The sequence below is a fragment of the Nematostella vectensis genome, chromosome 5 (genome assembly GCF_932526225.1).
Source record: "Nematostella vectensis chromosome 5, jaNemVect1.1, whole genome shotgun sequence".
Lineage (NCBI taxonomy): Eukaryota > Metazoa > Cnidaria > Anthozoa > Actiniaria > Edwardsiidae > Nematostella > Nematostella vectensis.
This window is the reverse complement of record NC_064038.1, coordinates 8,344,216-8,478,056: the sequence shown is the minus strand read 5'-3', so window position 1 is coordinate 8,478,056 and position 133,841 is coordinate 8,344,216. Positions and strand designations below refer to the sequence as shown.

Below are 133,841 nucleotides of genomic sequence, written 5' to 3'. Positions count from 1 at the left end.
GGCCTCTTCTGGCCTAGGACAGGGGTCATTTTGGTACTCTCTTTGTTGGCCTCTTCTGGCCTAGGACAGGGGTCATTTTGGTACTCTCTTTGTTGGCCTCTTCTGGCCTAGGACATGGGTCATTTTGGTACTCTCTTTGTTGGCCTCTTCTGGTCTAGGACAGGGGTCATTTTGGTACTCTCTTTGTTGGCCTCTTCTGGCCTAGGACAGGGGTCATTTTGGTACTCTCTTTGTTGGCCTCTTCTGGTCTAGGACAGGGGTCATTTTGGTACTCTCTTTGTTGGCCTCTTCTGGCCTAGGACAGGGGTCATTTTGGTACTCTCTTTGTTGGCCTCTTCTGGCCTAGGACAGAGGTCATTTTGGTACTCTCTTTGTTGGCCTCTTCTGGCCTAGGACAGGGGTCATTTTGGTACTCTCTTTGTTGGCCTCTTCTGGTCTAGGACAGGGGTCATTTTGGTACTCTCTTTGTTGGCCTCTTCTGGCCTAGGACAGGGGTCATTTTGTTACTCTCTTTGTTGGCCTCTTCTGGCCTAGGACAGGGGTCATTTTGGTACTCTCTTTGTTGGCCTCTTCTGGCCTAGGACAGGTGTCATTTTGGTACTCTCTTTGTTGGCCTCTTCTGGCCTAGGACAGGGGTCATTTTGTTACTCTCTTTGTTGGCCTCTTCTGGCCTAGGACAGGGGTCATTTTGGTACTCTCTTTGTTGGCCTCTTCTGGCCTAGGACAGGGGTCATTTTGGTACTCTCTTTGTTGGCCTCTTCTGGCCTAGGACAGGGGTCATTTTGGTACTCTCTTTGTTGGCCTCTTCTGGCCTAGGACAGGGGTCATTTTGGTACTCTCTTTGTTGGTCTCTTCTGGTCTAGGACAGGGGTCATTTTGGTACTCTCTTTGTTGGCCTCTTCTGGCCTAGGACAGGGGTCATTTTGGTACTCTCTTTGTTGGCCTCTTCTGGTCTAGGACAGGGGTCATTTTGGTACTCTCTTTGTTGGCCTCTTCTGGTCTAGGACAGGGGTCATTTTGGTACTCTCTTTGTTGGCCTCTTCTGGCCTAGGACAGGGGTCATTTTGTTACTCTCTTTGTTGGCCTCTTCTGGCCTAGGACAGGGGTCATTTTGTTACTCTCTTTGTTGGCCTCTTCTGGCCTAGGAAAGGGGTCATTTTGGTACTCTCTTTGTTGGCCTCTTCTGGGCTAGGACAGGGGTCATTTTGTTACTCTCTTTGTTGGCCTCTTCTGGCCTAGGACAGGGGTCATTTTGGTACTCTCTTTGTTGGCCTCTTCTGGTCTAGGACAGGGGTCATTTTGGTACTCTCTTTGTTGGCCTCTTCTGGCCTAGGACAGAGGTCATTTTGGTACTCTCTTTGTTGGCCTCTTCTGGCCTAGGACAGGGGTCATTTTGGTACTCTCTTTGTTGGCCTCTTCTGGTCTAGGACAGGGGTCATTTTGGTACTCTCTTTGTTGGCCTCTTCTGGCCTAGGACAGGGGTCATTTTGGTACTCTCTTTGTTGGCCTCTTCTGGCCTAGGACAGGGGTCATTTTGGTACTCTCTTTGTTGGCCTCTTCTGGCCTAGGACAGGGGTCATTTTGGTACTCTCTTTGTTGGTCTCTTCTGGCCTAGGACAGGGGTCATTTTGGTACTCTCTTTGTTGGCCTCTTCTGGTCTAGGACAGGGGTCATTTTGGTTCTCTCTTTGTTGGCCTCTTCTGGCCTAGGACAGGGGTCATTTTGGTACTCTCTTTGTTGGCCTCTTCTGGCCTAGGACAGGGGTCATTTTGGTACTCTCTTTGTTGGCCTCTTCTGGCCTAGGACAGGGGTCATTTTGGTTCTCTCTTTGTTGGCCTCTTCTGGCCTAGGACAGGGGTCATTTTGGTACTCTCTTTGTTGGCCTCTTCTGGCCTAGGACAGGGGGTATTCCGGTCGTCCGATGGATCCATTAGTTGACCTTACAAAACCTAACTCTCAAAACAACGATGCTGATTGTGCTGTGCTCTGGAACGAGATGTCAAACCTTAAAGGCCCTGGATATAAAATCAATGACATTAACAGATGAACACTGGGTATTCTACATCCAGAAATTACTTAAAGCCCCAAAACTTGGTAAAACATTTTGGCCAGCCCCACTTGGATGTATTTGGAGAGAAGACGTTATGTGTGGTCTATTGTATCAAAGAATTCCTTAAGCGTAATCAGTCAAACTTACAGACAATGAGCACCATGCAAAGAATCGTCACGCCCTATTTTAGAATCAATTATGACATCACAATGACGTCATTAATACGATGTCTAGCTATTCTTCAAATATTACCTAAATTATCAGATATCGGGCTGAAATCATTTTGCATCATTCAGATATGTCAAAATCAACCTTTTAACGGCTTTACAATGCAAAAAGGCCATAATAACGTTTATAATCAATTTTTGTTGTAAGGATTTCCGCCATGGGCCCGCCATCTTGGATTCTTGTGCTTTTTTGTAAAAGAAAAAAAGAAAAAATATGGAATTATTACAGAAAAAATAGGGTTAAACTTCGATAAAACCAGTGAATAGACGTCAATTCACTAATAAATTCAATGAAGTCATCGTTCATATATGGGGGTTTAGGGTACAGCCATTTAGAGGCTCTTTCGGCAGTGCAGCTCGGAAAGAAACATACTCAAATCTGCGCCACGTTAATTGACTAGAAAAAACAGTTCTGACCCTAACATGAATTAATGCAGCATCCTTCACCAGTTTTCTTGCAACCGCCCAAGGCTGTGTTGGATTTTTGGTCTTGGTCCTGCATTTGCAACGCAGTGTTAAGCAACCAGTGCTACACTTACAGGATAGCATCTCCATGCACACCCTTTGTTACAGGGTCTAGCGACATCAAGACTGGGACAAGCTGGTCGTATACAACTTTGCATCCTGTGCCTTCCGCTTAAAATAGGCTTCGCAACGCTTGCTTGGCGCCATATCATCGTCTGGTACTGTGACTGCATTGCATGAAATCTAAAGGCATCACTAGTTGGTGGAAGTCTCTCTTGGAGACTATCCTTCACAAACAACTGGACACGAGCCCTGTCTAGGGTGTTCTCCGAGGTTCCATAAACGTGACAGACAAACGCCTCCCCAGAAGTGATGCTTTGCTCCTCAAGTTATCCGTTTCCTAAAGACATCAGAAGGTCAAAATGGCGCTGCAAGGCTTCCCATGTACTCTTCTTGGAGTGACTTGCGATGAATGATGTACAGTCGTATCCTGTTATAGCGTAAGATCCTAATAGTCATAATTTTTTAGCTAGTAATGTGTTCAATTGAGGTTAGGTATCAGGTTGGGAAATTACATTTAAAGACCTAGTACTAACACACACCTCTTGGTAACTTTACTAACTTTATTGGTAAAAGCGTCAAGTCGATTTGTCAACATTAGCATGCATTAGCATTAGCATGTGTGCTGTGAAGCGCAATTGTTGCGGTGCGCATGCGCAGGAGATAGCATTTCGCTATTCAAGTCGAATTATCAACACAAAAAGAACGTGATTTTTTACAAGAAAAACTAGTTCTTTATGGACGATTTTAAGCACAAGAATAAAGAACGAGCCACACTACTAGATACCGTTCAAATAAGATCAGTATCGCCTTTAGTTTTTCAGATGATTTTCGTGGATCACATGCTAATGTTGACAAATCGACTTGACGCTTTTACCAATAGGTGTGTATTAGTACTAGGTCTTTAAATGTAATTTCCCAACCTGATACCTAACCTCAATTGAACACATTACTAGCTAAAAAATTATGACTTTTAGGATCTTAATTCAATATTAATATTATAACTGGGCAGTTAAAAGATAATAGGTGACCAGTGACGGCCTGTTAAGAGCATGAAGATCTGTGAACAGGACGGTACATAACACATAAATACATGTGCATACATACATACATAGAATCGTGTCCAAAAGTGCCTTAGTACTCTTTTCTGGTGATCTTAATATTATCACCTTCTTGTAACCCCGGGAGGCCAGAGGTGTTTGTCCCGCACTACACACTTTTCACAATTCATGGAACCCGTGTTCCTTTTTGTTCTTTCTTTGTTTGTTTTTAGTTATTTTACAGAACAAGAGTAATAGAAAATTTTTAGTTATAAGGAATCAACACATATAACAAACAAAGTTTTCTATTGCGGAAAAGGCTCAAGAGAAACCACGGGACTACGGCTTATACTTAACAGGAAAGGTTATAATCTATACACACGGCCTAACCTCGGGGTTTCCACCGAAAGTGTAGCCCTCTGTTTAACTCTAACTCCCCTTGGCTACGTTTTCAGGTCATTCATCAGGGGTGGATCTAGCTTTTCTCTAAAGGGGGAGTTTGGCTCAGTGATAAAGGGGGGAGGGGGGTAATTTTTTTGTTACATATGGCTTTCTGGCAGCCCAAAGGGGGGGGGGAGGGGTTAGACCCCAAAAACCCTCCCCCTAGATCCGCTACTGTTCATTGTAGAGCCCCTGCAGCTTTAAGTAGGTTTGTGTAGTTTCTAACTCAATGAAGCGGAGAAAAGTTCGCATGGTGCTATACTAAAGACTAGATTTACTTTGCAAAGAAAAGTACATAGTGTTACCCGATTTCGTCTTGAGGCGCGTGTACAAGCACCTTAGGTTTCAAGCTCTATGCATCTCCACTAACTATATAAGTGAAAATAGGCTGTTCAACCAACACACACACATATATTTAATTTTTATATCATTATATATAATGTCTCTTTCTCGAGTCGGGACCATGTGATGATTGCTAAAATTTGTCGGAAAGGTGTCGTGCAGCGATAGAAGAGTTCCTTATTCAGCATCTAGATGTGTAATCTGTAAGGATAGTAAGTTTCTAAAAATGGGTAACACCTTTACTGGTCATACTATGGGAAAGACATGCGTTAGTACCAACCATGACCTGCACTGAAACAGTGATATAAATGTTGTTTGTCTGCTCTCTGTAAGGAGTGTGCGATTTCCTATATGTAGGCTCTGCTAAAACCAAGTTTCAGATACGCTTTGATAACCATAAAAGTAAAATAGTTAACCAAAAGAAAAAATCAGTGGCTGAGAGTCAGGCCTATAACTTGATGTACAGGCACTTCAACTCGGATGGACATACGGGACTAGCGGACTTGAAACACTCCCTGTATACGCGCCAGATAGACCAATCTACTTTTGTCCCGACGGTGGCAACTTTATAGTAAAAATAGTTTTGTTGCGGCTTTTAGAATGTATCCTTGCTAGGAGCTCAAAAATCGTAGAAAAAATGTCGGGAAAGATCCTTCCTTCAGATGAATGTATTTATTGTGTACTGAGGCGTTGAATTAATTGCGCCTTATATGTTTTTGGGTGGGTAGTCTGAGAATAATGTTTTGACCAAAATCGTAGCCGCCAGGCACTCTTCTCTGCTATGTTCAGATAAAAATCATGGAGAATTATTTTCTTAAATCTAATGGAAAACTATGAACGGATTGCCGAAAGATCTTTATTTAAACTTTTAATAGCCTACATGCTTTAATTAGATCGGAAGAAAGCATTATTTTCGCACTAGCTACAACCTATGACATGATCGACCTCTCCTGCTTTAGCAAATGCAACGTTATTTGACTTTTCAGTTAAATTATATTTAACTGATTATATTATATCATTGCAGCTTGCAGTGATCAAGAATGTCTGTTTTTTTTTTTTTTTTTGCGGGTTTGTATTGGTTTGTAACCAATAATCATTCATCAAATGTTTATCCTTGGTCTAAACTCTTGTGGTCAGCCTATAAATGCGTATTTTATCGATTTCTGATTTCAGGAAGATTTAGTATCGTTACCACATGAAGGTCTCACTACTTTCTTCTCCAAAAATCAAGTCGAATTATCAACAATTCAGTTATCAACAGTCGAAGTCGAATTATCAACTGTCGAAGTCGAATTATCAACTGTCGAAGTCGAATTATCAACGGTCAAGTCGAATTATCGACAGTTAAGTCGAATTATCAACAAGTCGATTTATCAACAAGTCGATTTATCATCATCATCATCATCATTATTATTATTATTTATTATTATTTATTAATTGAATAGTGAACTACTACTTTGGAACCAGCCCTGCGCTTATCTCTGGACTTTTGTAATGGCAGAGTTTTCGTGTAACTCGATACTGTGGGAGCGTGAAAAATGACGGTTGACTGGCCTCTTTGATGTCCAAGGCTACAGGCTACAGTTTGATCGAGCAACGCTACGCTAGTCAATGTTGGCGCTGCTGTTTGCACCGGGAACTTCTCTCCGATCCTCTTGAAAACAAGTTGCATACAACATAGTTGCATACAACATAGTTGCATACAACATAGTTGCATACAACATAGTTGCAGATAACATAGATAATATAAATTGTCTCTGATGACAGCCTTAAACATGCCGCATCAGATGACCAAAAAACAGCTGTCTCAAATCAATTTTTTTTACACTTTTTCTCAAACAAATCTTAATAATGATTAGTAACAATACGTGTTGTTACACTTATACCAAAAGCGATAGTGGTCCATATTATCGCTGTTCCTGCGTGCTTACGTACTTCTGGTCAGTGGTATGGTCGTAGATATTATTATAAAAATTCACAAGAAGAAAAAAAGGAAATAAGATTTTGGTAGAATTTACACAACATTCTTTTCTTATTGGCTGCCCTAAATCTGTCTTTTTTTTAGTAAACAGCAACTCAGAAATTGTAGCTTGTCATTTTTCCCTTGCTCTTTCTTGTCTGTTTTTCTCTCCATCTGGTAAAGAGGTATGTGGTGCTAATCATCGAAAAAAAACACTAAAAAATATAATATATATATATATATATATATATATATATATATATATATATATATATATATATATATTTGAAAAAACAAATGGCAGAGCTTGGGCAGCCTGTGCTTCTTGTTTATCATTTATATCAGTACGCTGAATATTAAGAAAATGCCTGAAGGGGGGAACGGTTGTGGGTAGCAATAAATAGTGAGAGCGCATAAATAACAATAAAAGTTTGCAGCAGTTCATCATTTATTCGGTGTTTTATTCGGTATCTTCATGTTCTAGTGTTGCCACTGATTATCGAATGATCATTGTTGATTTCCCCGCTCCAATCGAGTCCATGGTCCATTCCTGATTTGGTGTTCATTTTTTGGTCATTGCCACTGTAACAAACAATCAATTTAGTTAATACATTTTATGCACAGGGTTTTGAAGACATATACACCTATTTCTAAAAAGGTTGCAGTCTAGAATCCATGTGTGAATTAAATAATTTATAAAATATAATAAATAATTTATATAATATATAAATATTATAAAATAATGTATAAAATATGTAAATAAATTATTCTAAATAATTAAATAAATATTTAAAAACCGACCGATAAAAAAAATAGTCATTGTGAAGTCACAAGTCTTATTTAAGACGAAATTTTGGCAGAGTCGAATTTCAGTTTTTGGTGTATATATTGATTATTTTATTACTCTATCAATAGAGTGATATAAAAAGGATTTTGCCAATTTTAGATGTCAGTAAAAAAAACAGCGATTTGTAACTAATTATGTGACATCAGCATCCGCTATCTTGGATTTAATGAAAGCTATTTATTTTTATGAATAAAAACTGGGTAGCAAAATCTAAAGCTTTTTGACAATATTTAATCTTCGTTTCAAGTTCTGTATTAATGATTTAAGGTGGATATGAATGTTTTTTTTTTGTTATTTACAAGCACTATTTCGAGAAGGTTAAATTGACTAACTAGGTATAAAACATTTATATGACTTTGATTTACGTTGAGCACGTCTTATCAACGTTGATGTTGACGACTTATAGCGTTTTGCCTAATTTTCAATAAACTTGGTTGCTATGGTTACCAGGGCACACACATCAAAATTTGGTTTACAACAAACAGATACCTACTAAAAGACGTCAAATTTCAAGTTCTAGTCCTTCTAGTTATGGCAGCTCAAAGTTGCTTGGGGTCTTAAGCCCCCCCCCCCCCCTCCCCCCGCTCTCTGAATAGGGTTAAAGGGGGATTTACACAAACCGATTTGGGCTGATTACTGGTCAGAGCATTTGCATGAGTGCTACGATTTGTCAGAGCGGTCAGAGCATTTGCATGCTACGATTTGTCAGAGCGGTCAGAGCATTTGCATGCTACGATTTGTCAGAGCGGTCAGAGCATTTGCATGCTACGATTTGTCAGAGCGGTCAGAGCATTTGCATGCTACGATTTGTCAGAGCGGTCAGAGCATTTGCATGCTACGATTTGTCAGAGCGGTCAGAGCATTTGCATGCTACGATTTGTCAGAGCGGTCAGAGCATTTGCATGCTACGATTTGTCAGAGCGGTCAGAGCATTTGCATGCTACGATTTGTCAGAGCGGTCAGAGCATTTGCATGCTACGATTTGGCGGGCCATTTCGGTTTGCTTCGGTTTGTGAAACAGATTCGGTCCCGAATCGAAAATCGTTCTTTAGGGCTGTCATCGTCCTTTCAAATCTGTGCGTTTAGACCGGGCTACCTGGAGCGCCGTGGTATTCTCAGTTTCAGGCTTTGCTCACCTATCCAACACGTTGCTATTTTGCAGGCCTGAGTCTGTGAGCTATCCCCTACGCATGCGCTTCCACCGTTCTTTGGAGCAGGGTCATCGCACACCCTCGTTCTAGTTTGAGTTCCATCTCCACATGTTTTACTGCAGGCGCTCCACGCTGTCCAGCGGCCCCAGTGACCATCGACAGGCGCTAGAGGGAAAGGATAGAGTTAATGATGAAGGCTCGCCTACAAGGCCTTAAAGTATAAACTAAAAAAAAAGAAAAAAAGAAAATGCATTAAAACAAAAAAATAATAACAGCTTTAGACAGCCACATCTTTGTCGTCGATTTAATTCATTCTTGAAAGAAATATTATGTGATACAAATCTCGAAAACACAAGTTGTACACTCCATTACCAAATTAAATTTATAAAATAAACTTCTCAATAATTAATATAATATCTTCCCCAAATCAAACAAAAGAAATGGATGCTTTCTCACACTTGGTATTTTAACAAAAACGGCCGACAGAGTCTCTTTAAAAAGGCATTATACCACTCCTACCATTGCATTCGTCAACGGTACAGGAAATCCATTTTTTCTCTACACCCGATGGATAGTTGCTGTCGCACGCTGCGGGGTCGGAGTTGATGCAGAATCGCAATCGGTACTTTTTGCAAGTAGCGTCACATGGGCTGTATAAGGTAAACTCGCTCCAGCCAAGACCCGGAACTAGAAGACAGTAAGTGAAACAGTAGACAATCTTATTTAGTTATCCCGGTATTCGGAAAAGAGAGAATCCCTTGATTCTAAACCAACAGACAGGAATCTTTCGTACTCATTATCTTTGTTGTTTGGGACATGGAAATAACACAAAGACGTTAGCATACTCATGGTTATATGGTTAGGGGATAAAAAAAAAACGTAAAGAGAACAGATTCCAGTAATTTGCAGCCTCCAACAATTGTCACCATGGGCTGATATTTCTAGGGCACGAGAGGTATTCCAGGCCCGTACCCAGGATTTTTCTTGGAGGGGGGGGGGGGGGGGGGGCGAAATCAGCTAATATTTTCTCATTTTTGCATTTGCTTATAAGGATAACCTCAAGATCTACTACCCCGTGATGGTCTTCTGTGCAGACCCGCCTCTAAAAGAGATAGATCGATAAGTGAAGAAAAAGGATTTTGGAACCCGTAGATGTCCCTACCGACCGGGTGTACTTCCTAGTGGTTGTTCAGAGGGCTAATAGGAAGATTCGCCTCTGTATAGATCCATTGCATCACTCCTTATAGTCCAACTCCACTCAACGTAGCATTATCCCCACAATTACCTTCCCCCCTCACCCCTGCCACCAATCTCTACCTGCATCACAACCAGTATTCCCCTTTTATGTCCCCCTTCTCACCAGGTGCCATGGTACGAATACCCGCTTTTAACAAAAAAAGGCTCCTATACCAGAGAACGATACATACCTATGGAAGGTGGTGGATTGTTGCCTGTGAGAATCATAATTCATTGTCATCATCATCATCTTCATAACAATTATCATTATTGTTGTTATCATAATCTAAAATTATTATCAAAATTTAAAATCATCATCATCGTAATCATAGTCGATCTAATCATTATCATCCCAACTTTTCTCTATTACAGTATCATCAAAATTACCATTATCAACAGCAGCAACAACAACAGCAACTATACACACAAAACATTGTTGTCGCAATCAAGACATAACTATTACAAAACCCGTTCCCAAGAAAATGTTTATTACATACCAGAGATTATGTTCTCCCACATGATCTCCACGTCCTGTCGCTCGTGCCAGGACCCCATTGTTTGCTTTATCTCACGCATTACTACAACATTATTATTGTTAACCTGATAACAGCTTTGCAATTGAAATATCAAATATGATTGTAGAATGTGATTAAAGATTTTAAAATCAAAGCAAATTTTCAGCATAAAAAAACACGATCAATACTTTGGGTTCGCCCAATATACTATTTTAAACGTATGTAACGCAACGCTGTCACGCCATGGCACGTGAGTGATGAGAGCACGCTTGTGAGAAGAGGTTGTGTATACACAGTGATTCAGCTGTTTGTTCTACGTGCATTGTATTTATTGTATTAAAGTTCTTATACCTAAATACAGGGTTTCCTATACCCATGGAACGATACATACTTTTGAAAGCTGTTGTCTGATTGCCTGTGAGAAAAAGGTGTTACCACCGTTATCATCATAATTTATTGTCATCATCATAATCATCATCACAATCATCATTGTTATTATCATAATTCATAACCATGATCATATCATCTAATTATCATAATTAATAATCATCATTGTTATTATCATAATTCATAATCATAATCATCAACTCATTATCATAATTTGTCACCATCATAATTATTGTCGATTTAAGCATTATCATCGCAACTTTTCTCTATAACGTAATCACCAAAATTGAAATCATCAATAGCAGTAATAACAACAGCAACCATACACAAAAAATTGAAGACGGGGATTAGATCCTTGGTGTTAAAATGAAGACATAACCATTATCAAACTCGTCACCAAACAAAATTGCATTACATACCAGACTTGATCTCCCGCTTGTTCTCCACCACTTCCCAGAAGCCCAACACAGCATTTCGTTTTTCTTCTGAGGCATTTATTTTTTGAACATTTCCTTTCCTTAGGTCTTCAACATCTGTTGAAGATGCAATCGATTTAAGATTAACTACTTATTAACCGAGTGCGAGGGCTGTACGGAGAAATATCAAACCGAGGTCTTGAATGTACGGCCCAAGGCCGTACATCGATAATTGGAGATATAATAATTGTTCAATGTGCTTTAAAATTCTTGAAACCTGAAGACCCGTCTGGGAACAGAGGCACGCACAATTTTTAGTAGGTTCATTCAACAAGCATTCAAAAGGGAATCGAACCCGTTTCAGAAAAGATAGGAGAACCCGTACGCCGACGCGATAACAAACTGGGCCACCTATGATTATTCTTAAAGGATTGACTTTTTTGATAATTTTCGGGAAATTTACCTGGAGGAACAGAGACTTTTCTCAGCCGGGGGACTGCGCAGAAAGCCGGGCTGACGACCAGCAACAGCAAGCCCGCGATTCTCATTGCGCTATACTATCTTGTTACAAAGCTGTGTATCTAGCTGTGTATCTGCTGTGTATCTAGCTGTGTTATACTTGCCTCCCATAAATAATTTTCCATTAGTACTGGATAAATTTTGTTAGTTGTCAAAGGGTGGGAAAAATGAAGTCGGTCAGGAAGTGTGTGAGCCATCAACAGTCAATTTTTTTTTTTAATGATGAAGACTCAATAAGTGATTGCACCAACAAGGCAGGACAGAAAAAAACTGATTTTATTCTTAAAAACAAGATTAAGATGATATTGGCTATCATATATAACACTACAGTTTGAAGCTGAGACCGGGTTATGTTTGGTGTTCAAGGCGACTTTCGCTAAGAGATCACTTGACTTTTTGGGCGAAAAATCCACGCGCGCTCAGGCTTTTGGCGGCGAAATAACAACAACAAAAGACAACTTATTCAACGCTTACGAATCAGACAGAAATTCTCTTATTTAAAAAAAAATTCTTTGAAAGATTTTACTTGATCGCCACTCTTTGCTTTGACGGACGCAAGCATTACTGTGTTTATTTCCGGTGTGCTTGCTATTCAAAAACCCACGTAATTTCTTAAGCCCCGTGCAAACTGCGCCAGCACCTGCCAGCATTGGTGGCGAATTTTTGCTTGACTGACTACGGGACAAAGGAAATGTCTAAATGGGAAATGGACTTTCTGACATTTCCTTTGTCCTGTCGAGCAAGAATTCGCCAGCAATGCTAAATGGTGCTGGTGCAGTTTGAACAGGGCTTAAGGTAAGCCCCCTTACTGTAAGCCCCCAATATTTCACATCTTTTCAATTTCAACTCTTTCTTCACCCCATTTCATTATGGTTTCTCAAACTTTGAAATATATTTTTTACGGCGATCTTATTTCAACATCCAAAGTTATACCCTAAAATTATTTTAAAGCACGGATAAATCATCTTCTTAAAGCTCTAATAAATGCTTTGTGTGCGAAAGGCAACTCGAGAACGTCTATGGGCAAAAGACAGTGAACGCGTGTAAGGATAGATCAATGTTTCTTTTAAGCTTTTGAAGCTCGTCCTATCATAGCAAACTCCCTCCTTACCCTATACTAGACTGGAAAAGGAATTAAGTATTATATTGATGACATTTTTTTTTTATTAACGTATGTATTGTTATGAAAATATGGAACCTTCAGTCAAACACTAAATTAACTCTATCACATCATCAATTGTAATCATTAATCTTTCAGAGAAGAATAAACATGTCGAAGCCAGGGTAGTTGTGCCTCAGTGCAATCTGACAAAGGGATGGCCCTTTTTAATTGCGACAACATTTATCAGTCGCTTTAATCGGCGAAGGAGAGTCGACAATCGACAAAGAACAGTATCACAGAATTTCAAATGACATCGGAAATTTCTCGTTCAGTGTTTGATACCTTACCAATCAAACCTTGTAATCAATTTATCGAGGGCCCTGTGAATGTTGTAAAGGATAACAGAAATCGGTTAGATTTAGTAGAGAAAAAATGTTTTGGTGTCATTTGACGAGAATTCATCACAAAAAAAACATAAATTAGGCGCGCCCTTATCCGCGTAATTCGTGTTATCTATTAACTGTTTCTTTTCAAACTTTTACTATATAGGATGTTGTTCAGGCCACATTTGTAATAACCTGCCACATTTGTTATAACGATGCTTCTTTCATGAGATATCAGATAGTTTATTACAAATGTGACCTACCTTGTTACAAATGTGGCCGTTATAACAAATGTGGCAGGTTATTACATATGTGGGCCTCAACAGATGTCATTAAAGTAAATTTTCTAGAAAGTCGTATTAATTCTTTAACAATTTAATGAAAAATATGTTGTATTTTTTCAAAATATCAACATTCCCTCGGTAGTTTTTTTCCCACAAAATCATCATTAGATTGTTAAAGTCCATATAACCTTTCATAGTTGACAGACTTTGTCAATTCTTTATATTTTTATCTTCCAAATTGTATGTGGTTCGTATGGACCGGCCTATAAAACACGCGTTCGCGCGAATAACTCAAAACTGTAATATTGAGGTATTTTGGTCAACCTTCGGAAAAAAGGCCGTTAACTGAAAGGCCCGGGTCCAGTCATTTGTGACGTAGATCAAGATGTCAACCAAATTACATGAGAAAACATATGCGCGCGCTAAACCGGTTCCCGTCTTTATGTCTTCTTAGTTATTGTTGAAAAACGTTGTGTGGTTACAACTTTTACCGTCATCTTTATATCTCAACTTGGTAGTCAAATGATTCTTTAACTTCAGGGAACAAATCTGCAAAATTTAGCAGATATTATTTAGTCTTTTGAATTGTTTTTGCATTGTGCGCGCGCGCTGCATTCGTAATCAAGAATGGCGACATTAACACGAGCGCGCGCTGTTTTGAAACCTACAACAAAACGATATTTTCTTTTTTCGCATACAACTCTCGACTTTAAATTATTCTTCGCTTTATTGTGGGTAGCATTGCAATAGAAAACAATTCGCCAATATTTTGTGGTATTTCCGTCTCTGAATTTAAACGGATTTAAGGAAAATACGTTGTTTCAGATTTTCCCGCCAAAACTTGGAATTATTCACTCGATTCAATCTCCTTTCGCGCGGCCCGGAAAATTTTCAAAGATTTGTAGAAAATTCAAATTTCAATCAAATTCAATTCCCTTTTCAGAATTTGAAAATTCATGTATGCTTTGATTTGGCTAGATTGATATAAGTGAAAGGTTTTAAGAACTTTAAAGATTATTGTTAAATCCCAAGAGACCATGATGTCTCTTGTAAATCCTTAAGAACAAAGCTTAACTTAAAGTACGTTAAGTGTCGACTTAAAGTTGAACATTGGAAAATCCTAAATCTTATAACTTGTGTATTGACAAACTTGGCTTCAGGATTCGTGAACTTCAATGCAAGTGTATTGATAATATTTATGGCTGTACGTTATTCCTGTCTCTTGACTTCATTCCTGTCTATTTTGCTCCAACAAAGGGCTAACGCTCAAAAGTCAGGCTAACTACTGTGTTTCACAAAGGCGTTTAACATACTTTTACAACCTTGATTTTATTTATAGCTTGTATACACCACGTCTACGCAGACCATCTATTTTTTTTTTCTACAGCTTGTCTGTAGTTTTTCTAGTCATACCATCATTTTTCATTGAGCGATCCACATTACAACTAACCTTTTTCCGTATTATTTCAAATACATCGTTTCTATAATGTACATGGACAACAGAAAACATTCAATACCGACAGCAAAGCCCAATTCTTATTGTCTCGCCCTACTCAACAGCTCAACAAATATAGAATAGTTTGTACTCACTAGTTCGACAATTTACTGGGTTATTTGAATAAATTGAAAACTGTCTGTGTTTAGTCCATTCAGGACCTTCCCGACTATCGGGCATATTGCCACTGCGAAACAATAAAGGCGCGTCTACCAAATATTTTCTTTAATTTGGGTAGATTGGGGTGGATATTCTTGGAAAAAAATCAAAGCGATAGATGTTGCGCGAAAGTAATAAATATTCAAGAGCAATTAAGATCAAAGGAAAAACAGTGAGGACAAAAATATTCTTTGCAAACACTTGTGAAAATCTGTACAGCCAAAACTATGCATAGGTTTTTTCAGAAAATATGTCTGTAATTATTGAGAGAGAATCTTAAGAAGGGTGAAGTTTGCAGCGGCGTAGCCAGGATTTTTAAAAGGAAGGGGTCCAAAAGGCATTTTCTCCTGTATTTTAGATAATGTCTCGTACATTTAATGTATTTTTGGCTGCTAGAAGGGGGGCCCCACCTCTTGGCCACCTCCCTAGCCACGCCCTTGGTTTGCGTGATTACTTTATTATCTTTGAAAATGCTCTTTCCCTTGCAAAACTTTCTTTGTTTGATAACATATCAAGAAAATTGAGCCAAAACTTGTCATTTTTGCCAAACGCGGTCACTTCCATATAAGTAAACTAATATATTCCTTATTTGAAAAATCTGCATGATTCTTGTAATTTTTAAGGTGAGCGTACCCCAGGGGCTTCGTAAACTTTATGACTTGTAACCAGAAGAGAAAAACAGTTACTGTGACCATCTTTAGTTAGTTGAGAAGGTCCCTGAAAAGAAACTAAGTTTCCTCGGTACCAGACCCCCAAAACGACAACGTTTTCTTCATATGCAAGTCACGAAACCAACAAAAAGAAAGGTAGTTTCAAAATCTGTTTTCTTACTGAACTTCTTTATTAAAACTCAAGCACTCTTTGAAACGGTCCTCCTGCCGAGCAAAAAAATAAAAAAAATAAAATAAAATAAAGGAAATGAAAAAAAATATAAACTACCCGAGCAGTTGTGATCTCGGACGAGTAATGAACGTCTGAACGTGAAACACCAAACAGTGCTGTTCGATTCCAATTTTTGTCTTTATTAAGACATCCAGTTAAAGTGTCCCGAAGAAGCCTAAATAAAGATATAGAAGACAGTACAAATGTATGTAACAAATTTAATGTTAAACATATCCTCCAAAAGTAGTCAGCATTTAATGACATCTTCCGATTAATCATCAAGTATATTGGAGTCTAAAATCTCTGGATTTTTTCCGTGGATATTACCGGTTCTCATAAATATCACAGAGGTAGACATTTGGTATTGGTCCTGGTACAACTTCTCGCCAATATCATGATCGCATGGCGCTCTTGTCAGGGAAGATGACGCATGTACGATTAATCGGTTTCACTGATTATAATTGATCACTTCTTGAATCAATAGTTACCCTTCGTCACCTGCACACAACCAAGCTTGTATGGTAATGGGTAGATGCCTGTTTTCTTGGACACTAACATATTAATATCCTATAACAATCCTTGGTCATCTTCCCTGACAAGTGCGCCATGCGATCATGATATTGGCGAGCAGTTGTACCAGGACCAATAACAAATGTCTACCTATTTATGGTCTCCGCGGTCCCTGACTTGTTACTGTTTCCACAAGAGCGAGTCTACTTCAGTAAAAATAGGAAACGCAATCCGCGAACACGTTACTTTTCACACGAGTCAAGAAAAAAAAACGGTTCATCTTATACCAAATTCAGCATAATTTTGAGTGTGCACACCCGGTGCTTTTGTCAGTTTTTTTTTTTTGTAATAAAAAGGAGGTTGTTTCAAATAAAGAAAAATTGATACAAGAAACTATGTCGTTTGTCGTCTCCGATTGTTGCAAGGGAAGAACGCGGGCGCTTGCCATTTAGAAAACAGTAAAATCAAGGTTGGCGGTTATGGGACTTTCCATCTATAAAAAGATCCCTGCAGAAAGCAGAAAATTCTCTGGTTTGTCCCAATTATCACTATCCACATTCAGGGCATGTTTTATCTTTAATTATTTTGATTTCCTATAGTGCAACAATTTTGAAACCAGAAGAAACGCAAATAACTTTTTTATTTGCTTTTTATAACCTTGGTGCCTGACTTAAACTTTCCAACAATTGAAATACGATTACCATTAGTTTACGTAGCTACTCAAACTGGCATGAAACCTTCTCCCATACCATTCAAGCAAAGAACAGAGAGCTAGGTGCCTCTGCAAATATTCAAGAAAGTGAGTTTGCCAAGCTGCTATATATTCTAAATTTGTTGGGAAACAGGTGCCCCTCCGCCCTGGCGGCCAAAAAGTGGGTCATTTCTTATTAAGGAATATTCAAATACTAAGTTTTTTCCATATGATACCTATGACTCCGCACCCCCCCCCCCCCCCCCCCACATCAGCCAATCCTGGGTACGCGCCTGAGAAAGGCAATAAATTGAGCTTACATCGACGTACATAGACGAAAAAGAACATTAAATACCGAAAACAAAGCTCAATTCAGAATCGCTTGATCTTTCTTATTTTAATCTTACTAGGTCGACAATTTACTGGGTTATTTGAGTAAACTAAAAACTGTCGGGCATTTAGTCCATTGAGGACCTTTTCAGACTGTCGGGCATAAAGCCACTGCGTTAAAAAAATATCGAACTGAGCGAAACAGTGATTTAAAATTGCCAATGCAAACAATGCTTTATCTATCTAACGAATGGGTATTGTTATTTGTTCGTTTTTACCCAATACCCGTAAGTTTATGTCTTTTGCAAAATCATCAATTGACTTTCATATTCTCTCGTATTAATGAATAATTGAGTCTGTTTTAGGTAATAACTGCGTGAGTTTCCATCGGGGTAACATTATTCGCTATTGTCTTGTAGGGCCAGCACCTACGACAGCACCATCAGGTAAGAGTCACATGACACAGCGACAACCGCATCATCATCATCATCATCATCATCATCATCATCATCATCATCATCATCATCGACGTCGTCGTCGTCGTCATCATCATCATTATCATCGTCATCGTCATAGTCATCGTCATCATCATCATCTTCGTCGTCATCATCATTGTCATCATCATCTTAATCATCATCATCATCATCATCATCATCATCATCATCATCATCATCATCATTGTCGTCATCTTCATACGTCATCGTCATCATCATCTAAATCAATATCCCCGTACATCAATATCATCATCATTAATATAATCATTTTCATCATTACCTTTGAATTTCTCCATTGCTGCAATCAAATCTCCATCATCAACTTCATCTTTCTCGTTTTCCTCAAATATCACACTGTCAACTTCGTATCTCATTATAACTTTTAATATTTAAAACCATTTACCCCTTGTCCCGTTCATTTGCTGCTCTAACATAGTTTAAATGGTCATGTCAAGCATTCAATTGCTCGTTCGACGAGGACATGTACGGCTTCGTGCAGGCCACCGATGACGACATCGACTGGGGAAGATATACGGTATACACGTGGTCCGAGGAGACTGGGCCCGAGCACGATCATACTACTGGGAAAGGTGACGCCTTCATTTAATTTCTCTTTTCAGCTTGCAGTTTCAGATGAAAATTTATATTATTTTCATAGTGACTTCAAAGCTATGTAAACATGTAAACTTCGTTATTATCCTATCTCCCTTGACATCTTTGCCATGTTTTGTATGATACTACATGTAAACTATGTTATTATCCTATCGCTCGTGATATCTCTGCCATGTTTCGTATGATACTACATGTAAACTATGTTATTAGAGACATTTAGCATCGCGTTTTCAGAATCAACCGCAAACGAAAAACTGCGGTTAGCCGTTACCGGTTTGCGGTTTGACGTACTGGCGAAAATGTAGTTTAGCAAATTGGGGTGGGGGGGAAACATGTGCTCGACTTCAACCGAGCCAAAAGTATTAGTAATTGTGCAAATTGTAAATGAAAATATATTATTTCAAGAGTCAAATGATTAAGAACACTAATTCATGGTCTCAAACGTGAGCTCATAGAAAATTTGAGGGGAAAACTGCTGAGGTAAATGTCGCTATTATCTCCCTTGACATCTCTGCCATCTTTTGTATGACACTACGTGTCATACAATATCTCTGCCAACTATGACACTACATGTAAACTATTTGATTATCCTATCGCTTCTGCCATGTTTTGTATGAAACTACATGTAAACTAAGTTATTATCCTATCGCCCTTGATATCTCTGCCATGTTCTGTATGATACTACATGTAAACTATGTTTTTATCCTATTTCCCTTGACATCTCTGCCATCTTTTGTATGACACTTCGTGTAAACTATGTTTTTATCCTATCGCTCTTGATTTCTGCCATGTTTTGTATGATACTACATGTAAACTATGTTATTATCCTATCGCTCGTGATATCTCCGACATCTTCCGTATGATACTTCATGTAAACTATGCTATTATCCTATCGCTCTTGATATCTCCCCCATGTTTTGCAGAATACTTCATGTAAACTATGTTTGGCAGGATACTTCATGTAAACTATGTTTTGCAGGATACTTCATGTAAACTATGTTTTGCAGGATACTATATGTACACAGAAAGCTCCCCCCTTCCAGCAGGCACGGTCGCCAAGATCCAAAAAAAGATTTCCCTGACCGGCTCGTCTTGCCTGTCGTTCTACTATCACATGTATGGCGAGAAAATGGGTACCCTGAAGGTCCTTGTCGCAGGTAATGAGATGTTCCAGAGGACTGGGGAGCAGGGATCCGACTGAATCCGGACCGAAGTGAAGCTGCCGGGGACTGGGGAAACTCAGGTATGGCGTATTTATGATTTACTGTTAGTGTAAGAATGCTTGAGTCCCCTTTCGTAGCTTTTTTCCGACTAACACAACCTAACCCACCCCTTTGTTAAGCTTTTCCTTGACTTTAAACCCCCTCCCCTCTACTGCATGTGTTTGACTAGGCCCTTCACCTTAGACGTATGTTTCACTAAGCCCCCCCCCCTCCTACAGCTAATGTTTGACCATCCCCCATAAACTTATGTTTGACTTAGCCCCCCCCCCATAAACTTGTGTTTGACTTAGCCCTCCCCCATAAACTTATGTTTGACTTAGCCTTCCCCCATAAACTTGTGTTTGACTTAGCCCTCCCCCATAAACTTGTGTTTGACTTAGCCTTTCCCCATATAAACATAGGTTTGACTTGGCCCCCCCATAGACATGTGTTTGACTTAGCCCTCCCACATAAACGTGTGTTTGACTTAGCTTTTCCCCATATAAACATAGGTTTGACTAAGCCCTCCTCTATACAGCTTATCTTTACTTAGCTATATTTGACTAAGCCCTGTGTTTTACTAAGCCCTCCCACTAAAAGGGCCCCCGAATGGTCCCCCGAAATTTCGATGTGCTCGCATGTCGCGCAATTTTTTCCGCCGTGCTCGCGTGCTCGCGCAATTTTTTACGCCTAAGAATGCTCGGTCTCGCATAAAAAACGGGGTGCTCGGCGCTCGCAAGTGCTGGCCAAAACCATTTGGGGGCCTACTAAATGATGTTTTTTGACTGGCAGGTGGAGTTCCGCGGGGTGTTGACTGGTCACTACACTTCAGACATGGCTATTGATGACGTTGAACTCAAAGACTGTCAATAACTTTTGAAGAATGCGTTAATAAAACGGAAGATACCCTAACATGTGTAATTGTTTTTGTTTTGTTTTTATTATTATATTCATGGGCCGAAGGGGCTATTAGCCATAACGGGAACATTCATTTTCAACTGCGCGCAGTTAAAATGGAATAGATAAACAAATAAAAGCTCAATAATGCCATATCTTAGGGCCCTTGCACACAGCGCCAATGTTAGAAATGAAGACAAGAACAAATATTGGCAAACTGCTTCGAAGTACTTGGCCCAATACTTGCACTATCTGCAGTGGACTAAAATAGAAACTTTCTATAAAAAATGATTTTAAGCCCCGTAAAACACTGCATATATTATATCCTTAGAAATTGAAAAACTGACAATTTTAACTGCTTTGCTCCCCTACTAGTATTGTAGAAATTCAGAATTCAAAACAGAAAATCATAGATGTTTTAACAGCTAATAAAAAACTTGTTATATAAATATATATAGGATCATGATCCCTAAGTCCACATTCGTCCAACGTCCCACCTCTAAAAAAAAAAGACGAGTTCGACTATCTTGGCATGGTTGCTCACGGCCGCCTGTTCACAAATGCTATCCCACTAGTGTCGAACGCGTATCCACCCTCAGGGCACTATATTGACGCCCGACTTAGCCCGGACACTCGGTCGACATAGCACGACCGCCATCAGGAAAGGTTATTCTGTGTATTTGCTTCATAACGTTAAAAGAAAAAGCATTTTTCTCTGTAGACTTAAAGACGAAAAATATCTATTTTAGCTGGAGGGGTTATATACTCAATGGTTTTTTTTTTATACTCAGCATGACGCTGTTGTGTTATAAATTGCAACTTTTGACCCACTAATGCAACCCTGACAAACGTACTATCATACCGTTCAACGATTCTTTTTTTAACTTACACCTCTTTCAAAGCCCTCGAAAAAGTACCCATTAGACCATCCCCAGTCTATGATTTGAGAGCCTTTAGAAGATCAAAAGCGCTTCATTTCACTTCAAAACAACCTTCCACTTATATCAATCTAGCCAAAAGAAAGCATAGATACACTTTCAAATTCTGAAAAGGAAATTGAATTTGATTGAGATTTAATTTTCTACAGATCTTTGATAATTTTCCTGGCCGCGCGAAAGGAGATTGAATCGAGTGAATAATTCCAAGTTTTGGCGAGAAATCTGAAACAAGGTATTTTTCTTAAATCCGTTAAAATTCAGAGACGGCAATACCACAAAATAGTGGCGAATTGTAATGCAACCCACGATGAAGCGAAGAATGATTTAAAGTCGAAAATTGTATGCGAAAAAAGAAAATATACTTTTGTAGTAGGTTTCAAAAACAGCGCGCGCTCGTGAGAATGTTGCCATCCTTGATTGCGAATGCAGCGCGCGCGCACAATGCAAAAAAACAATTCAAAGACTAAAAAATATCTGCTATATTTTGCAGATTTGTTTCCTTTTGTTAAATAATCATTTGAATACCAGGTTGAGATATAAAGATTACGTTAAAAGTTGTAACCACACAATGTTCTTCAGCAATAACTAAGAAGACATGAAGACGGGAACCGGTTTAGCGCGCGCATATGTTTTCTCATGTAATTTGGTTGACATCTCGATCTACGTCACAAATGACTGGACCCGGGCCTTTTTCCGAAGGTTGACCAAGATACCTCAATATTACAGATTTGAGTTATTCGCGCGGACGCGTGTTTTATAGGGTACATACGAACCACATACCATTTGGAAGATGAAAATATAAAGAATTGACAAAGTCTATCAACTCTGAAAGGTTATATGGACTTTAATAGCTTCGCAGTCTATGATTTGAGAGCCTTTAGAAGATCAAAATCGCTTCATTTCACTGCAAAACAATTTCCATATATATACACCTATTTCACAAAATGGCGAATGGTTAATAGCTTATGAGTACTAATTATTCGCAAAATTAAAGGTGTCAAATAGTCCAGCAATGTCAAAGCAAAGCATTGGTAACCTTTAATAGATAATTGTTTTGATTTATCCATATTCTTCGAGACGCGAGGTTACTTTTGGACGTAGAATTGCCATTTGCCAATCGCCATTTGACATTTGCACTGACAACCTTTATTGAAATAGGTGTATATATCAATTTCCATATATAAGGGGTACTGCTTTCTCCCTTACGGATTGCATAAGTGGCACCCCATTATCAGTGTCATGGGCGGCAGACCTTGCCTACGGGGTGCTTTCTAGGAGCATGTGCTTGGAAAAACCCTAAAAGACAGACTTTTGAGGCCAAAGAATTTTTGTGTTTAGGGGGTTTCCGGGAAGCATGCCCTTCCATCAATTTTTTTCACATTTTAGAACTTCTAAAGCGCTTAACGGTCTAATTACGCTATTTGCTCCTTTTCCCCCTTTATCTGCCGCCTAAGAGTGTATCAAACACTTCCTGCTGGGTATCTTGTTCATCATGATTGACCTGGTGGTGCCGACTTTCCACAACACAAATACCCGTCTTGTGTTCCGTTGCACGCTTTGTCTTTTTATCAAATTGATTTACTCAGCCGCGCCCGACACAATTCGATGGGTGTATACCGTCGGCACTTTGGTTTTGCCTTGTTAGCCCAGGTTTAGGTCATGATAGATCTGGTTTCACGGTTGCATCGGGTTTATAAGGAGTCCTCATTTCCTTGCCAATCTTAAACCTTTTTAAAAATGTGGAAGGTTGTTATTTTTACCGCTTTTCTGGCGCTAGCGGTAACTGGATCTCCTGAAGGTATGAGTGAACATTGTGTGATCATTGTTTTGGTTTTATTTAAAATATTAAAATATCATTAATTAAAAATTATCTTCTTCGACTTTCTTATGCTTCAGCGCAAGAATAGAGCGGTTTTTTAAATAATTGATTGAATTTCACAGTGGTTCAAGTAGATTTTTTAGCTCTCTACTAAAATGTACAACGCACAAATCATTGCGTCATTTTTTGTGGTATTATTCAACTTGAAGTTATCAAGAAAACATTTCACATATATCTCATATATTTTGTATATATTTGAATATATTGTTTTGGGACTTTTTTTCGATCAATTGACAATATGTATAATTCCTTTTAATCTTATTTCTTTTGATACCAGAAGATATCGGTACCACGACCCGATTACTTTAATTCCCTGTTAAGCTCATTTCCTTACTAATATTGACAACAGAAAATATCTGTACCACGACTCGATTACTTGGCACTGTAAGCTCATTTCCTTACTAATATTGACTTCAGAGAATATCGGTACCACGACCCGATTACTTAGCAAAATGTTGAATTCCCTGTAAGCTCATTTCCTTACTAATATTAACATCAGAGAATATCGGTATCAATGACCCTGATACCGTAGAGGGGGACATCCTGCTGACGTCAGAGGAGAAGGCGGCGTACTTCGGGGGACGGGCCGCACTCAGGCGGAACCTGTGGCCCAACGCAGTGGTTCCCTATGAAATCCACGAGACACTCGGTGGGTGTGGGTGGGAGGGGGGGAGGGGGTGTTATGGGCTAGGCGTGTGGGGGGAGGGCAGCGGCGTAGCCAGGATTTTTAACAGAAGGGGGCTTAAAAGGGACTTTCAAGGCATTTTCTTTTGTATTTTAGATAATGTCTCATACATTTAATGTATTTTTGGCTGCTAAATGGGGGGGGGGGAGGCTTTGGCCACACCCCTGGCTACGCCCCTGGAGGGGATGTGATATGAAATGGACCTCTCTAAGGCGAATCAAGCACCGTGGCACCTTTTTGGTTCGTCATTGAATTTATTTTATTTCTTTACACTTTTCTTATAGTCTTTTAAAGTATTTTGGGACAGAACTCGGTTAGTAATAAAAGAAATAATTGATCATGAATCCTTGGTTACTTGATAATAACTTTAAGGTTAAAATTCTTCAAATTTATATTTTCATAGCCAAACCTCACATAATAAGTGAGATCGAAGCTGCAATGGGAATTTGGCAATCTTTGACATGTATTCGGTTCGTGAAACGCACTACAGAATCTGCCTACCTCGAGATCTTCAAGGGCAATGGGTACGTCAACTCTCTCACTTGATTATAGGGTTGGTAGGAACGTCTAATTGTCATTTTTCATGTCAGGCGCAATGTTGGTATGTTATGTATGGTATGCTGAATCATGTAAAGCTCATCGTGCCCACCCGTAGCTAGAATTCTGTTGTCTATTACATTCCCAAAGTTTGTTGTCTTTGCGAACTCTGTCTTAGAAGTGCGCAATAATTTTTAATGTTGATCGAGGAAAGCGTTTAATCATATCTTTATGGTCACCGTAGCTGCAGCTCTTTCGTGGGGACGATTCACAGCAAGCAAAGGCTGAATCTCGGGGCCGGATGCCTGACACCCAGAGTTATTCTACACGAACTCGGTGAGAGACTACATATCACATTGTCAATTGTCTGTACGGTGGATCTTGGTATAGGGGTAATGGGTCAATATTAATTTTCGTTTACATAAGAAATGTTTTCTATTCTTTACCTTTTTGATTATGAATACTGTTCCATATAAAAGGAGTTGACTCGCAGCTTTGACTTCGCCCTTTCTAAATGTTTTGATAAGGAAGTAATAGTTGTCCTATTATAATTTTAATAATAGATAAAAATGTTTCTCACCTGAGTATTCCAATCACTCTTTGCAACAGAGGTTTTTCAACGGATTCTATATCAGAGACGACCCCTCTTAAGCCTGCTAAAAGTCCTTTATCACAAGAGAATAGCCAACCTCGTCCTCAAGGTCTACTGGGTAATTTCCAAGATGGCGTCTAGCTAGAAAGACGCCATAATGAAAATTACCCAGTAGTCCCTGGGGACGAGGTTGGGGAATGGCTCATTTTATTTTACAAAGATCTTGTAAATCCCCTTATGTAAGTACATATACAGTACTCGTTTGGTTTGCTAGTAATTTAGCGTAAATACCATTACGTCAGCACTTGATAAAAAGTATTTGGAGTTTGTTTATTGAGACATCTGTCTTAGCTGATCAAGTAGTTATGCAATCTTCAGTAAAATATTTCAAATTATTTCAAGGCTTCACGAATGTCATCTTGTTTTAAGTAACATATTATGTCCGTTGTATCCCATCAGGCCATGCGTTAGGTTTCCACCACGAGCACAATCGGCCTGACAGAGATGATTACGTCACGATTATGTGGGAAAACATCACACCGAGTAAGACCAAATATTTCACTTATTAGCATAAGCTTGCCTAGCGTTTGTACTCATTTAGAGTAGAACTCGTACGAAATGGACATGACGGAAAAATCTGGAAAACGCGCAATTCCAGATAGAGAGGGAAGATTACTTACAATAATTACCTACAATGGCTATAGGTCCCTTGTTCTTCGGACTGATTTTCAAAACACAAAAAAACGTGAGGCCGAAGTGCACATAACCAGATTTTGCCTTTTTAAAATAATGTTTCCTTGATCATCATTGCCCTGTGCATCAGTTCAGGGACGAAAAGCTCAAATTTCAATGACACTTTACAAAAAGTCGCATCGATTTAAAAAAAAGTCGCCCTTAATATTTGGTTTGCTATAAGTTACTAAGTACTCAGAGAAATTCTCCGCCTTATTCGATGTGAAATGGGCTTATTTGAAGCATCACGTCATGTTTTTCCGTCATGTCTACGAAATGTCGTTTCCAGAACGTAAGTGGTTTCTTGAAACAAGTATAGACCACCTTTAAACTATGTCCGAAGCGATAACTTTTGTTTGCTAAAACTTTAAGTCTAAAGGTTAAGTAGTAAGCTTGGATATTTTTTTTATTATTATTATCATTATCATTGTCATTGCCATTGTCATTGTCATTGTCATTGTCATTGTCATTGTCATTGTCATTGTCATTGTCATTGCCATTGTCATTGTCATTGTCATTGTCATTGTCATTGTCATTGTCATTGTCATTGTCATTGTCATTGTCATTGTCATTGTCATTGTCATTGTCATTGTCATTGCCATTGTCATTGTCATTGTCATTGTCATTGTCATTGTTATTGTTATTGTTATTGTTATTGTCATTGTCATTGTTATTGTCATTGTCATTGTCATTGTCATTGTCATTGTCATTGTCATTGTCATTGTCATTGTCATTGTCATTGTCATTGTCATTGTCATTGTCATTGTCATTGTCATTGTCATTGTCATTGTCATTGTCATTGTCATTGTCATTGTCATTGTCATTGTCATTGTCATTGTCATTGTCATTGTCATTGTCATTGTCATTGTCATTGTCATTGTCATTGTCATTGTCATTGTCATTGTCATTGTCATTGTCATTGTTATTGTCATTGTCATTGTCATTGTCATTGTCATTGTTATTGTTATTGTTATTGTTATTGTTATTGTTATTGTTATTGTTATTGTTATTGTTATTGTTATTGTTATTGTTATTGTTATTGTTATTGTTATTGTTATTGTTATTGTTATTGTTATTGTTATTGTTATTGTTATTGTTATTGTTATTGTTATTGTTATTGTTATTGTTATTGTTATTGTTATTGTTATTGTTATTGTTATTGTTATTACTATTATTATTATTATTATTATTATTATTATTATTATTATTGTTATTGTTATTATTGTTATTATTGTTATTATTATTGTTATTGTTGTTGTTGTTATTATTGTTATTGCTGTTGCTGTTGGGGCCTGTGGTGACGTCACAGCATTAGTGCAGCGTAATTAATTTTCATAGATACTAATTGGAGTATAGTGTATTGAGATTGCATAAATATAATAGATTACAGGTTCGCTTTTAACAAGAAAAGTCCATACGAAGTGACAGACCTTGGGACGCCATACGACTACAATAGCATCATGCACTATCACCGATATGCCTTCAGCATGTCCGGGAACCCGACCATCATCGTCAAGCAGTCGGTAAGTCGTAAACGAATTCGTCAAGCAGTCGGTAAGTCGGAAACGAATTCGTAAAGTAATCGGTGAGTCAAAACGCATTCATCGAATAACCGTAAGAATTCTTAGAGTATGTGTAAGACCAAAACGCATTTGTCAAGTATACGGTGAAGGAAACGAGCCTCGTCAAGCATTGTGGTCCGTGAATTCGCTCTTGACTATCAAGAGAACTCTCTTGTGACTATACAATATTTTTAAGATTGTTACAGACTAGAGAAGTCCACTTCACCCTTTTCTTGGATTAAGGTTTCTTTAGAACGCGTTCATTGCGAATCAACTTATCAATTCGAATCAATTTATAATACCGAATTTAGGATTCTCTTTTTTTGCAGGCGCTCATTGGCTCGAACAAACTAAGTGAAATAGATATTTACCAAATGAACAGACTGTACAAGTGCCCCGGAGGTAAGAAGATCCGTTCTGTATAATTGCCCGGAAGATAAGGAGACAGATACGGACCATACAATTGCCCTGGGGATAAGGAGATAGATATGGACTGTAAATTGCCCTGGAGATAAGGAGATAGATGCGCACTGTACAATTGGCCGGGAGATAAGGAAATATATACGGACTGTACAATCGCCCGGGAGGTAAGGAGACAGATAGGGACTGTACAATTGCCCGGGAGATAAGGAGATAGATACGTACTGTACAATTGCCCGGGAGATAAGAAAATACGGACCGTACAAATGGTCTTGTTTTTCAGTGACAGAATGGCCTTTTCCCTCTATCGTCTTGTTTTTCAGTGACCGAATGGCCTTTTACCACTATCCTCTTGTTTTTCAGTGACCGAATGGCCTTTTTCCACTATCGTCTTGTTTTTCAGTGACCGAATCAGTAGCGGATCTAGGGGGAGGGTTTAGGGGGTTTAAACCCCCCTTTAGGGCTGCCTGAAAGCCATATGTTATCGAAAAAAAATATCCCTTTCCCCGTCACTGAGCCAGCCCACCCCCCCCCCCCCCTTTAGCGAAAAGCTAGATTTGCCCCTGCCTTTTACCACTATGGTCTTGTTTTTCAGTGACCGAATGGCCTTTTACCACTATCCTCTTGTTTTTCAGTGACCGAATGGCCTTTTACCACTATCCTCTTGTTTTTCAGTGACCGAATGACCTTTTACCACTATCGTCTTGTTTTTCAGTGATCGAATGACCTTTTACCACTATCGTCTTGTTTTTCAGTGACCGAATGGCCTTTTACAACTATGCCTCCACCCTCCTCTGGTAAGTGAATATTAAACCTGAAATTGTATTCCTGCTTTCGATTTTCAGATTTGGCTTAAATAGGAGGGAAAAGGTGAGAGGGAGGGGGAGAACTGGATGCGGAGGTGAGAGATGGTAAGAGGACCCATGCGACAATCACCACTGGGTCTCGGGCTTGATACCGGTTTAGACGTGATTTAATATGTTAAGTATTTCTCGCCTGCGCTACGAGTTTATTTCCGGGTTTTCTGACACTCCCTGTGTAAGTATACAACAACAAATTTAAATTTAGATGTATTTTTTTATCGGACATCGTAAATGTCGCTCATCTGCATGAGTAGATCTCACGTTTAATAAGCTGCTCTTTTGTTCGCAGAGTTCTCGTGTAATTTCGATAGTGGCAGCTGCGGATTTATCCAAGTTCCCAATGACGAGGATAACCTCGATTGGATAAGCCTTAACAAGGCCACGCCCTCAGGTGACACTGGGCCCAATGCTGACCACACGACTGGGGCAGGTTAGTGACTGGGTGAGAGAATAAAGCCTAGCCCCTAAGTGACACGGGTTTTGATGTCGACCACACGACTGGGGCAGGTTAGTGACTGGGTGAGAGAACAAAGCCTAGCCCCTAAGTGACACGGGTTTTGATGTCGACCACACGACTGGGGAAGGTTAGTGACTGGGTGAGAGAACAAAGCCTAGCCCCTAAGTGACACGGGTTTTGATGTCGACCACACGACTGGGGAAGGTTAGTGACTGGGTGAGAGAACAAAGCCTAGCCCCTAAGTGACACGGGTTTTGATGTCGACCACACGACTGGGGCAGGTTAGTGACTGGGTGAGAGAACAAAGCCTAGCCCCTAAGTGACACGGGTTTTGATGTCGACCACACGACTGGGGCAGGTTAGTGACTGGGTGAGAGAACAAAGCCTAGCCCCTAAGTGACACGGGTTTTGATGTCGACCACACGACAGAGGCAGGTTAGTGACTGTGGCAAAGTCTGAACAAAGCCACGCCCTCTTTTGGCACGGGTATAGAAAACGACCTCACGATAGAGACAGGCTAGTGACTGGGAAAGTCTGGACAAAGCCACGCCCTTGCTTGACACGGGTCTTAATGTCGACCACACGACAAAGAGAGGTTAATGAGAGGGAAAGTGGACAAAGCCACGCCCTCATCTTGTGACACGTTTCTTAATGTTAACCACACGACAAAGACAGGTTAGTAGTGACTGGCTAATATAACTTTGAAAGCCTCGCCATTAAGTGACACGTGTTTTAATCCCGACCACACAACAGGGGCAGGGGTTAGTAAAAGTGATAGTCTGGATAAAGCCACGCCCTCCTGCAACACGGGTCTTAATGCCGATCACACGACAGCGACTCAGTCAGCTTACATATTTTCGTCCTAACAAATTACTTTGTTTACGAAATTTAGTCAATCTTTGCCGTGCTGCTACGCACTAAGTTTTAGCTTTTCGGAAACTATAAAACTCGCGCTGAAACTAGACAATCAGCAATTTGCATCGCTGCAAAATTGCTTACTTTGATAAACAATAGCGCACGCCACGTTCAAGAAGCGACTGCCAAATCAGTCGATAAGAAGCTCATAAAAAGCCATGTAATCTTCAACTGAAGGCTATTGTTAATGTACTTACTTTGCTTCCCCTCCGATTGTAGGGAACTATATGTACTTATTTTGTTATATCTTCAATTGTAGGGAACTATATGTACTTACTTTGTTACATCTCCAATTGTAGGGAACTATATGTTTGTAGAGGCCTCAGGTGGAAGAAAAGGATCTTTCGCCACCATGAAAAAGACCGTGATCCTTAGCGGTAGATCCTGCCTTACATTCTTTTATCACATGTACGGCCATCACATGGGAACCCTGCAGGTCTTTGTCCGCGGTAATAAGGTGTTTGAGAAGACTGGGGACCAAGGGAAGGTTTGGCACAAAGCGGAGCTGAAACTCCAGGGAACTGGGATGAGTGAGGTTGGTAAGACATTGACGCGCACTGTTATTTTGGCAAATTTGCGCGTTTTTATTTACACTATTACACTATGGTAACGACGAGATATGTTCAGAGTAGTAGTATTTCAAATACCTTTTGTTGTTGTAGGTCTTGAATATGTGAAAAATAAATATGATTTAAAATAATTGCAGAATCTTTTATTATTTCTTGCACTTAGTAAAAATATCGCAACATCTATGGTTTTTTTCGATTGTACAACTGTCATTTGACCATTATGGCTTTTTCCATTGGCATTGACAACGTTTTTAGAAATAGATTACCTTAACTTCTTATGAAATCCTTCAATATTTCTCAAGCGTTGTGATTGTACAACTGCTATTTGACAATCATGGCTTTTCCCATTTGCATGTACCGATGCTCAAATTTGAAAGTCGCATGATAGCGCGCTAGAGGCGCAGCTTTTTTAAAGACATTGCGTATCGAGTCGCCACTACTCATATTTTAACCACGTCTTTCAGCTTGAATTCCGCGGCATCGTCAGCGGTCATTTCCAGTCGGACATGGCAATCGATGACGTCAGTATGAGTAATTGTGGCCCTACGATCGCGCCAATGACACCCCCTACGACCTCGGCACCCGAAACGACCTCTGCACCACCAACAACTTTAGCTACAACCGCAGTACCTTCACCCCCTCCAGGTTAGGAACTTTTTTTTTAAACAGCTGGCGTTTGATGTGGTCTCTTTCAAAATCAGAGTGCAACTCTAGCGACTTGAAATAGTTACGATAGAGAATCTTCATAAAACAGCCTACGGTGTCTTTGAATTACGGGTGGGACAGTGTGTTAGCGCGTCAGCATAAAGGGCCTCTCACCTCTGCTGACACGGGTTCGATTCCCGGTCTACACATGGACAGTATCTTTCTGTTTCTCGGCCCTGAATTAGAATAGTTGAACGGATGTGAGCCTACTAGAAGCTTGTGTTCCTCCGTTCCAAGATGAGACATTCTTGAAGCACTTAAAACCTTATAAGCGCTACAAAATGCTATTTTTTTTTGCCTCATAACTGTCAATCAAGATAACACGCTTTTGCATCCTTATAAATTTCAATTGGTTTAATACTTCAGAGAATTCGAGTTGGTTGTGTTGCATTGTCACCCCTTAAAGTACCAATGTATATGTATCATGGCTTTTTTTTAGCGACGATCGTATATTCTAGTAATGTTTACTTGATATTTCAGAGAAAGGTTTTAGCTGTAACTTTGAGTCTGATTTGTGCGGATTTACGCAAGAGACGAGTGATGACTATAACTGGACGCGATCTAATAAGAAAACACCGACCTGGGACTCCGGACCGGACACGGACCACACGTCCGGGACAGGTAACAAGCCTAGAGCATCGCGAGATGTTTTTTGTGAAAGAAACTCGAATGGCCATGAAATATGAAAGCATTAGAGCATTAGCATTAGTACCTGACATATGAATGGAAACAAAGACAGATGCAGAAAATACTTACATCGATCCCGAACCTTTCGGTAGAAAATTTTAAAATCTTTACAACTGTCGTTTTTCAAGCTCGCTCAGTCAATTCCTAATCAGAACGTAGCATAGCATATTTTAGAGTTCACTCAATCATTTTTGTCGTTGTTTTTTTTTTCGCCTAGTCGAAAATTTTCACGTAAACTGTTTTCCCGCCGCCACCTTGCAAAATAGACTCAGGATCCAAACGTTTTTTGGGACATTGAGAAACTCATTACTCACTAGCTGCCTTTGAAAAGGAAAGCTTTTGTATTCGTCTCTTCGTAAAGGCTCCTCTAAAAAGGTTATGAAACTGAAATTTTTATTTCTTTAACACTTTCTCCAGGTTTTTATCTGTATACAGAGGCTTCCGGGCGTAAGCCAGGTAACCGCGCGGTGCTGTCACGCAGCATACCGCTGACAGGAAACACCTGCCTGACATTTTACTACCATATGCACGGAAGCGAAATGGGCTCCCTGTCTGTTAATGTCGGAGGGAAGAAAGTTTTTGAGAAGTCTGGGCCTCAAGGCAAATCGTGGACAAAAGCGACGATTAACCTTCAGGGTCAAGGTCAAGCTAAGGTTAGAGAGGGTTTTTTCTTTTTTTTCTCAGCGTCAGATAGTAGACGATAAAAGTCAGTATTTCTCTAAAAAGATACGTCTTGTACCCCCCTTCCCCCTACCGCCTACTCCTGTTCCAGATTGTGTATTTGCAGATAATATCCATACCCCCCTATTGATGGGGTCGGAGGTATGACCCCCACCCCTCTGGAATTTCCAACCCCCTGGAAAAAATAAATACAGTAACTGTTAAGAAAAAATTAAGGAAAAAGGGCATTTTACCCCCCCCCCCCCCTCCCCTCTGGAAATTCCTGGGCGTTTGAACCCCCCCCCCCCCTCTCCTGAATTTCCAATCCCCTAAATGGGGGGGGGGTAAGGATATTTTCTGGCTTAAAATAGCAAGAAATCCACGGAAGAACAATGAATCCCCCCTTTTTGAAGTCCTTGGTCCCCCCCCCATCCCTTCCCCACCCCCTTTTGGAGCTTCTGGACCTCACCTTTCACTTTTTAAAATAAAAAGCTTGTTTGTATTGTGTTGGTTTCACGTGGAAAAAAAAAACATTTTTTTTATTGAAGCAATGAATGAATGCATAATTACTTTAATTGTTTTGTTATTTTCTTCCCCTTAGCTGGAGTTCGTCGGCATGATTGGGTCAGGATTCAAATCAGATGCTGGTATTGATGACATCATTGTCGGTGAATGCCAATAAAGATAACACCTTAATGTTGCCGAGAGAATGCTTCGTACAAATAAAACCGTCTAGTGTAAATTTTGGTTTTGCTAGATAAGGGCTCTAAGTTTCCTCATCCCATCTTCCCTCTCCCCAAAAAAATAAATCTTAAGTTTATAATGTGCATCCTCTTGTTTCTGTGGAAACGAACTGGTGTTTTTTTTTTTCTGATTAATTAGGGACAGTGCAATAATTATCAGAAGGGGGAGTTAAAATGTTGACAAGATGGGGGGGGGGGGGTCAACCTTAACTTTTTCGCATACAAGGAGGGCCTTATTTCAATTGACGGCAAAATGAGCTCATTGTTTCTCTTGATGTTCCCAAGTCGCCTTGAGCTCAAACTCAGAAAGTGGACTCCCGTAAGCATCCATATTGAAGCGGCCACACTAAGACGACAAAAGGAAAAGTTTTGTCACATGAAGGGGAGGTATCTCTTAGATGAAAAAAACGAACCGACGCGTATAACAATCCCAGGTCTATAGGCCTGTGTTAAGCAATTTTTAGGTAAATATTTCTCAATCCATTTTAATCATTAGGAAAGAAGAAAATTCCAATTCTCCTCTGGAACATTTCCAGAAAAAGAAAATTCTCAGATTCTCCAATGAAACGCTTTGCGCTTGAAGGTCCTTTACTGTATATAGGCAAGATATATTTTTTTTCAACAACTGTTTCCCGGACATTTGGCGGTTTAGTCGAACTAAGTTGTATGGTGCTGATGTTTATCCTTATGCTGAAAAAATGCATTAGGAAGCAAGTGGCTACAGGTAGAATGTAGGGGGGGGGAGAGGTTTCTTCGTAATTTTTTTAAGAACAGGCGGGGGGTCAGAGTTTAACTTTGACGCTGCTGGTGGGGGGTCCTGCGTAATTTTTCATTATTCAAAGCTTATCTTACCCTTTCTCCCCTCCCCTCCTCAAGATTATTGCACAGTCCCTTATATGACATAATATTTCATTGCCCAAGGGGGAGGGGGGTCAAACCCCGAGTCATGGTATAATGCAGGGGTTGTATTATATGTAAATGGGAAGTAATACAAATGTGACTGGCGATGTAACATATTTTTCTTACATATTGGGTTTGTCAGTTCGCTTTTGTTTTGCTCATACCGGCCCACCCATTGATCCGAAATAAATAAACAACGGATTGTTTAAAAATATTTTATTGCCAGGTTACACGCACTTTTCCGACAAAACTTTAAGCTTATTAATTATCTGTCCGACATAGCGGATACCTACAAAAATTACAAAATTATCGGCCATTTTAATTTTTTAAAGTTTCAAAAACTTTTATAACACGGGCCGATCCAGAGTTCAAGGAAAATTAATTTAGGACATCTCAATCTCCTTTGTTTAATGAAACCCCCAGTTACAAAAATAAATTTTAAAAATTTCATGATGAGAAAATATACACAATGTGATATTAGAGCTTTTTTAGGGATTTATGAGTAAATCTCTGGAAAATGTTAAGTTTTCCCAAATTATAATATAAACCAAATAAAAATCACTGCTCCCATGACTTTTCCCTAGATCAGCCCATGTTAATTCAACTTGAGACACACGTTATTAAAAAATATTTTTAGTGTAGCTTAGCATGCATTTCTCGCTGTATCTAGTTGCACAGTTGTTACTAATCACTTGGGTTTCTGGCCTTCGTCGTCAGTGACGCCACTTTGCTCGTACGAGGTCACGTGATTCATTTGCACAGCGACTTCCGGTTTGTTTTTGTTGCGGCGAAGGACAAAAATCAGGATGAAGCAGACCACGAGGAACAGACCGCCAAAAGTCGCCCCCACCCCTACCAGGACGGGACTTAAATTGCCACCACCTTAAAAAAAAGATGAATATGTAAAATTATTATAATCAGTTATTCTAAAAAAAAAATGTTGCAAACATTTGCTGGCGAAAAGAGAAATAATTTCTGGCACTACACATCATATGGGGGGGGGGGGGGGGGTGCTTCGCCAATATTTCCATCGTGTTGTCAACCGAGTAGCATTGCCAGCATTGCCGAATAGTTTCTACAATTTATTGAACAATTTTTGAAATGAATCCCCCCCAAAAAATATCCTTGTAGATTTGAATGAACATTTAAGCCTACAGTGAGAGAACACATTACCTGTGAACTAATAATAATAATATAAATTCGTTTTTATGAATTAAATAGACAAAAAAAATGTAGAATAATTCATCATGTAAATAATTGTTTAAATAGTGTAATTATCCAATATGTCCTAACGACTTTCTCTTAGTCATACATTCAGCCATTGTATATCACTCCTTACCTTGTCCCGAAGTCTTTTGCTCTCTCTTTTTTTCGGTGGTTCGCCTTTTCATTGGCCCAGGAGTTAGCTCGTAAAGCAATGAGCCATCCGACACGTCACGCCTTCCCCGCTGACGCATTCCAGTGTCGGTTTCACGGCGGACTCTCATTGGTTGCACGCAGCCTTGTGCGCAGCGTGAGTTTGTCACGTTCGAGTGACACACCATGAGGAAGCAGTGCAGGTAGATCACGGGGTGGTTGGCGACAAAGCGGAATGAGCGGATCGTGAACCTCTGGACTCGGTTCAGCGTGTAGTTATACGTCATCGTGTTGTCTACTGCGCAACTAAAGAAAAGCTCTGTAATTTTAGACTTCTTTTGAACTTCAGTTCTAAAATATTTTGACTACTAATAGGATACTGCATGGAAGGCCAAAACCGTTCTTCGTTCTCCGTTCCCCTTTCGTGGTAGCTAGGACCCCCTAGTGAACCAAATCCCATTACCTTGTATAAGAATATTCCTCAGTTCCTACATTACCGTTATTTTCTATATGCACAGAAGATGACAGGTCATTAGTATTAGAATTCCGCTTGGTATGAGCCAGTGTTGCAGTTTTATTCATTCAGATGGCTTGAATTTTTATGGGGGGAGGGGTGGGGGAGTCATGAAGAAAAGAGTAACACACTTTCAAATTTCTTTGTTCTGTCACTCAGTGGATCACAATTTCTATAGAAATTAAAGGCTGTGATGCAAGTAAAAATCTATTAGCAGCTATTTCATCAATTTGTTCATGAGTTCAGCAGTCTATTCTCTACATACCCATCTTTTATGAAGTCGTATTGTGGCCACGAGTTCGGGCTGCCTGTGGTGGTCGCCCTGCATGTCTCGGCGAACACGATGAGGTCTGTGGAGGAGCTGACGCCGTACTCCAAAAAAAGAGGCTCGTCCACGCCGATGTCGATAGGGTATTCACGGGACTCGTAAGATCCTTTGTAACTGTTGTTACGGTACAACGACATCTTGAAAGTGAAGTTGCCGTATCCACCTGAAATATAAATAGAAGGCTGAAATATTACTAAACTAATGACTAAACTCGCACTTAATCATATCGCGCAAAAATAGAGCGTTTTTAAGTTAAAACGCATAAGATAAATATTCTTTATATCAGTTTGCTTCCTTTTCTCATAAAGATTGTTCTTGGAAAAGATGGAAAGAGGGCATGAAAAGACATATGCTTTAGAGTTTTCGAGAGTCACAAAAGGGGGGTTAATTCGAAGAGGGACGCTTATCTTTAAATTTTAATTCAGTAGAAGCAGAGACGAGCATTCAAGTATTTTTTTTTCTCAGAAAACTAGCCTGTGTACAGCTGCTTACTAATCTGACAACAGGATAAGCCAACCCTCCTGTTGCCAGGTTAGTTAGCGGCTGTACACAGGCTATAGAAAACGAGCATCCCCCTTTTTCAGAAAACGAATATGAACCATTAGCTTATCCTAAAAGGGGCTGGTATTTTAAAGCATGGTATTCATTTACAAGTTACAAAGTCAGTATGCGACTTTTTTGTTCACTGGCTTTCCAGTTTGAAATGATTTGGGAAATTAAACAAAAACTCGTCTTCATACAAACTTATTCCCATCACTATCTCCATCATGACTCCACTGTTATCGACATCGTCATCATAATAATCGTCATCATCATCATCATCATCATCATCGTTAACCCCGTCATCCCCGCTGTCATTAAAATCTGGTCATAACTATCCACACGAGTTTTTCCATCTTCATCAACATCATCATCATCATTCTCGTCATTTCCGCTGTCATAAGAATTTTATTGTTACTATATAGTCTAAGATACCATCTTCAGAATCACAATAATCATATCAAAACCATCAAAAACGTTATCTGGAAAGTATTCAATTTTCCTTCCATTTTTACTATCTTCATATCAATATTTTGGTGACCTTAAAACCCGCTCGGTCAATCTCTTGGAGGCCTGGGTCTAAGGAGTTTATAGGATTAGTAAGAAAAAGATTCGACCAAGCAAGCAAGTTTTGCTTAATAATTTTTGTCGCGAGTCTCAAATTAACAGGAATCAGTATTTTTCACCATGTTTTCTGGAGATCGGGGAGCGGAAAAACTTAAGCTCTTCTAAATATGGGCATCTATGCCCATATAAGGCAATATATACGAAAGACACTATCCGTGGGGAATATGTTTGATATGGGAAATCATTGCAGCCATCGTTACCTTCTGACGCCATGTATCTTCCCACGTGGCTGTAGCTCGTGCTGACGATCTGGTTCCTTCCGTACGTACAGGAAAACGGGAAGCGGAAGTTCCGCACGCGAGTCACCTGGGACGAGTTCCTGTGGCTCTGCTCTCTGTATAATGTGCTTACCTACAAAGAGGGGGAAATTGTGCAGTGTTAATATGACTTGTGGTTCCCTAGCATCTCTTGGCTCCCATTTTTATTTCTCCCCTTTGTATTTGACTAGTACATGGTCTTATCTCGTGATAATAAACCTTGTACTTGAAAATATGTAAGGTTGCTTTAAATTTTAAAGAGCTGTATGAGATACCCCATATCTCCTTTATTTGTCTTTAAGATTTGTCATTCTATGCCATTATGCATAATTTACCTTACTGTACTCATACATAATTTACCTTACTTCCACCCCCCCTTCTTTACACCTTCTCCCTACTAACACTTCCCCCCCCCCCTCCTCTGGATGACCGAAAGAAAGTTTTTTTTTCCAACGACAAGTTCCTCTTTTTTATTGACAAAGAAAGAAGTGTATTGAACTATTTTTTTTTTCTTGTTAAATTTTCTACAGCTTGATGATTTAGCTTGTTCCTTGTTTTTTTTTTTATTCAGAAAAGGTATGACAGGTACCAGTGGCTCATAAGTAGGGGCAATCATCTGTATTATATAAGTGTCACGGCGTTTCCTAGGATCAGGCTATTTTTAGACGCGCGCGCACGAACGGGCCAGTCAGCTACGTTGACGTTGGTTGCGCGCGCGAGTGACGTGAGGCTGCATTCTCAAATTTCAGTTAAAAAGAATACTTTTTTTTATCCATCATCCGTCGTTTTTGTTTGTTCAACAAAAGAATTGCAAGCCAAAATTCAAATTCGAAGGCAAAGTTGGATTTATATTGAAGAAGAGAGAAACGAAAGTCAAAGAAGTACCGAAGAAAAAACATAGCTTTTTGTCTGAGACTGCGCGTCTAAAAATAGCCTGATCCTAGGAAACGCCGTTACACCTATATAGTACCAGCATGTGGGGAAGTTGATTGCCCCACTTATGGGCCCCTGCAGGTACTCATATATAGCTGACACAGAACAAAGTACATTCAGCCAAGAGGATTATATGGTTTTATTGGGTAAATGACTTTGATTTTGCTGTATTGATGTACTGATATCAACACCTGAAATCTGAAAAAATCAAACCTTACTAAAACTACTGTTTTATTTATAAGGGTTATGAGCGAGCACGGGCTCTAGGATACTGTGAACAACTTACCTCGATCATGTAAGTGATAGTATTTCGGGTCTGCCTGTAGGCCGTACCGTACCATCCAAGGGTGTTCTAAGCACCATGGCGTTATCCTGGACCCGTCCTCGACACTTTCGCTGATTCAAGTGGTAGTCCTGTGGGTTATTGCTGTAAACACTGCTGTCAAACGCAATCTCCATAAAGTTTTCGGCACACGTGATGTTCGTTCCATATCCTAGAACGAAAACGTTACCGTTTACGTTACCTGAGAGAGGTTTCAAATGGCCGAGAGCTTTATATTTTCCCTCTCCCCCTCTTAAAGTGTTTTCTTTACCTTAAAGGGAAATATTGATATTGACCATATTTTAAGTCAGATAATAGTCTTTTTTTAGGCTGAGTTATGATGCTAAGATTTATTACCTTCTTATTTTTAGCTACCCCCTTGTCGGTACCACTGTTTACATTCGCCATTTTTACGTTGCGTTGGGCATTTGGTCGAGTTGAGAAGCGAACAGAAAGCTGGAACGATTTTAGGGGACGTAGTTCAACATGGCGTCGAACGATGCCAATTTTGATGTTGTGAATCAAAACCAAGATACCCGGGAACAGAATTGATACCAAAAGCTACCGTTTTCTATTTTTCATTCAATATCACATCAACATGTACAGTATTTACGACTCCACTTTGGAATGTGTCCCCTAACTTTTTCCTAGCATCCTGTTTGCTTATCAGCTCGACCCAATCCCCCGCGCAACCTAAGAATGGCGAATAGGTTGCGAAATACCTGATTCGCAGTTCCTCCCAGTCGTCCCAACGCGGCATGCACATGTGTAGTCCGCATTAACTATCGAGCATGTGCCTCCATTCTTGCAAGGGTTGGTGTAGCTGCATGTTGCTGAAATGGTAGTCAACTCTCAAAAACGAAAGATTGGCATAGTCGACTTAATTTTGATTAGATTCAATAAGCATTCTGTCAAACATCAATATCATTCGTTTGAAGTACTGCGGTTTATATTTTCCGTTTAAAATAAACACCGGCGTATACGAACCTAGAGATAAGAACTTATACAGACAATTTGGCACATTTACGCAGAACCTAATCAGCTTTGTTTTTGTTTTTTTTCAAAAGGAACCTCTTCCGCTTGATCTTGAAAATTCCAGGTTCTTATACACGGGTGTTTACTGTATTCTTCTTATGTCAGCTTATTTTCGGTGTCTTTGTGAAAATTTTTCATTAACATTCTGTATTTATTCCACTCCAGGCCGAGAGCTTCTAATAACTCTATTTTTCGCCCCTAGATTCTTAACGAACGTATCAAATCTTGATGGGTTCGCTCATGGCATAGTTTTGTTACGAGAGGTACCAAGTACTAGGATCTTTGATGGCACTGCTTTACTTGAGAAGAAGGGTATTGATTGAAGTGATGAAGTGAAGTCAAGTGTGAACAGAGTGAAGCGATGAGTGAGCAAGGCTCGGCTCGGGGTGGTTCTCACGTTTTACACGGAATTATGTCCTGTTTACTAAGGATGTGTTTATATTGGAATCTTTGAACAGCCGGGAAGAAACGTTTTGGAGTACCGCGGGAATTCCTCTGAGCTGAGCCTTATATTGCCAAATATTGATTAATATGATGAGCTGACGTAGGGGAGTTTCCTAACAAAAACATCTTTGAAGATGTGACTACAATTCTAACTCTATATTTCCGCTAGGGACTACAAATAACTAGAACTATCTTCGTAACAGTTTAACGCATTCCGCCGCTAGTATAACCCACCTGTCTCACACCTCGCTCCTGTGTAACCCACAGGACACGTGCAGTGGCCGCCCGACTCGTCAATCAGACAAGTCCCATTATTTCTACAAGGGCAGTTGCTTGCTGTATTTGAATAGAACATAAATAAGACAGTGACATAAACGTTTTATTTATCTTATGTTAAGTTGGGTAGTATTGTAATGTCCGGTTTTTCGTCTTTTGCGTTTGCGTGTTGTGCTTTACAGTGTTTCAGTTGTGCTTTTACTTGTGTTGTGTAAGGCAATGAGAGAATAATGTTGAATAAAACGGAAACCGAAATTGTTGTGCTGTGCTGTGTTTAATTGCGTCATATCGTATTGTGCCTTGTTCTATTGTGTTGTATGGAGGTTTTTTTTTTCAATGTTGCGCTCTGCTGTTCTTGTGAGTAGCGGATCTAGGGGGAGGGTTAAGGGGGCTTAAGTCCCTCTTTGGGCTGCCAGAAAGCCAAAAAGATCCCCCTTTGTCACTTAGGGGGCCCCCTTTCAGCGAAAAGCTACATCCGCCTCTGCTTGTCTTGTGTTGTTGTGTTATGGGTTAATACATTGTGTCGTGGTGCCATGTATCGCGTCCTGCTATGGTGTGTGCTGTCATGTCGTGTTGTATTTGTATAAGGAAATAATGATAAAAAAAAAACTGAATCTGTGCTGTGCTGTGTTGCTTTCTATTGTACAGCGATAGCTCGTCCCTCTTCTACGCGTCCGTATTTTCCAAGATAGCAAACTCGGGGTTTTATCGCCAAAAATAAATAAATAAAACTCTGACGCCTTTAAGGTATGCTACACGCTAGGAGCTTATTATGTATATATTACAGTGTTGTGTAATGTTGAGGCTGAATTATCTATTATCTTATGATGTGTTATGCCCCATAACCCACCTGCTCCATTTCCACAAAAGCGTAGATTACAACTGCTGCCGGCCGGGTAATTCAACTCATACACATAAAAATCTCCACAGTTTAAAATGCGAATGTTTTCGTTCCAATTACAGCAGCTACTAGGTCCTGCTGTGAAGCACACGGTCCTGGAAACAATGCCGTCACTAACAGAGGGATGCGATCCCTGTAGCCAGCCGGGGTAATTCGTACCGCAATAATCCACTCGTGGGCAAGACGTAGGGATAGCGTACCCGGCCTCCCCGGTTATACGGTACCATTGCCTGCTGAGACCATTGTCACAGTAATAACTATCGCCATTAGGGTTACTGTTGTAGTGACTATTCACTGAGCGGTCGAGATTGCGGAGTGGCGTGTACGCATTGCACTCTGGTGACAATAAATTAAATCGAATCAAATTAAATGAAATAAAATGAATTACAACAGAATTAATGAGCTTATGTGGGAAGTTAATCCCACTTTTAATTAAAATTGCAGCTCGGATGATGAAAAAAGGAGGAGGCGAGGCGATGTGAAACTAGGTCTGGGGTCAGGGGGCGCGCGTATACCCCCCCCCCCCCTAAAAAAAACATCAGTCTTTCCCTATTGAATAATTCCGAGATTTTAAAATTTAACACATGAAGGACAACGACTGTGCAACTCCCCTCCCCCTTCCCCCGAATTGAGACTTCAAAAAAAGTGTTCGATTTGATGGCATAGAACAGGAACGTGCCTCAGTCAGCTTTGCTTGATTGATATCACTGGAGAAAAAAAACGAAGTAGAGGCGAGAAACTCAACTAAACTGTCGGAACCGCGAAGGCTCCTCTTATAAACAGTTAACTAGCAGGCACAGAAAAGACAAAATTCTCATATTCCCAGTTAACTAGACTACCATCAATAATATTATTACAGCAACAGTAGAATCATCGATCTAAGCCTAGTGAGGGGAGGCTCAGGAGGTGGTAATTTTAAATAACGGTGCGGAGTTGCAAAAACAAAACTCGCTCACCTCCTCCGTTCCCACAATAGCGCAAATAGCATGTTGGTGTTCCATAAATCTCGTAGATATAGAATCCACCGCAATTCCTCACATTGACATTTTGACTGTAGTCGCAGCAGGAAGAATACCTAAAGCACACGGTCCTTGTGACGACTCCATCGCTTACAGAACATTTACGTCGATGTTCTGTCATTTAAGCGATAATAAAATCATATGAACTAAAAGAAAATACATTAACGAACTTTGCATAATTGAGTGCACACAATTGCATTTTCTTAACACTCATTCACACTATTCGACAACCAGGAATGAAAAATCTATTTTCATTTGCGCGCTGATGCATAACAATAGCACGAATAAAATATCAATAATACGAGAACTTGCAATCAATACAGTGAACGAAATATTCATTAACATTTTTATTACAGCAAGTGCAAACAATAGTATTTTGTGAAAGTCATTTGCGTGCTTCTTACAAACGTTAGCGCCTCCGTACAAACAATAAGCCCTTAATGACAAACAATATCCTAAAATAATTATTCAATTACTTATCGTTTATTTGTGCCCTTATAATGCACATGCATGCAAAATAAATGATACTAGTACTAAAAAATCACCCTTCGATCATTTCGCCTTTGAGGCAGCGTGGTAGATAGGTTTGCATGAACCTATACCATTCGGCACATTTTGGCAGTGTGATGGTGTTGATGTTTCGTTGAAGCGCTTCCAGCAACAAATTTGTGCGATAAATACCTAATGGTACTCCTCTGTTCCTTGCTTCATCTCTGTTGTTCATATCTGCCTGTATTTGAGGCCGTGAAATATATCCCTTTATCGCTGCTTTCAAACAACTTATTGCCTGCTCTACAGGGTTAAGAAACGGACTGTAGGGCGGCAACATTTTTGTTTATGTATTTGGGCCCGGGTTAAAACGGCGAAATGATCGAATATTAATTTTTGTAATGCTAGTATCATTTATTTCGAATGTATGTGCATTATAAGGGCACAAATAAACGAGAAGTAATTGAATAATTATTTTAGGACATTGTTTGTCATAAAGGGCTTATTGTTTGTACGAAGGCGCTTACGTTTATAAGAAGCACTTACGTTTATAAGAAGCACGCAAATGACTTTCACAAAATACTATTGTTTGCACTTGCTGTAATAAAAATGTTAATGAATATTTCGTTCACTGTATTGATTGCAAGTTCTCGTATTATTGATATTTTATTCGTGCTATTGTTATGCATCAACGCGCAAATGAAAATAGATTTTTCATTCCTGGTTGTCGAATAGTGTGAATGAGTGTTAAGAAAATGCAATTGTGTGCACTCAATTATGCAAAGTTCGTTAATGTATTTTCTTTTAGTTCATATGATTTTACTATCGCTTAAATGACAGAACATCGGCGTAAATGTTTGTAATTTTGGCTAAAATGAATGCGTATTTCTCGTTAATGAAAAGCAAAAGGTGTATTGTAGTGTAAAGAAAATCGGTTTCTCATGACAAATAATAGGACTCTTCAAGATTCGGGAGCCCTGTCTGGGCGAAAAAAAATGCATTTTTGAAAAACAAATGTTGCTAATTATTACAGCCGAATTCGATGTATCGCGATGCTATTCACTGGACGAAAACCAGACGATTTTCGCGACAGAAAGCCAGGCCACTGCACTAGGCGAAACAGGGCATAAATTATGAACCCGAATAGTCTGACTGGCGGAACAGAAAAGCCGAAAAGCCCCTAAGGGATAACACTTTTCAATAACATTTTTTAACCCTAAAAGATATGACAGCAAATTGGGTGTGGTAGAAGCAATTTCTAACCCTAAGCCCTAAAATCATTGTGAGACCCCTAAGCGATAGCAAAAGCTTGATTTTATAGAAGTTGGTTGAATTTAATGCCCTCAAGATGTGGCGATTTCTCTATTGTCTACTTGAGACGGGCATCGGCGCTATACATCTAATTCGGCTGTAACGGATCAAGATGCCCCTTATTTTTTTCTATATATCTATCTAGCATTCTTTAAAATGTATTATTCGAGTGTCAGACTTTTCCAACTTCCTATATCCACTCGTATATATTACCACACGCTAGACAGCGCAACTGGCAAATTCATGCTCCGCATAGTAGAGTGGACAAGCAAACTGAAGCTGCAAGGAACTCATCAACATGCCCCACTGGCAAAGCCTTAGCAACAGCGATACAAGCAGAATCCCTGGCTAAAAATGAGGTTGACTTGACCTACTGCCGCGGGCATAGGCAAATGAGCTCATCAATGAGCTCGAATAAGAAAGGAGGTTATGTGGGAATAGCAAAGTCAGCACCGGGTGCCAAATATCAAGGATGCTGCCTGGAAGATTTTTGCAAAATTTGTTGGGTTGTACGATAGGATACGCAATGTTCTGTAGCTGTTTTATGGCAGCGCAACCATGGCGGATGGCGTTATCTCTCTTTTCTAAGTACCTCCATTAAAATCCGTAGCAGCTGCTATATGCTTTTGGTTCTCTGTAATTCAAAACTTTGATAAGTGACGCGATTTTCACAAACAGAGAAAATAAAAGTATTCCCGAGATTTTGTAAAAAAAAAAAACTGTAACATGAAATATATATTCTTTAAAAAAATCGCGACCGACTGTCAAAAAGGTCACACACTTCCCCCCCCCCCCCCCCCCCCCCACACACACACACACCCTCCCCCCCTTTCTAAATCCTATATCCGCCTCCGGAAATAAACAAATGCAAATAATATTCAAGGTTGTCATTGTCAAGACAATTTGAATCTGCATTTTAGAACACATCACACTAAAAAAATCGATATTTTACTGCTATCTTAGCCTCGGCATGTTCTTAGCATGTTCTTAAAATTTTGTGAAATCTCAGGCTGAACGTTCCTATAAAAAAGGTTCTTATAAAATGGTTCCTCGATCAAGAGCTGGTCGAATGGGCGTTTTAACACTGTAACCTGATTTGCTGAATTGCTAAGATGTCTATGGAATTTGATTGGTCACAAGTTTATAATTTATTCCAGAGTGATTGGAACTTGCCTACCAGCGTATGGAAATCTCTTGTACGTAACCAAGGGAAGCACGAGGCCGAATGGCCAAGTCTTCACACGCTCTGCAAGGCGACGGCAAATGTGAAGAGAAATTTGACAACCAAAGATAGAAATTAGATTTACAATCTGAAGATATAGTCCTCTTATTCGCAACAGAATTTGAAAAACCTTAAGTATTTGATTACCATGTTGGATTAGCCGGTCACTCTGCCAGCTGTGTGTTCTTTGCTGCTAAAGAGCGTTTCGTAATGACCCTTAATCCTACTTATCGTCAGGTATCTATTGTTAATATTGTCTGTTTGGGATATCTATTTTTTATAACTAGTGTTTATAAATTGTATTTGCAACCCCAGAAAACTGAGAAAAGACAGTAGAGTCAACCAATATGCAGTTTGAGAGCTAGTAGTAATTAAGACATTTTTAAAAAGACAGTCATTGGACAATTGCCTCTGGTTTGTTTTGAATTATACTTTCAATACTTTTTAATGCAACTTCGCTTCACTTACCTACTTACATGCTTGCAAGCTGCTTGCTATGCTTGCTCGCACTCTCGTAGTTTCTTAGTTACTTAGTCACTCATTAATTCACTCTCACCCGCTTGCGCAGATAATATTTAATTAATTTACTAGCTCACTCAACTGCTTGCCTCCTATTTTTACTTTCACATAAATGCATTTGGCTGAAGAGAAAAGTGGAAAATGTTGGCACGGATTTTTAATAATTTGTCTAGACTGATCATGCTGGGTACGTGATGCCAGGTACTTTTGGTCCTTAAAGCAGTATTGTCACTATTTTACTTCCGGAGGGCTAACGGAAACCTCAACCCTCAAGATACTAAAGAATCTATAAAAATACGCAAAGGCCATCCGTTCTAAATTATCGGTCATATCCTTAGAGAAACTTCCAATAGACACACTGCTTTTACAATTTTGAAATATATTTTGCGTTTTCCGTTTAAAATCATCGGAGATTATTACGTAAAGATTTAATCTAACATTATTAGATCTTATTGGAGTTTTCTTGGAATGGGAAATGTTTGCCTTCCGATGTCCTGTTAAGAGGATAACCATCTTAAAACACAAGCCGTTTTGTTTGAAAGAAATCCAACGTCGCATGTAAGTTTGGTTTATGAAGACGTTTTTATCAATAAGAAAACATTAATTTATATAGTAGGATTTAGTTTCTGCGCTTCAACAAAAATCCAAAACATGAGTCACGATGATTCACTCGTTTAGTTGCCTTAGGTGCGGTTATATGCGAAATGTGGCTCATACGGCTCGTTTTTGTAATCTCCATGTTGAGCCTCTGCGCTTCTCATCTCCAGAGATCATTCACCTTTTCCAAACAAGAAGGGAAGAAGCTGAATGCCAAAGTACATCGAACGATTCGTGCTTATGATGATTTCGCGTGCGTCCGCGAGTGTTCTCGGTTCTTGGATTCGTGTAACTCCGTCAACTTCCTCAAGATCAAAGGGAAAGATGGCATGCACTCGTGTCATCTTCTTGATGCTGAGCAGCAAGGAAACGGTGTGGAAGTCAGCGATCACAAGTACGACGTGATCACGATGCTGGTGCGTGAATAGTGCTCACACTTACTATGATGTGTGGCCATTCTATTGACGCCAGTAGTCAAACAAGGCGGCGTTTGTTTTCTTGTATTTAAAGCCCATAACAGGGTCCAGATGGGCTTTACTCCGACGGCCGGCAAAATATCTACCAACTACTTCAGACATTTTATGGTTGCACGCGTCATGTACTTAGAACATCGATAGTAGACATAGATCAATTCGAGTACCAACAAATTACTGAAACCGTAACTGATTATCGACATGTAGACCCTTCTCGCCCCCATTATGGACAAGGAGACAATGTCCCGTCCGAAGTTGCTGATTGGATGGATCGCTTACTTCGGTTTTCAATACTATTCTGCTCGCCGACGATTTCCAACAGAAACATCACCATCCATAGTCTTTTTATTAATGTTTTAACAGCATCAGCCATATAATATTTCAATGCATGGTCTAAATGAACTCAAACGGTGAGGAGAATGTAATTCTTCGGAAAGTTATGAAAAATACTTTAAAAAATAGCAAACAATAGGTTTATTTATTTATCTATTTATATAATTAACTCAAAATTCATTTAAATATCCCCTGCTCTGCAGAGCCGTAGCAGTCAACGTAATATTTGGAGGAGTGGGGGGGGGGCTGTGGGAGCACAATAAAGAAACATGAAAATATTAGGGGGGGGCACAGCCACGCCCCAGCTTGGTCATTTGGTCATTTCCTTATAATTTTTTTAAAATATTGAAGGGGGGGTGCACATATTGATATATAACTACCCCGACATACGTGCGACGGGCAGACACCAAGACAGACGCGAGACAGGCAGACACCAAGACAGACGCGAGACAGGCAGAGCAAAGTAGATATGCCTTTTGTTCCGACAAACTCAACAACTCTGTTTCACAAAGGCGTATATAATGCAACACAGTTTTTCCACCTTGCGTTGTTTATAGATTGGTTACACCACGCCTACGAAGACCATCTAGTTTTTTCTAAATTCCCAAACAGGCGTGAGACAGACAGACATAAGCAGACACACATACAGATAATTACCCAGACAGAGGGAAAGCAGACAGACATAAGGAGACGCACAGACATCTAACTACCCAGATATTTCCGCACAGAAAAAAGATGAATCAAGGACTTAACCCAAAAATGCAAATACATTTCTTGTGCCTCAAAAGGGATAAAAAGACAGACTTTTAATCATGCAGATAGGGGTCGAATACCTTCAAATCGACCTGACTAAAGCTACGCGTATAACAGGGGTTTCTACCCAAGGGAAAGGGACGACTTTTATGTGCGTATCACGCTACCAGCTAAAATACACACCTTGGATGGGACGGCCTGGACCGACTATCTCGAGGTTATACCCCCTGTACTAGAATTTTCTCGAATATTCAGCATCAATTTTGACATCAGCATCAGCATCAATTTTGACAATTTTGGCAGAAGAGAATTTTTGTTTATTATGAGAATCGTTAGTTAAAATCATTCTCTAAAATCTCACGCTTTCTGATATGCTTTCTCGAAATTGTCGTCATTATACACGAAGCTAGATGTCTGGCATAATGCTAAAAATGAGGCGTTTCCAGAAGATGGCGGACCTTTGGATTTTTTGCATGTCAGGTCGGATTTTTTCTCTATCTAGCCCCTTACCCCTAATTCCTTTGCAGGTTGTTTACCTCCAAGCTTCCATCTCCGACCTACCAAAGCCTCGCTAGAACACTATTTGGGAAACGACCCGATCTATTTCCTGACTACATTGCTCGATATTTATACCCTCACCAAAAGACAAATCCCGACATCGACCCCCTGGAACTTAGTGCCGCTTTGTCCATCCCCAAACCCCTGAAATTGCCTGGTCTTAGATCTCCCATTCCCACGGGGACTGTATGGGAATTTACATTAGGCAAATAAACGAATTAATGGATGAACGTAAATGAATGAATGAAATAATGATAAATAAAAACAGCTAGGAACATATTATGCTTGTTTGCAGGCACAGCAGAAACAACCCTTATTCTTTGTGGAACAGTGCCATAGCAGGCCTCGAAATATTGGAGGGGCACAATACAGAAACATTAATAAGAAAATATTTGGGGATACAGCCACGACCCTACTGGTCATTTCCTTATACTTTTTGAAAATATTTGGTGGGGGGCACGTGCCTCCAGTGCCCCACCCCCTGCTACGGCCCTGGGGAATAGGTTGACCACTGATTGGTTCTATCCTATTGCCTGGTACAACCACATATCAATGAAAGTTGAGGTATATAGATGCGTAGAAGAGAAATAGAAATAGAAACTATATGGTTACGTAAATGAAAAGTAGGAAAAATCTCTGATAAGGGGTGAAAGCGGAGGACACATTTAGCAGCGCTTAGCTAATACGGTAATCTTGGCATTGGTTGGAATCCGGAAAAGCACGTCGCTTTAAAAATGCTATAGATAAAGTTATAGCAGATCTTTTTTTTAAGGGTTTAGGAATAAATTATCTGTACACTGAGTGTAAGAAATAAAAAAAACACTAAATAAAATATCTCAAAAGCGAGCGGAGGACTCACCCGTCTATTTATTCATTCGGTTTTGGATTTCCCAACAACCTAGATAGACCCAGGCACCCCTCCTTTGGTGGCCAAAAAATGGGTCATTTCTTATTTAAGGAATCTTCAAATACTATGATTTTTGCATATGATGCCTATGACTGCGCACCCCCCCCCCCCCCTGCCAATCCTGGGTATGCGCCTGAGACCTGCTATTAGGACAAACGGACACTAAAGACTGTTTATTAATAATACAACACTACATTCAATTCGAAAAACTAGCGACATAAGTGGTGACACAAGCTAGTGGTACAACAAGTCATGCCCAGCCCAGTCCCATCTCTCCTGTGCTCTTTAGATGAACAGTGAAGCAGCTTGGCAACTGGGACGAGCTCACTCACAGAACTGGGATAAGATTAGTCCCTGTTACGTCACATATCAATCAATGGTTCTCGTTTTTCTAAATGATCTAAAAGGGCCTGGGGCAGCGTGCGGGAGACCTGTGATATTCTAAAACGTTAGGGACTAGGCTCCATTTCCAAGATGGCTGCCAGCAAATCGTAGTAAACACGAATTTCTTCAAGTTTATGTGGAAATTATCGACTTACCAAGCTCTAGAACGATAAATAAGCGAAAATAAGAAAACGACCGAGCGAGCTAGAAAAGCGACATTTTTTAAAACAAGATTGACGGATATGCAACTCTTACTATCCACAGGAAACCCAACCACAGGAAACCCGATAAGAACGCCCTAGAACTAGGCGGCTGATCATTGAATATTATATTGAATTACAAACCATACGAGCCTGTGACGTCAAAACTCCTACCAAACACAGGAAACCCGTTAAGAAACACGGGTAAGAAAGACTGTGACTAGGACGAGGGTTACAAAAAATACTTGAGACCTGTTAAAGTCCATATAGCCTTTCAGAGTTGATAGACTTTGTCAGTTCTTTATATTTTCATTATATGAAAATATAATGATATGACAGTTATTAGGCTTTTTGTTGTCCTTTTTGTATGCTTTGAGAATGCGAGTACTTAACTTAGTAATCAAATTATTTAAGCATAACAGGTTTTGTTTTGACATTCTTCGTTTTATCTATATTCTTGATTGTGTTGAATAAAATACAATACAACAAAAACTGGAATTCGTCTTTAATAAGACTTCTTCAGGGCAGATTGATTGTGTTGAGATATTTCATAAAGGCTAACCAATATCGTGTTGCATTTGTCAAATACTGCTAAAGAAGACCGTTCTTGTCTTTATATCCTGTGCCCTTAGTCCTAAGAAGATACATATCCTTAGAAGATACAGCAACTTTTTCAACTTACAAGAGAAATTTTCCTTACCGAGGATAAAAAAAAATCAACCCCTATTGTCAATATGTATTGTTGTTATTGTCTGCATCTTGCATCTCATGTGTTTATTTTTTTTTTTCAAATAGTTGTGGAAAATTAGTTAGATTTTAAATGGCTTGATAAAAAGATTGTTTTGAAAGAAATAATAAATAATTGTTTTCACTCTTTTATGAACCAGGAACTACCTGAGGGCCAAGATGAATGCTAAAGACTGGAAGACATGAGAATTAAAAATCATGTCTTGAAGAGAACAGTAGGATGTTCTTATTCACTAGTGATTTGAAACCCCCACACCCATGGTCCCAGGGAAGGGTGGGGGATTAAACTTTAATAAAAGCCTGTTTCCAAGTTAAGAGTCAAAAACAGTCAATACCGCCACCCCTCTTGACATATTCTGGTTAAAAAGTGGTCTAAAACCCCACATTAACCCCTGACTTCTGTGGGACCATAAGGGAGGGGGCGCAAATGACTATTTCATTATTATGTGATTCAGCAGTACACACTCATAGGTTTTTTTAGAACAAGATACTTATATAATATAAAACTAAAAACAAACTTTTGCTTTTTAAATAATAAATCTGTAAAGAAAACAGTTTTCTATCAACCTAAAGATAATGGGAAAGGGGATATTTTAGAAAAGTACTGAATATAATTATCACATTATTGTTATTACATTTTCTTTTCAAACATTTAAGGAAGAGTCATATTTCTTCCTTTTTCTTCTCCCTGTTGACTATTATTATGCAATTGATGCTCTTTGCTATTTCCCCTCTACACCAAAAATAAATTAATGAACAGATCTGATTTTTAAATTAGAAATTTTCATTTATTACTTTCACTTATATTTTCTTTTTAGGATTTTCTTTCCAAGTCTCTTGCCCATTTCATTTATATTAGATGTTTAGATTTATTTCATTGGAATAGTTAGATCCAGGGTTTCTCAAAACACCAAAATATAATACATTACTGGATGTATATTTGTTGATATTAATTCCCATGGTGATGGAAAATCACCACTTAAAATGGTACATTAAATCTTCAGCATTGCATCTTATCTAAAATTGTGTCTGACACTATATTCCATCTTTGAAATCCTGTTTCATCCATTGTTCTTCGCAAGAACAAAGCTTGTCAGAATGTAGCTTTACAAATGTACATTAATGGAACTTTTATTAAGGGGAAGGGTTTTTTAGGGCAAGATACTTAAACTTTATAACACTAGCAACAACCTTGTTCTTTTTCAATAGAAGAATTCTGTTCACATAGCTTGGATAGCAAAGACATGGCCTCTTTAGAGGCCTGTGGTGGTGAAAGGGTTAAGTTGATGGGAAAGGGGAAATGTCAAGAAATGCTCAATCAAATTATTTTCATTACTGTTAAATTTTATTTAACCAAACCTTTCAAGTTGAGTCAATTCACTTTATATCTCCTCTCCCGTCGATTATTTTTTAGTCAATTGATATTCTTTGATTCCTCTCTACCCCAAACATAGATCAATGAAAGGGTTTGGTTTGAAATTAGAAGTTAGCATTTTCAATCTGTTTTTTCTTCATTGCATTCATTTGGGAGTAGGCCACCAACAACAAGGCCACTATATGGTAAAGTGGGGTGCACCAATATGTAATGCATGAAAGGAGATATATTTTTGGATTTTAATTTCCAGACATTTTTCTGAATATTCGGTCCAATGAAGGAGAGAATCGCCACTAAATCAATACATAAAAATCACAGTATGGCATCTAAACAGTCTAAATATATTATTTTGAATCTTTGGAATGCTGTTACATCCATGACATTTTCTGCACAAGGGCAAAGCTTGTGGGAGTATTGTTTTGATTAAAAAAAAGATATTCATAATGGAACTTCTATGATGGGACATAAGAATTTACCATTAGACTCTTGACAACTTTGACAGCCATATCAACACCAGGAATTGTGTTTGTTAACTTTAATGTACTGCATAATTTAAATTATTGAATAAGGCCTGGATCCATTTGGTTGGTAGAATAAATAAATCTCAGTAGAGAGCAGGATCCTTAATCCCCAATAATACCTTGTGTTTATGCTGGCTCCGCTTTTAGGCAGTGCCTAAATCTATATATTATTGAGGTATTTTGGTCAACCTTCGGAAAATAGGTCGTGAGCTGAAAGGCCCGGGTCCAGTCATTTGTGACGTAGGTCGAGATGTCAACCAAATTACATGAGAAAACATATGCGCGCGCTAAACCGGTTCCCGTCTTCATCTCTTCTTAGTTATTGCTGAAGAACGTTGTGTGGTTACAACTTTTACCTTCATCTTTATAACTCAACCTGGTAGTCAAATGATTATTTAACTTCAGCAAACAAATCTGCAAAATTTAGCAGATATTTTTTAGTCTTTGAATTGTTTTTGCATTGTGCGCGCGCGCTCCATTCGCAATCAAGAATGACGACATTCAGCGCGCGCTGTTTTTGAAACCTACAACAAAACGATATTTTCTTTTTTCGCATACAATTCTCGACTTTAAATTATTCTTCGCTTGATTGTGGGTTGCATTGCAATAGAAAACACTTCGCCAATATTTTGTGGTATTGATTTTTTTTTCAGAATTTTAACCGATTTAAGGAAAATACGTTGTTTCAGATTTTCCCGCCAAAACTTGTAATTATTAACTCGATTCAATCTCCTTTCGCGCGGCCAGGAAAATTTTCAAAGATCTCTAGAAAAGTCAAATTTCAATCAAACTCAATTCCCTTTTCAGAATTTGAAAGTTTATCTATGCTTTGTTTTGGCTAGATTGATATAAGTGAAAGGTTTTAAGAACTTTAAAGTTTGTAATAGTTTCAGACTGAGTGATATGTTAGACGAGTTTATAGAGGCGTCTCTGAACCCTTTACGAGATTTGATACCCACAATGGGCGCCCCTGTATCCATACAACTATTTTGGCCGTTTTCTGTGAAAGTTCTCCAAATTTTCAATATTTAAGTACAAAAGAACATTACCAATAAGTTTTAAAAAGGTTAGTTTAAAAGTTGACACAAAACCACGCGATTTTGACTATTGTTAAGGTGACTTTTGGGGGATAGGAGGTCCGACAGAGCCCCAAAATTTTCCCTATTCGGAGTAGTACTCCGAATATTCCCGGCACACGGCTCACGCTGTTTTCAAAACGGGTCCTAGCGGTCTTGCTGTGTTTTTTTGACCGCTGGCCGGAAGTAGCTCGTTTTCCGCACGTTCTGCAAGATGGCGGACGAGCTGGTTAATGTTTTTGCTGGTTCTTTCGCCGTCTCGTCAGACGCCAACGACACTGCGGCGCCTCATCCACGGTGTGTATGAAAGAGAAGAGGGTTGTTCTGAGTTGCATTTATATTGCCTTCCAATAATTTTGTGGTCACCCTCTAAATGAAGTTGAATGGCTTGTTGAAACCGTTTGCCAGGGCCTCGCATGTTGTTTGTAATAAGCCGTCCATACAAAGTCAGCTTACATTTTCTGTTGTTATTACTTATTTACATTCGTTATTTAGAAACTCAGCTTATATTTTTGCTGTTATTAGCATTGGCCATTTTCCAACTCTACTTTTTTGTTATTATTACTATCTTTTTTTTGTTATTAGTACATAGCCTTGGAAATTACAAAGTCACATTATAATTTCTATTGTTTTTAGCATTTGCCATTACAAATTCACCTTAAATTTCTGTTGTTTTTAGCATTGGCGATTACAAAGTCAAGCCCCACAATGTCCCAGATCAGCATGTCAGGAGGGAACGCAAGTTGGAACAGCAAAAGAAGTATGTAGGGCCTTCCTATATTGTCTTTTGCAAAACGAAGTGTTCACCAGTCATACTTAGTAAACAGTGCTTTAATATCATCCTTTATATATAGGCCTGTAAGGGTTATCAAGTTTGACTGTAATTGGTTATTCCATTAACCAGAACAAGAATTGTATAATCATCATCTTCTACGCGAGATACACACTGTTACTGCAGTTGTTGTGTTTCCAAAATTTCAAAAGCAAAATTACAGTAGCAGCATTTTTGTTTATTATTACCTTGTGTGGAGATAAAAGCATTATGAAGAAACAAATGAGACTATAAGAGAGACTTTTTTTTTCAGGGTTCAAAATAATGTTTTTTTAAAAGTCTGCTAGATTTTGCCGGTTTTTTGGATTTTGATGGGAAAAAAGCCTGCATACTCACAATATGAGAGGGGAATACAGAAAAAAGAGCCAGCAAAGACCAGCATAGAAGAATCCACAAAGATGTATTGTGATTTCCTTCCCTGAAAAAATATCACCTGACAAATTTTGTAAACTCTACAGTATTCAGAAAAGGTTCAAACTCACCCACTTTAGTTGCTCTTCTAATCCTCCAAATTATCACATGCATATCTTCCAACACACTTGTGTCTGTATAATATTAGAATATGGTCATATGTAAGTGTTTACTGTCCTGCTTTTTTTAGAAAAAGAATGGACTTTGTTAATTATTCCCGAAAGCTGGTAGATGGATGCCTTGATGAGGATGACTTGCAGGAACTTGGACATGAGGTAGAATCAGTCTCCTTTTTATTCTCAAACCACCCCTTTTCTACTCCCATCCCTTCCCTTCTACCTCCTTTGTCTTGCTTCAACTGTAAACCCCTATTTCTTTGTAGACCCCTTCCTCATCCTTATATCCCAATGTTCTCTTCCTTATACTGTACCTCTTCCTCCTTATCATTCCTCCATTTCTTCTTTATATCCCCCTCCTCCTCCTTTTACTGTACCTTTTTTACTCTTCCTTACCCCTTCCTCTCCCTTCACCCCCATTTTCTCTCTTTATACCACTTCCTCATGCTCATTCCCCCTTTTCTTCTTCTTTATACCCCTTCCTCATCCTTATACCCCATTTCCTCTTCCTTACACCCCATTTTTTCTTCCTTATAATTTACCCGCTTCCTTATCCGTATACCCCATTTCCTCCTCCTTATACTCTCTTCCTCTTTCTCTTTCTGATACTCCATTTTCACTTCCCTATACCCCCATTTTCTCTTCCTTATACAGTATGTACCCCCATTTCCTCCTCCTTATACCCTCTTCCTCTTCCATATATCCCCATTTCCTCTCTCTAATACTAATCTTCCTCATCATTATACCCTTTTTCCTCTTCTGTATAATCCCTTTCCCTCTTTATTCCCCTTTTTTCCGACTCTACATTTGTTATACCAAGGCATAGTTTTAAGAAAGTTGGCCATTAGCATGTTAGATAGCCTTTTTTGATTGACACACTTATAACTGGAGTGTTTCATCATGGTCTGATCTGCATTGAAGCATAGCACTGATACCAGTCAGATGCTTGCATCCTGATGTATTGGTTGATTTCGCAAAACTGGTCAAGGTTGCTAAAGTGTAGTAGTTCAAGTGTAAAATAATCTGGATATTAATTATTTTGGTTGATTTCGCAAAACTGGTCAAGGTTGCTAAAGTGTAGTAGTTCAAGTGTAAAATAATCTGGATATTAATTTTTTTGGTTGATTTCGCAAAACTGGTCAAGGTTGCTAAAGTGTAGTAGTTCAAGTCTAAAATAATCTGGATATTAATTTTTTTGGTTGATTTCGCAAAACTGGTCAAGGTTGCTAAAGTGTAGTAGTTCAAGTGTAAAATAATCTGGATATTAATTTTTTTGGTTGATTTCGCAAAACTGGTCAAGGTTGCTAAAGTGTAGTAGTTCAAGTCTAAAATAATCTGGATATTAATTTTTTTGGTTGATTTCGCAAAACTGGTCAAGGTTGCTAAAGTGTAGTAGTTCAAGTGTAAAATAATCTGGATATTAATTTTTTTGGATGATTTCGCAAAACTGGTCAAGGTTGCTAAAGTGTAGTAGTTCAAGTGTAAAATAATCTGGATATTAATTTTATTGGTTGATTTCGCAAAACTGGTCAAGGCTGCTAAAGTGTAGTAGTTCAAGTGTAAAATAATCTGGATATTAATTTTATTGGTTGATTTCGCAAAACTGGTCAAGGTTGCTAAAGTGTAGTAGTTCAAGTGTAAAATAATATGGATATTAATTTTTTTGGTTGATTTCGCAGAACTGGTCAAGGTTGCTAAAGTGTAGTAGTTCAAGTGTAAAATAATCTGGATATTAATTTTTTTGGTTGATTTCGCAAAACTGGTCAAGGTTGCTAAAGTGTAGTAGTTCAAGTGTAAAATAATCTGGATATTAATTTTTTTGGTTGATTTCGCAAAACTGGTCAAGGTTGCTAAAGTGTAGTAGTTCAAGTGTAAAATAATCTGGATATTATTTTTTTTGGTTGATTTCGCAAAACTGGTCAAGGTTGCTAAAGTGTAGTAGTTCAAGTGTAAAATAATCTGGATATTAATTTTTCAGGAAATGGATACTATATCAGCTGAGGACAAGAAATCAAGAAGAAAAAAGTTCAACCCCTATGCTTACCAGGTTAACATGAAAATTCTGAATGTTACAACTGTAATATGGTGTAATATGATAGTCATGTTAAATCCCTGGCCCAAACAGTGCTTTACAGTGTTAGTGGAGCGTATTATATGTGTGGGGTAGTGGATGGGATAAAGTTAGCCAAGGGTATCCATTTTTCATAAAAGGCCTGTTTTGAAAGGAACTTTTCGTTCCTCTCTTGTCAGGTGTGTAATGGTTTAATGGCCTTATATCTTAAATAGCTGACAAGTTGCTCAAGAGGAATTTTGAGGCATGACGGCATGTGGACGCAAACTTGTTTCTCTTGTTGAGCTGGAAATAATAGCCCATGCTATGCCCTACTCAAATACCAGCAAGCATTGTAATCTACTGTATGTCTACTGGAGAAATATTACATCATATGCATGCCTAGACTGTAGCTTAAGTACACTCAACAAGAGAAACGAGTTCACGTCCACATGCTGTTACGCCTCAAAATTCCTTTTGAGTAACTTGTAAGCTATTTTAGATATGGCCATTAAACCATTGCACACCTGACGAGAAAGGAACGAAAGGTTCCTTTCGAAACAGGCCTGTCATGAAAAATGGATACCCTTGGCTAAATACATAATATATATATATATTTTTTTTTTTCTCATATATTGGCTTCTGTTTCAGCTCATGCTATCAGAGTGGCTAGTGGATGTACCCGATGACCTAACACAAGAATGGCTAATGGTCCAATGTCCTTTTGGCAAAAGAAATCTCATTATTGCTGTAAATGTGAGAAAAGCCTTTGTACTGTGTTGTCAGGGAAAATATGGGGACAGGCAAAGTATCTCTGAACTAAACGAAAAATCTTATGCATAGTTTAGATGCCATCCTTTTCATGTACCATTCCAAATGCGAATGTTTGCAAATGAGTGAAGTTGATTGCTTATTCTTCATTTATGTGCATTAGCATTTTGACAGCACTTGAAAAAAAAAAAAACGCCCTAAATTTTTAGTGCAAACAGCACTAACATTGCCCAGGCTTAACAACATATGCTTAACAGCTTCATACCATACCATACCATACCATACCATACCATACCATACCATACCATACCATACCATACCATACCATACCATACCATACCATACCATACCATACCATACCATACCATACCATACCATACCATACCATACCATACCATACCATACCATACCATACCATACCATAACATAACATAACATAACATACCATACAACGTTAAACAGCACTCATGCAAATCTGTTACCAAAACCACGAAAGTCATTATGTGAAACCTTTGGCAAATTACGTTCTCAGGGAGCAACTTCAGCATACACAAAGAGTGGATTCCGTGTCAACAGATTCACATCGTTGTTGCCGGGTGGGAGTCCACAGACATTAAAACCAAATGGTCAGTATCAACACAGAAATCCTGGGTATTTAAACATTAAGCAGTGGTTCTATTTTCCTTCTTTGTTAGGATAGGAACCATTAAATTCAGAATTTATTAGCCCAGTGAGTAAGGAGAAATGACATGGTAATTTTCAGATAAAGGTACATCCATTTAACTCCAGTCTTATTTCAGTATTTCAAAGGCCTTGGCCAAAAGGCTTGTAGATGTGAGAACATTAGGATAAAATCCATTTATGTACAATAGGGTCATATTTATTAGTTATTACATCCTCTACTGAATGTTCTGTATAGCGTAGCTTTTTTTAAAGTTTTTATTTCTCCCTTATATTTAGAATACAGTATTCTAGACTGTATCTTCTGTGAGATCACCAGTACTTTCTATATATTGGATATCATGTGCTGGCGTGGACACCCTGTATTTGACACAGAGGTGAGTGGCCTGAGCTATATTTGTTTATATTGCTTGCTAGCCATATTGACAGCCAGTGCTCAGGCCAGTTCTGAAAAACGCAAGACTAGTTCCAGTACCCGCTCGGTTAAACCAGCCTTTTTGTTTTAAAATGGATTATTTTTACCGGCGAACTGTCAACTTTTGGTAAATGCTAGGAAAACTAGCTAAAGTTAAGACTATAATATTCTTTATGACTCCCTCATTATCAAACAACTCTGTCATCTTTTGTACAGTGTGGTTTTAATGCTGTACACTTAGTCAGAACAGTGACTGAAGTCAGTCTTTCGTACCTTTTCTCGAGCGATTCAACACTAAGATTGTGCTTGTTTTCGCCAGAGCATGTGCATGCGCATACATTATCCAGTACTACATATCACATCGACATTGATTTATGATGATTATGATGTTATTGATTCTGATGGTATTCTTTCGATCAGACTGAGTTTCGGTTTTACTGGCTCAAGACCAAACTCCAGGAGTTGTCTGCTCTCGGCCAAGCAACTGCATCTAATCCGGTAAAAGGGGATCACTTTAATTTCTTGGGAGGGGGAGGGGGATGGGGGACTCTCTTTATAAAAATATACAGGGGTGATTGTCCTATCTTTTAGGGTATAGAACCCAACTGCTATCACTTAGGATGTGTTCAAAGATTCTTAAGATTCTGCAATCTCTGGTGGTCTCACGCCAAATTATCACCCTCTCCAATTACAACAGGACAAGACTTGAAGCACTCTTATTAAAGTCAAAAAGGACATTTGCCCATTGACAGTGACTTCAGTGACGAGGTCCTCAGTAAAATGTTTTTATTTTATTTTTGCTATCGCTTATGTTTAGAAATATGCTTCTACTTCACCTAATGTACTATGTATCTCTTAGGGGAAAGAATTAATCTTGACCACACCCAAAAGTGCCATCCCTTAGGGTTTAAAATTGATTTTGACAACGATCACCCCCGTCTGTTTTTATGGGAGTACCGGGGGGGGGGGGGGGCGGTATTTTGAGTAGTCTGTAATTCTGTAGTGACATCATGTGATCGAAAGCTATGTTCGATCGGAAGCGTTTGGTCATAGTGGTTTGAATACAATAAAACTCGTTATACTATTTGATATATTTGGCTGCATTTACTGCATCTTTTCCCTATATATATATGTATATATTGCTTTAAACTTGCTTTAAATCCAAAGCGATTTTGCATTTCTTTTTTGGTTCCAACTTTGGTTACCTAAAAGATGTGTATATTATTTGTAGTTTATTGTCAGAGTTTTTTTTCCAGTACAAGTTTATCTCCTTGGAATACTGTCCTTGCACAGCGGAAGCCATTTCACATGCAGTTTCCACTCCGACTCCATTCCAGGTGAGCTTACAGGAGCAGAGTTATAAGTCCGTTTTGTGGACAACTGCTTACAGTAAACACCCGCTTATAAGAATCTAGAGTTGTCAAGATCACACTTAATAGGTTCTTATGATTCGGGATACCTTTTGCCAAAACAAGCTGTTTCGGTTCTTAATTGGTTCTCATTTTTTCTCTATAACAATAACAATAGTCTGCTTAGCAGCCGCTTTTAGTGTCACGCGGTCACGCACGCCTTCCCCAGAAGTTGGGAAAGTCGTGCGTGACACTGAAAGCAGCTGCTAAACAGACTAAAACAATCAATGCTGAACACAACATATAAGCCCATGTTGCATTTAATTACAGTAAACAACGCACCAAACATTAATAAAAATACCTTTTTCTCGAATTATCAACCGTAAATCAAAATTTTAAAAACATTTGAGCGACCCTATTCATCCCAAACAGGCTGATTAGGTTCTTATAGAAAGGGTGCTTAAAAATAACAAATTCCAGCCTGTGGGTTCTTGTAATCTCTACAGTGACGCCCAAAATTAGTGCAACATTTTTCGTGGCGAAAACCGCGGCGAACGCGTCCAAGATTTGCCCGCAAACCGCGGTTCTGCCGCGGGCGGCCGCGCTGACCTCGGTAAGGTTATATTCATAAAACCGTTGCCGAAATCTGCTGTTAAGTACCGCGTAAGAGCTGAATGTACATAAAGAGTGTTTGCTCGAGCGAGCGCAGCGACCTAGAGCAACACTTATTTAGATAATCGTGTCGATTTGGGTTTCCTGTGGAACTAGCTGCCGCCATCTTGGAACGAAATCTCCCGTCCTCTCCCCCGATGCGCAATTAGTAGTCTGCATTAGTTGCCTCTCCAGCTTCGATTTGGACGGTGTCTGTCTGTCTGAACCAAGATTTGGGCTCCCTTTGGCAGTCAGCGATACAAGGCGATACAAAAGCGGCCATGACTTTTCGCACGTGCTCTGTGTTTACGATGATGTTGAAAGCTCCTTCGATTTACACCGCGAATACGACGGCGAAACCAAAGAATTATTTGGTAAGTATGACGACTTATGATCCGATGATTTACGTGGTTTGCTTATCATAACTTTCGAAGTTTGTCATTTGATAATAAAATAGCTGAAAGAACCGATTAACTTGAAGCGGATAATCAAACAAGCCCCTCACCTAAGGGCAGAGCGAAAGGTATTCAAACAGCCCAAATCCCATTGCCTGAAGATTGTGCTTTGTTTATAAATGCAACTGAGCGGAATAACTTAATTAAGGGAAGACAAACCAACCAAATTCCTAAAATGACGGGTAAATATATAAGCATTCAGTAGAAATCTCATTTCTCTTCCCCGCTTCTCATATCAGACATTAATTTTTTTTATTCGATACTGGCTTCGCAGTATTTTTTATTTTGAGTCTGTTTTTCCACAGCAATGTCCAGTCCAGAACTACTATCATTGCAAATCATTGCACAAGAAATAAAACAAAATTGATTGAATTAAACCAAGGAAAACACAGGCACAGAGGAGACACAGAGATTCTTTAGAAAACAGTGGGCTCCAGTGAATACTGCAGTGTACTTACATGCAGAAGCTATTGTTAGGGAGAAGCAGGAGATCATATATTCTGTGTAGTACACTATATTTTAATACATGAGCAGTAATCTTTTCAGTAGCTATTATCATGGCAACCACTTAAACCCAAATAGCTTACTGCGTATGTACAGGCATGCAGCTCGGGATGGGCACACGGTTTGTGCCCCTCCCACTCAACCACAAAAAGAAGTATTTTTAAATATACTGATTTTCCATAATATCCATGACTACACATCCCGTCCACAGCTAATCAGATTTTCTGTTATGGTTATCAGACTTCACCTTTACCTTTTAGACAGATAATGCCTTCAATTAAATAACTCCTTTTGTTTAATAAAATAAGACTACAAGCAATTTTTTTTTGTTCCTTATCTCTTATAAAAAAAAAAAACAGAGAAACCATGAAACAAAGGGTTAGTGATCAGCCAAGACAGTGGCTGCAAAGAAATCTGGCTTATGGAAAATGTGCGAACTGCCCCCACACAAATCTAAAAAAATATAGATTTGACCCTTGCAATTGAATGACCAACCAATCTATGAGCTCGAGCACTTCTCCACGGGAACTTCTAGTTTTATTTATATATACATCAAGACAAGTCCGTTTGATGTTCAGGTAGGCTGCCCTCGCGGATGTTCACTGTACTCCACAATCCATGATAAAAAAGACGAAAGCTAGCCTGGGAATCTCTTTATGTTTTTTGTTTTGTTTCTGTTTTTTTTTCTGAGGGGGGGGGGGGTTTCTTTGGCCTTTCACCTGAGTATATTGAGATATCGCCGTATCCCACTAAAAACTTCGCTTGCAACTGGCTGCATAACCGCTTGTATCAGATTATTTCTAAACCTTTGTCTATTTTGATGGAAAACGTGATAACGCACGTTACAGAAGCTTTCTGCCAGCATACCAGCTAGCACGACACCACAAGGAGGGGGATGTGGACTCTTCCAAGAAGATGAGGAAGATACGATAAGAATCCCTCTACCTTCAGCATATCATTTGGGTAACGTTGATATGTCGTGTGACCTCTGTCTTTAAAGAAGGCCAATCACGCCACCATTTTATGCTCTCGCTCAATGGCGAGCAACACAAAGCATCCATTTCCATCGGCTAATTCAAGCAAGTAACCAAGATATTTTCAATCGAATATCGTCAATAACAGATCAGGCTTCATTCGTAGATTATTATTTTGAAATTTCCTTGCGGAAAAATCGCTGTATTCCCAATGATTAACAATAACAAAGGAGTGGGTGATCGACATTATTTTAATTATACTCTGCTCTTGTAGGTTGATGGACTGCTGTTCTTCCATAAGCGCACGCATTACTCACAGGGGCGTACACCGCTGGTCGGCTGGCTCAAGCCCTACATGCTCCCCGAAATTCTTGGAATACCTGTGTCCCCAGAAATCATAGCGAGCGCGCCATCAGTAAATAAGCTCACCTTACTCAAAGCAAACAAAGACTTGGAAGATACTACGGACGATAAGACTTTGGAGGAGAGGGAACATGCGGCGCTCTTAAAAAGCGAAAAGAACGCTCTTATGAAAATGGAAACGGAAGGAAAAAAGGATCGGAAAAGTAAGGGATTTAAACAAGTTGAACAAAACGGGAATGGGATCATGGAGGGAGGACTTGAAATGGAGATTGATCAGAGTAGTGGACGTAGACGAAAAAATCGAAGGAAAAAGAAATTAGGAGATATGGAAGTAGAGGTTCCCGATGAAGCTCCAGGAGAGGAGAAGATTGCCGACATGGCGTAAAGGTTCGGGCAAATGATTTCACTTGGGCGTGGCCTTTTATAATAGGGTGTTTTATGTTACGCTGAGTTGTGATATTTATTTAGAAACCATTTTAGTTAGAAGGCCTCGCTCATTCCGGGGGGTGGGTGGGGGAGCGAGCGAGCGAGCGAGCGACGCCTGCCTAAAAACGCCTAGGAGGGAGGCTAAGTTAGCCTGCATGTTTTATTTTATTTTAATAATTTATGTAGGCGAAATAGGAAAAAAACTGAAACAAGTTAATGCCCGACAGGCCTCCAGAGACTGCTCTCTATTATGCGCTCACCTAGCCCCCCTCCCCCCCCCCACACACACACACTAACACCACAAAATGGTCAACTGGATTGGTCAACAACCCCGCAGCCCAAAAGCCTGGCTACGGTCCTGATTTATGTTTGCACCTTCCTAAGTCGGCCACTCTAAGAGGCTAAATTGGGATCCACACTTATTACTACATCTTTAATCTATCATGTGATTAAAAAAATACACGACAGAATACAACTACCGTTTCCTCTCTTTTGATATTAATCATGTATATTACAAACATGGGATATGATAAGGTCTGGTTATGATGATATTCACCTGCTTTGCCGCTGACCGCAAAGTATTTACATTTGGTTATTTGAGGCACGATTTAATTTAAAATTTGTCTGGAAAACTAATATGCGCCCTTTTTGGCATCGCATTTCAGCTTGATACCATATTTAATCGCCCCCGATGTTAAACCATGATGATAAGTCAGAACTAATTGTAAGTCTCGTGAATGCTTAGACCTGGCTAAGTGAAAGTGATCGTTTAGCAAATAGAGCCTACTTCTGCTTAAGTTAACAGGTAATCGGGGCTTATGCGGAAACGTATCCTTAACTTAATAAAAATTATAATACTATCACACAAATATTTGATGTTGAAGTTTTTATGCTGAAATCTGTCCAGAATAGAAGGCGTAGGTGGGGCACGAAAAGCTAGGTAAACGACATGAATATTATCTCAGGGTCAATTTTGGCGTGACATCTTAATTAATGCCATGAACTGTTCGCGTGATGTCTTTCCGTCGCTTTAAACATTTGGCTGCTCGCGTGACATTTTCCAGTCACTTTCGTTGTTTGGCTTTTCGCGTGACATCCTTCTGTCACTTTCAACATGAACTGGTCGGATGACATTTTTCCGTCGCTTTAAACATTTGGCTGCTCGCGTGACATTTTTCCGTCACTTTCTACGGTTGGCTGTTTACGTGACATTTTCCCGTCACTTTCAACGTTTGGCTGTTGGTGTGATGTCTTTCAGTCACTTTCAACGTTTGGCTGTTGGTGTGATGTCTTTCAGTCACTTTCAACGTTTGGCTGTTGGCTTGATGTTATTCCGTCATTTCCAACATCGACCTGGTCGCGCAACATTTTTCCGTCGCTTTAAACATTTGGCTGCTCGCGTGACATTTTTCCGTCACTTTCAACGGTTGGCTGTTTTCGTGACATTTTCCCGTCACTTTCAACGTTTGGCTGTTGGCTTGATGTTATTCCGTCATTTTCAACATCAACCTGGTCGCGCAACATTTTTCCGTCGCTTTAAACATTTGGCTGCTCGCGTGACATTTTTCGTCACTTTCAACGGTTGGCTGTTTTCGTGACATTTTCCCGTCACTTTCAACGTTTGGCTGTTGGTGTGATGTCTTTCAGTCACTTTCAACGTTTGGCTGTTGGCTTGATGTTATTCCGTCACTTTCAACATATGGCTGCCTTGTGACATTTTGCCGTCACTTTCGACGTTTTGCTGTTCACGTGACTTTTCGTCATTTACAACGCCGATCTGGTCACGTGACATCTTCCTGGCACTTTCAGTCTTGAGGTTGTCGGATGAGTTCTTTCCGTCACTTTCAATATTGGGCTGTTCCCGTGATACCTTTCCGTAACTTTTAACATAAGGCATTTCTTTCGAAAGCTTTCCACCATTATTTGACTCCTCGCGTGACATCTGTCCGGAACTTTCAGCATTGAGCTGGTTGCGTGACAACTTCCTGTCATTATCAATATTGGACTGCTCGTTTGAATTCTTTCCGTCACTTTTAACTCTGAGCTTTTCGTGTGTTAACTTCCTGGGCTGGTTGGAAGACATAGCTATCTCACTTTCGGCATTGGTTGCTATTTCGTTGGAATAACATATAACAGTTGGGACCTGATTAGCTCCTGTTCTTGCATACAGTTGATTATGTGCTCGGTTTTGCCGGCAACATCTTGGGTGTGCACACGTGTTGCAAGATGCACAAAGTTTAACGATGTCACGCAACTCTTTTCTGAATTCTGGTATGCGAATTGTATACAGTAATACATTCCAGAATGAATTACTGAAAATGAAAAAATCCATAATCGGAAAATAAATAGGATGATAGCAATTGCATGAGAGCATGACCACAATAGGAAGAAAACACCCGACAGTGGTGAAGGTCACAATGCACAATGTTTTGGCAAGCTTAGCATTGTTCCTGGAGGCTTGCTCGTCATCGAATCTTTTCCCGAATCTCATCTTGATCCAGATGGAAATATAGCAGATAGTTATAACAGCAAGGCAAAGGGAAGCCCCTGATACTATCGACCATCTGAAGAACAGGAGGGAGCTCTCAGCAAATGGTGGAAGAAGGTGAGAAGGCAGAAAGTAGATCGCAAATGAAAGTGCCCACAGCAAGGCAATGCATATCAGGTAACTTCTGGTTTGGGACGAGCGATGACTGAAAGGAAGGAAAACGGCATATGTTCTCTCTAAGGCAATAAAAACTAACGAGAAAAGGGATACAAACGATGCAAAATTGGACCATGTGAATGCAAACCTGCTGGCCAGACCCAAACAATTTATGAGAAATGTTAGGCCAACCTGAAAGTCCGCAACAGTCATACTCAGCAGAAAATAGGTGGATTTCTTGACTCGGAAAGACTTTCGGAGAAACACAACCAGGGCCAGAAGATTGGCACATGTTATCAAACATGCCTCGCTGACAAAGACGGTCTTAAGCAATTCTACGTTTATTGGCAAAGCTGTTCCACCAGTTGAAATGTTCATTGCTGCACTCAAATCAGCAAAACCAAGAACCAGGCATAAAATATGACTTAGTGACGAAGTCTTCACAAAGGACACCTGAGCACCTGCTTGCCGCCTTGTCAAGTGGACCGCTGAACAAGATGAAAAGATGTATTGATTTGGGGCGCTTACAGAATTGTATCTCGTCTTTGAATCTTATCTTATTCTTCGGATCTTGAGCTTGAAAAAGCGATAACGATTTTCAAGTCAGCAAAATCACTTTTCGAACTAGAGTGGAAACCTTTTACTCTGCCCCCAAAACAAGTACTGTCTCGTTCTTAAAATAATCCCTTTCGTTCAGTCTTCCGGGGTTAAAAACCGCAGATTGTCCGTCGTCTTTTAAAGCGAAAAGCTCTAGAGCGTCTGTGTGTGTTAAAGGAAACTTTAACCTTTAAAGGAAATTAATAAAAAGATTTTCATCTTCAATTATCTTTTCGGCTTTCTAAGTCGTGCGGCGCCCATAATTTACGGTCTGGGATAAGAGACCTATTCGCAATTAATTTGTTCATTTTGATGAAAATCGACATTTATTTTGAACTGCAAAAGAGTGCATATGGATTCTAACCCCCTTAACCAATCGTTCCCATGCCCCCTAGACCGACAGCCAATAATAAAAATTGATTTAGTTAGGAAGATTCCCGTTTCTAATTGAGCAGTTTCGAAACCTTGGTAATGTATTGCTCGATCTAGATAAATAATCAAAAAGGTAATTTTAGAAAGTTCGCCGCATAAAGTGTTTTAACACATCAAAACGTTTGCTAAACAAACACCAGGCGGATACATCTGTAGGGGACATCAAAGGATTCTGTTATTTCAGCCATCTACATACAAACAATAGCTAATTTTCCGTTAAGTCAAAGTCTTAGCTGGAATGTTTTAAAATTCGAAAGTTAACCCAGTGGAACATTAAATGTTTGGTTTCTCGTTCGCGGGCCAATTTTAAAACTTCGCATGAACTTTAATAGTTGTAAAATAAAAAAGGTGTCGTTGTAAAAGCAATAACATAAGGTAATATAATTGTGTTGGCTCATTCCTATCCCACAAGGTTTGGAAATTGTTAAAGAACATATATCGCTGCAACGACAAAGTGAGAAATGACGCTGACATTGTTTTGGTCTGCCTTTTCAGTGACATACCGGCTAGAGGGCATGGAGTGGGCATTTCTATTTAAAATTAAAAGGAAATGACCAGTTGGGACACGGGCTGTGTCCCCTCCCCCCTTAATGTCAACCCCCCTCCTCCCCCCTTAATGTCTCTGTATCAACCCCCCTCCCCCCTTAATGTCTCTGTATCAACCCCCCCTCCCCCCTTAATGTCTCTGTATCAACCCCCCCTCCCCCCTTAATGTCTCTGTATCAATCCCCCCCCTCCCCCCCTTAATGTCTCTGTATCAACCCCCCCTCCCCCCTTAATGTCTCTGTATCAACCCCCCCTCCCCCCTTAATGTCTCTGTATCAACCCCTCCTCCCCCCTTAATGTCTCTGTATCAATCCCCCTCCCCCCTTAATGTCTCTGTATCAACCCCCCCTCCCCCCTTAATGTCTCTGTATCAACCCCCCCTCCCCCCTTAATGTCTCTGTATCAACCCCCCTCCCCCCTTAATGTCTCTGTATCAACCCCCCCTCCCCCCTTAATGTCTCTGTATCAACCCCCCCTCCCCCCTTAATGTCTCTGTATCAATCCCCCCTCCCCCCTTAATGTCTCTGTATCAACCCCCCCCCCCCCTTAATGTCTCTGTATCAATCCCCCCTCCCCCCTTAATGTCTCTGTATCAACCCCCCCTCCCCCCTTAATGTCTCTGTATCAATCCCCCCTCCCCCCTTAATGTCTCTGTATCAACCCCCCCCCCTTAATGTCTCTGTATCAATCCCCCCTCCCCCCTTAATGTCTCTGTATCAACCCCCCTCCCCCCTTAATGTCTCTGTATCAATCCCCCCTCCCCCCTTAATGTCTCTGTATCAATCCCCCCTCCCCCCTTAATGTCTCTGTATCAACCCCCCCTCCCCCCTTAATGTCTCTGTATCAATCCCCCCTCCCCCCTTAATGTCTCTGTATCAATCCCCCCTCCCCCCTTAATGTCTCTGTATCAACCCCCCCCCCTTAATGTCTCTGTATCAATCCCCCCTCCCCCCTTAATGTCTCTGTATCAACCCCCCCTCCCCCCTTAATGTCTCTGTATCAATCGAAGAACTTGAATTTGACTTGAATTTGACTTGAAATCGAAGAACTTGAATTTGAAATATTAAGGCTCTCTCTAAAGGGGGATGTCATTATCCAAGGGGACTTTAATGCAAGAACGGGTATTTTGCAAGAATTTGCTCTGGATGATGAACAAAATGACGAATTTATGGGTCTACCAAAAGATTACCAAATTGATATTCCAAATAATAGAAATTCACAAGACTCTAAGGTGATTGACAGCCGAGGAAGAAATTTAATAGAAACGTGCACTGCACTCAATATGCGAATTTTGAACGGCAGAGTAGTAGGTGACCTTGAAGGTAAGAAAACCTGCTTTCGATACAACGGAAGCAGCGTTGTTGATTACATAATTGTAAATAATGAAAGTTTAGACATTGTTGATTATTTCATTGTGAATCCGCTTGAGCCACACCTGACTGATCACTGTTCGCTTTCATGCAGTCTAAACCTGAAATTTACATTTAAACAAAAGGATAATTCAGAAAACGTACAACTAAGTGAGCTCAAAAGATTGCGCTGGAATAACGAGATCAGTAGCGAGTCAAAGCTATTGTTCGAGTCCGAAGAAGTGCAAACAAATTTAAATGCGGCTTTAAATAATAATTGCGTAGACACATCAGTAGATCTTTTTACAGAAACGCTCTTATCCGCATGCGAAAACGCAGGACTGCGCTACCAAAACAATGACATTAAAGAGAGCAGCGTTAACAAAATGTGGTTCGACAAGGAATGTAAAAATGAAAAAGAAAATTTACGCTCACTAGGCAAATTACTTTCAAAGCAGCCTGACCAACGCGAGCTAGGAGCCGTCTTGAAGGAAAAAAAGAAGTCTTTTAAAAAACTCTGTAGGCGGAAAAAGTATACGCATTATAATAATATAGTAAACAGTATCGATTTCAGAAACTCTAAAAACACTTGGAAACAAATAAATAGGATTTTCAACAGCAATACACATAAACAATCACATCAAATTAGACCCGAAGAAGCTGCTGTTTTTCATCAGCACTTCGAACAATTAAACGCGACAATAGAATCACAAAATACAATGGAAGAAGTAGAAAAAACGCGAATAAACAATAGGCAAGGGCCATTGGATCACGAATTCACGGAACTCGAAATAACTAACGCCATAAAAAGTCTAAAAACGGGTAAAGCACCCGGCGCTGATAATATTTTAAACGAAGTATTAAAGTGCGGCGAAGAAACTCTGAAAAAGCCATTACAAATTTTGTTTAATAAAATTTTGAATAGTGGGGAATACCCATCTAGCTGGAGTTATGGTCTGATAGTACCGATCCTGAAAAAAGGAGATCCTAGTAAACCGGAAAATTTTAGAGGTATTACCTTACTCTCGTCACTAGGAAAAGTTTTCACATCCATAATGAACAACAGATTGTACAATTATCTTGTCGAAAGAAAAATAATCAAACCTGAGCAGGGAGGATTCAGAAAAGAGCATGGAACAGTGGATAGTATTTTCATCCTAAAATCTTTGATTGACAAATACGTTAAAGCAAAGCCAAAAAAGAAACAAAACTTCCTATTTACGTGTTATGTTGATTTCAGTAAAGCTTTCGACAGAGTACCAAGACACAAACTTTTTGATAAGCTAGAGCGTTCAGGCGTAACAGGGCGATTTCTTGAAGTTTTGAAATCAATTTACACAAATGATAAGTCCTCAGTCAAAATTAGAAATCTGTTAACGCCAGCCTTTAGGTGTTACAACGGAGTGAAACAGGGATGTATGATTTCCCCGACACTATTTAATTTTTATCTCAGCAGCTTGTCCGAGGAACTAAATACAGTAAGAAATTGCAACGATGTCGAACTCAATTCACGACCTATTAGTTGTTTACTTTATGCCGACGATTTGGTAATCGTCTCGAAGACTGCCACGGGGCTACAAAAATATTTAGACAAACTAAGCGAATTTTGTGATGAAGCAAAACTCACTGTTAATCTAGAAAAAACTAAGATAATGATATTTAATAACTCTGGGAAAACAATGAACAACTATCTCTTTAAATACAGAAACAGTAAAGTTGACATTGTCAAGTCATATAAATACCTTGGGGTGCATTTTAGCACCTTTGGGAACTTCAGCCTAGCAAAGCAAGAAATAAAGAAGGTCGGACTAAAAGCTTTGTATAAGCTTCGAAAAGAAATGGGAAACCACTTTAGAGACAAAATAACTCTAACACTTAGGCTCTTTGATACCCTTGTAACCCCAATTCTATTATATAGTAGCGAGGTGTGGGGAACAGACTGCAATGACAAACTAGAAAAAGACCCCATAGAATCTGTACACACAAGGTTTATACGTTGGCTGCTAGGCGTCAACAGGTACTGCAGTTCTAATGCATGTAGATCCGAGGTCGGTAGATTTCCAATGCGTTTAAAAGCCAAATGTAGAGCAATAAAATATTGGCAAAAAATGATAAATTCTGACCACAGTAAACTTGCTGTGTTGGCTTTCCTAGATTCTTTAGAAAATAACAGCAAGGTAACTTGGGTGCACAAACTGAAAAACATTTTAGATCGAGCAGGCTTGGGCTATATATGGCTTGATGCCCCAAACACGTCTATAAATTTAATAAAGATGCGCTTTGAAGATATCGAGCGACAGGTGTGGCTAAGTGAGATTCACAATGATAGTAGAAGAGACCCACGCCAAAAGAATAAATTGCGAACTTTCAGGACCTTCAAGGTGGTCTACGAACTTGAAAAATATCTTACCCAAATTAATAATGTACAACACAGAATTGCCGTCACAAAATTAAGACTAAGCAATCATAATTTGGCCATCGAAACAGGTAGACATGCCAAACCATATGTGCCCCCAAATGAGAGGAGGTGCACGATTTGCAAAAATGGAATAGAAAACGAAGAACACTTTCTTGTAAAATGCCCTACATACAACGCGATTAGAAAGGCATACTATAGTGTTATCAAAGACAAAACTAATATCAACTTAAATGCAATGACATCTGAAAGAGCTTTCCTTTTTATTATTACCATGGATCAAAGAAACGAGATCATTAACAGGGAAACTGCAAAATATATTTTTGACTGCACAAGAAAAAGATTTGAATGCCTAAAAGAATAAATGCACACCACGGATAATGACAACCTCCTTTTTATCTTAACTATTTGGAAAAACACCTGATATATAATCATGTATAAGGGTACCAAATAAAATATATTGATTGATTGACCCCCCCTCCCCCCTTAATGTCTCTGTATCAATCCCCCCCCTCCCCCCTTAATGTCTCTGTATCAACCCCCCTCCCCCCTTAATGTCTCTGTATCAATCCCCCCTCCCCCCTTAATGTCTCTGTATCAATCTCCCCTCCCCCCTTAATGTCTCTGTATCAACCCCCCCTCCCCCCTTAATGTCTCTGTATCAACCCCCCCTCCCCCCTTAATGTCTCTGTATCAACCCCCCCCTCCCCCCTTAATGTCTCTGTATCAACCCCCCCTCCCCCCTTAATGTCTCTGTATCAACCCCCCCCCCTCCCCCCTTAATGTCTCTGTATCAATCCCCCCTCCCCCCTTAATGTCTCTGTATCAACCCCCCTCCCCCCTTAATGTCTCTGTATCAATCCCCCTCCCCCCTTAATGTCTCTGTATCAACCCCCCCCTCCCCCCTTAATGTCTCTGTATCAACCCCCCCTCCCCCTTAATGTCTCTGTATCAATCCCCCCTCCCCCCTTAATGTCTCTGTATCAACCCCCCTCCCCCCTTAATGTCTCTGTATCAACCCCCCCCTCCCCTTAATGTCTCTGTATCAACCCCCCTCCCCCCCTTAATGTCTCTGTATCAACCCCCCCTCCCCCCTTAATGTCTCTGTATCAACCCCCCCTCCCCCCTTAATGTCTCTGCATCAACCCCCCCTCCCCCCTTAATGTCTCTGTATCAACCCCCCCCCCTCCCCCCCTTAATGTCTCTGTATCAATCCCCCCTCCCCCCTTAATGTCTCTGTATCAACCCCCCCTCCCCCCTTAATGTCTCTGTATCAACCCCCCCCCTCCCCTTAATGTCTCTGTATCAACCCCCCTCCCCCCCTTAATGTCTCTGTATCAACCCCCCCTTCCCCCCTTAATGTCTCTGTATCAACCCCCCCTCCCCCCTTAATGTCTCTGTATCAACCCCCCCCTCCCCCCCTTAATGTCTCTGTATCAATCCCCCCTCCCCCCTTAATGTCTCTGTATCAACCCCCCTCCCCCCTTAATGTCTCTGTATCAATCCCCCTCCCCCCCTTAATGTCTCTGTATCAACCCCCCTCTCCCCCCTTAATGTCTCTGTATCAACCCCCCCTCCCCCCTTAATGTCTCTGTATCAATCCCCCCTCCCCCCTTAATGTCTCTGTATCAACCCCCCCTCCCCCCTTAATGTCTCTGTATCAACCCCCCCCCTCCCCTTAATGACAGACAGACAGACAGACAGATTTTATTTATTGGTCCCTTGAAACAGTAAAGTTACATCGGTTAGTGACCAAAAAATTTTTAATTTTAATGTGATTGTTCTTAGTTTTAGTTTACATTGTATTGCCTTTCTTTCATTTTTTCTTTTTCTAAATCTTTTCTAATTGTTTTTAGTTACTACTTAGTTTTACATTGTATTTTCTTTTTTCTTTTTTTCTTCCCTTTTTTCCCCTTTCCTTTTTTTTATTTTTATTTGTATTTGTATTTTTTTTTTTTTTTTTTTTTTTGCTCTGCTTACTTCAGATTTCTATTGTGCTTTAGGTTTAATTTTTCATATTAGCGTTTCCCTTAGCTTGAAACATTCGGAAATGTACCTTGCAGCTATCCCTGCTAATTGAGTTGGCGGATTTATTAGTAAATTGAAAAGGCGTTTTTGTGTAATTTGATTGCGCTGCAAATTTTGGATAACTGAGTTTCGTAGCTCTTTGTATGTTTGGCATTGTACTAGAAAGTGAAATTCATTTTCCACGTCATTTTTGCATGTTGGGCAAATCCGATCTTTTTCCTTTGTGTAAGGCCTCGTGTGTCTGCCTTTCTCAATTTGCAATTGGTGATTACTTATTCTTAGTTTTGTTAGCGCAACTCTATGTTTCACATTAGGGATGGCTACAAGGTAATTCTCTAATTCATATTTGTCTTTAAAAGTTCTATAAGTTCTTAGTTTGTTCATTTCGTTACTGTTTTTCCTTTGGTCATTGAAAATTTCCCCATGCCATTTCTGAAAATACATATCATTAAGTCGTTTAGAGAAAATATCAAGGAACAATGTAGGGTCGGTTTCATTTTGATAGAGCCACATAAACCCAAAACCCGCTTTGAAAATTATTTCTTTTGTTTTGTGGGTCCAGTAGGACACGTGAGGGTTATTTACACACTCTGTATAAACTACTTTTGAGAGGGCCTCTTCTTTTGACCGAAGGTTGATCCAGTATTTTATGTTCCTATATGTTGCATTTATACAAAGAGGATATCTGCCTAGTTCCCCTCTGCACGCATTGTTCACAGCCGTTTTTCCAGTTCCTAGTAACATTTTACAGAATTTAAGATGTACTGATTCAAGCGGATCTCTATCATCAACACAGCTTTTATTATCGGCACCCCATACCTCGCTGCCATACAATAAAATTGGTTTGATCAGTGCATCAAACAGTTTTAATGTAAGATTAATGTCTGATCTGAAGTGAATACCGAGATCTTTCCTTAACTTAAATAAAGCTTTGAGTGCGGTTTTTTTAAGCTCCTCTTTTGCTAAGTTAAAGTTTCCTACCGCGCTGAATACTAGCCCTAGGTACTTATAAGATTTGACATTTTCCAATTGTTCCCTGTTCAAAAGGAATTGATAGTTATTCATTACTTTGCCTATGTTATTAAAAATCATCACCTTAGTTTTTGAAGTATTGACTTTTAGACTATTTTCTTCTGAGTAGATAGAAAGTCTATTTAAAAGGTCTTGCAGACCACTACTTGTTTCCGAGAAAAGTACTAAGTCGTCTGCATACAGAAGACAATTTAATTTTGTGTTGCCTAAGATGTGGGCACTTGAAGATTTCGCTAAGGTATCAGGTAAATCGCTAAGGAACAGATTAAAAAGAGTTGGACTCAACATGCATCCTTGTTTTACCCCAACCATGCATCTAAAACTTTCACTAATTGAATCCCCTATCTTCCCACACGATATATCATTGGAGTACATTGATCTTAGAACTTCGTAAAAGTTTCCAGAAATACCAGCTTGTTGTATTTTCGCAAATAGTTTATCTCTAGGAATGCTGTCAAAGGCCTTTCGGAAGTCTATGAAGCAAGTGAAAAGCATATTGTTTTTCTTCTTGGGCTTGCTTTTTACTACTCTGTCGATAACGGTTTTCAGAATAAATATACTGTCTACTGTTGAGTGTTTTTTCCTAAACCCCCCTTGTTCCTTCTTTAGATATCCTTTCTGCACAAGGTAGTCATAGAGTCTTGAATTAAGTATAGATGTAAATAACTTACTGAGGCATGATAAAAGTGTTATTCCTCTATAATTGTTGACGTCAGAGCGATCGCCTTTTTTGAAAATTGGAATAATAAAACCCAGATTCCATTCTTGTGGAAACACTCCTGACCTAAGAATGATGTTGAATAACCTAGTTAGGTAGGGTAGTAAAGTATCTTTACCATATTTTAGTAGCTCGTTTAGTATATTATCGTGACCGGGAGCTTTGTTGTTTTTAAGGTTTTCTATAGCTAAATTTACCTCCTCTAGCCGTATCTCTGAGTCTAAAGGACCCGTCTGGTCTCTACAGTTAGTGATGGATAAATTTGTGGTTGTAGTTTTGTTTAAGTCCATGAAGTGTGAGTGTAAGCTTTCTATTTCTAAATCACATTCTTGTTGTTTTTTGTCTTTCCCTACGCTGAATAGATTCTTAAGTGATCGCCAAAGTTTTTTGCTATCTTTGAAATCCAAATTTTTGATACCGCTTGCTCTGTATTGATATTTCTTACGCTTACATAATTTCTTGAATTTTTTCTTCTTCCAAAATAGCTCCCGCCTTAGCTCACTGTCATTGGGTGAGTTACATATCTTCCTTCCACACCGTTTAAGGTTTGCCTTCTCTGATCGACTGTATCAACCCCCCAATCTCTGTATCAACCCCCCTCCCCCCCTTAATGTCTCTGTATCAACCCCCCCTCCCCCCTTAATGTCTCTGTATCAACCCCCCCTCCCCCCTTAATGTCTCTGCATCAACCCCCCTCCCCCCTTAATGTCTCTGTATCAACCCCCCCCCTCCCCCCCTTAATGTCTCTGTATCAATCCCCCCCTCCCCCCTTAATGTCTCTGTATCAACCCCCCCCCTCCCCCCTTAATGTCTCTGTATCAACCCCCCCCCTCCCCCCTTAATGTCTCTGTATCAACCCCCCCCCCCTCCCCCCTTAATGTCTCTGTATCAACCCCCCCTCCCCCCTTAATGTCTCTGTATCAACCCCCCCTCCCCCCTTAATGTCTCTGCATCAACCCCCCCTCCCCCCCTAGTATTTCGAGGTCCGTTACGGCCCTGCTTTTATTCCTAAACTTGGTCTTTAAATCTCTACATAAATAAATGTTTCTCAAAATTACGCTATGACTTCCAACTGCATTGTGGTTTCCATCCGAAAATCTTTGCGTTTTATCATTGGAAGCCAAAACAAAAAGCTGACCGATCAAAAGCAGATATGTTAAAGTTTAACAATTGAATGACGGAAGCGAGAAACGTTTTATACAGTTGGAAATCATTGGCGACAGTTCGCTCAATATTGAAAAAAGTAAATTATTACGCTATTCAAAACAGCTCCATTATTCACGGAAATCTAGGTATTTTTTTCTCTTTTTCACTAACAAACAAAGTATTTATAGTTAAACTACTGTGCTTCCGATGACGCTTATTACGAGTGTGAAGCAACTTAAAGTGCATCTCCAGGGAAAGGGAAGACCGTTTTGCGCAAAATGTACATTATCTGAGGCTTAACTTTCCCGAAAAAAAAAATCGAATTCCTCCAATCCTGAATATTTGGCATCTTTTCAAACGCACGCGATTTGGCTTGGTTTGGCCGCCATCTTGAAACACCAACCAACTCAGTCCCCTCTCGGTCAGAGCTCGAGAAGGCGCGAAAGGATTGCCATACAGTCGTTTGACAAAAGGTTGTCATCAACGGGCTTTGCGACTACGCGACAAGCCCGCATGTAAGCATGGGTAAGTCAATATTCAAGTTTTTTTTCCGCTCTCTCTTTCCCATAGTGAAATTGGATAAAAACGCATGTGGAATTAAAGTAGAATAAATAGAATAAAGAAAATGTAATTTTCTGCAACCCAATTGCCCCCTTAAGAAAGCTGGTCGGCTAGATCCAGCCAAGAATAGAGTAGAGGGCATCTGAACGATATCATCTGTTGAACTGAATAACATCATCTATCTATCCTACTGGTAATACGACTGATGTTGTTTTTAATTGCGTTTTCTGTAGAAAATATTACCAGCCTCCTAAAGCGATGTTCAAATCCAGCAGAGCAATCAATTTAAAAATGTATTGTATCCCATTCCCAGATGGTGCCAATCACGTCACGATATGAGCAACTCATTTTATGCCATATTGGTCGAAATAAGGGATGTTGAAAAACTTATACACATATTGGAATCATTGCTTAGTTTGAAATATAAAGTACAATTGTCTGCAAGAAACAATTTCAAGTATCGAGAAATAAAAAATTGTATGTAGGAGTAGCAGTCGAAATCGTGTTTGCTTTAACTCGTCAGGGTGATATTAATTGCCTCTATTAGAAAAGAAAACATTCTTAATAAAAAAATGTAATTTTCGGCAACTGAATCAGCTAGATCTAGCCAAGGTAGAGTAGAGGGTAGCTAAACGATTTCATCTATGGAGGTCTATGGGGTAGCTAAACGATTTCATCTATGGAGGTCTGTACTTAAATAACACCATCTATCCGAATTGTAATACGACTGATGTTGTTTTTAATTGCGTTTTCTGTAGAAAATATTACCAGCCTCCTAAGGCGATGTTCAAATCCAGCTGAGCAATAAATTTAAAAATGTATTGTATCCCATTCCCAGATTGTGCCAATCACGTTTCCTCGCAATATGAGCAACTCATTTTATGCCATATTGGTCAAAATAAGTATGGTAAGAAGGTGGTATTAATTGCCTCTATTAGAAAACATCCTTGCTCTAACTATTGAAATGAAATCTCTATTTGCACATTCGCACTGAACTGTCTTGAATCCACATTTTGAGGTGACAGGAGCAGTACAGATCATTGAAATATTGGGTAAGAAGAAGGTTTTACAGAAATGAAATTGCAAACAGATTTCGAATTGATATTTGAGAAAGATATGTTTTTTTAACTGTGATAAAGAACCTTTGCTACTTTTCTTTTAGATTCTATTGGTTTTCAAGTTAATCTCTTCTCGAAGTTCTTTTCTGGTAAGTACACAATTAGCGTGAATTTCCTAAAAAAAATATGAACAACCGTCTTGCGCGCATGAACAAATTGGCACAAACCTTGAAGTTTGTGAACTTTCTACATAATTTGATGCATTTCCAATAGAATGAGAGTGATATTAACTTTTTGGAATTGCAGTTAAACCTTTGTAAAATGTTATCACAACATGTTACATAAAACAAATATTGTCATGCAGAGTCGAAAGCACAGAAACAAAATTTGCCGAACCTTTTTTACTGCAAAATGACTTGGCCTTTTGTTGTTTACCTAATCTTTTTTCCCTATTTTTCAATAAAACCGCTCATTTTCGTTTTCGTATCTGTTTTTTTATTACTCACATTAGAACAACATATAAGAAGTAGAGTTCAATAATTTCTTTTAAGTTCTCGATTAATATGATACTATATTATAAAGACGCCACTTCAGGCGTCGAAGATAATCTCACACGCTTTACGTTTGTTAATGTTACCGTAGGCTCAAGTATAGTTGGCTTTTGCTTTGGTCTTCGATTTTTTTCAGGTCGAATTCATAGGCGTGAATTCACTAAGAAATATCGTCATGCTATGCATACACAAGCTTTAAGTACTAATCTTTCCGTGAACTTTCTACATAATTCGATGCATTATCTTTAAAATACTTTTGAAAGTTCGTAGACACGAACGTGTAAGTGTGTCCTTAAAATCAAATCAAAGATGAGTGGAATTACATTGGTTGTAGCTTTTTGCAGTAAAACCTCTGAATGTATTCTCACAACGTTTGCCGTTATTTCGGCAAACAAATTTGTCGAACTTTTTAAACTGCAAAATAAGTTGGCAAACATTAATAGATTAAGCAAGGCCTTTTGTTGATAACCTGATCTTTTATTCTATAAAGCAGCTTATTTTCCGTTTTTTTTTCGTTTTCTTTATTTCTTTTCCGCTCAGATAAGAACACCATATAAGATGTAATGTGTAGTTCCAGATAATATCCATATCCCCCCCCCCCCCAATTGAGAGGGGCGAAGGTATGCCCCCCACCCCTCTGGAATTTCCAACCCCCTGGAAAAAAAATAAATACAGAAACTGTTAAGGAAAAAGGGCATTTTCCCCCTCCCCTCTGGAAATTCCAGTAATGAAATTGCAAACAGATTTCGAATTGATATTTGAGAAAGATATGGGGTTTTTTTAACTGTGATAAAGAACCTTTGCTACTTTTCTTTTAGATTCTATTGGTTTTCAAGTTAATCTCTTCTCGAAGTTCTTTTCTGGTAAGTACACAATTAGCGTGAATTTTCAAAAAAAAAATTATGAACAACCGTCTTGCACGCATGAACAAATCGACACAAACCTTGAAGTTTGTGAACTTTCTACATAATTTGATGCATTTCCAATAGAATGAGAGTGATAGTAACTTTTTTGAATTGCAGTTAAACCTTTGTAAAATGTTATCACAACATGTTACATAAAACAAATATTGTCATGCAGAGTCGATAGCACACAAACCAAATTTGCCGAACCATTTTTTTACTGCAAAATGACTTGGCCTTTTGTTGTTTACCTAATCTTTTTTCCCTATTTTTCAATAAAACAGCTCATTTTCGTTTTCTTATATCTGTTTTTTTTTTCACTCACATTAGAACAACATATAAGAAGTAGAGTTCAATAATTTCTTTTAAGTTCTCGATTAATATGATACTATATTATACAGACGCCACTTCAGGCGTCGAAGATAATCTCACACGCTTTACGTTTTTGTTAATGTTACCGTAGGCTCAAGTATAGTTGGCTTTTGCTTTGGTCTTCTTCGATTTTTTTCAGGTCGAATTCATAGGCGTGAATTCACTAAGAAATATCGTCATGCTATGCATACACAAGCTTTAAGTACAAATCTTTCAGTGAACTTTCTACATAATTCGATGCATTATCTTTAAAATACTTTTGAAAGTTCGTAGACACGAACGTGTAAGTGTGTCCTTAAAATCAAATCAAAGATGAGTGGAATTACATTGGTTGTAGCTTTTTGCAGTAAAACCTCTGAATGTATTCTCACAACGTTTGCCGTTCTTTCGGCAAACAAATTTGTCGAACTTTTTTAACTGCAAAATAAGTTGGCAAACATTAATAGATTAAGCAAGGCCTTTTGTTGATAACCTGATCTTTTATTCTATAAAGCAGCTTATTTTCCGTTTTTTTTTTCGTTTTCTTTATTTTTTTTTCCGCTCAGATAAGAACACCATATAAGATGTAATGTGTAGTTCCAGATAATATCCATATGAAAAAAAAATAAATACAGAAACTGTTAAGGAAAAAGGGCATTTTCCCCCTCCCCTCTGGAAATTCCAGGGCCACCAGCCCTCCGGAATTTCCAATCTCCTCATTGGGGGGGGGGGGGGGGGGGGTGGATGGATATTTTCAAGAACTACACAATGATATATATTACGCCACTATAGACGTGTAAATGTAAGGCACGAGTAAAGTTGGCTTTTGCTTTTTGGTCTATGATTTTGTTTCAGGTCCAACGTTCGAAACACTGCCAAAATTGCGTAATAGATTTTAAGTGATGGACTTACATACTGCTTAAATCAATTTCTTTATTTACTCTTTTTTTGCAAGTTTCATTGAAGTTATGAGTTTGTGTTGGTGGCTGGTTGATCGTAAACCGATGATCATGATTTTTGTTAATTATCCGATTTTCAAAACGCAAGATAAGTTTAATTCCATTTATTATGCCAACAACCTCTTCCTGTGGAATTCCTCGAGTGATTTGCCTTTATTCCCCCTTATAAAGAGACGTTTTGTTACCTTTTTTTTTCGCAAATAGAATTTAAGCAAACTTGAAATGTCGCGCGCATTGCAATCATTATGGCGGGAAATTGTCAAAACACAGGGAGTTTGAAGACGATTTTCCATAAAGACAATTAATCTAAATGGAATAACATAAAAGAAATGATGTTTTTCATGTGAAGGTCGGTAAAATCGGCGTAAAAAGCAATTTTCGATGGTAATTCTACAAATCGACTCGTCATTTCGAGTTGTGGAGTTGAGAACTCGTGGCTTGAATCCTTGGTTCCTTCCTTTCTCTTCAGCAGAATAAGTTTTCCTTCTCGTACAAATATTTAAAAAAGCCATGTAATAAATAACTCGGCCTGCGGCCTCGATCTGTACAAAAAGCCCGCGGGCTGAGATTTTTCAGTACGGACCTCGCGCTCTGTTAATAGTATTATATAATTCTAGTAGTATAAAAGTAATATATATTTTAAAAAAAGAAAAAAAAAGCATTATTTTAGCCCCTTAAGTCAATATTCAAGTTTTTTCCGCTCTCTCTTTCCCATAGTGAAATTGGATAAAAACGCATTTGGAATTAAAGTAGAATAACTAGAATAAAGAAAATTTAATTTTCGGCAACCCGATTGCCCCCTTAAAAAAGCTGGTCGGCTAGATCCAGCCAAGAATAGAGTAGAGGGCATCTGAACGATATCATCTGTTGAACTGAATAACATCATCCATCTATCCTACTGGTAATACGACTGATGTTGTTTTAAATTGCGTTTTCTGTAGAAAATAATACCAGCCTCCTAAAGCGATGTTTAAATCCAACAGAGCAATAAATTTAAACATGTATTGTATCCCATTCCCAGATGGTGCCAATCACGTCACGATATGAGAAACTCATTTTATGCCATATTGGTCGAAATAAGGGATCTTGAAAAAATCATACACATATTGGAATCATTGCTTAGTTTGAAATGTAAAGTACAATTGTCTGCAAGAAACAATTTCAAGTATCGAGAAATAAAAAATTGTATGTAGGAGTAGCAGTCGAAATCGTGTTTGCTTTAACTCGTCAGGGTGGTATTAATTGCCTCTATTAGAAAAAAAAACATCCTCAATAAAAAAATGTAATTTTTGGCAACTGAATCAGCTAGATCTAGCCAAGGTAGAGTAGAGGGTAGCTAAAGGACTTCATCTATGGAGGTCTATGGGGTAGCTAAACGATTTTATCTATTAAGGTCTGTACTTAAATAACACCATCTATCCTACTGGTAATACGACTGATGTTGTTTTTAATTGTGTTTTCTTTAGAAAATAATACCAGCCTCCTAAGGCGATGTTCAAATCCAGCAGAGCAATCAATTTAAAAATGTATTGTATCCCATTCCCAGATGGTGCCAATCACGTCACGATATGAGAAACTCATTTTATGCCATATTGGTCGAAATAAGGGATGTTGAAAAACTTATACACATATTGGAATCATTGCTTAGTTTGAAATATAAAGTACAATTGTCTGCAAGAAACAATTTCAAGTATCGAGAAATAAAAAATTGTATGTAGGAGTAGCAGTTGAAATCGTGTTTGCTTTAACTCGTCAGGGTGGTATTAAATGCCTCTACTAGAAAAAAAAACATCCTTAATAAAAAATGTTATTTTCGGCAACTGAATTGCCCCCTTAAGAAAGCTGACCAGCTAGATCTAGCCAAGGTAGAGTAGAGGGTAGCTAAACGATTTCATCTATGGATGTCTATGGGGTAGCTAAACGATTTCATCTATGGAGGTCTGTACTTAAATAACACCATCTATCCGAATGGTAATACGACTGATGTTATTTTTAATTGTGTTTTCTGTAGAAAATAATACCAGCCTCCTAAAGCGATGTTCAAATCCAGCAGAGCAATCAATTTAAAAATGTATTGTATCCCATTCCCAGATGGTGCCAATCACGTCACGATATGAGAAACTCATTTTATGCCATATTGGTCGAAATAAGGGATGTTGAAAAACTTATACACATATTGGAATCATTGCTTAGTTTGAAATATAAAGTACAATTGTCTGCAAGAAACAATTTCAAGTATCGAGAAATAAAAAATTGTATGTAGGAGTAGCAGTCGAAATCGTGTTTGCTTTAACTCGTCAGGGTGATATTAATTGCCTCTATTAGAAAAGAAAACATTCTTAATAAAAAAATGTAATTTTCGGCAACTGAATCAGCTAGATCTAGCCAAGGTAGAGTAGAGGGTAGCTAAACGATTTCATCTATGGAGGTCTATGGGGTAGCTAAACGATTTCATCTATGGAGGTCTGTACTTAAATAACACCATCTATCCGAATTGTAATACGACTGATGTTGTTTTTAATTGCGTTTTCTGTAGAAAATATTACCAGCCTCCTAAGGCGATGTTCAAATCCAGCTGAGCAATAAATTTAAAAATGTATTGTATCCCATTCCCAGATTGTGCCAATCACGTTTCCTCGCAATATGAGCAACTCATTTTATGCCATATTGGTCAAAATAAGTATGGTAAGAAGGTGGTATTAATTGCCTCTATTAGAAAACATCCTTGCTCTAACTATTGAAATGAAATCTCTATTTGCACATTCGCACTGAACTGTCTTGAATCCACATTTTGAGGTGACAGGAGCAGTACAGATCATTGAAATATTGGGTAAGAAGAAGGTTTTACAGAAATGAAATTGCAAACAGATTTCGAATTGATATTTGCGAAAGATATGTTTTTTTAACTGTGATAAAGAACCTTTGCTACTTTTCTTTTAGATTCTATTGGTTTTCAAGTTAATCTCTTCTCGAAGTTCTTTTCTGGTAAGTACACAATTAGCGTGAATTTCCTAAAAAAATATGAACAACCGTCTTGCACGGGCATGAACAAATCGACACAAACCTTGAAGTTTGTGAACTTTCTACATAATTTGATGCATTTCCAAAAGAATGAGAGTGATAGTAACTTTTTGGAATTGCGGTTAAACCTTTGTAAAATGTTATCACAACATGTTACATAAAACAAATATTGTCATGCAGAGTCGATAGCACAGAAAACAAATTTGTCGGACCTTTTTTTACTGCAAAATGACTTGGCCTTTTTTTGTTTACCTAATCTTTTTTCCCTTTTTTTCAATAAAACAGCTCATTTTCGTTTTCTTATCTCTGTTTTTTTTTTCACTCACATTAGAACAACATATAAGACGTAGAGTTCAATAATTTCTTTTAAGTTCTCGATTAATATGATACTATATTATACAGACGCCACTTAAGGCGTCGAAGATAATCTCACACGCTTTACGTTTGTTAATGTTACCGTAGGCTCAAGTATAGTTGGCTTTTGCTTTGGTCTTCTTCGATTTTTTTCAGGTCGAATTTATAGGCGTGAATTCACTAAGAAATATCGTCATGCTATGCATACATAAGCTTTAAGTACAAATCTTTCAGTGAACTTTCTACATAATTCGATGCATTATCTTTAAAATACTTTTGAAAGTTCGAAGACACGAACGTGTAAGTGTGTCCTTAAAATCAAATCAAAGATGAGTGGAATTACATTGGTTGTAGCTTTTTGCAGTAAAACCTCTGAATGTATTCTCACAACGTTTGCCGTTCTTTCGGCAAACAAATTTGTCGAACTTTTTTAACTGCAAAATAAGTTGGCAAACATTAATAGATTAAGCAAGGCCTTTTGTTGATAACCTGATCTTTTATTCTATAAAGCAGCTTATTTTCCGTTTTTTTTTCGTTTTCTTTATTTTTTTTCCGCTCAGATAAGAACACCATATAAGATGTAATGTGTAGTTCCAGATAATATCCATACCCCCCCCCCCCATTGAGAGGGGCGAAGGTATGCCCCCCCCCACCCCTCTGGAATTTCCAACCCCTTGGAAAAAAATAAATACAGAAACTGTTAAGGAAAAAGGGCATTTTCCCCCTCCCCTCTGGAAATTCCAGAAATGAAATTGCAAACAGATTTCGATTTGATATTTGCGAAAGATATGTTTTTTTAACTGTGATAAAGAACCTTTGCTACTTTTCTTTTAGATTCTATTGGTTGTCAAGTTAATCTCTTCTCGAAGTTCTTTTCTGGTAAGTACACAATTAGCGTGAATTTCCTAAAAAAATATGAACAACCGTCTTGCACGCATGAACAAATCGACAAAAACCTTGAAGTTCTCATCTTTTAGTGAACTTTCTACATGTAATTTGATGCATTTCCAATAGAATGAGACTGATTGTAGCTTTTTGGAATTGCAGTTAAACCTTTGTAAAAGCATAACATGGTACATAAAACAAATATTGTCATGCAGAGTCGAAAGCACAGAAAACAAATTTGTCGAACCTTTTTTTACTGCAAAACGACTTGGCCTTTTGTTGTTTACCTAATCTTTTTTCCCTTTTTTTCAATAAAACAGCTCATTTTCGTTTTCTTATCTCTTTTTTTTTCACTCACTTTCCAACAACATATAAGAAGTAGAGTTCAATAATTTCTAGTTCTTTCTTCGATTTTCGATTTTTTTCAGGTCGAATTTATAGGCGTGAATTCACTAAGAAATATCGTCATGCTATGCATACATAAGCTTTAAGTACAAATCTTTCAGTGAACTTTCTACATAATTCGATGCATTATCTTTAAAATACTTTTGAAAGTTCGTAGACACGAACGTGTAAGTGTGTCCTTAAAATCAAATCAAAGATGAGTGGAATTACATTGGTTGTAGCTTTTTGCAGTATCACCTCTGAATGTATTCTCACAACGTTTGCCGTTCTTTCGGCAAACAAATTTGTCGAACTTTTTTAACTGCAAAATAAGTTGGCAAACATTAATAGATTAAGCAAGGCCTTTTGTTGATAACCTGATCTTTTATTCTATAAAGCAGCTTATTTTCCGTTTTTTTTTTTCGTTTTCTTTATTTTTTTTCCGCTCAGATAAGAACACCATATAAGATGTAATGTGTAGTTCCAGATAATATCCATACCCCCCCCTCCCCCCATTGAGAGGGGCGAAGGTATGCCCCCTACCCCTCTGGAATTTCCAACCCCCTGGAAAAAAATAAATACAGAAACTGTTAAGGAAAAAGGGCATTTTCCCCCTCCCCTCTGGAAATTCCAGAAATGAAATTGCAAACAGATTTCGATTTGATATTTGCGAAAGATATGTTTTTTTAACTGTGATAAAGAACCTTTGCTACTTTTCTTTTAGATTCTATTGGTTTTCAAGTTAATCTCTTCTCGAAGTTCTTTTCTGGTAAGTACACAATTAGCGTGAATTTCCTAAAAAAATATGAACAACCGTCTTGCACGCATGAACAAATCGACAAAAACCTTGAAGTTCTCATCTTTTAGTGAACTTTCTACATGTAATTTGATACATTTCCAATAGAATGAGACTGATTGTAGCTTTTTGGAATTGCAGTTAAACCTTTGTAAAAGCATAACATGGTACATAAAACAAATATTGTCATGCAGAGTCGAAAGCACAGAAAACAAATTTGTCGAACCTTTTTTTACTGCAAAACGACTTGGCCTTTTGTTGTTTACCTAATCTTTTTTCCCTTTTTTTCAATAAAACAGCTCATTTTCGTTTTCTTATCTCTTTTTTTTTTCACTCACTTTCCAACAACATATAAGAAGTAGAGTTCAATAATTTCTAGTTCTTTCTTCGGTTTTCGATTTTTTTCAGGTCGAATTTATAGGCGTGAATTCACTAAGAAATATCGTCATGCTATGCATACATAAGCTTTAAGTACAAATCTTTCAGTGAACTTTCTACATAATTCGATGCATTATCTTTAAAATACTTTTGAAAGTTCGTAGACACGAACGTGTAAGTGTGTCCTTAAAATCAAACCAAAGATGAGTGGAATTACATTGGTTGTAGCTTTTTGCAGTAAATCCTCTGAATGTATTCTCACAACGTTTGCCGTTCTTTCGGCAAACAAATTTGTCGAACTTTTTTAACTGCAAAATAAGTTGGCAAACATTGATAGATTAAGCAAGGCCTTTTGTTGATAACCTGATCTTTTATTCTATAAAGCAGCTTATTTTCCGTTTTTTTTCGTTTTCTTTTTTTTCCGCTCAGTTAAGAACACCATATAAGATGTAATGTGTAGTTCCAGATAATATCCATACCTCCCCCCCCCCCCCCCATTGAGAGGGGCGAAGGTATGCCCCCCACCCCTCTGGAATTTCCAACCCCCTGGAAAAAAATAAATACAGAAACTGTTAAGGAAAAAGGGCATTTTCCCCCTCCCCTCTGGAAATTCCAGGGCCACCAGCCCTCCGGAATTTCCAATCTCCTCATTGGGGGGGGGGGGGGGGGGGGGGTGGATGGATATTTTCAAGAACTACACAATGATATATATTACGCCACTATAGACGTGTAAATGTAAGGCACGAGTAAAGTTGGCTTTTGCTTTTTGGTCTTCGATTTTGTTTCAGGTCCAACGTTCGAAACACTGCCAAAATTGCGTAATAGATTTTAAGTGATAGACTTACATACTGCTTAAATCAATTTCTTTATTTACTTTTTTTGCAAGTTTCACCGAAGTTCTGAGTTTGTGTTGGTGGCTGGTTGATCGTAAACCGATGATCATGATTTTTGTTAATTATCCGATTTTCAAAACGCAAGATAAGTTTAATTCCATTTATTATGCCAACAACCTCTTCCTGTGGAATTCCTCGAGTGATTTGCCTTTATTCCCCCTTATAAAGAGACGTTTTGTTACCTTTTTTTTTCGCAAATAGAATTTAAGCAAACTTGAAATTGTCGCGCGCATTGCAAACATTATGGCGGGAAATTGTCAAAACACAGGGAGTTTGAAGACGATTTTCCGTAAAGACAATTAATCTAAATGGAATAACATAAAAGAAATGATGTTTTTCATGTGAAGGTCGGTAAAATCGGCGTAAAAAGCAATTTTCGATGGTCATTCTACAAATCGACTCGTCATTTCGAGTTGTGGAGTTGAGCACTCGTGGCTTGAATCCTTGGTTCCTACCTTTCACTTCAGCAGCATAAGTTTTCCTTCTCGTACAAATATTTTAAAAAGCCATGTAATAAATAACTCGGCCTGCGGCCTCGGTCTGTACAAAAAGCCAGCGGGCTGAGATTTTTCAGTACGGACCTCGCGCTCTGTTAATAGTAGAAGTTTAAGTATAAAAGTAATATCTAATTTAAAAAAGCAAAAAAAGCATAATTTTCTCCCCTAAAGTCAATATTCAAGTTTTTTTCCGCTCTCTCTTTTCCATGGTGAAATTGGATAAAAATGCATTTGGAATTAAAAGTAGTTTTCCCTGTCTCTCTTTCCCTTCCGCCTTTCTGCTCTGTTCAGATAAAAAGTAGTTTTTCGCTACTACGCGAGGATCGTGTATCAAACTGTTATACCTGGCATATGAGACATAAAAATATAATAAAATAGCAAAAATCTTATCCTGCTTTGAACTTTATTTACTTCGGATATTATCAAGAGTTTTATAGAGAAAAAAACATGATACTTTTTTTTAGATAAAAAGCTGTTGTTGTTTTTTAGCCAGCTGGTATTTCTTTGAAAACAAAATAAAATATTAATTATGCATTAGTTTACTGTTTCTAAGCGACATTATTGTTAATGCAAAAAAGAATGAATTTAACAATCTTAAAGAAATCTGATTGCATTATTTATTGATATATTGCTCATCCCATTGGTCAATCTTACGTGGGCGTTCCCCATGTAGCGTCCGTTTGTTTCAATGGCGACGAGAGTAAAATTAATTGCGAAATTCACGTCGGAAGACCGGGAAGCCATACAGAAACCAGTAAAAGTCTTAGAAAAAGCCTCCAGAGAAGAAAAGAGAAGAACGACGTATTCTGTCGCGAGTTGAGATGGGAGAAAAAGACCTCCCGGAATTCGGGTTGTGGGGAGCGGTATTACTCTAAAAATCTACTCTCTACTACATCTTCTCCCGAGTCAGTAGGAGATTGGAAGAGCGTGGTAAAAATGGTTATAAGGGCGTCGACTCGACGCCCTTATACCTTTCTAAGAACTGGGTTCTTAGAAAGGGCAGAAAAGAAAGTGAAGAAAGAAATAATGAAACATGATGAAACTAGCAATAAACTTAATATTACTGAGGATCATTCGCTGTTTACAATAAAGATTCTAGGACAACTCATTAGACGATCGAAGACGGAGATCTAATCAAACCAGCCAAAGAGAAGTGAAACAGTGCCAGGGTTCTTCGACAAGTCATTCGACGATCGAAGACGGAGTTCTAGTCAATACAAATCTGCCGTAGAGAAGAGAAAATAGAACCCGGATTCGAAGACAAGTCATTCGACGTTCGAAGACGGAGATCTAATCATACCAGCCCAATAGAAGGGAAAACAGTGCCCTGAATGTGGCAAATACAGCCATTTTGCCGTGTGATGTAAATCAGAGAGCATAAGACAGAAAGGACAGAATACAAGCAGAGAAGAAAACTAATGAGTGTCCATCAGCTTTACTATGAACCGGAGCTTGATAAATCTAGTGATGGATGCAATATTGAGTATCTGGAATTATCCTCTAAAACACTCATTCAATTTGAAAACAGTCACATCAAGCGAGACTAAGAAAGCTGTTTTTTTACGTGTACGCGCACGTTGAGCCTCACAGTGCAGCAGATAACAGCCTTATGGGTGAATGTAGTACAAGGCGATTTCTCACCGCTTTGAAGACAACCCAGACTTATCTTCGAGATAAAGCTACAGCTTTGGAACAGGAATCGAGAAGTAATAGAAGTAATATGGTGATAAGAGGGAAATAGGGAAAGAAAGATTATCCGAGCTTGGAATGCCGTTGAAGATCGACGTGGACGAGTGAATCAAAGAACCCAATGATCTATGGATTGAAATGGCGAAGCAGGCAACCAAGTGTGAAGATCTTATTAAGCAATTTGATGACGTCCTTGACGGCATCGGCTATTTCCGAGAAAAACCAGGCGAGAGGTTGAGTCCCAGTTGGAGATGAACCCCGAAGCAAAATCAGCATGACAAGGCGGCCAAGGAATGTTGCTGACTATCTGTAACAACCCCTCAAAAAAAAACTCGACCAATAACCCGAAAGAAGGGCAAGGCTTATTTGAGTTTGCACAAGCGGGAGTCTCAGTTGTTCGCTGTTACTCACTCAGCCCTACCGAGGTATACAACAGAAAGTAAACCTATAGTCGTAGATGATCAGAGCAAGCATGGAAATGAGGGACCAACTTTGTCATTGAAACGAAAACGATGCATTCACAAACACCGAACATAGAAGCTTTCATTCACAGGCCTCGTGATTTCAATGCGTTTTTTAAGACCTGCAACAAAGAAGAGACAGAAAGGTAGCGAAGACTCGTCTTCGGTGCCAAGTCTTCATGACGTGTATTTCAAAGCAATGTTCAAAATATTCAGAGCACCATTCATTGAGTTGACAAGGAAGGAAACTAGTTTCCACCGAGCGATTTCGTTAATAAGCCCTGCAAGTAAACTCAAACTGCGCGTCCTACTAAGACGGTTAACTCCTGTTGCAGAGGCTGCGTTATCATAAGAGCAGATGGGCTTTAGAAGGAGCGTGGGTACTCGACATAAACTCTTCAACCTTCGTGTAATTATTAAGAAGGCGTATGGGTATGTCGGAGTAGATAATACGAGCAATGAAAACCCTGTATGGGCGCCAACATGCGTCCGTGTTTGTGAAAGGGAGTTGACAAGGATGGCTCCTCTCACCTGTATGCTTTAATCCTCTATAGTGAAAATATAAAATGCGACGGTCAGCAGATGAACAAACGGAAGCCGGATCCCTGCCCCCTTTATGGTCTCCCTTGCGTTCTGCCATCAAAAAGTTCTCCGCACACGCTCTTACCACAGTGCAGACTGCGACACTGACACTCACTGGTACGCTGCAAATCAGGCTGCAGCCAAAAAAGTTCCACCGTACAATGAAACCGGGAGCACCGCGCATCGACGTCAGCAGGATGACCCAGCCAGATCTCGTGGAAAAATTCGCAGAAGTCTTTAAGAAGGAATATGATTCATCGCAACCCGGAGACTCACAGCCACAGAAAAGTGAGGAAATTTGCGAGACACGATTCACCGCCCCGCCCTAGCTACCTTTGGGAAAAAGCCTCCAAGTCACATGACTGGTTATAGGCAAAGTCGCTTATTGAGACCACGCGTGTGTCGTTCGTCGAGTACAAGCGGAGACCCACCGAGAGGAACTTGTAGACTTTCAAGACTGCTAGGAGCAAGGTCCAGAACACGCCAACGAGTACGGGACAGAACTCAGTGATAAGATCCAGACCGCTGTTGTGACGGACAACAACAGAGGGATGTACGATAGCATCAAAAAAGCACTGGTACCAGTGCAAGACGGCCCCCCTGAAATTTGGCACCAGAGAAGTTATCACGAACCAAGACCGGCAGATGGAGAAATGGCTGGGACACAATTCTGACCTCTACTCATGAGAGGTCACAGTGACTCCGGCAGCCCTAAACGGCATTGAATGTTTGTCAGTCATGGAAGAGTTAGATGCAGAGCCCACTGTAGATGAGCTTAGCAAGGCCATTGATAGTCTGGCCGCAGGCAAGGCACAAGGTGGGGGTGGTATTCCACCAGACCTCATCAAGCGTTGCAAGACTAGCCTATTACACCCTTTGCAGGACGTCCTCTGCCAGTTCTGGAGAGAGAGAGAGCCGTGCCACAAGACATGAGAGACGCCAAGATCGCTACCTTCTACAATAACAATCATCGTCGGAAAAGTCTACGCTCAGGTCCTCCTGATTCGGCTGCAGAAGCCGGCTAAGCGCGTCTACCCGGAACCACAGTGTGGCTTTCAAGGCGGAAGGGCCACGGTAGACATGATGTTCCCCTCCCGACAAGTGTCGAGAGCAGCAGATGCCCCTGTACGTCGCATTTTTCGACCTCACCAGGGCCTTTGAATGTGTAAATAGAGAAGGACTTTTCAAGGCTTTGCGAAAGATCGGCTGTCCCCCAAGACTGCACAGCTTAATCGAGTCCTTCCACATCAATATGGAAGGAACTGTGCAGTTCAACGGCAACCTCTCTGAGCCCTTTGACATCCGCTGCGTGGTTACACAAGGCTGCGTACTCGCCCCAACCCTCTTTGGAATCTTCTTCGCACTCCTCCTGAGGCACGCATTTGGCACCCACAAAAGGGAACCTAACTGCGGACCAGATCAGACGGCAGGCCGTTAAACCTTGCCCGCCTAAAAGCGAGGACAAAGATCCGTGAAGTCCTCATTAGAGACATGCTTTTCGCAGATGCCGCCGCAGTTATGGCGCACACCAAGAGTGAACTACAGCTGCTAATGGATCGCTTCACACAGGCCTGCAAAACACTACAGCAACACCTGTCATCACCATCAACGAATATGAGCTTGAGGTCGTCCACCAGTTTTCCTATCTTGGGTCCACCATCACCGACAACCTCTCACTTAATGTCAAAAGTGACAAAAGGATCGTAAAGGCAGCCAAAACTTTTGCCTGACTCACCTCTCGAGTGTGTACAAACCCCAAGCTGACCTTGAAGACGAAGATGACTGTGTACAGCGGCTGCGTCCTCAGCACCCTGCTATATTGCAGCAAGACTTGGACAACGTACACTCGTCAGGAGAAGGGGCTCAACATCTTCAACGTCAAAAGCCTCCGACGTATACTCGGCATCTTCTGGCAAGACAAGGTGACCAACACTGCCGTCCTGTCTCGCGCTGGCCTCCCAACCATGTTCACCCTGCTGAGACAACGTCGGTTGCAATGGATTGGCCACGTTGGCCGAATGAAGGGTGGTCGGATCTCAAAGGACGTCCTCTGCGTCAACTTCTATTTGTATCATATCATCACAGTAAATCAGACGTCTATATCTAAACAATCTTATTTTTTTCTGGTATAACAACTGAAAATCATATCAATATGTATCAATTGCAGCTATATATAGTCAGATATAATGATAGTAAATAATCTTAAATATATCAATAACTATAATTATGTTTTCACTGTCACAAAATCCTGATCAAAATCAATATGTACCAACTGCAACTATAAACAAATACTTTGATAGAATATGTCATTCCATCTTTGGTGAATATTAAATATATCAAAATGTACCAACTGCAACTATAAATGATAAATTATAATGAGATAGTAAATAATTAAATTTTAAACTATTATATAATATATAATATGGGGGATCCCAAATGCGCCATTAATTATTATGTTTTCACTATTACAAAAATGCTAATCATAAACAATATGTACCAGCTGCAACTATATTAAAATAAAATAGCATGAGATAATATATTTTTAAATATCATAATATGGGAAATGTATCAATAACACTTGTTATATGTAAGGTTGTCAAAATAACTCAATAATCCTATAGCTGTGCAAAAGTTTTGATCAAGAATAGCTAGAGCAAGCTGAATATTAAGAAGAGCAAATATTAATTCAAGATGAGAATTCGTCTTCTGTCGACCACTCATCGCTGGCACTAGAATCTTCAGGTTCTCTCTCTACTGTATTGCTATCACTCTCTGCTGTGTTTCTCTCTCCCTCTACTGTCCTGCTATCATATTTTGCGACAATTTTTGTACATAATGGTACACTGGTGTGTCATGCTAGATCTCGTATAATGAATACGATTGTGATTATGATATTATACGACAAATAAAAGTTGTATCTGAGTAAAATAACGTGTGATAAGACAGTTGTTTCCAAGAAAGCCCGGTTTAATACTTTACATGAATGAATCATGGGCTAGACAGGGTTTCTTCACAACCCAGCCTTTCCTTGGTTTGGTCGCTAGCACTACTAGGGAGGCCCATTATTCCAAGGGTTTACAGGCGGATTGCAGCCCATGCTTTCTCGTAGAGGCCAGAGTAAAAAAGCCTGGTAAAACCGTGGTTTTCCAAAATCTCCAAGCAGTTTTTTTTACCTGGGCTTCTGGTACCTGGGAATAAGGATTGACTTCATGTCCTAAGCAATCGCCATTTGGATTTATCGTATGAACAAATAGAATGAACTCTAGATAATGGACTCTAGATTTATTATTGTTTTCCGCACCATAGATAAATTTCAGTGTTTATGGCGAAAAAATTCCTGCAAGCCAATCGCTCACAAAAAAAATATTCGTGCATCACTGAGGCGTCCGAAAAAAATTCGAGCAAACTAGAAAATAGACGGACTCTCATATAAGAAATTATACTTGCAAATATGGCACTGATTTTCAATTTTCTTCTTATAGTTCATATGAAATTACCTCACATATAAGGGATTTTGAGTATGATGGAAATGACCATAGTATTTTTTCAGCCATCCACCACTTTAGCCCTCTATGATTAGTTAAATAACAAACAGCAACGACAAATCGAAAACAGCAATTCCAAACCTCGTTGCAATAAATCAAATAATTTATATTTTTGCAAATGTTTTGTGCCTCCTAGCATGAATAGGTTTCTAATCAAGGAGATTTATTGTAAGTAATCTGTCTTGACCCTCCCCACCCCCCCAAAAATAGTTGTTTTATCAGTTAACCAGATTCTGTGCTTCTTCTGGTCAGCACTTTGCTGTTGGTTAACTTTGTGGGAAGCACGGGTGGCCTAGTGTGTTAGCGCGTCGGCCTCTCACCGCTGTGGCCCAGGTTCGAATCCTGGCTCAAACTGGGGATTTTTTCAGGTTCCTGCCTTTATTCGAATTTGTGTCACAAGTGAGTTGAAGTGTGTTTCCAGTCTTCTCGGATAAGGACACTAAACTGGAGGTCCCGTCTCTTCAAGCTTCACTACACTAACCTGAACCGAAGGGACGTAAAAGAACCACTGGGGATGCAATAAACCCTCTGGCAGTGACCACCCCCAGTGACAGTGCTTACTAACCGAGGGTCATATGTTAGAAAACTGTATATTCGGTTAAATATGCTACCCTCGATAAACAAAAATTTAACTGAAACTGAAAGCTGTAATATCATTAGATGGTTATCTTATACACATTTTCTTCTTCTAAAAGACTAAAGGATACATTTGTTTTGCAGCAAAATGAGGCTTATATGCCTCTTGTTATACTTCAACTGTCTCGTTGCCGTAGCTACATCAAGTCAAGAATCCTTCTGCCCAGCGTCCATCCATTCGCCAGGCGCGCGCATCACTCAAGTTGACCTTGCCCTGCGGAGCAAGCATGTGAAAAAGCGTCTTCAGGGCCAAAGTCAGATGTCATGTAGTCAGCGGTGTCTGCAGCAAGACTGGTGTATATCGGTGAACTACGAAGTGTCTCGACCGGAGGGAGGGGCCTGCGAGTTGAACACATTCGGAGTCGAGATGATGGCCGACGCAAATCCCAAAAACCCAGAGTTTAAAAGGAAAAAAGGATGGATATACTCACAGCTAAGGTCCGCTCAGGTATGTTTTATGCGATTTATAGATATTTCCCGAAAGAGCGGTGTTTGGTTGGTCGGAAGACTCTCATAAAAACAGACGGGGGTCAGCAAAGTCAAATTTAGCCCTAAGAGATAACACTTCGGGTGTGGTCAACAGCAATTCTTACTAAAAGATAGCACATTGAGTGTGTTTGAAGCAATTTCTAATCCTGAAAATACCTGCGGTATTTTCAACATATGAGTGAGAACAAAAAATAATTGCCTGCTACGTGTTTTAGCAATTTCCATCTTCTAACTTGAAGATTCTATCGAATAAGCTTGATATTATCAAGGGATATTATCGCAATAATATTATCTTCATTTTAAAGATAGATAAAGATGATCAGCATAAGTCTAGCTTTGCTAAATCATGCCAAATCATCGCCTGTTTATGTTACAGTTCACACTAAGCTTACAAGCTTGTAAAGATGGTTCGTTTACTTGTTCAAACGGAGGCACATGTGAGGTTGACTGCAAAACTCTCGTCCCAAGATGTCATTGTCCGGAAGGCTTTTCTGGAGACAAGTGTGAAGGTTAGTACATCCTCCCTCCCTTATTTATAAAGATAATCTACTTGAATTGTTACATTCACACAAATCAAGCAGATATTGACGGGGGTAACATCAGGTGATTGAACATGAGGTTGATTAACAAATAGATCTTATTTTTGCGTGCGTCTGTCCTCTAATAGATGCACAGATGACGTCACAGCGTGTCATGAACAAAAAAGTACGCAACGAGACGCAGTCGAGTGACTTTTGACTGTTGACTGAAAGACGCACAAAATTGAGATCTATTTGTTTTATACCACAATGAAAATATTTTCTTACTTTGCTATCTAGGAAGAACGCGCATATACTGACTCCAAGTGTGTCATCTAATAACACATGGACCCTTTACCAATCAGAGCGATTTACGAGTGTCATTGTACAATATATAATAACCTGTGTAGCAAGCGTTTCTGGTGAAGTTTCATTGCAGAGAAAGACCGAGTATTAGGATTCTTTACATCGAAAATATCAATCATTCTATAAACGTCCCCTCTCCTTAAACGCCACAGAGACTTTTGCTTTGAATGCTTGTTATTACAGCATGATCTTCCCCTAAAATAAAAAACATCTTACTTTCTCAATAGATGATATAAATGAATGTCAGAGCAATCCGTGCAAGAACGGGGGAACGTGCGCTAATGGAGAAAACAAATACTCCTGTGTATGCGCTCCTGGTTTTACAGGCACAAACTGCGACACGGGTAAGTTTACCGGAGAGTCCGCTTTAGACACGAAAGCGCGCCGATATGGACGCTTTACAGTGTTAGTCGGTAGAACTAGACAGTAAGGAAGCATGAAAAAAATGGTAGGTGAATATATAGAATAACAACACAGTCTAAACAGGATAATAACCATATTTGTACCTTTTTCACACAGGTTTTAAATAGCATTTGCTGTCAATAGCAATGACGTTTTTTTTTGCGTTTAAGACATTGACGATTGTGCTGGTGATCCTTGTGCAAACGGAGGGACTTGCACGGATGGAATCAACGGCTTCACATGTACATGTCCCGCTGGTTATACTGGAAACACCTGTGGAACTGGTAGGTATAGTTATAATAAGCTAAACACATATCATAACCTTTTATTTTCAGTCTACTATGATCGAGTCGATTGTTTCATTCTCATTTGCATGTATTTGCATTGAATACGGCTCATGGATAATATGACATTTAAACTTAGCCTAAAAGATATTGATGCGTGCGCATTTATTACTTTGCACTTTAGTATAATGGGTAGAAGGCTATTCCATTTGATTTTTTGGAGTAAAGCTTCTATGCTTTGAGAATTTCAGGGAAAGGTTTGGTATTTTCCCTATCAATCCCTCGAAAGCCTCATTATCTCTATATACCCTGCACCACCCCATGACCCCAAGGCCGCTGATTAAAAACAAGACGGAATAAGAAGTAGCTCATTTTCAAATCTAGACAACAAAAATATTTAGTTTATATACAATTTAAACCTGGTTTAAATTATGTTTATAGAGACATTTTCAGGTTATATAGAGTTGAATAAATTTTATTACATTTTACTTTCCCACCTGAAGGCTTTGACGGACTTCTTACAATAAATTTTGTTTTAGATATTGATGAATGTGCAAGCAGTCCCTGTCAGAACGGAGCCACATGCAATGACGGCGTTAACAACTACACGTGCTCATGCATTCCTGGATTCACCGGCACACGCTGCGAGACTAGTGAGTAAAATAATAAATTTCAGTAGAAATGAGCTAGAAGCATTTGTCGTTTATTCAACTGGTTTCGTTTGTTTTTCCTGCATTTCATGGATTTTTATTGGAATAAGGCTAAGTTCAAACTTCGTATTTTTCATGAGCCGTATTCAGTGCAAATGCATGCAAATGAATCGAATCGATTGCTTCATCCCCATTTGCATGTATTTGCATGTATTTGCATTGAATACGGCTCATGGATAATACGACGTTTAAACTTAGCCTAAGAGATATTGATGCGTGCGCATTTATAACAGTGCACTTTAGTATAATGGGTAGAAGGCTATTCCATTTGATTTTTTGGAGTAAAGCTTCTATGCTTTGAGGATTTCAGGGAAAGGTTTGGTATTTTCCCTATCAATCCCTCGAAAGCCTCATTATGTCTATATACCCTGCACCACACCATGACCCCAAGGCCGCTGATAAAAAACAAGACGGAATAAGAAGTAGCTCATTTTCAAATCTAGACAACAAAAATATTTTGTTGATATACAATTGAAACCTGGTTTAAGTTATGTTTAATGAGACATTTTCAGGTTATATAGAGTTGAATAAATTTTATTACATTTTACTTTCCCACCTGAAGGCTTTGACGGAATGCTCACAATAAATTTTGTTTTAGATATTGATGAATGTGCAAGCAGTCCCTGTCAGAACGGAGCCACATGCAATGACGGCGTTAACAACTACACGTGCTCATGCATTCCTGGATTCACCGGAACAAACTGCGAGACGAGTAAGTAGAATATTTTATTTTATTAGAAATGGGCTAGAAGTATTTGTCTTTTATCCAGCACGGTTCGTTTGGGGTTTTTTTCCCCTGGGTTTCGTGTTTTTTTTATTTGAAATGCCAATTATCCCCCCCCCCCGTAAAATATTAGATCTTGACCTTAATTCTCTATTATTTGGAACACTTTATTTTTACTGTAGATTTGTCGCTCGTATGTGTATTATCAGTAAATTATTTTTCATGTCATTTACTTTGTTCTTCAGACATTGACGATTGTCCCTCGGGTGCTTGTAATAATGGCGGAACCTGTATTGACGGCTTGAACAGCTACACATGTAAATGTGTTACTGGGTTCACTGGTGCAAGTTGTGATACAGGTTAGAAAATGATTTGTTGATAATAGAAATGATTGATTATAGATTGTAAATAATAAATAGTGTACCACAGCCGTGCCCTGTAAACAGGTGTAAACTTCTACTACTTCTACTAAGTTTCTGATATTTCCTCTCTCGCATTCGATTAAAATTTACCCATATTCAACAGTCATCTCTATAAAGTGGATAGACTTAGAAATCAAATTTGTAAACAAACTTTTGCTTTAAAAGAACACTTTCATATAAGCGTTTTCTCTAATGGATTTTACGTACAAATCAGTCCATGTTGCCTCGTGATCCCCCCCCCCCGTGATCGAGACGATAGGGATTTAACGTCCCCAAAGGGCTAGGCACAAGGAAGATATGCTACATTGACCCAAATTTGCAGCTTGGCTTCGCAAATATAGCCCAAGTCCGAAATGGTGCAGTTCTGCTTGGTAAATCAACCTGATCAAATTCAAACTGTTTCGTCCGCAGAAACCCACTGTGAGATTGTGTTCCCTGTTGGTAACAAGTCCGGTTTTCCTGTCGTGACCTTTTCATCACCCGGGGTCGTGCTTGAACAGTTCGCCGTGTGCGCGTGGTATTCCCTGTACCAAAAGTGGACGGAGAACGTCATCTTGTCCTACGTCACGAGCGATAACACCAGTCAGCTGGAGGTCACAATAAAGCGAGATGGAAAGATTGGGCTGTCAGTCAATTGGAAGTCAGTGTAAGTAATGTCTCACTGTATACAACAAATCCACTGAGAGGACCACGTTTCGTTTTTACCTACTTTTAACTACGCGCCTATGTTTATCACACGGGTAACCAGCGGCGTAACTGAGAAAATCGCCAGGTATATAGTATGAACATTCGATTATATTTTTTTTATCTATTCTCATTCAATTGATTATCTATGAGCTATACCATCGTCTCTAATTTATGAAATAGTCTTAGTTGGGATGTAAATATAGCCTTCTGTGTTGTTATTTCTTCCCTAGAAGCTCAATTTTACGAGTTCAGAGCGATATATGTTTGTTTCTTATTTTTGTGTCGATATCTATATATAAATTCTGACTACCTTAACGTCAGCGCGATTTTCTGCTAGATTTTAACCCATCGACCTGGCTATTGTTTAGCTGAATTTACAAATTACAGACCGAAAACAGATACCTCCCCCCTGTTTTGGGTTTTTTTTACAGCCCGTCAAGGTCAAACACCGCTGTACGTTGTCAGCGGTATCCAAGCTTTCCAACAGTTCTTTGCGGTCCCATCTCTAATCCCTTTTTTGTGCTAATGCAAGCACAAGTTGATGGTTGCTTGTATTTTTTATTCTAAATAAAGCTGTTAGCATATTAGGTGAGTGCACTAGGACATAATTAAGTCTGCCGGGGCATAATTGAGTGCTGTGCTTATGGATGTTTGCAAGCACAGGCGAGCATTTTGGTGCTCGCCATCTCAAAGCACAACTCCATCCAAGAGTGATATGCTTTTGAGCAAGTATTGTATTCATCATCTTCCACATTATTCGATGTGACAATGGGAAGCTACGATGGAGCGGAGACATGCGAATCGGATGCTTCTTACTACACCAGCTAAAGCAGATTCCAGAAATCAACATTGGTCTTTATAGAGATGACGGCAATTATGTCGCAAACACCTAGAAGCATAGACAGGGCAAAGAAAAGAATATGTAAGATATTTGCTGACAACGGGTTAAGAGTCACCATTGAAGCAAATAAGAAAATCGTGAACTACCTCGACGTAACATTAAACCATACTCCAAGCCAGCAAATATACCGCAATACGTGCACAGCAGGTCCAACCACCCTTCAAATATCATCAAAAACATACCAGAATCAATAAATAGAAGATTGTCAGAAATATAGTATGACAAGGAAACCTTCAACAACGCCGCACCCCAATACCAAAACGCGCTTAGGAAAAGCGGCTATAATTACCTGCTTAACAACAGCACATGACCTGATGCGCAACGACGCAGCAGACAATCGAACATTATCTGGTATAACCCACCATTCAACAAAAGCGTAAGCACAAATATAGGCAGAGAATTCCTTAAGTCTTTTCCCGCTGGAGCACACTTAAGAAAATCTGATGGGCACGATAAGATCATTTTGAAGAGAAGAGACAACGAGCAGGTGGAGAGCGATAGGAAATGTAATTGTAGGAATAAGAAAGAAGACTGTCCTTTAAACGGGGAAAGCCTCGAAAAAGAGATAGTTTACCAAGCTAAAGTAGAGACAGGGGACGAATGTGAAACGTTTGTAGGTTTAACAGCAAACGAGTTTATGTAAGACAAGAAGGAGAAATCACGCCTCTTCATTTTGATTGAAGGTAGTAGAAACGAGACCAAATAGAGTAAGCATATATGGCAGTTAAAAGATAGGAGAATCAATTACACAATAAGTTTGAAGATAATGGCTAGAGCAAAGGCATACTCTAAGGAAAGTAAGAGATGTAATTTATGCACTACAGTAAAACATTTTATAATTATGAAGCCAGAGATGGCAACGCATATCCCGTGTCTGTCTAGGTTTTTACAGACACGCGGGGGATGTTGAGAGACTTGATAAAAAAACTTGAAATTCACGAGCCGGAGGCGAAGAAATAACAATCACAATCAAGAGATACGTACAATTCATTATCGAAATCTAATTCTCCTTAAACAGTGAGAATCGTGACCTGAGCGTTGAGTTTTGAAAAACAGCGGCGAGAAGAAGCCGATACCAGAAACGTTTACTTTTGGGAAAATAAAAGACCAGATTAAACGCCAGCAGTCACTCCATCCTCGAAAGAAATGACAAGGAGTGCGTTCTCAGAGCTTTCTAGGCTTGAAAAGACTAGGCTAGAAAAACAAGTGAACTGAAGCGACTTTACATTGACAACGTTTGACGGACATCGTCATAGGCTATGCTATACAGGGACAGGTCAGGGTTTGCATCAATATATAACATATGGTGAAAGTGTGGTGAAAGCTGATGTTTCTTGCCTTTTTCACCCCAATAAGTGTTATAGTATGGCATTTTCACATTTTTACATATGCTTTTATCATAATTAAATGTGTTTTTTTAACGGTAGAAAAAAAAGGGGCGCTCAAACAAACTACAAATGCACATGCAATCCACAGGTATCCCAGTCAACCCTGCACGTAGACTCTAGTTAAAACCGTTTAGCTAAAAAATGAAGTAAGGATGCTCCTGATATTATATTCCATAGATACATAGTTACATAGGCTTTTTATCTTTTCCGGTTCTACTTTTATTTCAATTTTACGGCCACTTGCTCCAATGCATGTCACGTATCGTGTCGTTTTTCCCCCTTTGGAAACTCATCGATTTTTGGCAACTAAAAATATAATCGACGTATCAGCTGTTTGGTAAAAATAAATAGCTGAATTCAAAGATAATAACTTTTCTTACTTTTTTAGCGGAGCCAGCGCGGAGCCCCATAGGTATAGAAATATGGTATACCTATGCGACTTGGTTTTTGTGGTCATCGCGCGGGTACCCTGTGGTGACACAATCCACCCATCCATCCATTCAGTCAATCATGCAACTCCCAGGCTCAACTCGGTCTCACGGCTTTTACGTGTTTTTTACCGTCTCACTTTCGTGCTTCAAAGTTTGTATGTTCACAGAAAAAAAGGCAGCTAGAAAATAATATTCAATAAGAAAATATACGGATTCAAATGGGCTGATTATGGTCGAGGGAACCGTTTTGTCTGAAGAAACTGAGAAGCCTGCGTACGAACCGAAAGTAAAATCTACCCTCAAGTGTTCCGGGAGTGAATGCCTCCCGTCGAGTTCTTCTTCAATTGTAGCAGCAGAGGACTATAAAGAGGCTCTGCATTACTATTCTCCTCAAGATGTCACGAAGCAAAATCAAAACAGAAAGATAATGTTATCACATTATTATTTAACAAGAGAATACCTCATCGGCAACAAGAAAATACAAGTTTGTTCCGCGCGATAATTTGAATTTAATGTGAGACCGTATAAATTAAATCCGCAGTTTCCGTTATATTTTCTTATATTTGTCAAGTTTTTCGCTTTAATATTAATGTGAAAGTTGTCACCAAAACAAAACGTTTTCTGGCCGTAGCTTCACATTGTGAACTGATGAACGTTTGATTTTGCCGCTTGCCATTGATTTATCACCCACTTCCACTGTGATTTTGATTGGCTAAGAAAGAAAATATTTGAACGCTGATTGATTGCAAGCAGTTTATTGGCTTTCTATGTCTGTGAATGTCTGTGTGAATTGTGAAAAACTTCTCAAAAGTCTTTCTTTTTTCAAATAAAGCCTTATATTGCTAAGGTAAGGAGGAGTTTAGCGGCTAAAAATGCTCAGTTGCATTGGAGAAATGATGTACTGTTTGGCATAATCCATTGAGAACTATATCCGGCTATTTACATTCAGTAACAAGCGAATGTTTTCGAGATAACACAACATATTCGCAATCTAAAAAGTACCTCTTTCTCTCTAGTTTTCATCTTATTCTCAAGATACTTGGGCTCTAAAATGTGTTTCTATCACTTCTGTTTTACTTTGGTACCTATTTTTTTCGTTTTTGTTTTCTTGTCTCTTTTATACCAAGCTGTTATTAGATAAAAAGTGCTTGCCTAGGTACATGACATAATATAGCTGGTATAGCTATGAAATGTAAGGATATCTTTATAGCTGGTATAGATATGAAACGACAAGGATATCTTTTTTTCTCCGGTAAATAAAGCAAGGAATTAAGTCAGATTCATTATGAAGGCTGGCTGAAAGCATATGTAAATAAATGTTTTTCATATTCTTTTATTGTTTAGTATAATTATATTCAATCAACCCGCATTCCTTTCCTATAGCCAACATAATATGCTCTTGCGGTGTTGATACTTCCCTAAAATCTGAATGAATAAAAGCCTTAACTGTCAACAAAATTATTGATCATATCGTGTAGTTCCAGATAATATCCATACCCCCCTATTGAGGGGGCGGAGGCATGAATCCCCACCTCTCTGGAATTTCCCAATAATGCATCAACTGTTAAGGAAAAAGGGCATTTTACCCCCCTTCCCTCTGGAAATTCCTGGGCGTTTGAACCTCCCACCCCCCCCCCCCATAATTTCCAATCCCCTCAATGGAGGGGGGGGGGTATGGATATTTTCTGGAACTACACATTCTGATTTCTAATGCTTGAAGACCAGAGGTCTTCTGTACTTAAAAGTTACTTACTGTTATTGCAAATGAACTATTAAACTGATTGTATTATTCTCATTTGCATTGATTTACATAGGTAACAACACATTGCTGGCATGAACTGTCAGCAAATGTAGATAGTTTTGGTGTGCGTGCGTGTGTGTGTGCGTGTGTGTTGTTCAATGGCTTGGCCCTATTCATGGCTGATTAGCTTTTACTTATTCATGAGCATCGTTCAAGAGAGTTACTCATATGTAGTAATGACAGGGAGAGGGGTTGGAATATTGTATTTTAAAATATACGGATGCTTGCTAGAGATGAAGATGGATTGAGAAAAAAAGGATTTCATTTATCAAAAATTTGTTTTTAGTATCTAATGAGTTAATTGGTAAAAATTTAGAAAAAGGATTAGGATATATGAGGTGGTGTAGAATTGAGGATCAGGTATTTTAAGTGTTTGAAAGTTTTCAACCCTGGTGTTATGGGGTATGTAATATTGGGCTCTCTAGTTTGATTATAGATTTGGGCCCTTTAGTTTGATTATAGATTTGTAACAAGTGCAAAAAAGATTATAAAATTGTCTGTGATATACCACTCTTTGTAATTCTATAGTCATACTACTTTATCTATTTCCTGCCAGCAACCAGCCAACCAGTCATACTACTTCATCTATTACCAGCCAGCAACCAGCCAACCAACCATACTACTTCATCTATTACCAAGTACAACCCGCCACCCATAGCACACCTCGGCCCATACCACCATGTCTATAGCCTAACATCCCCCCTTGCTTAAATACCTTAAATTATGCACTATCTGCTATAGTATTGACTGTGTAAACTCAGTCATGATTTTTTATTTCAGGATAGTCCCCCTTACAAACTTGATAAGACAGTTTGAAAGCAAAATATAATAACAACTCATCTCTTATTTATTCAAGGATCACATATAAACTCGAGGGTCTCTTTTTCTGAGGGTCCTGAAACCAAATAATTATTTTTGTAGATTCTCTGAAGTGTACTCAATAAATAAAACAAGACTAACATAAATGAATAGGACTCAAGTTAGTAAGATCTGATTATATGGCAAATTATTATAAATATATTTTTCGGTATCAGTTGTCTATCAAGTTAAACTCTAAATAAAGAGCACAAATCCCTCTTTTTATGCAAATAGTATCCTGGGTACTGACAATAAACACTACTAATGGTGTCATTTTTTCTCGGTAATTCTCTAGGGGATTGGGAGAAAGATAATTTTATAATAATAGGAAAGGTGAAAGCAATAAGCCGTGCATTTTTATGCAATAGTTGGGAAACCTGGAGCATTGTCAAAATGTAGAATCCTGTTGTTTCGAGTTGTTATATCCCTGGGTGTGTCTCTGAAGTTTGGTCTTTTTAGTGGTTGGGATGGGGACAAAACCCTAGTTTAGAGTGGCAAATAAAGCTGGCTCCGCTTTTAGGCAGTGCCTAAATCTATATATTATAGACTCTTGGAGGATATGGAAGCTCAAACTCGTAGACAGGCGTACTAAGAAAAAGCAATGGTAATGGCGGCGGTTTGTGTTTTTGATTGGAGCTCGACGAAGACCGCGTGCCTTGGCTGAGCCCGCAAAACTGAGCTTTCGGAGCCCAGGGAAAAAAATCCAAATCTCGGGCATTCCACAGGAAGCCCGAGTCATAATGCAGGTTTATTGTAAAGTGTAAAGTTATGATTTACCGGCAACTTACATGCATTGTGTTGTTTTGAATAAACTGTTCGAGACTCTTTGTAAACGTTTGTGTTTTTTTTGGTCTAATAATACATTTTTCACTTTGTTTATGAGAGAAATTATTATTAAGAAATATATTTCGAATCATTTTTCCACCTTCTAAAAGGGAAATCATCCATTTTATTGAGTAGTTCGTGTGTTTTTTAACACCATCGATCTTACTTCTTAGCCACAGCAAAACGCACATTTGAATCTTTCGTCTTCAAAATGTCCAAACTAAAATCAGTCCAATAGTCAAACAATGCTTGTTTAAATTATAGTTTTGCGCGAAATAAAAGTATATAATAGTCGGTCGAGTGAGTGTTGCGTTGCGTTGCGTTACTTGCTGTCAAAAGCGTGACTGTCCTGTTTTTTTACAGACACGCTCATTTGAAGCTCTCCACCAATCAGCGCGCGAGATACACTGGTGTTATTTTATAAATATATATAAAAGATGTTTTTCTTTTAGTGCCGTTCCCCTTCGCGACAAGTTTCTTAATTTTGAGGGATGGCATTTCTTCTGCATCGGATTCCAAGGCAATTCAGTAAGATTCACAAGTGACAGCGAGGAATTTGGGACTGAGGACTTTGATTTGCTAAGTAATGAAAAGCTCACAGGAGGCGGGAAACTTGTGCTCGGCGCGGCCCAGAGATGTTTTGGGGGCTGTTTCCAAGAATCATCAATGTTTAAAGGAAATCTCACGAATGTAAACATTTTCAATAAAAGAGATACAACTACATATTACCATTGCAAGACAGATGCAATGACATATAGTGACACCCGAATATTGACATGGAGAACGATACAGAGGGGACATCCTTCAAACGGTACGATCTCAGCTACGTGTCCCGCAAGCTGCAAGCCCAACACTGTACAAGGTAAGAAACGAAAGCAAAAGCATGATGACGTCGAGACGAAAATTTTTATAGCGCAAAGAATCCCTGTCGTTTCTCCGTTTTCTGGAAGTTAACAAAATAATTGCCCCCCCCCTTACCGTAAAATTTAAATTCTAAAATCTCGTGGATCTTTAAAGCGAGACATAAACTCTTTTTTTTTATAAAGAACGTCTAATTTTCAACGATGTTCTTAAGTTTTAGTGTATATAAGAATATAATACCCAATGAATTATTAGGAAGATAATTACACTAATGATCAATAGCAATAATAAGGTTGTTACTATGAGCATAGTTTGATTAACTGCATTTTAGAACGTATCAAACTTTTTCTGCTATCTGAGCCTCGGCATGTTCTTAGCATGCTCTTAAAATTTGGTGAAATCTCAGGCTGGGCGTTCTTATCAAAATAGTTCTTATAAAAAAAGAGTGTACCTTGAAATGCAAGTTTGTTGGAATTCTATCACAGGCATGTACAGAGCAATTTTCACTTCTCACGGGCTCTCAAGTCTTCTCTCAAGCAATATTTGAAGGGAACCACAAAATGATTTCTTTATTTTAGACCCCTGGTGCGAATTCCAGTTCCCCAATCGCAGCAGAGAGAATTATGTTGCTGTGCCTGTGCCAGGCGATCTTTCTGCGTGTACAATCTGCGCATGGTACTCACTGTCGAGTGAGTGGAAGGACAACGTAATACTCTCCTACGTCACCAGCGACAACACCAGTCAATTCCAAGTGGTGATTAAAGCCGACGGGAGACTCGAGCTTATGGTCAACTGGAAAACATTGTGAGTAAGCGGTTATGTAATCTGCTTAGAAGCCGCTCTAAGTGTCACGCACGCCTTCCCCATGAGCGGCTGCTGAAAACTGGACTCCTTTTCCATTGGTTTATATTTGCAAAATTATAATTTTATGAAATTTCACAGTGTGTGACTAATTCACCGAAGTCCCGCTCCGTAAATCTAAGCTTGATTTCAACATTTTAAGATAATAACGACCTAGCCGCTGGCTACACCGGCCCTAGACATGGTATGTTGTGTGAACAGGACCCGAAATGATCCCCCAAAAGTACCGCTCCTAATCCCGGGACCCGAAACGATACCGAGGAGTCCCCAAAATCAACCCCAAGGAATTACAAATGTCCCATATATTTCCAATGCTCATAAAATTCAAATTAGAATTTATCTTATTTAGCAAAGCCATCTTTAATTATGTGGGTCTACGAAGAGCATTTAAGCAATTGTTTACTCTCTCTTAATCACAGAGTCCGTAGACTCAAAATAATCATGAAATTTGGCACATAACAATAATCTTATCAAGTTTTACTGGTTCAACTTAATAAAAATGCAACAAATCTTTTTTCTCACTCCATCTTGTATTGACCTTTTGCCGAAGACAGACGACTTTGTATCAATATATTTACTTACTTCTGAATGGGTTCCCCCCAAAAATGACTCTAAAATAAAAGTCACATTCAAAATAATTATTGTAACCTGATGATTAAAGCATCGAGAAGGAAACAAACTTATATCCCGGACGTGCTTAAAAGGCGGTAAAAAGAGGCGGTAAGTTTTGGCTGTGTACATAGCCATTACAATGGTTTAGAAAGTTTGACACTAAATATTTGAAACATTTTTACAAGCTGCTAATTATGTTGATATTTTTTGCGAGCGTCGTCTTTATCATATGACTGCACAAATTAACACAGCTTTTATATGTACCTGAATCCCTCCAAAATGTAGTTTAAATGCAAAAACTAATTCCCACTATCTTTTTAAACATATTTCCAATAAGAAGTCTATTTGTGTCCGTGTTTAGGCACACTTCGTGAACAAGCACTGTAAATTTTCAAAACGCTTTCATTTTTCTAAATTAGTAGCGCGAACAAAGAACTTCTATTCTTTTCATTCATACCCAACAAAAAAGTTGGTATTTTTCTTTTCTCTAATTTACCAGAAGGACTGGTTTTATGTAAAGCGTTAAATTCACTGCACCGTTAACTTTTAAACTAGCGAACAAAAGTTCGACTCACCTTCAAATAAACTTTTATTTTCCCGCTGGTAATAACACCAACTACGTAATTACTACAGCATACGTACGTGAGTATGTGTATTTGTTACTAATTAGGCGTGACAGTGTGAAATGGACTTCACTTCATCTTGTGCGTGTGTATGTTGTAAATAGTGTCGGTGTTTTTATTTCTCTCATTTTGGGTAGCCTTTGTTTATAATTTCCTTATATAGATGTCATTCGTACAGCCCCGCATGATCTCATGATAGGTCTTTCATTCACCGAATACAAACAAACGTGCAAAAAAATGACCTTAACACATTTCGCTTTCTACGGAAAGAAGCGTGTCTTATCTTTGGGGATATGGCTTGATATGTGGGGATATTTAGTAAATAAACCCCTTCTGGCGGCTGGGATATCGGCGGATAATGTCCAAGGATGAGAAATGGTACGAAAAATAAACAGTTGGCCGAGAAGCGGAGCGAATAAGGGAATTAGTTTTTGCATTTAAACTACATTTTGGAAGGGTTCAGGTACATATAAAAGTTGTGTCCATTTGTGCAGTCATATACCAGTGACTACACTGGAAATGCGAAAAGTGTATTCCGCGCGCGCTGACGTGCACTGGAATTTTTGCCATTCGCGAAAGATAACAATTCATGCAACAATTTTTTTTCCTTAGAACAAAAACTACAAGCTCAAACTTGCATTTCAACTGATGGATTTACACCTAGACTGTTTTTGGTTATTGGGCAGACGAAAAGCGAGTTTTGACTTCACAATAATGTTCACAGGACAAATATCACTTTGCCTGGACGTTATCGACTAATATTTGTGCTGTGAAAATGTGCACGTGACCCGTATTGACCAATGAGCGTGCGTGAAAATTCATCACTGGGATATAAGGCTTGATATGTATAAATAATTAATTCACACCTGGTTCTTCAAATTACTACCACGGGAATTGTTATTTGACCCCAATTTCTGACTCAACCACTGTATTTCCCGCGCAGTCGTTTATTAGAGTCTTAATACTATGGTTTTAGTTAATGTAAATTTCGGGTCCTCGGATCGTTTTGGGTGCTGGGATCGTTTCGGGTCCTGTTCAGATGCGCATGCTCAGCCAAAAATCATCCTGTTGGAATCGACATGGCGCGCAGGTAATACCAAAGAGTCCCTCTCTTATCTTATGCTCTCTTGTGTCCATATGATATGGAATGCTATGGTAGTCTTTTTTTTTTCAGCATCATACCGAAAGCTAAAGGAGGCTTACTGTACCTATCTGGGTGGCATCCCTTTTGCGTTCAATGGAGGGATGGGAAAGTAGGGCTCTACCGACAAGATACAGACTTTGGCGAAGAAACGTATAATGACCTGGAAGGCCAATTGGTTGGCAGTGGCGGTAAACTCATCATTGGAGCAGCGCAGAGATGTTACGGTGGCTGTTTCCAAGAATCACTAACATTTCGCGGAAATCTGTCACAAGTAAACATATGGACAAATGTCTTGGGAGGTAGCGAGGTGGATAAAGTAATATCGAGCTGTGGCGGTTACAGCGATACCCCGGCAGCACTAAACTGGAAGACAATTCAGGTTCCACCCTTGAACGGAGGAGTTCTCATTAGCTGTGAGGGGGGATGTCAGTCTGGACCAGCAGAAGGTATGTACCATTGTGTTTTGCCAGTTTATTCTTAAGTCTTTCATTACTATTGCGCCCTGAGACGCCTGTAAAATATAGGCCGAAAACGTCAGAAATGCAAACTAAACATCACCAGACCCGGATACTCATAGATTCCTCCAAGGCATAGACAACCTTCAAAAGCGCATCCAAGCAATTTAATAGAATTGACTCATTTGTCAAAATATCAACCTTGATGTCGGACCAATTCGTAAACAAATGCATAAACTCAGAAACATTTCTTACCAAAAAAGACACAAAATTCCGAACTACAAATAGAGACAAGCAAACACAGATCAAGTCACAAATAGATACCTTTTTACAGCAATACGTCACAATAATCAATGCTAGAACCTTCATTACAAGTGAGTCACCATGTTTAGCCTATTTTGCATACCTGCAATGCATTATGGGAGTCTTGGAAACACCTTGACAGACAGGCGGGCAATCTCCTCCCCCAGAATCATAACAGTTTTCTTTATAAGTCACTTGACCCTGAAGCCGAACAAAACATTTCCAGGTCCAAGGAACCCAGAATACAATACCCTGAAAACAATTTTTGAATAAGGTTGGGTAGCAAAGATGGCCCACATTGGAGGGTATGAGGCCATTCACTAGAAAATTCCTTTCTTACTTGGTGAAGCCCAGACAAGGAATTATCCCATTAAATCAACCTCAGCGTGCAAACATCCATAAGCACAGCATTAATTAGGCCCAAATAGACTTTATGATGTCCTGATGCACTCTCCAGATGTGAAAAAGCTGTAATTTTTAAGCAAATTACAAGGAAAACTGTTGTAAGCAACAGGCTGTAGCAGTGCCGTCGCTAGAAAGAAAAGGCATCGCAGTGCATTGTTGGAAACTTCAAGGCCTACCGTCGTGGGTCAGCAGTAGCTTAACAAGTAGTGTTGGACTTGAAATAAGGGGGGGGGGAGTTTTCTGTTTTCAGTCTGTTTTTCTTACAATTTTACTCAAAAGTACCTAGGAGTGAAAGGGTTAAGGTGAGGGTTACAGAATTCTCCCTGTTATGAGACTTATTCTACAATATTTTATAAAAGACCAAGAGAATCCCTTGATGGTCAAACAAGGTTTAAATGCATTGCAGACTGGACAAAAATGGCCATGATACAAGTGTTACCTTTAGTCCATCAAACTTTGCCTTTGAACGAAGTAGTCTGATTTCATCCTAGAAAAGTCATGTGGTCTTGCGTTTAACACTCAAAGTCAATCAAACTTTGTCTCTGAGCATAGGAATTTGTTTTCTTCCTAGAAAAGTCCTGTGATCTTGTGTTTAGCACCCGAAGTCCATCAAACTTTGCCTCTTTGACAATACAAGATGACCTCGTAGAATTCACTATCTGTGCGTGGTACTCATTGGCAAGTAACGCCACTGACAATGTCATCCTGTCCTACGTCACACAAGATAACAGCAGTCAATTTCAAATAAAGATCAAGCAAGATGGGAAAATTGAAGTCATGATCAATTGGAAGGCAATGTATGTATAGTCGACACTAACTTGCCCTAACTGATCAGCTTTGGGGCGCATTTTACAATATTAGCAGGGGCGTGTCTAGAGAAAAACGCAGGGTGGGGTCCAAAGTGCTTATTCGCTGACCATGGATAAATAACGTTCAATCGGATCCCTAAGATCCCTAATCAAACACACGCCTGGGTAAGACACATCCTGGCTTGACTTTATCGTAGCAATGAAGCGCTCGAGTGCATGCACTTTTCTGCGTTTTGCAGTGTTGCCGATGCGCAATTTTGATATTGAAACCTATTATTCATGCAAAATAACACATGAAAATCCACTATTTGCAACAGAACAACGACTTATGCTTTAAAGGGAGGGTCTTACTATATTTTCACATTGTGTTTGCCATTCTTGCCAGACATTTGGGACCAATTCTCAACGATGATAGGATTAGGATAGCGTCTTCTGTTCCACTGATTGGTTGGCATCACTTCTGTGTTTTCTGGAGGACTTCAGGAGAAACAACAGTGTACTGCGACAATAATAAAGTCTTGAAGAATTCTTTCGCAGCATTAACAACTCCTATCAATGGAGGCGGTAAGGTAGTGATCGGTCAATCACAAGGCTGCTATCTTGGATGCTTCAACGACACCTTAGCTTTCCAAGGACGCCTAACACAGGTAAACATTTGGCACACGGCGTTCGATTCTTCCGATTTTTCAAATGTATTCAACGCGAAAGGCAAAGTGTGCCATTCTGTTACAAGGCCGTATGCTCTGATCTGGGGAAGCGTTCTTGCTTCTCCCCTGAATGGCGACGTTTACCGATCCTGTCCATCCAGCTGTTGAGAAGAGTTAGATAATTACCATATTATCCACAGGCGGCCCAAGATCTGGATCTGCTACAAGTTGTAAAAAGGTAACATAACAAATCATCGGACGTTTTCAGTCAGTATAGTTGTCACGCTATACAATCTTGCGCAACCAAGTCCGACGGTTAATATTTATATTATATTTTACACTTTTTTACAGCAGAGCTTTAGCCTTAGCCGCCTCCGCAGGCATCTCAATACGGAAAGAAGCGAAACAAGAGAAATATAGAAACCTTTTTAATGCGGGCTTCCTGTGGAAAACGACAACAAACTACACAGGAAGCCCAGATCGCAGTAAATGCTAGAAGGGCCCCTTTTATATATCTTTTTTTATTCGATTGAGATCCATGTGAAGGAGGCTAGGACCGCCTGTGATTTACCCGAACTATAGGCAACCTAATTTAGAAAAAAATCATTATGGCTTATTGATTAAGTTCCAGAAGGCAAAATTATATCATCCGTGTGCGTTGAGGGAATTCCGGTATTGTAAGCACAGTTGCTGTTCTGTATTTCAAAGAGTACAGGCCAGGCTAAACTAGGCCTGAACGTGTAGCGTGTAATATGTAGCGTGTGACATATCCTGGTTTAGCCATCGAAAATCATTGTAGCGCCCGCCAAATCTTGTAGCAGCGACAAAGAAATTTTAGTAGGGTTTCTCGGGTGGATGAGAAACATTTTCGTGTCACAGCATACAAATTTTTTTGCGAGCTACATGTTTTTAGCGGTGGCTTAAGTAGGAAACATTTATGAGACAAGAACCAAAAGGGTGGAGGCGCGTAACGCCCACGTAACAGCGGCTACTACTCAAAACAAATCCTCGCTAAGCGCCGTAGAAAAGCGTTTCTCTTATATGAAATAGTTTTAACCATTTATCTAAAAAGTTTTAACTACTTCTCTCAAGTTTACAAGTTGTGGTTGCATGTGGTTGCAGTTCTGTAGAACAGTATTTTTTTGCATAATTTAAAATAATCATCCTTGCACAAATTCTCATTTAACTGCAGCAATTTTTTTAAAATTCATTCCCATCCTTGTATTTATTTGGAGATTTTATTATGACACAATCTTTATATATAATAATCTTAAAAATCGTATAATCACAATCACCTCAATCATATTAAACGTCGATGCCAAGATCATCATCATCAACACCATCACCACCATCAAACCATCATTAACACCATCACCTTTATGACCTATATCATACAATCTTTACCATCTCCACCCTCAACTCCACCACCTGTGTCATCAGCATCATACCATCATCAGCATCGTCATCATCAACACCTCCACTTATATTCACCAACATCATGCCATCATCAGCATCGTCATCATCAACACCTCCACTTATATTCACCAGCATCATGCCATCATCATCATCGTCATCATCATCAACACCTCCACTTCTATTCACCAACATCATGCCATCATCATCATCGTCATCATCATCAACACCTCCACTTCTATTCACCAACATCATACCATCATCAGCATCGTCATCATCAACACCTCCACTTATATTCACCAGCATCATGCCATCATCATCATCGTCATCATCAACACCTCCACTTCTATTCACCAACATCATGCCATCATCATCATCGTCATCATCATCAACACCTCCACTTCTATTCACCAACATCATGCCATCATCATCATCGTCATCATCATCAACACCTCCACTTCTATTCACCAACATCATGCCATCATCATCATCGTCATCATCATCAACACCTCCACTTCTATTCACCAACATCATGCCATCATCATCATCGCCATTCATCAACACCTCCACTTCTATTCACCAACATCATGACATCATCATCATCGTCATCATCAACACCTCCACTTCTATTCACCAACATCATGCCATCATCATCATCGCCATTCATCAACACCTCCACTTATATTCACCAACATCATGCCATCATCATCATCATCGTCACCTATATCACCAACATCATGCCATCATCATGCCATCATCATCAACACCACCACCTAGATCACCAACACATCATCATCATTTATTTATTTATTTATTTATTTATTTATTTATTTATTTATTTATTTATTTATTTATTTATTTATTTATTTATTTATTTATTTATTTATTTATTTATTTATTTATTTATTTATTTTTTTATTTATTTATTTATTTATTTTTTTTTTATTTATTTATTTATTTATTTATTTATTTATTTATTTATTTTTTAAGCAACAGTCCTTACGATGCTTCTTCACGCTTTCTGAATTATGTAGTTTCAGAAAATATCCATGCTCCCTAACGAAGATTATTTGAATTTCGGCCCTGTTTTATTAATATTTTAATTTCACACAGGCCGACATGTATGTCACACTGGCTGTTGTTTGACTCAAATATCCTTAATTAATAGGGCCGTAGCAGGGGGTGGGGCACTGGGGCATGTGCCCCCACCCTCCCCTCCCCCAATTTTACATGAATATAAGGAAAAGACCAGTAGCAGGGGCGTGGCTGTGCCCCCCTCCCCCCCCCCCTTCCCGAATTTTTTTTCTTAATGTATCTGTATTGTAACAGCCCACCCCCCTCCCATCTTACATGCTACGGCTCTGGTTAATTGCTAATAAATTAAAGATTCCACTTCCGGAATTTCCGATGCCCTCCGTCTATTTCATAGACTCGTATCCACTTGCATAGGAATATAGTAATCTTTTTCATACTATTTATCTATGCACTTATAACATAATTATTGTATGCATATATTATATTAGACTTGTTACCGTAGTGCATAGTAAATAGAGGGGAATGTTTATGAAACCCGGCAAACTTAAAAGCCGAAGTCGTATTTCTTTACCATCTTCCTCTATTAACTATACGTAGTGTTAATCTAGAAAAGCAAAGTTAAGCTTCTGATGGTGTTTTCAAAACGAAAGCCTTTTCGATTTTCATAGAAATAATTTTGCTTTGAAAGCCATCTTTTCGGAGCCACTCGCTCAAAACATTATTAGGACATTACATACCATATTTTGGGGTTGTTTACTACATTTTAACCGGCCAAAGGAGGCCTTAATACTAAGGTCGGATTGTCACAGGTTTCCCGCGTACTAGAGCCTAAGGTTCTCGTTTACACTAAATAGAAAAGACGGCCATTGACTTATATTAGAAAATGATCATTGAAAAGCGTCATAAGTTATGTTTATTAGACGATATGCCCATTTTGTTAAAAAGTCTGGTTACTTGCATAGCCCAGTAGCCCTCTTATTATTTTTGAAATTTCCTCACGAAAACTCAAGTAAAAAACTATGTACGATGTTTTAACACATGCTCAAGACGCGGCAGAAAAAAAGCTTAACTTTGATTGCTGACAATTATGATAAACACATTGAAAGAAAACTGTAAGCCTTCGTAAAGATCGTCGGAAGTTGTTCGAACTTTGCCTTCGTAGCCTATAAATTCAGTTAATGATCTGATACTGTTTATGTATTCAAGTAAGGTTGCACTAGGGAATGCTCATGTAATATTACCCAAAGTTTCATGGGTAAAAGATGATTAATTTAACCCCGCAAGTAAGAACATTGCATTTTCCAAGTTAGCCTAAAGCGGTTGTTATACGAATTGTGCTAAACAGCTATGGGAAGGTTTACAGTCGTCTAAATTGTGATATTAAATAAGCATTTAACTGAATAGCTATTAATAATATAATTGCAATATTTTCTAGAAGACAACGCTGAAACAAACAAAGCGAAATAGTGACTAATGTCAACTTTCCATAGCTTTATACTTCACCGAATATTTAACACTGCAATACGCTTGTGCTGGTTTTTACCCGGGCAAGGGCGTGCGTCGTTTTTCAGCATTGTCAATTTAGTGCGGAATTATAATTAACTTATTGTTCACCTTAGGGGTTATAGGACCACGTTACACAAGTCCTGGAGACATTTTGATGACGAAATTCCATCTATAAATTGCTCTGTTGAGAATCCAACATCATGCAAAGCTGTGTCTAAGTTAATTGTATACAAAGAAATATACCAGTAAGATACTTAAAAAAATAACAAGCTTCATCGAAAACTTTAAAAGCGGTATATAGCGGGATTGTATCGGAAATGACGATGCAAGCATAACGTCTTTGTATATGTTACCTTAGTAAACCAACGAGAAAATGAAAGAAAAAATATAGAATTAAGAGCTGTATCATTATGTTCACCAGTTCCCTTTTTGTTGATTCGACAAATATTATTTATTGCACCATACAGTATATGGTTATACTTATTAAGTATTTATCATTTGCACAGAAAAAAGCTTTGATGTAAATGGTACATGGCCGTATATACTTATTTCAAATAAGGCTGCATTTGGAGAATCTGTGTCGTTACCCGCAGTGCTCCATGGGTATCGAATAGATAAGCAAATAAGCGTAAATAAAAACAAACACAGGTTTTGAAGGCTTTAGCATTCTTGTTAATGCACCTCTAAACGTTCACACTGGTTTCAGAGACCAGGATTTAACCATTTATACGTTACCAGTTCGAACCACTGCGGGTTACAAAACATTTATTCGCTGGTGCAACGTTAATTGAAATAGGTTTTGAAACTGGGAATACCGACTCCACTCCTCACACCATCCCAAGTAGGAAAAAACTACTCTTTTGTACACCTACCATGCAATTCTAAGGCTGTCCACAAGTTGCTTTAACGAGTGCGTGCAACTTTGAGAAACCTAAGTATTGCGAGGGGGCAGGCCAGGGCAGTAGAATTGGAGTTTTTAAACAAAGGGGAAAAAGGTGGTCTGCACCTCCCTCCCCCCACCCACCCTGCAAAGGTACATGGAACTACTAAGGCTTGCCCCAGTGTTAAACAAAAGTTTGTAGTTACAGCCCTTTATACGGCCAGGTACAGTCTGTGTTAGGCACATTGCTTATAGCTTAAAGCCTGGTTTTGATATACAGTTGTAAGGGTCGTAACAGTCATCTACAAAAACGTCATTAACTATAACCTTCTCGAGTTGTGTATCACCTTGGGGGCAAACCCTAGACGACTGTTACGACTATATGGAAACCATGTTTAAGATGGTCCATTTGTGTAGTAAACCAAATATTAGCTATGTACCTATGAAAGAAAGTGTAAATAAAAGCTAGGAAGCATCAAGTGTCTTTGTGTTATTTCATTACTGAAATGAAAGGCGAAAATGTTCATCGGCGTCAGGCAGAGGGGTGGGGTGGGGGGCGGTCGAGAGTCCCATTTTTGAAGGTGAAAGGTAGACATGCAACTATCCCAGAAAACAAACTGAAAACACAATGCAAATATCCCAGGAAAACTAGGAACAACAATGCAAGTACTAATCAAACTGCTTTCCTATAAACACAATCATGCATGAAGGAATCGATTCGTTGGTCCACTTGTCATATAAGAAATCAAATTGAACTGACCTCATATACGCAAAATGGAGTGGTCGTTAGCAACTACATAAATTTTGTACCAAGCCCCAAAAACTGCGATTTCATTTGCACGTGCGTCGCGCCTCGCTGGTTATTAATATCTATTTTTTTTTTAGGATTTGCAAACTAAAAGCATTTTGTTCGGCAAAGATCAGATCGATCGCACGCTTGGAAGGTGCTGCTAAACGGGTTTAAATTTGAACTAATTTTTGAAAACAATTACCCGCGAGAGGCCTTAACTCAGTCGTGGCTGTAATAGGTTTGAATAAACTTTATTATTATTATAATTAAAGAGCAAAATGAGGACATGACTTGATTTAGAACAAGAAGCAACAAAGAACAGCTCGGAGAACACTACTTTAATTTAATTCTAATATTTTACAGTTATAATGATTATTTACAATCTTCTAGCGTCAATACCACACTTTTGATATCTCATCCATATAAACAAATCTGGTTGTGGATATCAAAGCATATATCGAAGAAAGTTTGCTCTAAGTAATAATAAGACAAAATAAATAATCTCATGTTTTTTTCCCTTTATGCTGTGTTGTCATTGGTGAGCAGTTGAGAAATTGGTGATATTCGATCCCATATCAAGGAGTTTTGACGACTAATATTTGGCAATAACACGTAAAATTGTATACTTATTGCGTCGACGGGAAGGTGTCCTGTGAAGATTTAAGTAGACCATCATACTTAGCCTGCTTGCAGGCGGTACTCGGTGCGGAAAACCCTCTCCGTGGTTCCTGGGGGCGAGCGCAAAAACGGACGCAGGGCAGGGGGGAGAGAAGAGAGAATGGAGAAAAAAACCTCTCCTTTCTCTCCCCCCTGCCCTGCGTCCGTTTTTGCGCTCGCTCCCAGGAACCACGCGGCTTATAATACAAGATGGCGCCCGATCACCGAACCGAGAGGGCTTTCCTTACCGAGTACCGACTGCAAGCAGGAAAATCATACTTTGTATTGGGTTTTCGAATGTGACATCCCGGGTATGAAAATGAATCATCTACCTTTCTCAAGACTCAAAGAATGCTTATTAGCTGATGATACGTTTTCGGGGTCGTAGCAAGAGAGGGGCACTGGGGGCACGTGTCCCCAAAAGAAATAAATAAGGAAATGACCAGTAGGGGAGTGGCTGTGTCCCAAATATTTTCTTGATGTTCTTGGATTGTGCCCCCCAATAACTCAAAGCCTGCTACAGGTCTGGGTTTACACAAAAGAGCACCCAGATTTAACTAACGAACAAAAACCAAATCATGTTTAGCCCAAGTTGCAGCCTGTATCTTAAACACGAGGTTCCGGTATAAAAGGCGAACCCCTGCGGGGGGTCTTAATTATCATTGTTCGTTGTAGCGATATGAACTCTTTTTTTACTCAACACTAAAACTTATTGAGGTATAAATAGACCAAAATACTAATGATAATTGTATATTTTATCGTCTTTATAACAAAAAAAAAAATTACAAGTATTTTCTGTAAAAATTCAATACATTCGCGATGGCCCGGGACCGTCCGTGACTGTTGCACAAAAACGTTTCATTAGAAAATGAGAAAAAAAAATCCATATAAATTCATGGTAATATTTTAATATTAATATTTAATTTAATATTATATTTAAAAATCATATTAAATATAATATTGTTACTAATATTATCATGAATATATTATATTGTTTTGAAAGAAAAAAAGATTTTACAGTAATTAAAGCCCAAATTTTCCTAGTAAAATGATATGTACAAAAGGGGAGGTAATATCCCTTTTGTACCGTAACCTCTGTGTAGTTCGGCTTTGTCCGAATGGAAAACTGGTGTAAGGGACCTAGTAACTCAAACTCCCAAAGTAACTCAACAATTTCATTTCCATTTTGGAAATCATATAGATTTGATAATTCCATAGTCCGGGTCTGACGGAGGTTGTCCGATTTCTAGTCCTTGTTTTAATGCCAAGACTGACTTGTAGCCTGCCGATAATGCCGACACATGATGGAAAAATGCCTCTTTCTCTACTTGGACAGATAAATTGTTGACTCCGTATTCTTTGAATAATGATGTTACCTGCATTAAACACAAAATAGTGAATGAGTAGGGGTGACAGACAGACAGACAGATAGCCAGACGGACGGCAAACAGACAGACGGACGGACAGACAGACAGACAGACAGACAGACAGACAGACAGACAGACAGACAGACAGACAGACAGACAGACAGACAGACAGACAGACAGACAGACAGACAGACAGACAGACAGACAGACAGACAGACAGACAGACATACCTGTTGAATGATCTTCTGCTCGCTGGCTGAAGGTGCGACTTGGACGTGTATTGTGCCACACACAACAGACTCTGAGTGCTGCCAGAAGTGATGATCTCGAAACGAAAGCACCCCGTCAAATGATAAGATCTAGAACAAACGTGTAGGTAAAAAACCTCAGGGGCACAAGATTAAAAAATTAATAAGGTCATGATCATTTCTTTATTTTTTGTTTTCGTTGTGAAATCGTGAAGGTGTATCTTAAAAGCCAAAAAAAAAATAAACACAGAGAAGGATAGTACTCTAGGAGCCGAATTATCATTACTTTTATTAAATTTCCATTATCACATAACCGTGGCTCTAGCCTCCCGTTAACTAGGAAAAAAATATATACCAAAATGTGATTCGACAAAATTCTATCAGAGCATCTGATTGGCTACGATTTGCATGTATTGGGCAAGTAGAAGCATCAATATAACAACAGCAAACCTTATTGAGAGCGCCTGTAAGAGACTTCTCCATGTCCAGGGGAGTACGTTGAAGCAGCACGAGGGAAGATTCCTTGAGCAGCGGTAATACGCTTAAAAAGATGAGCGAGGCGATGAAAAGAGAGCAAACTGGGTCGGCGATGAAAAGGCCAAATTGGTCGATGAGTATAGAAGATGCGATGACCCCTACACTGCCAAGGGTGTCTGCAACCACGTGGAGGAACACGCCTACACACAGAAAGGGGAGATCGTCAAGCAAACAGATAATAGATAACAGATAAACGGCGACGGATGGGAGAACGTGACCCCAAAAAAGCTTTAATGCTTTTAGCGCACAATTAGTTTTGATGAACTTCACTTGTTATTGTTGCCCCTAAAAAATATAGACAAGCCTAGAAGTAATATATGAAAAACGAGTGCGAGTCAGGGATTCCAAACACCGAGAGAGATGAAAGCACGAGGCCGTCTGCGGCCGAGTTTATCTTGTTGAGGTGTTAGGAATTCCTGATGAAACATGAAGCACGAGTTTTTTATATGGGTTCTCAAACTATTCACCAAAGAATGTCACGATGTAATTGCCATTTTGCACTAATCGTAAAAGGCGGCATGAACGGTACGCAAAACTGCTTTTTTGTTGACCAAACAATGCCGAGAAGTTTGTGTCCAATCACAACCTGCTTTTTCTCAAGGGGAAATACAATTAGTACATTTTGTTATTCGTTAAGCGACGCAAGATAATTCTTTCGGCGAGAGAAGCATGAGCTATGGCCGAAGGTTTCGCGGCAAACCGGTTTCGTTCTCCCAAGTGCGGTGAGTATGAAAAGAAATTGGTTGAAGCCAGCATCCCAAAATGTACAGGTTAGCAAAGTCTCCAATCTTTTAGGGCAAAAAAGTAGAGTTTCTGAGAAGGAAGAAACGGTTAATATTCAGAGTTTGGAGTCGGAGTGTAATAAAGTAGACCATGGCTTTAGTTCAATTTGGATCACATATCCAAATATCCAATTCATCTGGGTTTTCATTGGATATCAAGAACCATGCATGTGATCCATATTCTCTCCACTCATTGGCTAATGCACGCATGAATAATTAATGAGTTTGAGAACCTTATTTCTCTCTACACTTCTATCTGGGTGATTAGAGGGATGACGGTCATGTGACCATGTGCGTGACTGTACATACCTTGCTCAATTACACTTCTATCCAGGTGATTAGAGGGATGACGGTCATGTGACCATGTGCGTGACTGTACATACCTTGCTCAATTACACTTCTATCCAGGTGATTAGAGGGATGACGGTCATGTGACCATGTGCGTGACTGTACATACCTTGCATATTTACACTTCTATCCAGGTGATTAGAGGGATAACGGTCATGTGACCATGTGCGTGACTGTACATACCTTGCTCAATTACACTTCTATCCAGGTGATTAGAGGGATAACGGTCATGTGACCATGTGCGTGACTGTACATACCTTGCTCAATTACACTTCTATCCAGGTGATTAGAGGGATGACGGTCATGTGACCATGTGCGTGACTGTACATACCTTGCATATTTACACTTCTATCCGGGTGAGTGGAGGGGTGATGGTCATGTGAGTGACCGTGACCATGTGTGTGACTATGTCCGTGACCATGTGAGCCGCCGCCACCACCACAGCTGCCTCCTCCTCCATGAGCATGCGCATGGGCATGACGGAATGCCAAAATACCGACGAGGTTCACAAGAAGACCACCCACAGACACGGCCTGTGGAAACACGATGAGATGATTACAGTACCAATGATGATATCTCAGATGATGAAAGTGGTGATGAATGATGACGATTACAAAGAGGATAACCTTGGCGATGATGATGATGATGATGATGATGGTTACGAAGAGGATAACGATTGTGATGATAATGATTAAGATTATGAAGAGGATATTGATGGTGATGATGATGGTGATTACGAAGAGGATAATGATGGTGATGATGAAAATGAAGATGATTACGAAGAGGATAACGATGGTGATGATGATAATAATGATTATGAAAAGGATAGCAATCAAGTTCAGATGATGTTGATAATGAATGATGATAATAAAGACCATGATGAGAGGGTGTTGATGGGGATGAATGATTACTAAGATGTAGATAATCATGATTTAGGCGAATTTTGCTAGTACTGTTTTTATGGCGATTATTATAACACCGAAAAGCGAAAAGTTGCCCACATACCAAGAGTCGTTCAGTGCTGACTTTTGGTGGGTCAAATAATCTTTGCACGGCCGCCAAAAACACGAAGAACGCAATCACCACAAGGAAGATTCCATTCACGAATCCAGAAAGTATCTCAACACGGCCAAACCTAAACAGAAAAAAAAACAGAAAATTAAAAATACAACCGTAACACATTTCAAGATAATTCCAACAAGAAGTCGAAAAATTTCTATTAACTGTACAAGTATTTCTAATGTAAACCAAATGGTAGCTCAAAGAGTTAAATAGCACAACATTTTTGTGAATCAAGAGAAAAGGATCAGTTCTCCAGCTTCTCACTTAAGGCCAAGAAATCTCTGGTTCTGATGACCCATTCATACCCATATGAGAAGGTTCGTGAAGCTTTCCACCGTGACATCAATGAAGCGCACAGCCCAAGAACAAGTGCTGTGCAGTCGAATAGCATGTGGAAGCCGTCAGAGATCAGCCCCAAGCTGTTAGTCCAGACGCCATAGAGTAGTTCAACACCAGTGAACATCTAGCAAAACAGAGAAATTAGCTAGTTATAGTAAAAAAACATTAAAGAATGTCAATCCAATTAAGGTTAAACTTCTTAGCTATGCACAGTAGGTCCAAATTAAAGGAATAAAGTCGAGTTGAATTTCTCAAAAGCACAATGCTCAAGAGAGCCTTGACAGCCTGTCCATGCATCTATTCGATGTTAAAAAAATTGAGTGATTTACTGAAAAAGTAGAACCGATATTACAACAGGGAAAAAAATCACAAATACTACACTAATACAGACTCACCAGATTAAGGCAAAGAAAGTAGAAAATCTGTCTTGACTCAGACTCTTCAAGCGTCTGTCTCATAAAACTCCGAAAAGTGGAGAGAATGGACTGAGGTGTCTGGAAATTATATATTGGAAGACCGCCAGTTGTGTAGCCAATAAGGTTGCCTCGTGTGGCTGACCTGGGGCTGGGACGAGACAGTAGGCGCGTTGCTATGGAGACAAAATATCACTCACTGAACCAAAGATGGAAAGTATGGAAAAGATGGAATTAAAGATGAAAACTCTGACCATTAGCATGGTCAGAGTGCAGCTTGTGTAGCTAAAAGCATTTCAAAAAATAGCGTATTATTCAAACAGGTTCATGTAGGTAGTGGAACAAATCCTGATATACAAGTGCCTGCAGAGGAACTAACATTGGGTGGTACAGCCCCGCCTGTTGTTGATTTTTGTTAATTTTTTGTGAAGCCAAAAGCATGGACAGGTTTAAAGTGTTTGCATAATTTTGGGGCTTCAACCAATCATGACTACCGACTTTTGAATTACAAATGGCTGTTAATTGCTCTTTAGTTTGACTTTCAATCTATAAAAGTGGACAAAAGCGTAAATTATAATAGCACCTAAAAAAATTTGGCTGGGTTACAAGGTTCAACATTGACAGGTGGTCAATTGACAATAAGAGTGATGAAAGTTAATGTTTGTTAAAACGAATATGTATAAATTTGTTTTTCATCTATTTATTTACAAAATTTTCATTTATTTATCCATTCATTCATTTACTTCATAGCTTTTATCAGGTTATGAGGTGTGGCTGGATAGACTCAAGGTCCCAATATGGCAATTCAATTGTTTTCAGCTCTCTTCATTGCTGTTATTCTTATCAAATACTCATAGTGCATTGATGGAGATTTTTGAAATTATGGAAAATACATTATTATTGTAACTATCCATAGTCTTGGTTCTTGTGCAATAAAAAAACTTTTAACTTTTTTGTTAACTTGCCTGATTTCAAATGGAAATATCAAAATGGAATCAAAACAGAACCCTGGATTCAAAGTTTGGGCAAATACAGTGCAATGTTTCTCTTACCAAGAATAAAGAACAAAGCAGCAAACGCTGTTCCCCCAGATACCAAATGCTTGTCTCCGGATTTTTCCCCATGGTGCCACTCATGCATGGAAAACGCCCATGGTTGGTCCCATAGCAACGCAATCACAACTGCCGAGAAGAAGGAAGCCATGGAACTGACTTTGCCTGTTAGAGGTCCTTCTAGCTTGGCCAGGCAGAAGCTCTGTATGTAGAAGTCCAGGATGAAGACAAAGAAGATGACCAGGAATAGAGGAATTAGGGAACTGAACCAGTCAATGGTGCTTTCCTGGAATAAAATTGTGATAGTAAACTTTTATTTTGGATTTATCTGCCTTTCTGTCAGGGTGTTTGTCTGTGGCAAAGTAAACCTGCTTGAATTATTTTGGAAGTCCATTCATCCTAATAAAAACAGTCCAATTTATTTCAGACAATGAAGGGGGAGTTATTATGATTAAAAATACTGTAAATGAGATATTTCTAATAAATTAAAACAAAATGAATGAGATTGACATGCAAGTTGGGTCCAGTGTTTTTTTTTTTTTTTCTAATTTCTACAGTAGATTGATTAAAAGCAAAACCAATGTAATGCAGGACAGACTGGCATTGTGTGCAGTTGTTTTTTTTCTGCCTTAAAGAATAATTGAAGTTGCATTTGTTATTAAGGTTCAATGAATATATGATTTTACCTGGGTAAAATACGCTATTAATGCAAGAGGCAAGGCTATTATTGTTCCTATTGCAGTGGATAGAGCTGTCAGTCTCTTTGCACCTGGTGATATAACAAGTTACAGCAAAGTTTGATAAAATAGAAACATTAAAACAAAATATTAGGTGACAGGGTGGGTCAGCTACAGTGATGTACTGTATGAGCTGTCAACTTGCATGTTTTTAAAGTGTTGATTTACCAATTTGGACTATAAAGTTAGTTATAATATTTACTTTAATTAGATGCCAATGCAAGAAATTTCTCTGGAGCTATCAGGGTAATTGTGAATACTGGCCATGGTATCGTGGTCATTTTGAACTGATTCAGGCTTGAGCCTGAAACTTCTGCCAATGGAGAAAGGCCCTTATAACTGAACTCTCTTCGTCTAGATAATATTTATAATCTGATTGCATACAGTACCTCCTATTTCAACAGCTAGTTTTCTTGATAATGTTCCATGTGCAACATTACATAGCAATGCCATTATTAGGAGGATGAGTCCACCCTGGAATCATAAAAGAACCAGCATTGTTGAAAAGTATAGCATAGATTAGAATAGAAAACACTCACAAATAGTATAACACAGAATAGAATAGAAAACAAATTGAATAGCATGGCATAGAATAGAATGGAAAACAACTTGAACAGTACAGCAGAATAGAATAGAAAACAACTTCAATGGTATAAAATAGAATAGAACAGAAAAGAATAGAAAAGACTTGAATAGTATAGCCTACCTTGTGATCAGGGAGGCCAAGCACAGATAACACATGGTTGTAATAGTGCATCCATGGGTTTCCATGTTGTCCTTCAGCTGGCATCAAGGTTAAGAAGCACATTTTACAGTATCACTGAGAGCATAGGAGAAATCAGAGCTTACTCCCCCAACCAAATAATCTTGCACCACCAAAACCACCAAATAAACTTGACACCAAGGGACTACTCTCTCCATAAAGCAGAAAAATGGCACTTTAAATAAGCCCTGTCTTTTATAATCCACTTATAATGATACAAAAACATAGGTTTATCACCAAGGGTTACACTTAAGTTGGAGCAGTACTCTGTTGTGTTAACCCTACCTCTATTATAGTAGTAGAAGCCTTTTAAATAAAAAATATATATATATCTTTAGCTGTCTAGAGCTACACACTGTACTGTTGGAAGTACATTTCCTCTATACAGGGTTTGATTTTTCCATTTACTCTCTCTCTCCCAAGGTACAATAGAAAAATTGAAAAGAAAGAGCCTACAATAAGAGAACATACTTTGGTTCCAGTGGCGTAGCCAGGATTTCTAACAGGAGGGGGCCGAAAAGGCCTTTCAAGGCATTTCTTCTGTACTTTAGATAATGTCTCATACATTTACTGTATTTTTGGCTGCTAGAATAGGGGGGCAGGCCCCCTAGGCCACCCCCTGGCTACGCCCCTGGGTTCACCAGTTCTATAATTAAAACAAATGAATACAATAAAAAGATACGATGTTTGTGAATAAGTGGTTTATCATTGTCAAATAGTAACAGAGTAATAAAGCCCAGAAACAAGAGCATTGACCCCCGCACCTGCAACACAAGTAAGACAAGTTAGTTAATTGGCATTCATTGAGAATGGAACACGGTATCACCATGCAAACAGTACCTTTGAAGGCCCTGACACACCAGTGTGAAACAGTACCCCAAGTGCTCCAAGTACCACTAGATCGCTGTGCTCAAATACTAAGATTGTTCTGCAAGAATAAAGCAACATACTGACTTTAACATGACAGCATGTGCATTTACTCGAACCTTGAAGTTGCATAGATGTCAACAAGATCTTCTGTAAAACAGTACTTACCATACTGTATCTATACAGAAAAACAGTTCTATTCCAAGTTATTTTTTACAGTTAACATAAGGGAGAAGACTTTGTATAGTAATTTGACATCATCTGTTGTAATGTTTCATAATTTCTTAAAACTTCTGTTAAAGTACCCCTTAAAAAGGTCAAACATGCTGCTGCCATTTTAATCTCATGCATCCATTCCCGTAAGCTAAAAGAAGCGAACAACTGTGATACTTTCAATTAAATACTTCTAAATTAGAATCCAGTGTTAGACTCATATCAGCGTGGCTGATGGACATTCTTTGAACTCAATGCAAAATTATTTTGCTGGTTTTCAGATCTTTCTGTACCTGAGTGCCCCACATAAAGTTAGACCCTGTAGCCATATCAGCGCTATAACAGTAGATATCACAGCGTGTTTCCCTATTCTGTACCACTGGAAACAGAACAGAACATTAAATCACCAGGTTGCACTGCTAGTTAAATTCTAGAAATTACAGCTCTAAACAAAATTATTACGATTAGCTACAGTTGTGCTATCACATTACCTGATTTGAAGTGATCTTTTTTCCTGATGAAATTGGCTTTTGTAGAATTACAAAAACTACTGAGGAACTGAAAATAAGATTGCATATAATATATAAAATTATGTGCATATAAAGGTCTAAAAATTGATGTTAAATGATATATTGATTTTTCACATCAATCAAACTTACCATAATCTTACAATAAATAGAAACTGTGCAATATGGAAGACCTTCAGTTGTTCATATGCGACAAATAATCCAAAGGCGTGGAGAAACTTTGCTATCACAAGTGCCACAACATATGGTGTCACCCTACAAACAATAATAAAAACATTGTTGCCAAAGTAACAACAACAATAACCATCTCTATTTTAAAAACTATCATCATCACACACATCAAATTTCTCTATCACCATCAATATCTGCCATTTCTATGTAGCTGTGATTCTCTAATATTATATCTTATTATATTCTATTTAAAGTTTTGTTGTTGTTGTTGAAAAAATAGGTTGATGGGCAACCTAGCCATAGAATATGCAGTAGTTCAATCAGCTTTAAAACTCCTTGAGCGTTAGCACACCAATACCTTTCATAATCTTATGTTCATTAACAATCGTTCTCCATAAAATTCATGTACTTATGACAACCCAATAATACAGAGACAACTTTTTATACTTCTTCTTTGCAAGTACAATTGTTTTACGACTATTAAACTCATCGTCTGATAATTCTGGGGTCAGGTATCGGATAGCTTGGTGACCTCTTAACCAAGCACACCCGAGGAGCCGGGCCTCCGGGCCACAGCTCCCTATACAAATTAATTTTCTGTACCAGCAAACTGGAAAACGCATAATGAGTACTTATCGCCAAAATAAGCTTAATTAATTTGTTAAAAACAAGTACTGTACAAAACAATACATTACATCGTTTACCCAATTCATATTCAAATAAGGGAATGGTATTATATCCCTTAGCAATCCAAAGCATAACTACGTTTGTAATCAAGTTATAACTTAATAAATGCGGTCTTCAAATGGAAGGTTAGAACGTCCGATTCACTCAGCAAAATCTCAAATTAAAAACAAATCGGCAACCGATTTTTGGTATTATTATATTGCCGAGCATTGGCTAACACTATGATTCAATAAGGCAAGATTACTCACGCAGTAGAGCCTATGGGTCCAAGTTGCCTCTTGTTGAACAGCAAATGGTCACTATACGACTCCAGATCCTCCATCTTGAATCCTACTGATGAGCTGGCGTACGCGACCAAAAGGACTGGGCAAAGACAATACTTACCGCTGACCACTGAAAAAACTAAAGTGAGTGGCGCTCTTATTGCTTATTGGAGGTATAATAGCAACTTATTGAGTTTTGGTCCAAATTACGAACGTACCAAATTGTGAATCAGTGAACCGAGTACCAAATAGTGAACCTAGTAACAACTGTGAACCAAGTACCAAATAGTAAACCTAGTACCAAATTGTGAACCAAGTACCAAATAGTAAACCTAGTACCAAATTGTGAACCAAGTACCAAATAGTACCAAATTTTGAACCAAGTACCAAATAGTGAACCTTGTACCAAATTTTGAACCGAGTACCAAATTCTACGGTGGCCCACACGGGCACGGCACAATTTCTTTTTTTCTTCAAGGCGAAACTTTATTATCTCACGGCAAAACTTTATTATTTCACGGCAAAAGAAAAACTTTATTATCTCACGACGACAAAACTTTATAATCTCACGGCAAACTTTATTATCTCACGGCAAAACTTTTTTTTCTGTTCACGGCAAAAAAATTTTCTTCACGGCATTTTTTTTCTTCACTGCAAATTTTTTTCTTCACGGCCATATTTTTTCTTCACGGCAAATTTTTTTTCTTCACAGCAAATTTGTTGTTCTTCACGACGGAGGTGGGATGGATTAGTGGAGAATCCGGATTCGGACTCACGGGGATCTGAAGCCTCTTTTCTCGTATCTTGCGTTACAAGATAATTTTTCGTTATTTCCCAAAACCGCCGTCATTGTCACAGTGGACACGTTTTAAGACCTGAAATCGAGTGAAAATTTCACTTCATTCTAAGATAGGGGTCGAAATCCTGCTTGAAAATTGGCATTGTTTTTATTTTATGACCAGAATATATATGTTCTTGAAGCGACATAATACATTTTATCAAATCGGTGTCAATTGTTTAAAATTCTAAAAAAAAAATTGTGAGTGATTCCCCAAATATCCCCCCCCCCTCCAAAAAAAAAAAAGATGATGAATCATCAGGCGCATAAACAGGGGCACGGCACCCCTCCTTGGCCACCACAAATTAGGTCATTTCTTATTGAAGCATTGTCAAATACTAGTACCAAATTAAGAACCTGGGTATCAAATTGTTAGCAAGCTAGCCTGCTCTCCGGAGATTCGGGATTCCTGTGGAAGGGGGAAAGGAAAGCCGGTGTAACGTAGATTTGCTCCGGCCAGGAGATTCCTTCCGGCCGGAATTGTTTTACTAGGTAGCCGGTAGCGGGTACATAACATTCCAGGATTTAGATAACACCTGGGGTGTAATAAACATGACCCGGCAATCAAAATACATGACGTCATCAATCACGTGACCTGGTAGAAAAATGCTAATATCTCCAAGGCATCTAGCGCTTTGACCACCAAACTTGTAAACAATAATACTTTGCGTGCAACAAACATGACCTGTCAATCAAAATGCGTGATGTCACCAATCACGTGACCTGGTAGAAAAAACGCTATCTCCAAGGCATTTAGCGCTTTGACCACCAAACTTGTAAGACTAAGCAGGATCTAAAAGCAGGTGTAATAAAAGTTCTATAACAGAAGGTATTTTATTAATCAAAGAGGGGCAAAAAAGTTAATTAAGCTGGCTGATAAGTCAGAATTTGGTTAGTCTACAGTTGATGAGTATGTGGACTAAGAATTGGCTGACAATGATGCTGATGCTAAGAAAATAAAAAATGCAGAGAATAGAGCCGGTGACAAAGCAAAGGCTTACCAGGAGAAAAAGAAACGAGCTCGCTCTTCCCAGTTTCCTGCACAAAATCAAGCTAATTCCAGCTTTAATTCTAATTTGCCTTCTTTTCGGAATTCTCGTTATTTTAGCCCCCAATGTAGGTCTTATTTCCCAAATCGCCAGTTCGACATGTGCTTAGGTGTGGTCGATCAGGCCATTGGTCATTTGAATGTTCACGCTCCAAACAGTCCGGCTATACTTCCCACACTGGCAGTGAAAACAAGCAGCGATGGTTCGAATTTGAACAATGTTCATCAAAAGTCAGACATTATACAAGGAAGATTAAAGGCTAATGAAAAGGTCTGGCGCGAAAATGGTTCCTCTCAGTTTGTATAAGACATAATTCAACATGGCTATACTTTTATTTTTATTTATTTATAAGGCTTCTACCACTATTACACATATTGAAATAGCGGTAAGGTTGACACAACAGAGCACGGCTCCAACTCAAGTGTAACCCTTTATAATAAAAGAAAACATAATTGACAATAACGACAACAACAAAATGAAGGAAAACATGAAGAAAAAGTAATTTAAGAAAAGCCCTACTCTAAATTGCTAATAGCAACAGGATGGTTGCGAAAGAATATTTCTAGCGCGGCAGCACTTAGGACAAACTGATTTCCACGTAACTGCATTTTCGGCATTGGAAGTAGTTTTGAGCGCCTGGCTATATCTGACTGCTAGTTTGTTTTTAAAAGAGGGTAATGATGACGTAGTGCGTATATCTACAGGGAGTGTATTCCACACCTTCGGAATTCGAAGGTACACCGTTTTTTCTCAAACTCCTGTAGCCTTCTCTATAAAAAAACGTAATTTCGCCCTAATTCATGAAGAATTCGTTAATGATGCTGCTCAGATTTGCTGGCTCAAGGTTGCATCAAGGAATTTTTCTCATTATCCTGAATTTTGTAATCCTCTACACGTTGCTGTGCAATCTTCCGAAAAGCTCCATCTCATTTTGGATCTGTCTTACTTGAATTCCTTCATTGTGGACCAGGGTGTGTTGATGCACTTTGGGGAATAATTCATTACTATTTCACATACCATAGCTGTATAATCTTGATGATGGTCACAGTAAGAGAGGGAAATTTCCCATTTTACCAGTGTTAGACGGACCATGGTGTGTTGACGCACTTTAGTGGCTAAATTACTATTACTATTTCACATGCCATAATTGTATAATCTTGGTGACGGTCAAAGTGAGGGAGGGAAATTTCCCATTTTACCAGGGCTAGGTGCACCGGGGTGTGTTGACACACTACATAACATTTATACATAAGTTGGCTAAAGCGACTAAGGAAAGGTTTATTACAAGTTATGTGCATTTATCACGCACGATCAAATCGCTCTTGTTGGAATTCATCGTTTCGCCTTTCAGACCACGTTCCGTAAACCATAGAGTATTCCCGTCTCTGTATCACTCTGCTTTCCTCTTTCACACTATGAGGCCAACTCGCTTTGATGTCGATGCTTGCAGGGGAATTTACCGGATCTTAGTGGCTTACCAAAGAGAACACAACAATAACAATGAGTCCAGCTCTAAATCGAAAAAAAAACTAATGAAACACAGTCGGTATAATAAAGTTAGGAAAATAAAGAATTGTTAAAAGCCTGTAAAAATATTGCTTCTCTACAGCTATCGCTTTGAAAGCCAACTTTTAATGATTGTTCAAAGACGAAAACTTGAATTTAGATACGAAAGTTTCTGGATATTCTCACTGCCGTGTTTACTCACACTAAAGCCTGGTTTCCGTACGGTTGCGTCTGTCATGAACGGCAGATACGACGAAATGGAAACTTCAGACGCAACAGCCTGATGCGACAGACGCGA

General features: G+C 39.1%; 12 protein-coding genes and 2 long non-coding RNA genes across 15 annotated transcripts; 7 read left to right on the top strand and 7 right to left on the bottom strand.

The window, feature by feature from the left end:
* Positions 1-7,015: 7,015 nt before the first annotated feature.
* Positions 7,016-11,761, bottom strand: LOC116609477 (semaphorin-5B). The gene is made up of 8 exons (XM_032370316.2): positions 11,601-11,761; positions 11,141-11,254; positions 10,726-10,749; positions 10,317-10,397; positions 10,011-10,034; positions 9,103-9,270; positions 8,569-8,748; positions 7,016-7,167 (listed from the first exon to the last, which is right to left on the bottom strand). The coding sequence occupies exons 1-8, from the start codon at positions 11,683-11,685 to the stop codon at positions 7,148-7,150; spliced, it is 696 nt and encodes a 231-aa protein (XP_032226207.2). The 5' UTR covers positions 11,686-11,761; the 3' UTR covers positions 7,016-7,147.
* Positions 11,762-12,341: 580 nt separating this feature from the next.
* LOC116609471 lies at positions 12,342-20,712 on the top strand. Its single transcript, XR_007308188.1, has 5 exons — positions 12,342-12,451; positions 17,912-17,938; positions 18,442-18,576; positions 19,606-19,841; positions 20,593-20,712. It is a non-coding gene; the product is annotated as an uncharacterized LOC116609471 (long non-coding RNA).
* A 2,566-nt stretch (positions 20,713-23,278) lies between these two features.
* Positions 23,279-34,340, top strand: LOC5502044 (MAM and LDL-receptor class A domain-containing protein 1). Of its 2 annotated transcripts, XM_048728131.1 has the most exons (15): positions 23,279-23,433; positions 24,014-24,163; positions 24,603-24,723; positions 24,981-25,072; positions 25,788-25,871; positions 27,444-27,583; positions 27,952-28,024; positions 28,798-28,839; positions 29,195-29,335; positions 30,577-30,812; positions 31,311-31,491; positions 32,032-32,172; positions 32,656-32,891; positions 33,500-33,566; positions 33,927-34,340. In XM_048728131.1, the coding sequence occupies exons 1-15, from the start codon at positions 23,373-23,375 to the stop codon at positions 33,962-33,964; spliced, it is 1,803 nt and encodes a 600-aa protein (XP_048584088.1). In that variant the 5' UTR covers positions 23,279-23,372; the 3' UTR covers positions 33,965-34,340. The 2 variants fall into 2 exon arrangements, with proteins under 2 accessions (XP_048584088.1, XP_048584089.1); XM_048728132.1 differs by lacking the exon at positions 33,927-34,340 and having other exon boundaries at positions 33,500-33,640.
* A 402-nt stretch (positions 34,341-34,742) lies between these two features.
* On the bottom strand, positions 34,743-40,061 carry LOC5502045 (ZP domain-containing protein-like). Its single transcript, XM_048728175.1, has 5 exons — positions 39,383-40,061; positions 38,107-38,257; positions 36,677-36,902; positions 35,881-36,203; positions 34,743-35,423 (listed from the first exon to the last, which is right to left on the bottom strand). The coding sequence occupies exons 1-5, from the start codon at positions 39,389-39,391 to the stop codon at positions 35,230-35,232; spliced, it is 903 nt and encodes a 300-aa protein (XP_048584132.1). The 5' UTR covers positions 39,392-40,061; the 3' UTR covers positions 34,743-35,229.
* Positions 40,062-40,364: 303 nt separating this feature from the next.
* On the bottom strand, positions 40,365-43,214 carry LOC5496719 (uromodulin). The gene is made up of 3 exons (XM_048727978.1): positions 43,031-43,214; positions 42,024-42,410; positions 40,365-41,233 (listed from the first exon to the last, which is right to left on the bottom strand). Exons 1-3 carry the CDS (start codon positions 43,212-43,214, stop codon positions 41,118-41,120), a joined length of 687 nt encoding a protein of 228 aa, XP_048583935.1. The 3' UTR covers positions 40,365-41,117.
* An 11,514-nt stretch (positions 43,215-54,728) lies between these two features.
* LOC5505999 (snurportin-1) lies at positions 54,729-65,031 on the top strand. The gene is made up of 10 exons (XM_048728032.1): positions 54,729-54,855; positions 55,238-55,318; positions 55,992-56,076; positions 57,896-57,964; positions 58,619-58,723; positions 59,271-59,364; positions 59,699-59,796; positions 60,255-60,332; positions 61,091-61,171; positions 64,042-65,031. Exons 1-10 carry the CDS (start codon positions 54,773-54,775, stop codon positions 64,513-64,515), a joined length of 1,248 nt encoding a protein of 415 aa, XP_048583989.1. The 5' UTR covers positions 54,729-54,772; the 3' UTR covers positions 64,516-65,031.
* A 1-nt stretch (position 65,032) lies between these two features.
* On the bottom strand, positions 65,033-67,936 carry LOC116613858 (melatonin receptor type 1B-B). Its single transcript, XM_032374345.2, has one exon. It carries the CDS (start codon positions 67,576-67,578, stop codon positions 66,235-66,237), a length of 1,344 nt encoding a protein of 447 aa, XP_032230236.2. The 5' UTR covers positions 67,579-67,936; the 3' UTR covers positions 65,033-66,234.
* Positions 67,937-69,798: 1,862 nt separating this feature from the next.
* Positions 69,799-73,009, top strand: LOC125563144. The gene is made up of 2 exons (XM_048728018.1): positions 69,799-70,866; positions 71,051-73,009. The coding sequence occupies exons 1-2, from the start codon at positions 69,944-69,946 to the stop codon at positions 71,082-71,084; spliced, it is 957 nt and encodes a 318-aa protein (XP_048583975.1). The 5' UTR covers positions 69,799-69,943; the 3' UTR covers positions 71,085-73,009.
* A 1,377-nt stretch (positions 73,010-74,386) lies between these two features.
* On the bottom strand, positions 74,387-76,521 carry LOC125563170. Its single transcript, XM_048728099.1, has 2 exons — positions 74,558-76,521; positions 74,387-74,455 (listed from the first exon to the last, which is right to left on the bottom strand). Exons 1-2 carry the CDS (start codon positions 76,093-76,095, stop codon positions 74,410-74,412), a joined length of 1,584 nt encoding a protein of 527 aa, XP_048584056.1. The 5' UTR covers positions 76,096-76,521; the 3' UTR covers positions 74,387-74,409.
* Positions 76,522-77,245: 724 nt separating this feature from the next.
* Positions 77,246-81,568, top strand: LOC125563216. Its single transcript, XR_007308231.1, has 3 exons — positions 77,246-79,077; positions 79,188-79,232; positions 80,453-81,568. It is a non-coding gene; the product is annotated as an uncharacterized LOC125563216 (long non-coding RNA).
* A 60-nt stretch (positions 81,569-81,628) lies between these two features.
* LOC5505993 lies at positions 81,629-114,088 on the top strand. Its single transcript, XM_048727842.1, has 16 exons — positions 81,629-84,676; positions 84,787-84,831; positions 87,215-87,259; positions 96,052-96,415; positions 96,833-96,965; positions 97,568-97,684; positions 97,913-98,026; positions 98,566-98,679; positions 99,335-99,448; positions 99,706-99,819; positions 100,294-100,528; positions 107,226-107,635; positions 108,213-108,438; positions 110,905-111,320; positions 112,609-112,834; positions 113,232-114,088. Exons 4-16 carry the CDS (start codon positions 96,056-96,058, stop codon positions 113,659-113,661), a joined length of 3,009 nt encoding a protein of 1,002 aa, XP_048583799.1. The 5' UTR covers positions 81,629-84,676; positions 84,787-84,831; positions 87,215-87,259; positions 96,052-96,055; the 3' UTR covers positions 113,662-114,088.
* LOC116613867 (secreted RxLR effector protein 78-like) lies at positions 92,904-93,224 on the top strand. The gene has a single exon (XM_032374358.1). The coding sequence runs from the start codon at positions 92,904-92,906 to the stop codon at positions 93,222-93,224; it is 321 nt and encodes a 106-aa protein (XP_032230249.1).
* Positions 114,089-114,882: 794 nt separating the features above from the next.
* On the bottom strand, positions 114,883-115,464 carry LOC125563123 (uncharacterized protein F23B12.7-like). The gene has a single exon (XM_048727977.1). The coding sequence runs from the start codon at positions 115,462-115,464 to the stop codon at positions 114,883-114,885; it is 582 nt and encodes a 193-aa protein (XP_048583934.1).
* A 3,976-nt stretch (positions 115,465-119,440) lies between these two features.
* On the bottom strand, positions 119,441-130,262 carry LOC5505992 (zinc transporter 5). The gene is made up of 17 exons (XM_048727840.1): positions 130,136-130,262; positions 129,162-129,284; positions 128,994-129,060; positions 128,796-128,881; positions 128,263-128,350; positions 128,105-128,186; positions 127,366-127,442; positions 127,049-127,133; positions 126,609-126,691; positions 125,923-126,208; positions 124,853-125,046; positions 124,424-124,581; positions 124,062-124,191; positions 123,388-123,589; positions 121,840-122,066; positions 121,372-121,500; positions 119,441-121,150 (listed from the first exon to the last, which is right to left on the bottom strand). The coding sequence occupies exons 1-17, from the start codon at positions 130,207-130,209 to the stop codon at positions 120,968-120,970; spliced, it is 2,274 nt and encodes a 757-aa protein (XP_048583797.1). The 5' UTR covers positions 130,210-130,262; the 3' UTR covers positions 119,441-120,967.
* Between the last annotated feature and the right edge of the window lie 3,579 nt (positions 130,263-133,841).

Excerpts from the sequence above, each read along its gene's own strand:
- LOC5502044 (XM_048728131.1), top strand. The coding sequence starts at position 23,373 with ATGTGGAAGGTTGTTATTTTTACCGCTTTTCTGGCGCTAGCGGTAACT. Across the intron at positions 23,434-24,013 it reads GGTAACTGGATCTCCTGAAG|AGAATATCGGTATCAATGAC; the intron begins GTATGAGTGAAC and ends TATTAACATCAG. Across the intron at positions 32,892-33,499 it reads AGGGTCAAGGTCAAGCTAAG|CTGGAGTTCGTCGGCATGAT; the intron begins GTTAGAGAGGGT and ends TCTTCCCCTTAG.
- LOC5502045 (XM_048728175.1), bottom strand. Across the intron at positions 36,903-38,106 it reads AAGATACATGGCGTCAGAAG|GTGGATACGGCAACTTCACT; the intron begins GTAACGATGGCT and ends TTTATATTTCAG. Across the intron at positions 36,204-36,676 it reads TACGACTTCATAAAAGATGG|TTGCGCAGTAGACAACACGA; the intron begins GTATGTAGAGAA and ends GCTTTTCTTTAG.
- LOC116613867 (XM_032374358.1), top strand. The coding sequence starts at position 92,904 with ATGCCCCTGTACGTCGCATTTTTCGACCTCACCAGGGCCTTTGAATGT.
- LOC125563170 (XM_048728099.1), bottom strand. The coding sequence starts at position 76,095 with ATGCTTTTCACTTGCTTCATAGACTTCCGAAAGGCCTTTGACAGCATT. Across the intron at positions 74,456-74,557 it reads AAGCTAAGGGAAACGCTAAT|AGGGGAAAAAAGGGAAGAAA; the intron begins ATGAAAAATTAA and ends AAAAAAAAGGAA.
- LOC5505999 (XM_048728032.1), top strand. The coding sequence starts at position 54,773 with ATGGCGGACGAGCTGGTTAATGTTTTTGCTGGTTCTTTCGCCGTCTCG. Across the intron at positions 54,856-55,237 it reads ACTGCGGCGCCTCATCCACG|CATTGGCGATTACAAAGTCA; the intron begins GTGTGTATGAAA and ends TGTTGTTTTTAG. Across the intron at positions 57,965-58,618 it reads TCAACCCCTATGCTTACCAG|CTCATGCTATCAGAGTGGCT; the intron begins GTTAACATGAAA and ends CTTCTGTTTCAG.
- LOC5505992 (XM_048727840.1), bottom strand. The coding sequence starts at position 130,209 with ATGGAGGATCTGGAGTCGTATAGTGACCATTTGCTGTTCAACAAGAGG. Across the intron at positions 128,882-128,993 it reads AAAAGATCACTTCAAATCAG|TGGTACAGAATAGGGAAACA; the intron begins GTAATGTGATAG and ends TTCTGTTTCCAG. Across the intron at positions 122,067-123,387 it reads TAGAAGTGTAAATATGCAAG|GCGTGTTCCTCCACGTGGTT; the intron begins GTATGTACAGTC and ends TTCTGTGTGTAG.
- LOC125563144 (XM_048728018.1), top strand. The coding sequence starts at position 69,944 with ATGGGTCTACCAAAAGATTACCAAATTGATATTCCAAATAATAGAAAT. Across the intron at positions 70,867-71,050 it reads GAAGAAGTAGAAAAAACGCG|GGGGAATACCCATCTAGCTG; the intron begins AATAAACAATAG and ends ATTTTGAATAGT.
- LOC116609477 (XM_032370316.2), bottom strand. The coding sequence starts at position 11,685 with ATGAGAATCGCGGGCTTGCTGTTGCTGGTCGTCAGCCCGGCTTTCTGC. Across the intron at positions 8,749-9,102 it reads TACCGTTGACGAATGCAATG|CGCCTGTCGATGGTCACTGG; the intron begins GTAGGAGTGGTA and ends CTTTCCCTCTAG. Across the intron at positions 7,168-8,568 it reads AATAGCAACGTGTTGGATAG|TGGCAATGACCAAAAAATGA; the intron begins GTGAGCAAAGCC and ends TGTTTGTTACAG.
- LOC5505993 (XM_048727842.1), top strand. The coding sequence starts at position 96,056 with ATGAGGCTTATATGCCTCTTGTTATACTTCAACTGTCTCGTTGCCGTA. Across the intron at positions 96,416-96,832 it reads CACAGCTAAGGTCCGCTCAG|TTCACACTAAGCTTACAAGC; the intron begins GTATGTTTTATG and ends TTTATGTTACAG. Across the intron at positions 98,027-98,565 it reads TGGAAACACCTGTGGAACTG|ATATTGATGAATGTGCAAGC; the intron begins GTAGGTATAGTT and ends ATTTTGTTTTAG.
- LOC125563123 (XM_048727977.1), bottom strand. The coding sequence starts at position 115,464 with ATGAATGGCGATGATGATGATGGCATGATGTTGGTGAATAGAAGTGGA.
- LOC5496719 (XM_048727978.1), bottom strand. The coding sequence starts at position 43,214 with ATGACAGAACATCGACGTAAATGTTCTGTAAGCGATGGAGTCGTCACA. Across the intron at positions 42,411-43,030 it reads CTATTGTGGGAACGGAGGAG|AGTGCAATGCGTACACGCCA; the intron begins GTGAGCGAGTTT and ends TATTGTCACCAG. Across the intron at positions 41,234-42,023 it reads CTTTTGTGGAAATGGAGCAG|CAAGCAACTGCCCTTGTAGA; the intron begins GTGGGTTATGGG and ends ATTCAAATACAG.
- LOC116613858 (XM_032374345.2), bottom strand. The coding sequence starts at position 67,578 with ATGAACATTTCAACTGGTGGAACAGCTTTGCCAATAAACGTAGAATTG.